Consider the following 144,179-nt stretch of genomic DNA (forward strand, 5'->3'; position numbering starts at 1 on the left):
AAAGTGTGAGCCCCTCCACAACAGGCTTTCAGCGAATTTATGCTTTCCTATAAACCTGGGTGCCTTCTCTGTAAAATAAGCAATTTTTTGTGGCATTTTTAATGGCCCAGTTCCTCTAGTCATTAAGAAACAAATTCTTTATGGATTTTAGTACTTTTCTGTTGAGAATAATTGTGTGTTTTATGGGGAAATATATACACAGTTGCCATATATTTCTCAGGTGTCTAGTTAACAACCTTTCCTTTGCACAGTTGGACTGCTGGTGTCAGTTGGTTGTAAACCCCTTCATTTTCTTATCTTCTATCCCTCTCTCTCCTTCCCCTTTGGGTCCTCCTGACAATTGTCGTGGCTCTCCTGACACGGAAGCACCAAAAACAGATGGTGCCCCATCTTTCCTCTCCGGACTTTGTTGAGTTACATCTGCAGAACTACACGGGGACAGAAATGTAGGTCTCAAACACATTTTGTTCCTCTAAGAAGGGATAACTGCCCCTTTCTGCACTGCGATCAAAGAGAAGCTGCACCCACGGAGGGTCCAGTGAGGCATGCCTCGGGATACTGTGCACGTTCCTTCCTTGGAGCAGTCTGTCTCCATGGAGATAGACACACAACAGAAGAATCAAGCCAGGGCCAGGTGGGGACCAGGAGCAGCAGGGGAGATGCCAAGAGTCAACAGATGGGAAAAAACAAGAAACACTAAATGGGAGACTCAGTTGTTTGGGTGGGTGAATTTAACTTCTAGCTGTTTTTTAAAATATCTCCTCATCTTAAAATGAGAAAACAAACAAGATGGTCCTCAGGTGAGTAAAACTAAAGCTTTAGCTGTTCACTTAATTTCATATAATTTCCTGAGGGTCAAAATATTCTGTAATCATTTCAATGTTTATCGTTGTAGATCTGCTTGATTTTCATTTGGCGGCATTAGTGAGAAAGTAGACGATCATGAAAACTGTTGCATTCACTTGGCACATGATCACATCCCCACTTAAAGCCCTCATCAAGTTGCACACATGATATGATCTATTAAGCTCTTGGCTTTCTGTAGCATGTCATTAATTTCAGAGAGTGATTTCTAACTATCACATTTCAGAAATTGTCAGAAACGTTTTTCTTCTTTTGTTGCTTGTCACCAAGTGAGAACAATCGTGTAATGACACCACACGTTTCAACACGCCTTTTCCTAATGAGTCTTTAGGGGGAAATTCAACTTATGAGAATTAAGAAAACAGTCTGCTACTCCCCATAACACCAAAACCATAGGAATATGGCTTTGCATGCACAATACTGCATGACCATAATGTCTGCAAGGGGGTGGTTATATTCCACATAGAATATGAGCTACCACTGCTAATCAGTACAAGTATAGTGTTGCTTGCACATGCCAATATAAAGTCTCCAATAACATATAATTTGCTACCATTGCTAAGAACTAAGGAATAAAAGGGAACTGTAAAAGATCATAGTACAAGGTTTCAGCTTTGCTTCTGAACGGTTCTGTTACATGCCACATGTCACAAAAAGAGAATGTGCTCAACAGTACAATTTTTAAAAAGCAGGAATATGTTCATTTTGCTCCAGCCCCACTCAGGATTAACCTTAGCCATTAGTCTTCTTTTCAAAGTAAAATTGTGAATAATAATTGATGTAGGAAAAATAAGGTGGTAAATGAGTCCCCTTTATCTAAACCCTCTGTCCTCTGAGACCAAGAGTGACTTACCACTTGGGACTTGAAGAGCCGGTGTGAAAGCCAGTGTCACGGTAGCCAAAAGTGAAATGAGAGTGATAGTGCCAACTACATTCCCAAGGTGATGCTTTTTAAAGAGATGCCCTTGAGTTTATGTCAGTGACACAACACCTTTTTTACGATACTGCAATGCTGTTCCATTACATTGTGAAGACTCTTTGGAAACAGCACAAACCTGTGATATTTCAAAAGGCCGAATAATTCACTTACTTAGGAAGTACTCTAACAACCAAGATGTGAAAATAATCTAATTTTTTGTGCTCAGTGTTAGAGTTTAATTCATGATAATCAAAGTCAGTCCTTCTCTATGATTTGAGTCAAATGGAAAGATCTGCATGCTCCAAATATAACGCTTTTATCCACCTGAAGTCCTATTAGAGTCAATTGTAGATTCTGACATTATTTCCAGAAGAACACTATTAAACTTAAAATTCTAGAGACACCTGGGTGGCTCAGTCAGTTGAGTGCCCAGCTCTTGGTTTCGGCTCAGGTCATGATCTAATGGGTCATGAGATCCAGCTCCATGTCAGGCTCTGCAATCAGCGGGGAGTAGTCTACTTAAAGATTCTCTCCCTCTGCCCTTCTCTCAGCTCATGCTTGTGCTCTCTCCCTCCCTCTCTTTATCTCTCTCTCTCTTTCTTTGTCAAATGAATAAATAAATCTTAAAAAAATTATTAAAATTCTATCATCAAGAATTAAATTATAGTAGTAAAAAACAAAAACAACATGGTTAGCTAAATGAGTATCCTTCAAGAAATATGACCAGAACAAATGATACAGGTAGAGATATTGAGATTGAGATTAAGGGAGAGAGAAAGATTGACATTTACTGAATGCATGCCATGTACACAGAATTAAGCACTTTCCATGCATTATATTTTTTAATCCTCAGAATGAATTATTATTGCTCCCATATTACATAGTAGTTCACACAGCCAATGAGGAGCAGAGCCTGAAATCCAACTATACTGATGAGAGAATAGGGGGTAGTCAGTGGGTGTGGAGAAAAGTGTGGAGAAGGTCCAGTGCATGAAGAGGTTCCAGGACAGCCAGGACAGTAGTAGGATAGGTGTCAGAAGAAAAAGCTCCAAGGCAAATTACACTGAAGGGATGACCTAAATAGAATCCCAACATTGGCTCTACTTTATTTCATGATTATGTTGACAACTTTTGAAAAACAGGGGAGAGTGATTCACATAGTGGAAATTACAAGTGTGCTTCAATCTTCAGATACTTCAAAAACAGTAGTAAAATGCTGTTGGAGGGTTATTGTAAAAATTAAGTGGGGTAGTACTTGTGAGTGTGATGTATGAGTGTGTATGTGCATGCACATGGGAGTGTACGATGCACGTGAAAGAGTGTGGCATGTGTGTGTGTGTGTGTGTGTGTCTGTGTGCACATGCATGCATGCGCAATAAAGCCTATTTAGCATATCATTGCTTTATGATCCTCTATTCACTTACCTGGGAAAACCACCAACTCTACTTAAACTATCTACCTACTTTGAGTCTGCCCTGTAGAAAATAAACACAGCTGTGCCAACTGGGCTCCCTTTAAATTCAAAATGGGTACCAAAAAAAAAAAAATGCCCAGCAAATCTAATGTTTTTTAGAAGCAAATTTTTCCCAAGCAAATTTTCCCCAAGATCCATTTAACACCTTTTCATATGTTTTCTGACCTCCAATATTCCCTCTAACCCACTCTAACTTTTAACTGCTGATCTCAGTTCATATTTCACTGACAAGCTAGCTACAATCATACAGGAATTCTCAATTTTCCCATCATCACCTCTACCTGCATCTACACCCAAATGCTCTGCCTTTCTTCTTGATACAGTCGAAGAAGTTTTATCTTCCCATCAAAGGCTAACACATTTGCGCTCTGGATCCCATCCTCTCTCTCCTTCTCAAGGATCCCTGCAACTCTTTTGAATCATTAGTCTTTCTCACTTCCATCAGCATGCAAGCATGCTCTGATTCCCCATCTTTAACAAGTGTTTCTGTGATCTTGCATCCCTCCCCAAAGACTGCTCATATTTCTCTGCTCCACATTGCAGCAAAACTTATGAAAGTAGTTGTCTGATATTTATTACCTATGTTTTCACTTCTAGTCATCACTTTGACCCTTTCAGTAGGACTTCTGTCTTCCCTTTCAACCCAACAGAACTGTTCATAAACAACTTCCATCCAGCCATCAACAACTTCCATAATACCAAGGAAAATCTTCACTTCTCTGACCTCATTTTACTCTCAACAGCAGTCTATGGAGTTGCACTCTCTTCTTGTTGAAAAATGTTAATCTCTTGGCTTCCATGAAACCAACTCTTCAGGTTTCCTTCTACCTAATCACCCGTTCTTTCTCAGTTCCTTTGCTGGCCCAAACCCAAATATATCAAAACACAAAAACACAATATATCAAGACTTATGGCAGGCTGAGAAAGCAGTGTTCAGAGGGAAATTTAAAGCTTTAAATACCTATATTAAAGAAAAGAAGACCTCAAATTAATAGCCTGACATTACAGAAATAAAAAGACTATAAAAGCATACTATGAAAAATTATTTGTCAACAGTTTGATAACTTAGATAAAATAGGCAAATCTCTAGAAAGACACAAAACTTACTCAAGAAGAAATGAAAACTCTAAGTGGGCTTAACAACAAATAAACAAACAGAAATAATAGTATTAAAACTTACCACAAAGAAATGCCTAGGCTTAGATTGCTTCGCTGATGACTTCTGCCAAACATTTAAAAAAAGAAAACCAATCTTTCACAAACTCACTGAAAAATACAAGAAAACACTTCTCAATTAATTCTGTATGGCCAGTATTTTACTTTTGCCCAAACCAGAAAAAGACAATATAATGAAATTACATCCCAATGTCTTTTATGAATATAGATGCAAAAATCCCCAATAAAATTTTAGCAAACTAAATTCAGCAACATATAAAAGGATCATACACCATAACCAAGTGGGATTTATCCCAGGAATGCAAAGTTGGTTCCAAGATAGGAAAATCAATGTAATAGACCCTTTTAATAAAATAAAGGACAAAAACAACATGATCAACTCAATAGATGTGGAAAAAGCAGTTAACAAAATCTAACACCCTTTTGCAAATGAAACACTCAACAAGCTAGGAATAGAAATTAACCCCCTCAAGCCGATAAAGAATATCAATGAAAAACCCACACCTAAAATCATACTTAATAGTGAAAAACTGAATGGTTTCTCTCTAAAATCAGAATTATAACAGAAATGTTTTTTTTTCTGATTCTGCCCCTTTTATTCCATGTTGTACTGGAGGTTGTATCCAGGGCAATTAGGCAAGAAAAAGAAACGACAGACATCCAAATTAGAAAGGAAGAAATAAAACTATTTGTATATAATGTATAAACGATGACAGCAAAGTTGCAAGATACATGATCAGCATACAAAAAAAATCAATTATTTCTATATATGAACAATGAGCACTTTGAAAATGAAATTAAATAATTCCATGTATAGCACTGTGAAAAAGAATAAAATTCTTAGATATAAATTTAACAAAAGAAATTCAAGACGTCTACATTGAAATCAACAAAATATTACTGAAAGAAATTAGAGATCTAAATAAGTGGAAAGACACCCCATATTCATGGACCATTAGATTTATTGTTAAAATATCAGTAATCCCAAAAATTGATGTTCAGATTCATCGCAGTTCTTAAAATACTGTCCTTTCTGCAGAAATTGTCAAGCTGATCTTAAAATCCATATGGAAATCCAAAGGACCCAGAATAAGCAATCTTGGGAAAGAAGAACAAAGACGGAAGACTCATACTTCCAAATTTCAAACCTTGCCACAAAGCTACAGTAATCAAAACACTGTGGTATGGCATAAGAATAGATATATACATCAATTCAATAGAATTGAGAGTCCAGAAATAAGCTCATGTTTTCGTGGCCAATTGTATTTCAGCAAGCCTGCCAAGATAATTCAAAGGTATTAAGTTCAATGGTACTAAGATATCCATATACAAAGTAATGAAGTTGGACTAACTCACTTATACACAAATGAACTCAAAATGGATCAAAAAATCTAAATGTATGAGCTAAAACTATAAAACTCTTAGAAGAAAACACAGAGAATTAAATCTTCATGTCATTGGATTAGTCGATGGTTTCTTAAATATGACACCAAAACACAAGTGAGAAAAGATGGGAAAAAATGCATATATTGAACTACATAAAGTTAAACCCTTTGTCCTGCAAGTGATACCACAAAGAAAGTAAAAATATAACCCACAGATTGAGAGAAAAGATTTGTAAATCATATATAAGCACCTTTAAAAAGACAGTATCAAATGCTGATCAGAAAACAGAAAAACTGAGATCCTTCTTCTTTGTGGGTAGAAGTGTAAAATAATACAGTCACTTTGGAAAACTGTTTGCATTCCTCAAATTGTTACAAAGGAATATTATTTAACAATTAGAAATTGACTGAAAGCACTGATACACGATATACAGAACAGATGAATCTTGACAACATACTAAGTGAAAGAAGCCAGTCACAAAAGACCACATAAGGTATGGTCCCATTTATATCAAATGTCTAGAATAGGCAAATCTATAGAGACAGAAAACATATTATTGTTTACCAAGGGTTGGGAAAGGCGCAAAGGATAATGACTGCTAATGTGTATGAGATTTTCAGGGGGGTAGTGATAAAATGTTCTAAAATTTTATTTTGGTGATGGTTGCACAACTCTGTGAATACACTAAAAACTGAATTGTATATTTTAAGTGAGCAGATTTTATAGTATGTGAATTATATCTTAATAAAGCTGAGAAAAGTGGAGGCTGGGTGGCTCAGTCAGTTAATCGTCTGCCTTCAGCGCAGGTCATGATCTCAGTGTCCTGGGATCGAGCCCTGCATCAGGCTCCTTGCTTAGAGGGGAGCTTGCTTCTCCCTCTCCTTCTGCTAATCTCCCTGCTTGTGCGCTCTCTCTCTCTCTCCCTCTGTCAAATAAACAAGTAAAATCTTAAAAAAAATAAAAGTGAAAAAAATAATCTGGGAGCCAAATGCCACATATTTAAAGGGGAAGACACAACATTCCTGGATAAGATGCAAAGACAGAAACATATGTCACTTAAAAATATTTCATCTGTTGGCAGCAAGGACTATAAGAGTACATTAATCTTAATTTGAAATATACTGGTAATTCCTACATAGAAAATAACCCGTAAATTATATGAGAGAGCTATGTATTCATGGACCCCCATCTTAAAAGATTTGTAGGTAGAATGAAAATGAATTCAGGTTATAACAACACTCAAACTCTTCCCCTAGGGCTTCACATTGCATCATCAAAAGACATAAAGATTACATCATTATAAAGATGATTATAAAAGTAGAGGGAAGGTCTGGTTGAGGATTACATCTAAGTTTCCTCAAAACAGAAATTCCAGGTTACTGCCAAAATATCTATGAAAATATAATATTTTAGGCAAAATATAGATTTCCTTGTACAGGGAATTTCATTCGTTTGTTTTGGTTTTTTAAAATAGACTTTATTTTTTTAGAGCAATTTTAGGTTCACAGCAAAATTAAGCGGAAGAAGCAGTGTGGAAATGTCCCCACATTTGCATAGCCTCCCCCACTATTAACATCCCGCACCACAGTGGTACGTCTGCTACAGTGGATGAACCTACATTAACACATCATTTCTACCCAAAGTCCATAGTTAAAATTTGGTTCACACTTGGTGTTGTATATTCTGTTTTGTTTTGTTTTGTTTTTTGTTTTATATCTTCTTTTTCTGCTCAAAATTTATTATGGACATTTTTTCATACCCAGGTATGAGTATGAAAAAACAAAATCACTTTTTAAAAAAACAAAATCATAGTATTCCATGCATTGGTGGGTATGGATGTACTTTATGTAACTGTTTCCCTACTGATATTTGAGTCATCTCTAATTTTATGGTATTATTCTAAGAATATTCTGGTAGACAAATTTGGGTTTTTCTTTTTTTTTTTTAATTAACATAGAATGTATTATTTGTTTCAGGGGTACAGGTCTGTGACTCATTAGTCTTACACAACACCCAGCACTCACCACAACACATACCCTCCCCAGTGTTCATCACCCAGCCACCCCATCCCCCACCCACCTCCCCTCCAGCAACCCTCAGTTTGTTTCCTGAGATTAAGAGTCTCTTAATCTTTGTCTCCTTCTCTGGTTTCATCTTGTTTCATTGAGAGATGAAAGGATAAAGAAGATGTGGTATATATATACAATGCAATAATACACAGCCATCAAAAAAAATGAAATCTTGCCATTTGCAATGACGTGGTTGGAACTAGAGGGTATTATGCTAAGCGAAATAAGTCAATTGGTGTTGCGTATTCTATGGGTTTGGAGAAATGTATAATGGCATATATCCACTATTGTCGTATCATACAGGATAGTTTCATTGCCCTAAAATTTCTTTGTGCTCTGCCTATTTCTCCCTCCCTCTCCACAAACCCTAGCAACCACTGATCCTTTTACTATCTTCACAGTTTTGCCCTTCCCAGAATGTCATATAATTGGAATCATATAATGCATAGTCTTTTCAGATTGGCTTCTTTCACTTAGTAATACGCCTTTAAGCTTCCTCCACGTCTTTTCAGGGCTTGATAGCTCACTTCTTTTGAGGACTGAATAATATTCCATGATCTGGATGTACCATAGATTATTTATCCACTGACCTTGCTTCCAAGTTTTGGCAGCCATGAATAAAGTTGCTATAAACATTGTGCAGGTTTTTGTGTAGATGTAAATTTTCTTTTTTTTTTAATTTTATTTATTTATTTCAGAGAGAGAGAGAATGAGAGATAGAAAGCACGAGAGGGAAGAGGGTCAGAGGGAGAAGCAGACTCCCCGCCAAGCAGGGAGCCTGATGCGGGACTCGATCCCGGGATTCCAGGATCATGACCTGAGCCGAAGGCAGTCGCTCAACCAACTGAGCCACCCAGGCACCCTGGATGTAAATTTTCAGTTCATTTGGGGAAATACCAAAGAGAGTGATTGCCACCCAGGGTCTTGGGATCGATTCCCGCATCAGGCTCCCTGCTCAGCGGGGAGCCTGCTTCTCCCTCTCCCTCTGCCCCTCCACCCCGCTGGTGCTCTCTCTCTCACTCTCTCAAATAAATGAATAAAAAAAAACTGTAAAATTCAGACAGAAAAATAAATTTACCTAAAGAGGAAACATCAATTCTAAATCACATTGTCAGATGACAAGGATTCAAATTCTAGAAGAGTTTTAAGAGAGGGAAATTATAACTTTAGCTTTTTCTATACCAGTGCTGTTGGTCATTTATGAAAGTGGAAGACAAATATTCTCAGAGATGCAAGGGCTCTGACAAGCTGTTACCCAGGTAAACTTTCAAAACCTACTTGAAATGAGTTAAGTTAGATAAAGCAAATTAAGAATTCAAGCATGGAGAAATTATTGTGTAAGAAGAGGCATGATAAATACAATTTTCCCTGTCCTCCGTGATTAGAACATAATCCTGCACTATAGGTCTCTAGGACTCTGTACTTTCTGGATGACACTTGTCACCATTGCGGGTGTAGACAAGTTGCTGTAACTGCTTGATCTGTGTCTGTCACCCCCCACTACATTGTGTGGTCCTTGCAAACAGGCGGTGTGTGCTATTGCTCACCTTTGCAGGTATTCCTGCCAACCACATGATGCCTGGCATCGGAGCAGACTCTCACTTCTTTGTGAAGAAAAAGAATCTGGCATTTCTTCTGTTGTTATGTCTTCACTCAAATGTAATTTATTTGTGACCTGTGTCTCAAGTACCAGGACTAAGCTGCATTTTTCCCTTCACCCCAGGAGCTCCTGGACAGTGCCCAGGCTAAAGAGTCGCTTAATTCATATTTGCTAAGTTATTGAACACAATCCCCTGCCACACCCTCTCCCTCACCTTAACACCCCTGCCACACTCTACAACCAAAAGCCATATGCTTTCTCACACTTCCATGCCTTTATTTCTTTTTTTTTAACTTAAGATTTTATTTATTTGACAGAGAGAGACACAGCGAGAGAGGGAACACAAGCAGGGGGAGTGGGAGAGGGAGAAGCAGGCTTCCCGCCGAGCAGGGAGCCCGATGTGAGGCTCGATTCCAGGACCCTGGGATCATGACCTGAGCCGAAGGCAGATACTTAACGACTGAGCCGCCCAGGAGTCCCGCTTCCACGCCTTCATATATGTTGTTTTCGCCTCTGATTCTTTGCCCCACCTTCTCTGCCTCAAGAACTCCCAGAGCCTTCCAGCCAGCTCCAGCCCTGTCTCCTCTGTCAACACTCGGGCAGAAATTGCTGCTTCCACAGCAATTAGACTATGTCGTACTAAAATTATTTGCTCATTTGTTTGTCTAGCATTTGGAATGGTGGGCTTCTGAGGGCTGTGATTTTTACTTTCCCAACTTTAGGTGCCATGTTACCTAACTCATAGTAAATGCTCATTAAATGTTTGTTTTTAAAAAATGAACCTACTGGGGCGCCTGGGTGGCTCAGGCGTTAAGCATCTGCCTTCGGCTCAGGTCATGATCCCGGGGTCCTGGGATCGAGCCCCGCATCCGGCTTCCTGCTCAGCGGGGAGTCTGCTTCTCCCTCTCCCTCTGCCCCTCCCCCCACTCATGTTCTCTCTCCCTCACTCTCTCTCAAATAAATAAATAAAATCTTAAAAAAAAAATGAACCTACTGAAGGAGCCACATGGGCATGTAAATAGTTGCTGATCTATTCAGAAGGGTTTCCTTGGGCCATATTTGAAGTAGCAAAATAAAAATGGATACCGTGCATGGAGGGAGGGTGTGCAAATGATGAGCCGGCATTTCCGAATTTACCTGAGTTTGGTTTCAGTATGGAGGAGGATTTTGTCCTCCATGTGTGTCAGAGGACACAGAATTTTCCAGGTCTGGTAAATGCAGCTAAGCTCAAGGTTTAGGTCCATCACACTGAAATTATTTTCTGTCTTTTGGTTACCGTCATGAAGTTTTACTGCTTTTAGGCTCTTCCCTCAACACCGAAAGATGAAAAGAAGAAAATCTTCAGTGTCTCAAGCTTTTTAATTAATAGTTAAATCAAGAAATTCCCCTTAACAAAATTTCCCTTAGTCTATTGTACTAGATTAATTTTCTCGGTCATGTGAAAGTGCCATAATTTTTGGTACTTAATGGGCTTGAAGTTTTAATGGGAAGATTTACTTAATCTTTTAAAATCTGGTTTTAGTTAATAGATGCTTTCTTAGCTATAGACACTATAGTTAGATTTGTTTGGTCTATAATTGGTCTCTCTTTTTTGAACTTATTTTTGCTGAGGTTTGTTTTTTTTTCTGCTCTTGAAGAATGAGATAATCTAACTCCACCTGCCTATTGATGAGAGTTTTCATGTACAGTCGCCTTTTAAGTAGCACTCCTGCTGAGAAACTGCACATGAGGAGAACTGAAGTACACAGCCTTGCCTGAGAGAGCACAAACGATTTTGGATGGACAAAGGGATCTGAATAAAATGAGAAGCAACATAACCTAATAGACCCATGGGTCAAAATATGCAAAAAAGAATTCAAATTGCTATTATAAATTCATCTGGAAAATATTCTACAAAAGTCAGTACTTTCAATCTCACATAAATGCATCCTATTAAAACAGGAAATGCCAAGGTATTACCAGAACAGCTACACCATTCTTGATAGCATAACTGAAATATCAATGTCCTAGAAAGCAGTCTTTAAATCCTATCTTTCACAATGTCAAATCCATTTTATAAAATTTGCAAAAGACATGTATCATATGATCTCACTGACATGAGGAGTTCTTAATCTCAGGAAACAAACTGAGGGTTGCTGGAGTGGTGGGGGGTGGGAGGGATGGGGTGGCTGGGTGATAGACATTGGGGAGGGCATGTGTTATGGTGAGTGCTGTGAATTGTGTAAGACTGTTGAATCACAGGCCTGTACCTCTGAAACAAATAATACAAAAAAAAAGAGATCCAAAAGCTTAAAAAAAAACTTTTTTTGGAAAGTTCTAGAAGCAGCCAAACATCAGAGCAAGGATTGCTCAAGATACCATTTCTTTCATAGGAAAATGTGAAATAATGTCTGTTCTTGCCTATAAATGCAAGAAAGAGAAGCTTGAGAAATTAATGTTCCACTGTTAGTCAATTGCACCCAATTATCGTCACAATTATTGCTGATGTTTAATTACTCTTGTCACTTCTGATTTGACCTTTGCAAAGTACAGGTACTAGAATAAGACTCAGGGGTTCAGGAGTCTAGTTTCAATGTTGCTATGTGCCCATGGGTAAATCCTTTCATCTTTTTGGGTTTCAGTTTCTCTATTTACAAAATTAAGAGGGTGAATAAAATTATTCCAACTTTGGTTTTGTGACCAAAGTTAGTTATATAAAAATGAGATTTAATCATGATCTGGAAATAACAAGATGAAAATTTGACAAAACTTCAGAGAGGATATTTGGCTTAAAAGACAAAAAAAAGCCAACATTCAACTAATAGTTTGCCATGTCACCATCTATAGATAAGACCGGTGTCAAAGGCCCAAAAAGAAAAATGGTAAAACTTTAAGCCAAGAAACGCAAATAAATTGCTGATGGTATGCCAACACTACCTGATTGGTAGAGGCTGTCTAGAGAAGGATATAGAGGGTTTAAGGCCACATCTGAGTTCAGTGGGAAAGAATGCTGTGATTTATTAGTTCTGTCTACTGCGGGCTCCAAAGAGAAGAGTAGTAGAGTATGCAGGATATTTGTCACATAAAACAATACTCTGCCCATGTATAGTAGATTCTTGTTATTTGTGTCTGAGGACTTAGCACGGCCTCCATTCTCAATATAACAGTCTAATTTGTCACATGAAATACAGCAAAATGGAACTTTAAAATGGAAGTAACTTCTTTCAGGCTCTTAATTATTGTATGAATATAAGATTAAAGCAGAAAAGCTAGTTGCAGCTACATTCATCTTTTGTGTAGCAGTAGTAGAGGCTCTAGAAATTTATGGGGCACGCAGCTGCCCAGAATAAGAACTCCACCTTCAGCCTCTCTTGCAGATAGATGGGGCTATTTGCCTAAGTGCTGACCAATGAGATATCAGAAGCGGTGATGTGAGCAGCTTCCAGGTTGTGCTCTTTCCCCTTCCTGCTGGTTCTAAGGCCGACTGGGTGAAGGGGGAGCCATGAGGGAATGATGGTGGGGTAACACCTGGAGTCACTATATCAGCCATAGTGATATAGTCAGCCGTGGGTCAGCCACTGCTGACCCACGGAAAGTTACTATCATGCTCAAGCCGCTATAATTTCAGGTCTCTGTTAGAGACACATACCTTACCTAATAAAATAGTTACTTTGGGGTATGGAAATGTGCATAAGAAACACATGCCTTCTTATGGAAAATGTAATTTAGGAGAAAGTCATTACATTCAAAAAACAACATTCAATTCACAGTTTGCCATGTCACCATCTATAGATAAGACCGGTGTGGATACCCCCAGGCAGTAACAGGAGGTGAAAGTTGCGGTACAGCGACAGGAGGTAATGGTAGTCATGAAGCTACCAGCAGAACTTTGTAAATGTTTATTTCTTACACTGGGGTTACATGGGTCAAAGCCAGCCAACCATCTGTTTATAAATAAAGTTTTACTGGAACACAACCATGTTTGTTTGTATGTTGTCTGTGGCTGCTTTCTCAGCTACAATAGCAGAATTGAGTAGTTCTGACAAAGACCATATGGTCCCCAAAGCCTAAAATATTTACTATATGGACCTTTACAGAAAAAGCTTATTGGCCCCTGACTTAAAAGATGGAAGCCTTGGGCGCCTAAGTGGTTCAGTCAGATAAGCATCTGCCCTTGGCTCAGGTCATGGTCCCAGGGTCCTGGGATTGAGTCCCGCATCGGGCTCCCTGCTCAGAGGGGAGCCTGCTTCTCCTTCTCCCGTTGCCTGCCGCTCCCCTCCCCCTGCCACTGCTTGTGCTCTCTCTCTCTTTCACTGTCAAATAAATAAATAAAATCTCAAAAAAAAAAAAAAAGGAATCTTCTCACCCACAGGATCTCTAATTGAACTAATTTCAGATATCACTTTTTTAATTTCCACATGGCACTTTGTCACATCTCTGTGTTAATATTCCATACCCCCTTTCAATTTATCCAAATTCTCCATTTTTTATCAAAGAACGATTTAAAACTTTGTAATCTCTCCTCACTTCTCTCCCTAGTAGTAATTGCACTTGAGTGCCACTTAACCCAGTGGCCATTTTCCACAAATGATACTATCTCTTCCCCAAGAATTAGTGCATTACAAAGGCGAGCTGGGAAAACCAGGGCAGTGAGGCACAATCTCCTGTTATTCTGCTTAGTGATTGATTCCCACCCCTGGTCGCACAACCAATGAAGTCCAAGTTCACTCCCTGATTTCAAAGGTCACCTCGAAACAGAGCCTCTCTGGCACTGTGAAAGATCATGTATCCACAACTTGTAAAGAAAACAAGACTTCACGTTAAATCCAGAATGTTATGGGTCTATTCTAGCAGAAGTTTTAGGAGATCAGCCAGTCTGAGTCTTCAAAGGTGAATTTGACTTGAGAGGAATTTTAAATGGAAATAAAAAGTGAGACTAATGAAGAATATCCTGCATTTATCTCAATAGCAGTCAAATAATCAAAGGGAAAAGCAAATGATTGTGTTTCTAAATATAAATTAAAAACCACACATGTGGGGTGCCTGGATGGCTTAGTCGGTTAAGCAGCTGCCTTCGGTTCAGGTCATGATCCCAATGTCCTGGGATTGAGCCCGCATCGGGCTCCCTGCTCAGCAGAAAGCCTGATTCTCCCTCTCCCCCTGCCTGCCGCTCTGCCTATCTGTGCTCTCTCTCTCTCTTTCTGTCAAATAAATAAATAAAATCTTAAAAAAAAAAAACCCACACATGTCAGAAATGGGCATCCAACTAACAGGGAAAAGTTCGTAATGTTGGCTCTTAAATTGCTGGGCTCTTGCATTCATTCTTTCAATATATGTTTAAAAAGAAAAATTAAGAATCCTAAGCTATTAAGAGGTGAAGTCTCTGCAAAAATAGCTATAGATCAAAATTAAGAAAAGACAGAGAAACTCAGTTGATATATGTGAGTAAATCTACACATTAAAAAGTTGTGCCTGTATTTTTAATGCAGTTTTAAATTAAATTTATTTCATATAACCACCATCTAAAACATGTCTTAGTACCTATGAGACTTCAGAATCTAATTAAAAACAAAAGATTCATGTTCAGAAAATCCAACACTATTGGAAGTAGGAAATGTTTTAAAATTATATATAGTTATGTAGATATTTAGAACATGCACTAATTTTATGACATTTATTATCCTTCAGAACTGTGCTATCTAATATGGTAGCTACTAACCACATGTGGTTTTGAAATGTGCCTAGTCCAAATTTAGATAGCAGAAAATACACACTGAATATTGAAAACTTAGTGCAATAAAAAGTATAAAATACCTCCATTTTCTACAGTTTGATTGCATATTGAAATGATAATATTTTAGATACACTGGATAAAATAAATACACAATTAAAATTAATGCATCCTTTTTTAGCCTTTTAAATGTAATTACTAGAAGATTTTAAATTATATGTGAGGTTGGCATTGTATCTCTGTTGGACAGCGCTAGTCTTGAGTATCGCAGAGTACTCTCTTGCTCAGAGAAACCTACCACCACAACACTGGTACTCAATGAAAACCGTGTGCTGGATACCTCAGTGAGATTAAAAAATCATTCTGTCTACCCCCAATGAACCTAGCAAATTCTAAGTCTCTAACAAGAAATTCGGAAGTAAGATGTTCAAATCCCATTGTTCTTGCTTTTTCCACCTGAATTTCATTGATTCCTAAGAGAAGATTTTCTATGTGTGCAGAGCAAGATGCAGTGTTAGTTATAAGTTGGGAGGGAAATAGCTGGCCCCAAATAGCACAATCAACAAGAGAATGGTGCCCATGTGGGATAAAATAACTATACTTGGGATAAAATTTGACCCAAAATAACCCCCTTTAAAGAACAAAAATTTAGTCCCTTAAGTTATTTCTTTAGATGGAAACTTTTTCTAGTGTTTTTACCTTCACAATCAGCCAAGGGTATAGCTTGGTATAGAAGTCGATGAAAAAAAGGCTTCTACAGAAAATCACTCATTGCTTCCTAAGGTTCTTCTCTGATAGGCTCTCCACAAATAAGATAGTATTGCTTAGAATATGAATTCTAAAACATCATATTACAAAGTATTTATTTTACTGTAACAGTTCTGAAATGCTGACTTGATTTCCTGGCCATCTAATTTTACCTTAATGAACTATTTTATTCAATGAATCACTATTCTTGTAAATTCTTCTGCTTAACAGAACAGAAGGTGACAGCTAACAGCATGTGCCACCTGACAACGTCAGCTTGCCTCTAGCCTTGTTGCTTTGAATGATTTACTCAGGATAGAGATATTTGACCCTGCAGAAAGGCAGTCCTTTGGATTTCCTCCTAAGGGCCACTTGAAAGTTATCTCCCACTGCTCTTTCGATGTCAGGCCTTGCCAAGAATAAAAGTGCTGTGTCACTCACTCCATTGGTTCTTTGTCCCTAAACAGATGAGAAGTCCTTGTTTTCACTTCTCAGATGTCAGAGAATGAAAAGAGAGGAAAGTAATTTCAGTGCCCAGAAGTAGAGATGCCTGGGTGATCATTTCCAAACAATACCTCTTGCTACTGAGGTCAACAGGAGAACATGAAGCCTGATTCTTCTGTTTCTAATCCACAGGTAAAGAAACACTTCACTTGTTAAAAAAAAATCCATATTTTATTGTTATTTTTTAATTTAATGAAAGACCAAAGGCAAAAAGAAGCTGTGTTAAGTGTTCAGAACATGGTTTCATTCATTAATAGGGATCATGACCATGGGAATAATAACCCTACCTCCTACCTCCAACTTAACCAACCCCCAGGAGGATCTTTCAGCTATGCCTAACATACAAATGCTTGGCGGCTTTTAATACTTGGAAAGACAGAGGTGAGAAGTGATATGCATGGCAGCTTTCAGTACTTGGGCTGATGATGGTGAGACGAGTTCACACAGGAGCCTTAGGGGAAAACAAAGTTGGAAAAGACAGAGAGAGAGAGAAGATGAAATGGTATCTAATCCCAACCAACCTGTGAGACTAGGTCGAACCTTCCTAAGAAAGGGAAGAGAATGCCATTTGGATGCAGAAACTTATAAGACTCTGGATATAAGCTTGAGAGCGTGAAGGATAGAAAATGGTTCTTCCAGTGTCCAGAGGCGTGAGCAGGCTAAGATGCGGTGTGGGCAGCCAGGGGCAGCCTGGTGCGGTGCTGGTGGGTCCTTCATCAGGGGTGGCTGAAGGAGTGAGCATACATATGGGAAGCACCACATTTACCTATGTCTTCTGTCTGTATCAGTGTCTTGCCATCAATTTCTTCCTTGTTTTCCTGCCATCACAGTCTTAACAACCAAATGTCAACATAATACCTTTTTCTAAAAGCCATTCATCAATCGTTTTGGAGAATGTGATGGATGGGAATCCCTGCTTTTGTCACAACCTCTGTGCAGCAGTGGTGAGCTATAGGATGAGCATGGACACACTAGCGAAGAGTGTTGTGCTCCCACCCCAGCAGAGCAAAGTTCTCACAAGTGCCACCGACAGCCACTGCAGCCAGGTGCCTCCCGGGAACAGTGGTGGGCAGAGAGGCAAAAGATTAGAGGTCTTGATCAAGGGCACAAGTGAGACAAAGTTGAGGAGACTCTGAAGAGAGGCTGAGGTTAGCCAACACGTTCACGTGTCCTCCTCCTTCATACACAAAGCCTGGAGAGGCCGACATGCATTCATATCTCATGCAACTTTTCTACCAGAGAATGAATCAGGAATCAGAGTATGAAGTGAGAATCCCCAATCCAGGAGTGATGTTATTACTACATATTTGGTACAAGGAGAGAGAGAATAAAGCTGGTTCCATATTTTAGATGGGAGTTTTTCGTTGGAATATATATATTTCAAAATAAATCTGATATCACTCAGTAGATGTATTCATGAACATAATATGAAATTTTTTTGAAAATCAAATTGTCTTTTAAATTCTCTAGGAAAGATCATATTAGAAGGAATCTGTAGTAACACCCCTCATTAAAACATCACCCACTAAGTGTATCTATTTTGTATAATTGGATTTTTACATCCCATTTTCTTGAAACGAAATATAATTGATATTATATTCACCATGTTTTATCAGGTACTTAATATGTGCCATGCTTTGAACTAGGCCCTAGGGGTTCAAAGATGAATAAAACTATAGTCTTTATCTTTAAAGAGGTCATGGATTGTCAGAAATGATATTTACCATAACAAGTGGAACAAAGCATTAAAAAAGAAGTGATTAATTCAGCATTAGTGGGAAGAAAGTTGGGAAAGCCTCATGACTTTGAAGCTGGATATTAAAGGATGATGAAGAATATGCCAGGTAGTTATGAAAGAAAGGGATATTCCAAACATAAAAAGAATATGTACTAGGTTGCAGCATTATTTATAATAGCCAAATTATGGAAACAGCCCAAGTGTCCATCGATAGATGAATGGATAAAGAAGAAGTGGCATATACTCTGGAAAACAGTATGGAGTTTCCTCAAAAAGTTGAAAATAGAGCTACCCTATGACCCATCAATTGCACTACTGGGTATTTACCCCAAAGATACAAATGTAGTGGTCCGAAGGGGCACCTGCACCCCAGTGTTTATAGCAGCGAAGTCCACAATAGCCAAATTATGCAAAGAGCCTAGATGTCCATCAACAGATGAATGGATAAAGAAGATGTGGTATATGTATACAGTGGAATATTATGCAGCCATTAAAAAAAAACCTAAATCTTGCCATTTGCAATGATGTGGATGGAACTAGAGGGTATTATGCTAAGTGAAATAAGTCAATCAGAGAAAGACAAGTATCATATGATCTCACTGATATGAGGAATTTTTAATCTCAGGAAACAAACTGAGGGTGGCTGGAGTGGGGGGGGTGGGAGGGATGGGGTGCCTGGGTGATAGACATTGGGGAGGGTACGTGCTATGGTGAGCACTGTGAATTGTGCAAGACTGTTGAATCACAGATCTGTACCTCTGAAACAAATAATACATTATATGTTTTAAAAAAAAGTAGAAGAAGATAGTAGGAAGGGAAAAATGAAGGGAGGGAAATTGGAGGGGGAGACGAACCATGAAAGACTATGGACTCTGAGAAACAAACTGAGGGTTTTAGAGGGGAGGGGGGCGGGGGGATGGGTTAGGCCGGTGATGGGTATTAAAGAGGGCACGTTCTGCGTGGAGCACTGGGTGTTATATGCAAACAATAAATCATGGAATACTACATCAAAAACTAATGATGTAATGTATGGTGACTAACATAACATAATAAAATAAAATTTAAAAAAAAGAACACTGATTACCAAAAAAAAAAAAAGTGGCATATGTATATACAATGGAATATTATTCAGCCATAAAAAGAACGAAATCTTGCCATTAGCAACAATATGGATAGAACTAGGGAGTATTATGCTAAGTGAGATAAGTCAGTCAGAGAGACAAATACCATATGATCTCACTCATATGTGGAATTTAATAAACAAAATAAATGAACAAAGGAAAAAGAGAAACAAACCAAGAAATAGACCCTTAACTATAGATAAAAAAACTGATGGTTGCCAGAGGGGAGGTGGTGGGGTGAATGGGTGAAATAGATGACGGGGATTAAAGAGTGTACTTATCATGATGAGCACTGAACAACATATAGAAGTGTTGAATCAGTATATTGTATAACAAATACAACATTGTATGTTAATTATACTGGAATTAAAATAAAAAACTTAGATTCAAAGAAAAAAAAGTGAAAAGACCAAAAAAAAAAAAGCACCTGGTAGAAACTGGATGAAGGATACACAAGACCTCTCTATGTCATTTAAGCAAATATCTATGAATCTGTATTTCCAAATTAAACATATTTTAATGTGCTAATTCTCATATGTATTAATACACAGGTTATTTAGGAAAAATAGCAAGTTATCCTGAGTGAGGGAGTGGGATGGGAGGATGCTGGGTAGGAAGTCAGGAGTCAGTTTGTACTGCAGAAAAATAAAGCCAGCAACAGTGAAAAAATTCTTGAAACAATGGAAATAGAAGATAAAAAACTTAAAGAGGAATTTTTGAGATAAGACAAGCAAAAATCTTCCATGATTCTGATAAAGAGAGAAAAGAGATAAAGAGCATTTTAAGATTGGGGTAGAAATGCATGCCATTAATCATTACAGAATAATAAAGGAAGTTCTTATAGTGAAAGATGATGAGTTCACCTTGAAACTGTTGAAATCGAGTGTCAATACCAACATGGGACTGGAATTCAAGAACAAGGTCTTAATAATGTGCACTTCCTATGTTTGAGAATATTCAATTCTGCAATAGAAGACAGAAAAACAAACAGGATGGACCGAACTCATAAGAAATGTTAAGCATGGTATAATTTTTAATAGGCAAACTTTTTAGGATATGTTGTTTGTGCGCATAACGAGTAAGCAAGTAATTTGTGAGACATAGGTAGAATTCATATGATATGTTAAATTTAGACAGTAAGTTAGTAACCTATAAGACATGTCAATAATCAATCAGTGGAATAAATAAAAAGCAAAAGTGTTGGGGTGCCTGGGTGGCTCAGTCGTTAAGCATCTGCCTTCGGCTCAGGTCATGGTCCCAGGGTCCTGGGATCGAGCCCCGCATCGGGCTCCCTGCTCGGCGGGAAGCCTGCTTCTCCCTCTCCCACTCCCCCTGCTTGTGTTCCCTCTCTCACTGTGTCTCTCTCTGTCAAATAAATAAATAAAATCTTAAAAAAAAAAAATCAGTCACCCAGTGGTGACAGCCAGGATGGCCTCAGGCTGACCCCATGTGCACTCTTACCAAAAAATGCACTAAGACCTAGGGCTTTTTAGCAGGCTAATTGACAAGCTAAGCTATGTACAGATGTTTTGGGCCCTGAGTGGCTCCTGTGGAGCAAGTATGTATCATTGGCTCAGGACCCCTTCTTTCTGTGAACCCCTACCTCGAACCTCACCTCTAGTCCTCATAAGCACAATTGTAGCAGGGAGGACTGAGATGGCGGAGAGAGACAGCGAGGCTATGTGAGCCTTCTGAACAGGTCTCTGGTTTCATAGTCCCTCCATCTCCTCATACCCTAATCCAGGAATGTTAATATACCCCCTCTCTTTGCCCTTGTTTGTTATTGTATGTTTTAAATTGATTGAATAGACCATGTGATTCAAGCACTGTAATTTGGTCTATGAGTCTTTCTGCCCTGTGCCTTCCAACATAGCATGCCTCATAGCACACTTGGAATACACAAGGTAGTTCCCCATCTGATAGGTCTGAACTAGAGGATTATAATCACTGAGGTAGTTGAAATAACCCAACTAGACCCCAATTACTGTGGTTTAACATGGTTAGTTTTTGGTGTATGCAAGCTTTCAACAAATGTAAAACCCCGTAAGACATAATCAAGCTTCCTCCTTTGGAAAAGTACAAGCTACCTCTTTCAGAGTATCTGTTTCTGAAACCTTAAAGCAAACCTTTCCCAGACAAAAACCATGCCCTGTTTATCTTTGTATCTCCACACCTAGCCTATCACAGCAACAGGGCCGATACTTAATATTTTTTTTTTTTAAAGATTTTATTTATTTATTTGAGAGAGAGAGAATGAGAGATAGAGAGCACGAGAGGGAAGAGGGTCAGAGGGAGAAGCAGACTCCCTGCCGAGCAGGGAGCCCGATGCGGGACTCGATCCCGGGACTCCAGGATCATGACCTGAGCCGAAGGCAGTCGCTTAACCAACTGAGCCACCCAGGCGCCCAACAGGGCCGATACTTAATGGTTTTTGCCAAATTGAAGAGTAAGTTACAGTGCATTTTCCTGAGACATTTACATGCTGATATTTATATGTTGACTCTGACAAAGCTCATCGCTGAAATCAATAAGCAATTTTATTGAAAATTGTGTGGATTAGATCATTTATCCAGACAGAGGCTGTCATGGGAAAACACTGACTCCCTCCTGGGCAGAACTGAGGGAAGGGAAATGACTTCCATAACACAGTGGTTGAAGACTCCTAGACCAGTGAACCTCAAATTAGTTTTCAACGGATTATGACAGAGATCCCAGATCCTCGATTCGTTGTCAAAGGGAGTTAGCAAACAATTTGAGATTGTGGAAATGTGGGAAAGTAACCACATGTCATATAGATTGTTTGCTGAGGCAGAGTGCAGCACATATCGTGACAAGCCAAACCCCAACACATAAAATAAAAGGAAGAGAGAAAAAAAATGAAAGTGTTTTTGTTTATTTATCTGGGATGATTATTAAATTGAAGCCATGTTAGATAAATTAGGGTTTATTCATACAACAGAATATTTCGAAGATTTTTAAAAAGAGATGAAAAACAATTTACAAACTGCTATGGAACAATCTATCAGATATATTGTCAAGCAAAAAAAAAAAATCAATGTGAGGATCAGTTTGTATAGCATGTTTATATTGTGGGTTTACAAAAATGTAGAAAGACACTTGTATACGCATAAAATTTGTGGAAGGTACATTGATTATCGTGGTTGACTCTAGGAAGGGGAACGGGATTGTAACATGCAGCAGAAAGTGGACTTGCTTTTTGTTTTCATGTATTTTAAAATTTGTGGAAGTTTGCATTCATAACATTTTCTGAAAATAAAGATAAAGTAAAATTATTAAACATAAATTTTTTAATGTCAGATTTTTTTCTAAAATACTCTTTCATCAAAAATATGTAAAACTCAATATAGTAAACAAACATATTTCAATTCATATTTATATCTACAGTGTGCTGTCTTCCACTGTGAAGTGGAAGATTTTTCATTGGAGATTTGCTGTAACTTCCTAAACAGGATAAAAGCCTATAGATTCTAACTATGTTGTGTATTTGGTTATATATTTAGAGCACTTTTCTTTCAAGATAATATGTCACAAGAAGTCATTAGCCCGCTGAGCCCTGTTCAATTCTAGAGTTTGTGAAATTCCAGGTTAGTTGATTACACAAATTTCACAAATCAAAAAAAACCTTTCTTCCTTTCTAGGAGGTAGTACTTAGGAGATGGCACCATTAAGTCCCAAATTGTGAATTTTACCCTTCAGAAACAAGACTGAGAAGAAAATGAAAGAAATGCACCTTTGTTTTCTCATCTATAAAATGGGAATAATTAGAGTAATACACAGCTTGATAATACACATAAAACCCACAATAAGTGGTAGTTGTAACTAACACAGCTTAAAGGTCAAATGAAGATATTCTGGTTCTATGTAAATATTTATGTCTGGAAAACATAAGTTTATTGTCTTATTTAAGTAAATCTGTAAATGCCTAATGATGCTTGGTGATGACTATTACCTTCATATCACAGCTTGGCACACATCTCTCCCAAATATCTATGATTACTCATTTGAATTGAAAGTGGCTCATCTCCCAGTGTATTCACAATTAACTGTTTCCATTGGCTTTGGTAAACAAAATAACCAAATTATTGTTCAAATTTCTTACACATTTGTAAAATTCAATTCATCTAAAAGAGCTTTTTAAAGGCTGTTAAAAAAAAAAGAAAGAAAAAGAGGCATGTTATATATTTACCTTTGAGTGATGAAAAACTTGAACTAAGATCATAAAGATAACAGGAATATACATTTGGGAGGAGGAGCATTAAATCCATCTTCCTAAGGACCGATACAAAGACGAATTTTATTTTTTGTATTAACATATAATGTATTATTTGTTTCAGGGGTACAGGTCTGTGATTCATCAGTCTTACAAAATTCACAGTGCTCATCATAGCACATACACTCCCCAGTGTCCATCATCCAGCCACCCTATCCCTTCCACTCCCCTCCACTCCAGCAACCCTCAGTTTGCTTCCTGAGATTAAGAGTTTTATTGTTTGTCTCCCTCTCTGTTTTCATCTTGTTTCATTTTTCCCTCCTCCCCTATGATCCTCTGTCTTCCTTCTCAAATTCCTCATATCAGTGAGATCATATGATAATTGTCTTTCTCTGATTGACTTATTTCGCTTAGCATAATACCCTCTAGTTCCATCCGTATCGTTGCAAATGGCAAGATTTCATTTTTTTGATGGCTGCATAATATTACATTGTATACATACACCACATCTTCTTTATCCATTCATCTGTTGATGGACATCTAGGCTCTTTCCATAGTTCGGCTATTGTGGACTTTGCTGCTATAAACATTGGGGTGCAGGTGCCCCTTCGGATCACTACATTTGTATCTTTGGGGTAAATACCCAGTAGTGTAATTGCTGTGTCATAGGGTAGCTCTATTTTCAACTTTTTGAGGAACCTCCATACTGTTTTCCAGAGTGGCTGCACCAGCTTGCATTCCCACCAACAGTATAGGAAGGTTCCCCTTTCTCTGCATCCTTGCCAACATCTGTCGTTTCCTGACTTGTTAATTTTAGCCATTCTGACTGGTGTGAGGCTTTGATTTGTATTTCCTTGATGTTGAGTGATGTTGAGCACTTTTTCATTTGTCTATTGGCCATTTGGATGTCGTCTTTGCAGAAATGTCTGTTCATGTCTTCTGCCCATTTCTTGATTGGATTATTTGTTCTCTCAGTGTTGAGTTTGATAAGTTCTTTAGAGATTTTGGATACTAGCCCTTTATCTGATATGTCATTTTGCAAATATCTTCTCCCATTCTGTCTGTTGTCTCTTGGTTTTGTTGACTGTTTCCTTTGCTGTGCAAAAGCTTTTTATCTTGATGAGGTCCCAATAGTTCATTTTGGCCCTTGCTTCCCTTGCCTTTGGTGATGTTTCTAGGAAGAAGTTGCTGTGGCTGAGGTCAAAGAGGTTGCTGCCTGTGTTCTCCTCAAGGATTTTGATGGATTCCTGTCTCACATTTAGGTCTTTCATCCATTTTGAGTCTATTTTTGTGTATGGTGTAAGGAAATGGTCCAGTTTCATTCTTCTGCATGTGGCTGTCCAATTTTCCCAACACCACTTATTGAAGAGACTGTCTTTTTTCCATTGGACATTCTTTCCTGCTTTGTCAAAGATTAGTTGACCATAGAGTTGAGGGTCCATTTCTGGGCTCTCTATTCTGTTCCACTGATCTATGTGTCTGTTTTTGTGTCAGTACCATACTGTCTTGATGATGACAGCTTTGTAATAGAGTTTGAAGTCCAAAATTGTGATGGCGCCAGCTTTGCTTTTCTTTTTCAACATTCCTCTGGCTCTCTGGGGTCTTTTCTGGTTCCATACAAATTTTAGGATTATTTGTTCCATTTCTTTGAAAAAAATGGATAGTATTTTGATAGGGATTGCATCAAGTGTGTAGATTGCTCTAGGTAGCATAGACATTTTCACAATATTTGTTCTTCCAATCCATGAGCATAAAACAATTCATCTGGATTTGGTTAAATTGACCAGGTAATCACCTGTAGTCCATTTTTTTACTGCCTTTATAAATACAGGCAGGACAATATTTATTTGGAGCTTTAGCAAAGAATCATGTTGCTGTCTTAAACATTCCAAAGAGGTTTCTATTTCAATGACTAGTCCTTGAGAGTAAAGATAAATCAGACTAAATCACCTTAAGGTTTACATGCTGTCAACCAGCAATTATCTAATCGATTTTTTAGTGATGACTATAACACCAACTACTTACTTTGAAAACAAATAGTCACGGTGGTTTTATGAACATTCAGATCTATGATCCAAACAAGAAGGGAAAAAAATATGGATGTAAGAAAAGATTGAAGATGCACAATTGGACTAGAAGATAGGGTGTAGCATGAAACCCAACAGGGTTAGTCATTGGAGAACAACTACCCTGCAAACCCAGACCTCCTCCAGCCCTCCTCGGTTGCTCATTCTCAAGCCCGCTCACCACCATGAACGGACAGAACTAGCTGCTACTTCAAGAGGCTGCTCCTTACCTATAGGTGACCTGCCTAGAAGCAAAGTGTGGGGGTGTGGGAGGGGGTGGGTGTGGCCAAGCAGAGCAGAAAGCCTATGCAGGTCTCCTGTCTGTTACATAAAAAGGGAGGGGGAAAGAAAGGGAGTGGGGAGGATCAAAGACATACCTGGAGGAGCCCCAGTGAAAGACTGCCTTTGGCAGGAGATCTTTATTCCATGGCTCAGATAGGGAAAGAATCAAGAAGATTTTCAAATTCATTTATTTCTGAGACCTAGCTGATTTTCAGTCCACTGAATTCCACAGCTGGAGCAAACAGGGAAATCTGTTCAGGTTAACAATGAAATAGTATCAAAACGCATGCTTTAAAAAAAAAAAAAAGAAAAGAAAAAAAAGGAAACAAAGAAACAACAACAAAAACCAGAAATCTCATCAAGCCCTCTGGAGTCTGAAAAGGGATAAGAGAACACATGTGTTTGAAATGAGGAAAATTATTCACAACCATCCATATGTCATGTAATGCTCCCTAAAAATGGTTGTTTTATTCTATATATTCACTTAATCACTCATTTAATGTTTTCCATAGAAGGTGTACATTTAATGTGATAAAAGCCTTGTTCTAAGCTGGGATAGAAGAAGAAACATGCCGATAGGGAAGCCCAGGCCTTCCTTTCTGCATAAAGATGCTGTCCAAAGGCTGCAAAAGCAGGTGGAGAACGCACGCCACCATCGTCAGTGAGAGAACAAGATCAAGACACTGGCCCAGGAAAAACAGACAACCTCATGAACCAGGCTAGTCGCTCCTCCTTCCTGTGAGGAGAGAGTGAGAGAGTTCAAGTTTGGAGGCTACTGGCACCTGGTAGGTAGAGGCTACTTCCCCAGTACATTCCTAAGAAGGTAGAAGTGTTGGTAGAGTCCCTATTTTACACAAGGAACATGAAGAGTGGGGGGAAAGTGTTTCCCCTCAGGAGCCCTAATTCTAATTAATACGGATTCCTCACAGCCCACGTGACTCTCCCACAAACCTGTAGCCTGTTCCCTAAAACATTTCAGGCATTTTCACACCTCGGGGTCTTCATTCATGCTGTTCCCTTTCCCTGAGTTCATTCTCCTCATTCCCATCCATCTCGTCTTCCCCAGTTGGTACATTCCTCTTCATCTCTGAGGTGATCCGCAGTATCTTCTCCCTTCAGAATCTTTCCCCAACTCCCTACCCACATGGGGAAACGAATTCCTGAGACTCTCATTTGCTTTACCAACTTGGGCCTCACTTTTTTCATCTCTAAAGCAGGAATGATAGTACTTAACTCCCCAGGGCTAGTGTAAGGATGAAAGCGTGCCTTCAGACCTGGTTGCTAACTGGTGTGTAATAAAAGTCCCTTTCCAACCTGCACTCTGAGACTGGAACTAAATTTCCTGTCTCTTTGTTAAATAAGCCTAGGACCAAGCATATATTCCTGTGAAGATGTTAAAAAATACTGAGACAAGCAAAAATAACTTAGCTATTTGCTCTAGGAAATATTTGTTCCTGGAAGATACGACTGTGAGCCAACTAAAATAGTTTACATATCAAGAGAGAGTTTACTCATCAAGACTCATTTCAATCCCCTTGCCTCACTGTGCTTACCAATCCAAAACTATTATGTCATAAACCCACACACTGCTAGTTTGACTCTGTTTGTAAACCTAACTTCACTTAATCAACACATCGTTTCAGAGATTTGACAGTTGACACCTCTTTGCCTTAATTGAGATTCAATAGCACTTTGCTTAAACTTCTATTACAGCACTCGGCTATAACTTTGTTATTGGTGATGAGCCAGTCATCTTCCTTCTTCTATAACGCGGTCAGCTTCTAGAAAGCAAGATCGTGTCTTTTCGTCTCTGTGATTCCCGTGTTCATCTTCATAGTTTGCCAATAGTTGAGCCAGAAAATAAAACAACACATTTTTCCTTGAGTGAATGAATGAACGGTCATCCCTGAGGTCACAAATCTACTTCTAATCCACCGACCTAGTGGTTTCACGGAGGTTGCTCCCCAAAGAACACTTGACGATGTCTGAAAACATTTTTTATGGTTGTGACAAGGGGAGGGGGGCACTACAGACACCTGGTGGTAGAGGCCAGGGATGCTGCTAGACCTCCTACAGCGCATGGGGCAATCTGCACACAAAGAATCAGCCAGCCAAAATGTCAACATGGCCAAGGTTGAGACATCCTGCCGTAACCTGGCACCTTCTCCATTCTGCTCTGGGTCTCAGGAGGCTTATCTGGAATGCAACGCACCAGCAACCTGCCCTCCATCTCTGGTCGGATTCAACCAGTGGGGAGTACTAGCCAGGGATCAGAACGTAGCAGGAGAACAGGGACCAAGCACTTAGTTCCCCAGCTCCCTGCCTGCCAGACCACAGGTGGTGGAGCCTGCTGTATCTTGGGTTCCTCTAGGAAAGCCACCATCCCTCCCCAGAGGCCTCTCTGACAGCGATAGCTCTCCCCAGGTTCTAATAATTGTCCCCATCCCTTTGCCTCTACAGGCCTCGGCTTAGTAAGTGCTCCTCCTGTTGATGACCTTCACCATCCTTCGTTGCTTTCCCTAATGCTGCTTACACCCGGGTAATTAGCCTCTTTGTTGAATGTTCCTCAATTACTCTATTTGGGTGCACCATCTGTTTCGCAAGGAACCCTGACTGATACACCTACTAGGCGTAGACACCAGGTAAAAAGATGGCTGAACACATCTTCATCGGGCTGGTATGCTGTCATGACACAGGCGTAACGACTCTGATTCGAAATATATTAACAAAGTGTCAGGACTCCTTAGAAAGGACATTCGTGCCTCTGAAAGGGCTGTTTTCACTTATATCTGTTGAGAACTAATGTGGTCCCTAACGGCGGAAACTCAAGGGTACATTTTAAAGTTGTTCCTGAGGGGGGAAAAAAAAGAAATCTTCACTTCTAAGCCTTAGTAAAGTGGTTTTAGGGCAGTAAAAACCATTATACTTTAGCAAAAACAACCACATCAAACTGTAACATTTGTACTGACTGGTGAAAACCATTCCAGTAGCCTCTCTGGCATGTGGGAACTGTGAAGGGAAAAACAGAAATAAAATGTTTGTTTGATCTACTTACCTCAATTCAGAAATTACTGAACTTCAGAAATTTGTAACCGAATTAGGAGAAAACCAACAGAAAAAACAAACTTTTCTCATAGACCAAAAGAACCTATGATTAACTCTGATTTTTAACCAAATTTAATATGTGTTGCAATATTTATTGAGGCCCTTCTGTATAACTAATATTCGGGAAAAGAGACGGTATTTGAAATGGGAAAAAACAGCCTAACATTTTTACTGGTATATGGAACCACAAGCCCAGGTATAAATCTTTTTAGCGCTGTCAAACCCAGAAAGGGAGAATTATATAATGGAATATACAAGAGCCGGGCTGGAGGTCCTTATGCAGATGCAAGCTGATTAAAATTAGCACTTCATGAAATTGCTTTCTTTCTTTTTTTTTTTTTTAGATGAAAAGTGATTCTAAGTGGGACACAGCTATAAAAGTAAAAAGTCCTCATTTTTCAATCTATGCTAAAGGTTCTTTCCATGCGTGACCTTATTTGGGACTTTAACCTAAGATTATAATATGCAAAGGACTTTTAAAATTGTTTTTCCTCTTGCTTGTTTGGCTTTGATGAAGAACTGCCAAGATTATCTGAGGGCAGAGTAACTAGCGTGGTAGAAAGAGAATTCAAACCCTACGCTGAGGACTTTGAAAGTGGCATAGCTTTGGAAAATGACTGAACTTTGGGAGCCATGGGTTTATCTTGAAGTCTGAGTCCTGAAATTGCTGAGAGGATTAGGTGAGAGCATGCACGCATCCAGAGCACCTTTCACAGTGTCTGGCGCTCAGGAGCAGTTACTGGTGATTAGTGTCCGTGAGTCACCCCTCACTTAGCAGCAGTGCTGTCAATCCATTCAGCAAACTCAGGGTGCACACCTGTGATGCACTAAGTACCGCCCAGGTGCCTGCAAGGGGTTTCTAATTGTTCGAGTACAAAAATAGCCTAAGGCAATTGGAGTTGAAAAAGAGACAGGTTAAGATCCAGCAGGAATTTCAATTAAAATTGAAATTCCTCTCGGATTGCTGATTCAGATCCATTACTACCATCACACTGCAGAGGCTGTGACCTGGTGCTCCGGAAAAAGCATACCGAGAGATGTAAAGGGTCTGTCTGAAGACTGCTTTGTTCCATTAGGATTTCTAAGATAATATACTCTTCTGAGATATCTTCTGCACATGATCAAGCTAATTGGTGCACTACCCCACCAACTTTGTCAGTTACTCCTGCCGTATCTTCTCTCACGTCCTTGGGTTGTTTCTGTTTAAGGTTGCTTTGTTCTGCTGACTCACCAGCGTCAGAAGTACATGCTGCCTATCACTGACATTTCTCAGAGACACACAAATTGGACTGAAGCACCGGCAATTAATATTTCCACTTTTCTCTGCGTGACATATACAATATTATAAGTGGTACTTTAAGTGTAGAAGTGAAATAAAAATATGGGAAAAGATAGGGTTTTTGGAGACCAAAATCAATGACAGGTGCACTTTACTTCCAGACAGGCTTAAAAAGGAGAGGAAAAGAGTAAGGCATAATGTAGTATAGGTACATTTTTCTAAAATCACCCCTCTTTTCCTCCCAGAAGAGCTTGAGGCAGGAGGTAGAATAGCATTCATGCCATTAAATCATTTTAAAAATCCCTAAAGGAATATGATGATTATTTTGTCATTTAATTGTTTTTATCATATGCAGTTAACCAAATATAATTTATGATTCAAAAGTCACATTTTTACTTATTTTTTAAATCACATTTTTAATGTGACTCCCCAACCTGCCAGCGACAAGCAAGCCCGAATCTTACAAAACCTCTTTAGAGCCATAGAGTGGATTTTATGTATGGTTATTGCATTGTATGTAGCCACACACCGGTTAGGTTATAATGACGGTAATAAATCCAAAGCTCTTAAATCGCCTGCAGGCCCACCCCTGGCTGTTGGGAGTTTCCCTCTCCACATCCTCCTCTCCCTTGTTTCCAGAACTGAGCAGGGGTTTGGAACACAACAACGACTCCTTCCCCACCTTACCCTCCACCAGGCACCCTCCCTCCTCACCTCCTCCAAGTCTTTACTCAAATGTCACTTACGTGAGTGTTTTCTTGGTTGCCTTTCCTAAAAATCCTAACACTCCCCACTTCCCACCCCCCACTTGATTTTTCCCCTTAGCACTTGTCATTATTTAACACATTATAACATACCATCAACAGCCCTTTTTTCCATTGAATATGTATATATACCTTGCTTATTAATCTACCTCCCTCTACTAGAAGGTCAGAACGACAGGAGAATTTTGTATGCTTTGTTCACTACTATAGCCCCAGGGTCTAGTGCAGTGCCTGGTACCTAATAAATGCCACATATTTTTGTTGACTGAATGAAAGAGACCTTCCCCTTCCTGATTTTGGAAGTCCACATTTCCTTGCAAGTTCCCTGGGGCCAACTACAAAAGCATCTTGAATTAAGAAAATGAACAAAACCTGGAAATAAGGGACGAGGCTGTCTGCTTGTCCTGATTCAATGTCATACTGAATCATTGTCTGATAGATCCATGCAGAGATTGTTTAATTCTCCAGGGGAATGTATCTTTTGTTTTTTTTAATTTTTTATTGTTATGTTAATCACCATACATTCCATCATTAGTTTTTGATGTAGTGTTCCATGATTCATTGGTACTGTGGAAAGAGCCAGGGGAATGTATCTTGATTTGTCATATCATTTACTATTGCTTAGGGTCCGGACTCTATGAAGTTACATAGTAACTATCAGATTTTTGTCTGATAGAGATTAAATAATTTCTGTACAGAAGAAAAAATAACCCCAAATGTTATATTTTTATTGCATCATTGGACCTAAACCAGTTTTGTATCTAACCTAGCAACCTTCTTTTCTTCCTTGCCTTTAAATGTATTTTGAACCAGCTCTACCACTCTGCTGGTTCTCTTGTCAATGAGTTAAATAAATCTTTAACATGTGCTTATTCTATATTTGTAGAATAGTCACGTTTTAACATTTTTTTTTTTTTGAGAGAGAGAGAGCGGGGGACAGGAAGGGGCAGAGGGAGAAGGAGAGAGAGAATCTTAAGCAGGCTCCCTGCCCAGCACAGAGTCCAACGTGGGGCTCGATCTCATGACCCTGAGGTCATGACCTGAGCCAAAATCAAGAGTCAGATGCTTAACCAACTGAGCCTCCCAGGCGCCCCCACATTTTAACATTTTAAAAGTAGTGTTTTAGCAGCTTTGGGGGCCACACCACTGAGATGACCGAATAAATGATGGAGATCAAGTTAAAGAGAAAATCTGGGTGGTTAGTATTTTTGTTTGTTTGTCAGATTAATTGTGAGATCAAATCAATTTTTAAAATGTGCCCATTTAAAATGTGTAATGGGTAGCAACTCTGAGATCTGGGCCACTCACTTTTTGTGATTCTGAGTTTACTTGGCTGATGCTATTCAAGTGTGAAGCTATTTGTCCAGGTGTTTGTAGTTGAGAAAACCCTATCCCTCTTGTGTGAATTTGAAATATTTTACTACACCTGCGTGTATTAATAAAATAAACTATAAAGCTTTATAAAGGAGCTCTGCTCTGATTGTGTTATAGATACTAATAAGCCCTTACATAAATCTAATATGACCAGAATTCCTGGAAAATAAACTAAACTTCCAATACTTCAAATGTACTATCACCCATTCCCCAAATCTATGAACAAACCACTATTGAACTCAGAAACTGCTAGCTCAGAACAATTTTTATATAAAAATCCAAATTCATGTAATCAAAGTGAATCCTGGGACATAGTAGACTTGTTTGATTCCTTTGGTTTAAAAGCAACTATATGGGGCACCTGGGTGGCTCAGTCGTTAAGCGTCTGCCTTCGGCTCAGGTCATGATCCCAGGGTCCTGGGATCGAGCCCCACATCTGGCTCCCTGCTCAGCGGGAAGCCTGCTTCTCCCTCTCCCACTCCCCCTGCTTGTGTTCTGCTCTCGCTGTGTGTCTCTCTGTCAAATAAATAAATAAAATCTTTAAAAAATAAATAAATAAAATAAAAGCAACTATATGTCTGCTCCCTCCTTTTCTCTATGTAGAGTATATTATGAGAAAACATGTCACAATAGATCTCCATTTGTTTTCTCATGAGTAGACTATTTAATCTGAATTCCCCAAAGTCTTATTCTGGTTTACTGATCAGAGAAGCCAACATATTTTCACATAAGATTTTGGATTATGAAAAATATAACATGATGGATTCAATTAAACAGTTATAATTCTGATACATTTTTACATCAACAGTGATTGTGTTTTATAGTGCATCAGCTTATACATAACTTTCAAGACCTTTAGTTAACATTAAGAACTGAAGACATTAGTAAATTGAGTTAATGAACAATCTTTGGATATCTGGATAATTTCTAATAGAACAGAATACTATAAGATTGGCCAACAAACATAGTTATATACACGTGCGTATGTATTTACATATACATATAAATAATAAAAGTATACATACCTACAACTACACACAGCTTTGCTTCTTTTAATATGTTGCAGCATGGCTCTACCTTAAGGTCATTTTAAGCAGGGTTTCTCAACTGAGATACTACTGGCATTTTGGACCCCATAATTCTTTGTTGTAGAGCACTGTCCTATGCATTGGAAAATATCTACATCCCTGCCCTCTACAACATTAGCACTGCCCTCCAAGTCACAATAATAAAAAATGTCCCCAAACATTGACAAATATCCCCTGGAAGAAAAATTGAGAACTACTTCATTAATGGAGGTGTTCATTTTTGCCATTTTAACAATGTGGTAAAATGATCCCTATGACTATTGGGAGTCATGTTAGATTTACTCTGACTTTCTAAAATGCTTAAATGTGACAGATCTACTCCCCATCCTCCCACTTTGTTCTCTCTGTAAAGTAGAAGTTAGTTAAATCAGTTAAGAGTTAAAATTAATACAGGTGATTAAGACTGGTAGGAACAAGAGAGGCAGAGAAATTACACTGTATTTAAAAGGTAATGGAGAGTTTATTAAGGAAAAAGGATTTTGCCCTAAAATTAAGTCTGCTGTTCCAGGATATGAATGACAATGATGAAGGTTCAAACTTGAATGGATAGATAACATGGTAGAAGGAGTGCAGAAAGTGGTTATATTGTCTCGGTTTATAATAAATCCAAGTAATGAGCCTAAATGTAAGCAATGACTTACATTCATAATTTGGCAAAGTTGGCACAGTTTTGATAAAACAGTTCAAGTCTAGAAAGAAGGAAAAAATTCTGTTAATCCTTCATGACCAAATGTTATGTTAACATAAAATTAGAATTTGGTTTTCTTGCCATTAAAATTGATATTTCCATTAAAATTGATCTTTCCATTAAAAAATTCCATTAAAAAGCAGTATTTGATCTGCTCTTAACAAGGAGTAGGAAAGGTTTTTATATATTGTCTATGTACTCTGTTCAGATACCAGAGATTGCATGTCTCACCAGAGTAACATTTTGTGCTTTGGCTGATTGAGTCATGTCCTTGATTGTTTTTTTAAAATCCTCACTGAAGGAGCTAATGTCGTGATAACTTCTTCTGTACTTAAGTTAATATACTCCATTGTCACTTTGATTAATAAGTAGTCTAGCTAAAACTATCCATGTACTCAGGCATCTGATTCTCTTAAGGAATGGTCCGACTTCCTCTCTTTTCATTTTTGTTTTTTCAATACTAGAGTCTAAAACTGAGTAACAAAATGTCAAGTTGTCTTTTTTTTTTTTTTAACTGAGGTGTAATTGACATACAATTCTGTATTGGGTTCAGGTGTACAACCTGATTGTGATTCGATATTTGTGTACATTGCAAAATGATCACCACAATAAGTGGGTTATCATCTGGCACCTTACCAAGTTTATGCAATGTTACTGACTCTATTCTCCATGCTATACATTACATCCCCATGACTTATTTATTTTATAACTGGAAGTCTGTTCTTGTTAATCCCCTTTGCTCCTTCACTCCCCTTAACCACCTTCTGCTCAGGCAACCAGCAATCTGTTCTCTGCATTTATGAGTCTTTGTTTTGCTCTGTTTCGTTTGTTTGTTGTTTTGTTTCTTAGATTTGACATGTAAGTGAAATCATGTAGTAATCATCTTTCTCTGTCTGACTTATTTCACTTAGTGTAATACCTTCAAGGTCCATCCATGTTGTCACAAACGGTAAAATTACATTCTTTTTTTTAATGGCTGAGCAGTATATATACTGGTATACCACATCTCTTTTATCCATTCATCCATCAGTGAACACTTAGGTTTTTCCATATCTTGGCTATTATAAATAATGCTGCAAGTAACATAAGGGTGCATATATCTTTTGAATTAGTGTTTTCATTTTCTTTGAGCAGATACCCAGTAAATGGAATTGCTGGATCATATGGTAGTTCTGTTTTTAGTTTTTTGTAACCTCTATACTGTTTTCTATAGTGGCTACAACAGTTTACATTCCCACCAACAGTGCATGAGGGTTTCTTTTCTCCACATCCTCACTGACATTTGTCATTTCCTTTTTTTAAATTTTATTTTATTATGTTATGTTAGTCACCATACAATACATCATTAGTTTTTGATGTGATGTGGTGATCCATGATTCATTGTTTTTGTATAACCCCAGTGCTCCATGCAGTACGGGCTAACCTATCCCCCCTCCCCCCTCCCCTCTAAAACCCTGAGTTTGTTTCTCGGAGTCCATAGTCTCTCACGGTTCGTCTCCCCCTCCAATTTCCCCCCCTTCATTTTTCCCTTCCTTCTCCTGATGTCCTCCATGCTGTTCCTTATGTTCCACAAATAAGTGAATGTGAGACAGGAATCCATCAAAATCCTAGAGCAGAATATAGGCAATAACCTCTTTGACATCGGCCACAGCAACTTCTTTCAAGACACATCTCCAAAAGCTAGTGAAACAAAAGCAAAAATGAACTTTTGGAACTTCATCAAGATAAAAGCCTTCTGCACGGCAAAGGAAACAGTCAACAAAACAAGGAGGCAACCCACAGAATGGGAGAAGGTATTTGCAAATGACACTACAGACAAAGGGCTGGTATCTAAGATCTATAAAGAACTTCTCAAACTCAACACCCAAAAAACAAATAATCAAGTCAAAAAATGGGCAGAAGACATGAACAGACCCTTCTCTGAAGAAGACATACAAAGGACTAACAGACACATGAAAAAATGTTCATCATCATTAGCCATCAGGGAAATTCAAATCAAAACCACATTGAGATACCACCTTACACCAGTTAGAATGGCAAAAACGGACAAGGCAAGAAACAACAAATGTTGGAGAGGTTGTGGAGAAAGGGGAACCCTCTTACACTGTTGATGGGAATGCATGTTGATACAGCCACTTTGGAAAACAGTGTGGAGGTGCCTCAAAAAATTAAAAATAGAGCTACACTATGACCCAGCAATTGCACTCCTGGGTATTTACCCCAAAGACACAGATGTAGTGAAAAGAAGGCCATACACACCCCAATGTTCATAGCAGCAATGTCCGCAATAGCCAAACTGTGGAAAGAGCCAAGATGCCCTTCAGCAGATGAATGGATCAAGAAGATGTGGTCCATATATACAGTGGAATATCACTCAGCCATCAGAAAGGATGAAGACCCAACTTTTACATCAACATGGATGGGACCGGAGGAAATTATGCTAAGTGAAATAAGACACTTGTTATTTCTTATCTTTATGATATTAGCCATTCTGACAGGTGTGAGGTGATATCTCATTGCAGTTTTGATTTCCATTTCCCTGATGATGAGTGATGTTGAGCAAACTTTCTTGTGTCTGTTGGCCATCTGTTTGTCTTTTTTGGAAAAATGTCTATTCAAATCCTTTGCTCATTTTTTAATCAGATTGTTTGGTTTTTTTTTGTTGTTGTTATTGAGTTGTATGAGTTCTTTATATATTTTGGATATTAACCACTTAAGAAATTCATGATTTGCAAATATCTTCTTTTCAGTAAGTTGCACTTTCTTTTCGTTGAGGGGTTTCCTTCACTCTGTAAAAGCTTTTTAGTTTGATGTAGTTCCATTTGTTTTGCTATGGAATTGGGGAGCATGGCAACCACCTGCACTCTCCAGTCTCGGCAGGTGCTACAGCCCCTGGGCCCTGCCTATCCCAGTAAGGTGGTGGGAAGATGCTGCCTCTGAGCGTACCCGCCTATGCTAGCAGGTTATGTAGAGAGTGCAACAATAGCATCAGCCCGTGCCTCTGTCTCGAGGAGGCATCTCATCTGCCCTCTGCCCCTCCAGACAATGCCACAGCTCAGCAAATGAATCACCTTCACATATGCTTTGGGTGTTTTCAAACTGTTAGGTTTTTTCCTAGGTCTCAGGGTGAGTGACACTGCACATAATCCCTCCAAGAGGGGAATCTCTGTTTCCTATAGCACTTTGGGATTCCTCCCCTGAACATCAACTCCATTGGTTTTCCAAGCCAGACAATCTGGGGGCTCATCTCTCTGGTGCAGATCCTAGGGCCAGGGTGCCTGATGTAGGGCACTGACCCCTTGGTCCTCCTGTCTGATGAGATCCCTTCTGATTGTGTTAGGGGTGGGTTTTTTTGTGAGACCTTGTCTCACCTCTCCAACACACCTCAGTGTGGTCTTTTTATCCTTTGTTGTGGAGAAGAGTTCATCTCGTTTTCCATCTTTTTCAGAGGGAAATGATCTATCTATCTAGCTATAGATTTGGTGTGTACATGGGAGGAGGTGAGTTCAGGATCTTCCTATACCATCATCTTGGACACCCCCTCTCAAGGTGTCTTTTATACCTAAACTACCTTTAGGATCTTCCAAAGGACTCCTGAGAAATCACAGAGATTTGGGGTTTTATTTAACGAATGTATTAATGCCCTGCTGCCACTGTAACAAATCACGGCACACTTAGTGGCTTAAAACAACACAGATATGTTCCCTTGCAGTTCTTGGGATCAGAAGTCCAAAATGAGTTTCAGTAGGCTCAAATCAAGATGTTGGAAGGGATGGTTCCTTCCAGAGACTCTGAGGGGAGAATCCATTTTCTTACCTTTTTCAGCTTCTCGTGGCCACCTGTCTTCCTTGGCATGTGGCTCCTTCTTCCATCTGCAAAGCACATCACCAATTCCATCATCCCATTACATTCTCTTCTCTTATATCTTATAACCATAATGATCATATTGGGCAGACTTGATAATCTCCCATCTCAAGATCCTTAATTTAATGTTTATGAAGTACCTTTTTTCATGTAAGGTAACATATTCAAAGATTCCAGGGATCAGGACATGAAGATCTTTGGTGGACGTGTTAGTCAACCTACCACACCTTATTTAAAACAGAGTACCAGAGGGGAGACTGGCGGGCTCAGTTGGTGAGCGTGTCACTCTTGATCTCGGGATTGTGAGTTTGATCCCCACGGTGGGTTTAGAGATTACTTTAAAAATAAAATCTTAAAAGAAAAAAAAAAGATGGGGCGCCTTGGTGGCACAGGCAGTTAAGCCTCTGACTCTTGGTTTCAGCTCAGGTCGTGATCTCTCTCTCAAATAAATAAATAAATCTTTAAAAAAAGAGTATGAGAAATAATTAGGTTTTATGGTAAACTCCATATTTCTTGAATAGCTCCACACCAATGCAAAAGCTTTAGGAAAAAGTTGTCAAAGAAGAAAGTCGGCCTTCCTTGGGTTAATTTTGTACAAGTAAAACATTATTAATATAAATGAGTTTTATACATGTAACAAATCCATTGGAAGGCATCTAAAACAACCAGGTCAGGTAAGTTTTTTAATGATTCATAGAACCCATGATATAATGTGGCACAAGCATGTGATCATTCAGTCAACTTTCAATCTGATGTTTAAATCATAAAATACAGGTTTGTAAAACAACAATAAACAGTATCTAAGGGTAAATAACATTTCTCCAAAAGAGAGGCATGATGCAAGTGTATGTCAAGATAACTTAGGTAAAATGTATTTATATGCATCTCCTTTTTATATCCCAGTTCACTGTACAAATAATTACTGAAGTTTACTGTTCTATGTGGAGTACATTACTACATAATAGAATATGATATGCTCTTTTTACTTACGAGCATTTATCTCTAAATTTCACATGCTTTTTTCCTTTTAATGTTTCATTTTAAAAATTAGCTTTAACAGTATTTTCCATTTGTCCCGATTTATACTTTTCCAAGGCAGATTGAAAGATTTTGAAGATTTGTCAATGACTTTGCTCTTATCCATATATGCTCTTATACCAGAGGGAACATTGGTCAAATTCTTATGGAAGAATTATGTAGTGTATATACTCCAACAGAGAACTTCACTCTCCTTTATTCTGTATATTGGTTACTGAAATAAATTAGCCACATTCATTCAGCCTTACCATCAACATGTGGTTTCTGCGTTGCCTTATTTGTTTGAATACTTAAGACTCCAGACAGGAATTAAGTCTGAAAAACCCAGTCTTAGAGCCTTGTAGAAAGAACTGAACCAGGTACCATTCACTATTTCACTATTGATATTTCTTTCTTTCTTTCTTTTAACTATTGATATTTCAAGAAATATACTCATGGGAACAGGCTTTGGAGCTTAACTCAACATTACTTAGTCAACCATGAAACTGTCCTGGAGAACTGAATCAGGGTATCTAAGACGCTTTTGAGTTCAGAAGCAGATGACTCCCAGGAAAATCATTCTGCCAAACCAAGATCCAGTAGACCAAGACTTAAGTGAAAGTAGGATGTTCTAGACTAATGAGGGAAATGTCATGTGGCATTTTTGGGGGGAATATTTTTGGAATTAGTCTTCATGTTCTATTTTCTGATACATATATAAGGAAGCCCTTTATCTTTTAAAAATCTGTAATTCTCGGGCACCTGGGTGGCTCAGTCGGTTGAGCGTCTGCCTTCTGTTCAGGTCATGATCCCAGGGTCCTGGGATCGAGTCCCGCATTGGGCTCCCTGCTCAGCAGGAGCCTGCTTCTCTCTCTCCCTCTGCCTGCCGCTCCCTCTGCTTGTGCTTGCTCTCTCTCTGTCAAATAAATAAATAAAATCTTTTTAAAAAAATCTGTAATTCTCAAATTATGCTTTTGTAAACTGAAATTTAATTGAAACTGAAATTTAAGATTCTTTAAGTAGTATCTGGTTCTCACAATTCTAGATTTTATAATTCTGGCCTTCAGAATTCAGGAACAAATACTTTAATTGAGTCTCCTTTTCATAGCAATGTAGTTTTTTTGCATAAAATCAATATAAATTTATCCTTCTTTGCTCAAAAAAATCATTTAACAAATACTTATAATCGGGCAATACCTAGAGTGCCATACTTGAGAATAAAGCACATTTGATGAGCTTTGACAAGCCCACCATTAAGGAACAAGGCTTGTACTTCATGTGTGGAACCAGTGCCCACAGATCTTTCTTAGGAAATGATCTGGTACCTGTCCTATGGCTGGCAGGTTCCTAGACTTAATAGCAATGGAGAAGATCAGGAATCTTAGTAGATTGTCAGGGCTTTAAGGAGACAAGAATTTAGCTTGATTTATAGATACTGCTGGTGAAAACTGGAGATTAATTTCTTAGGTTAGGTTTTCTAGACTCAGAACACAAAAGCCAATAAGACTTTTTGTTGAGTCTTTGGAATAATTGAAGCTATTGAAAATACCACCTGAGACTCCTTATAAAACTTCTACTAGACTGAAGTTAATTCTCTGGTCTTGTCATTGTTCAGCACCTATAAGTCTAGATTCACTAACCACATTAAGACTTCTTACTAAAACTATGTAAATTAATCAGGCCAAAACACAGTGATAGCCTCTTTTGTGTGTGTGTGTGATCAAAAATAATCCTTAGGGGCACCTGGGTGGCTCAGTCGTTAAGTGTCTGCCTTCGGCTCAGGTCATGATTCCAGGTCCTGGGATCGAGCCCCGCATCGGGCTCCCTGCTCGGCGGGAAGCCTGCTTCTCCCTCTCCCACTCCCCCTGCTTGTGTTCCCTCTCTCACTGTGTCTCTCTCTGTCAAATAAATAAATAAAATCTTTAAAAATAATAATAATAATAATACTTAGAGACTATTTATAATAACTCGAAAATTCCCCTGCTCTGTATATAGTTTGTTCTGCTCTTTTTTTTTTTAAGGTAAAATCATAACCCTCATACAAATATGAAATGAACACATATCAAAGATATTATTTAATATATTCATTAATGAGTGAACCAGCAACATATTCCAACAGTGTCAAAGAAAAATTCAAAGACCAACATATATGTAGACAAGAAAGATGCTGAAATAGTTACAAATAAATGCAAATTGGCTTTTTTGGGTGGAGGGGTTGGTGAGGGGAAATCAATTGTCTCTCCACAAAACAGAATTCATTTGCATGTTTATAGATAGAGTCATTTGCATTGCTAGTTATTACAACTAACGGAGTTGTAAATAGCTCAAAGTCAATGAAAGATAGAGATAACCCTGAAGGGTGCACTAGAAAGGATACTTAATCATCACTGATTTATATATTTAGCTCATTTCCAAGTCTTTCAGAATTTTTTACATAGTTTAGTATTAATTTACAGTACAACTTTACATAGTAGATTAATTTACATAGTTCAGTATTTCCCTCTTTTTGTAGAAGGCTTCTAAGCTCACCTATGAAGTGTGGATTTTCCTCCTCCCTTTCCCCTGAAAAGACATTCTTAACCACCTTAGGACTAAGAAATCCCTATAGGAGTACTTCCTTCCCACTAATTTCTTCACAGCTGAGCAAGGTTTCCCCAGGGACTGCATCTACAGTCTCACATACCCTTCCTCTAAGGTTCCAGTTGGCTGGCTCTTGAGCCTCAAAAGAAAATATTGACATGAAGTAATAAACCCCTTAAAGGCAGCTCATGTCTCCATTGGTGAAAAAGAATGAAACTCAGTGTTACTTTAATATTAAGCCCCATCCGAGGGGCTATCCAAATAGACAAGCACCCTAAGGGTTGGGCCACTCAAAAGTGCTTGGTGTGCAGGCTGGGGAGAGAGGAAGACCCTGGTGCTCAGGAGCCTGGCCTTTTCTCCAAGCTCTCCCTATGAGAAGAAACCCTAACCCTCCCCTGCCTCTGCCCTAAGGCACTTCCTTTTGTTCTCTGTAAACTATTTTAAAAGCTACCTTCTATTTCAGTGATGTTAGGCTCTAAAGGCAAAGTTTGAAGACAATTGTAGTCATCTTAGAGTCCTTAAAGGCATCACATAGATATATGCAAATATATGCAAATAGGGTACACAATGGATTAATTAAAATAAAATCTAGTAGCCTTAAATAGACACCAAACGATAGGAGAGGCAATTAAATCTATTGTTTACAACTACTCTCTGTTAGCTGATTTTTTTTTTTCCAAATGAAGAGGCAAATCATTTTCTTTTCTACTCTGATAGAAAAGCAAAAAAACATTGCACTTATTATCTACATCATTGTTGTCTGGAAAAACATAGCCAAACAACCTCCGTTAACAAGAGGAAAAACTAATTCAGAAATGGGGCCACAGCTAAGAAGGCTTTCAGGGTCTGACCACTGCTCACCACTTCAGCCTCATCTCCTCCTTCAACTCCCTGCCCCCCAACTCTCAGCTCCCCTTATACTGAACTTCTGGCAGCCCCACCATCCCATCAGTGCCCAATTCCCCCCAGGACTCACATGCTATCCCCTCTGCCAGGAGAAAGAACACAGAGCCTGCCTTCAGGAGCACTCAGCCCAGTCAGGGAAAGCGACAACTAGCAGGCAATTATATAACCCAGCACGCTGAGTGTAGCAATGGAAATGTGAACAGAGCATACGGGGAGCATGAACAGGAGCACCTACGGGAGGCAGGTGGGGTGGCCAGAGAAGACCCTAAAAGACATTACACTTGAGCTGAGGACTCAAGGAAGTATAGGAAGCAAGTGCTGCTAGGACGACACCTAAAACAGAAGATTTCATAATCTGTATTTAGAAGAGCTACCGGGAGTTATGGGTGTGAATGGTGTGAAATGAAGGCCTGGGTTGGCCATATTATAAGATAAACCGAGGCATGTTAAACTTTTAAGAGTCTATCTGAGCAAAAATCAATTCCCATCAGGCAGCAACAAACCAGAAGCAGTTTGAAGCGCGCTCCACCGACAGGAGCTCAGGCAGAGAATTTTATAGAGAAAAGGCAGAAGCAAAGTAAGGCAATTATTGATTGGTTATTGCATAAAGCTTAGTTGGCGGTTTGTGACTGGTTGTCCTTAGGTTTTGATTACATAACCTTGAGGCATTTATAGGCTTAAATTTTTGTTTGCTTACATAGACCACAACGTCTTTAGTGCCACCTCAGTCTAATGGCCTCTTTGTTTAGTTAACTTAACACCATACTAAGGAGCTTGCACTTACTTCATCCACTGGGGAAAAGGGAGCCATTGAAGAGCTTTCAGTGAGTGATAGGATAAACTTCTCTTCTAGGGTCGAGACCACCTGTCTGCATCTTTACGGAAGGAGAAAGAGCAAAGAGTCAAGGAAGTGATATCAAGTTCAAAGGCTGTTACAGTAATACCTGGGAGCGACTGTGGTGGTTTCATTAAGGCAGTTGCTGTGGTCAAGAAAGGGGGGCACATTTTAAAGATATCAAGGATGGAGAGAATTAACTGGACTGATGATTAATTAGAATATAAATAGTGCTGGGATGAGAAAGAACTAGAAGTTAACTCCTAGTTTTTGTGCTTGGCAACTCTGTAGATACTGGTGTTCTGCACTGAGGTAGAGGTAGAGGAGGGGAAGATATTGAGCAGTATAGTAAATGTATTGAGAAATAAGGACTTGATGTCCAGGAGGCAGATGGAGTGCGAGTTTAATAATAGGGGGAAAATATCCCGTAAGAGATTAGTTGCCAAAACAGGGGGAAAAGAAGATAATGGTGGCCAAAGTAGGGCAGTGACAGCAAAGATTTAGAAGTGACATATTCTAGATGTAGTTAGGAAGCAAACTGTTTCTTCCCCTTCATTCTCTAACCATTTAAACATTAGTCACTAGCCCAAGACTATGTTAATTGTCTTTATGAAATAAGTAATCACAAGCCCCAAAATTTTGGATGGTGAAGACTTTGGCTTGTGTTATTAACATCTTTTTTCCATTCTGATATCTAGAGCCTAAAGTTCTTGCAAGAAATAGACCAAAGTCCTCCCATTTCATGGGCACAATGGGGTGATTTACCAAAATTGTATCGCTAACTGGCAGCAGAGCTAGAGTTAGATGCCCTTCTAATACTGTATCTTTCCACCACACTATGGTACTGCGGATCTCTCAACCTGATGTTTACTTCTAAGTATTTAAAACAGCCTTCTAAAAATCTACAAAACATCAAGAAGCCACATTTGAAGCCATCCATCCTTATCCCCCAAGGTACATTAGAGCTCAAATCATGAAATTAATAGTTACTTGCTTACCCAGAATCAATATATTCCCTGGCTCAGAAGAGTGATTGTCTTTGGAGATAACATAGAAGAGATCTGGAGTGAGTGCTGCTGACAGATGGAAAAGCGAAGCTGGGGAGGGAGGACAGCTGCAGTAGAGTAGAGAGAAGAGGCCAGCTTCAGTCAGGCCAGTCCTTCAAAGTCGCAGCATGGCTCGCCCCAGAAAAGAGTGGAGACATGGAATTAATAACTGAGACCTTGGGATTAAGAACCTGGAGACTGGAAATATTCAGGAAACCCCACTTCCTAATCTGGGTCCCCACATTCTAAGTGTCCTCTGAGTTTGGATCAACATCTCCATCAGTTTTTAATTAATTAACGCTATGTTTATCTCCCAAGTCGGGAGTAGACATCCACGCAAGAACCTGATATTCCAGTGGAAAACCTATAATCGAAAGGGTAATGTGGCCTTAGGTTAGGGTTAAAACCACATAATGTGTATAGGTTATCAAAATCCCTAAAATGGGTCTGGTTTATTCAAATTATTTTATCATGAAGTGAGAAAATGAAACAGCCATATGAATATAATGAGTCTAAATTGAAATGCTCTATTCTTTATGAGCCACTTCTCCTTTCAAACTATGTCAAGAACAAGTGTTCACTAAATGCATTCCTTTTAGAAGCTGTCTTAATGTGGAAGTGAAATACTGTGTATACTCGCTATTTCCATGGTAACTATTTTCTTACTAAATGGAAATAGCATAATCAACATTAAAACCTTTTATTTCCTGAAGCATTCCACTTGTGTGAATGTGTTTTATACATAAGTTACATGCAGTGTCTCCCCCTCTTCTTTTCTTTTCTTTTTTTTTTTTGAGAGAGAGAGAGAGACAGAGAGAGAGGGAGAGTGAACAGGGAAAGGAGCAGAGGGAGGAGGAGGAGAGAGAGAATCTCAAGCAGACTCCACATCCAGCGCAGAGCCCAACGCAGGGCTCGATCTCACAACCCTGAGGTCATGACCTGAGAGGAAATCAAGAGTTGGATGTTTAACCCACTGAGCCACCCAGGCGCCCCTATTTTCTTCTTTTAATTTAAACTGATTTTGTTAAATTCGGTGGCTAATTTGTTGCTCTGTGGTTTATGAGATATATTGCTTTCATATTTGAATATTTTGCTATAAAAACAGACATACTTCTTTTCTCAAAGTGTTAGAATTCAGAGCTTCGAAAAAGATAATCCAGTTAGTATGGGTCTTAGATGCGTTCAGTAAACACTGCAAGAAATGCTTCGTCTGTGCTAAAAAATAACTTTTTAGAAAAAGATGAAATCATATCGCTCATGCAGATATGAAAGTGAATATGTGTTTAAAAATTTTATTTTACTCATTATAAAAGAACTAGGTCATAAAACCTCTCTCTGTGACCAAACTTTGGTCAAGTGCCTCTGAGCCCTGTGCTCAACTAGTCCTCAGCCTCGGTTCCTAGTCCTTCATGCCCCAGTGTCTTCTAGGTCCCAGGGTTGGCAGGGGGGATAATCAAAATTTGATTCATGTCTCCAATCAGCAGTCCTCTTTCCTGTTCTTTTTGTCCTTTTGGTTCATCACTGTACCTTCCTTTATTGTCATTCGAAAGGGCTTCGAGAAGAAACAGAGATAAATGTCTGTATTCAATTCATACGTGTAAATAGCTTCTTGACGATTGGTCGGTACTCTATATTTTTAAGGCCTCAATCTTTGTTCTGTCCCGCATTTTGCAAATTTACCCTCAACTTGATATTTGCTTTCTAGTGTTGAATATAATGTTTTTTGATGGACAGAGGCTTTTTTTTAATGTAGCAAGACCTACCAATCCTCACAGTAACACTTTAAAAAGCCCTCTCCACACCAAAGTCCAACAAACATTTATTTAGAGTGATTTCTAGTTCACCTAAAAGTCGATTGGTTTGTTTTTAACTTAACTAGTGCTAGGTTTTGGGTGAGTTATTTCAGAATGGTTATTTGTGCATTATTTTGTTTTGTTTGAACTTGCAATGAACTACAATGTTAAGTTGCTAGACACTACATTTTTATACTTAAAAATCACTTTCAACACAAATAACACCCCCCCCAAACATGGAACACTTTCCAGAAGGTGTAGCCTGAGGAAATTTTGAGACTCATCCTTGTTCAACCCCCCACTCTCATATTCCAAAGAAAGTGACAAACTATTGCTAAGTGTCTTTACAATAAGCTTCTAGTTTTTCTTACGATGAATGCATTAATATTTTTCTTTAACATTCAAAGTTGCCAACTTAAGATACTTTACGGCCTCAAAGGTCACTTTTAGTTCAAAGAGAGAACTCAATCCCAGCCCTAAAATACTTTCTAGCCGTTATGAGTGGAATGGGCAGCTCACAGTTGCCAGAAACAATTCTGTCACCCAATTTTTTTAGAAAGGAGCACTAAATGAGTCCACAGAGTATATGATTAAATTGTTGTTAGATAATGACATCCCTCCAATAACTGTAGAATGTGAAGGAAAATTTGTTTTCTCTACTCAATACTTCTGACACCAAATGTGTGGGTTTTTCTCTCACATTCAGCAATTTCCCAACTGGACACCCAGCGGGTATCCTACAATCCAATTCTGACATTAACTACCTAGAGGTAAAGCAGACTCCACAAGTTAAGGGTTCAGTCCCAAAAGATGACCCTCTACCTCAGACACCAGTAGTGAGTCCAAATTACCACCTGCACTGCTGACCAATTGGCTATAAATTGAAGATTCCTGGGCACCTGGGTGGCTCAGTTGGTTAAGCAAACTGCCTTCGGCTCGGGTCACGATCCTGGAGTCCCGGGATCGAGTCCTGCATCGGGCTCCCTGCTCAGCGGGGAGTTTGCTTCTCCCTCTGGCCCTCCCCGCTCTCATGTGCTCGCTCTCTCTCTCATTCTCTCTCTCAAATAAATAAATAAAGTCTTTAAAAAAAACAAATTGAAGATTCCTGCAGCCCCCTCCTCAGATTCGATAATATGCTGTAACTGCTCATAGAACTCAGGAAAACATTTCTTTATGTTCCTCTTTATTATAAAATATAGAGATAGAGATAGATAGAGAGAACTAGGGGGAGGACTAGAAAAATTAGGAGTTTGATAGTTTCTGTCCCATGCAATTTTGGTGCCTCACCTGCCTGGCACAGGGATGCTTTCACCATCCCGGAAGCTCTACGACCCTTATTGTTTGGGGTTTTTATGGAGGTTTCATTCCATATGCGTGATTGAGGAAACAACTGGCCATTGGTGATGAGGTCGATCTCCAGCCCCTCTCCAGGTCCTGGAGGCCGGTGGGTGGGGCTGAACAATTCTAATTACTTGGTGGCTTCCTCTGCAACCAGTTCTCATCCTCCAGGAGTCACTTCAATAGCATAAACTCAGGTATAATTGAAAGGCTTTTATTAGGAATAACAAAAGATACTCCTCTTATCCCTCTCTCTCAGAAAATTACAAGGGTTTGGGGAGCTCTATGCCCGGATCCAGGGAGAAGACCAAATATATCTCATTATATCACAATATCATGGATGTGAAACATACATTTAGTTGAAACAATTATAAAAGTACAATGAAAACATGTCAGAGACTACTTCAAATAAGGACAGTTGACATGCTTAATTACTCGTGCATGAATGAGAAAAGCCCTTCAAATCTTTTCTCGAGGAATAATCCCTTCATGATCTGATTGGGGACTATTAAATCACTGGAGATAGGATGACAAGCGTGCTTCACATCCATTTGAAACGTCCCAGAACTATGCATGTACTCTGAAGTGTTGATGGACAGTAAAATAAAGGGAGGGAAGCACTAGAACAGTTTTCCCAAGACAACTGAAAGGTTTGAGCGCTGATCAGGTAGTACACCCACAGGAGAGTCAAAAGGTAACAGGGCAAGAGACAGCAATTTTATGATACTGCTCCCTCAAATCGCCAATTTGCTCCTTGAACTAAAACCTAGCAATGCAGTGAAGTAATACTGAGCAGGGAGACCCTAGGGATTGACATGCAAATAAGCACTCCAGGCAACCCACACTGAATTCTGCACCCTGGAGGAATGTTTGGGGTGCTCGTTTGCATGTCGGTCACCGGAAAAGTATTTTCAGTTCACGGCCATTTTAAAAGCCCTCCTTGTCAGAGCCTGGGAATAAGCCGAAGTGTCTGAACCGAAGCGACCAGGCAATGAGTATCCTTCTGTAACTCATAGGAAGACAATATGTCTTCTATTGGGAACATGAATATTCTCTTTAGATGTTTATCTTGCAAACGGAGCAGAGCCTCCCCACTAGTGTGAATATCGCTTGTTGAGGAAAAGATCTCTGACCACATCGACCTCTTTTCTGCCTTAATCTCTGAATTCTGAGGTCATGGAGCGTCCAACTGAGCTCCTCTTCTCAGAAAGAGTAATATCTCACTCTTCTGTTGCTGCATCTGCTTCCTATTTATAAAGAGTGCACTTTGAGAAAAGAAATGTTTCTTTCTTTAATTCACAGCAGTATTTATTGCTACAGGGGAATTCCAGTCTTATCCTTTGGCAAGCTCACAGCTCTCAATTTAAACAAGCAAAGCAAACGCATTTTCCTCTCCTTCCTATGAAAAGGCTGTTGTTAGCAGGACTTTGTCTCTCAAGGATAGCCATTTCGATTATTTTAAAACAAACAAAAATTAAACAAAAAAAGATCATCTTAAAGGTCCGGAATCCACCCTAGAAATTTCTTTCCCACAGCATCTTTGTAATCAGCACAATTCAATCAACTTCCATTATCATTGTTCTTTAAGTGCCCACTCTGGGTGAGCTGTACTACTTGTGGTTCAGAGTACTCATTTCTAGACTCTAGCCTCCGACGCTTACCAGAAAAAAATGCAAGGTGAGTCCATACAATAATGTACATTAAGCACTTTCTAATAGAATCTCATAAGTTGGATGCGGTTTTCTCCTTAAGGACAGTGCACCAGGAGAACTACAGGTTGTACGATGGTGAATAGAGATGTAATCCAGGATGATGTGCTTATAAATAAAATAAAACAGGGGCAATGATAACATCTCTTTTCTCTGTACTAAGGGAATGCTTTATAATAATGGCCAGATTTGGGCAATGAATACAGATGAACTAGGAGCCTCCAACTGTTTGTGCCTCTTTGGTATACACAGTTAGTTCTTCAGAAATGTGTTCTTAAGAGTGGGATAATTATTTTAGATATGCTGGTGTAATGGACTTCATCAGTCTCATTCACGAAGCTCATTTCAATGTGCATCTATTACCAACTATACTCAGAGGATCCTCTGGAGTTCAATTCCAGCCACTTTTACCAGTGACACTCAAAAAGTTTTCTCAAACTCACAATCAAGGACTATGCAAAGAAAATACATAGATCACACAGTGATTGTTTATGTACAATAAACTGCAAATACCACCTCCTTAAGGAATGGCTAGGTATGTATCTGTTGCTTTTAATCTCAACTAACTCATTTCAGTTTATTAGTTCTGCTCCACACAAGAACAATGCAAACATTTTTTTAAGCATGCAAACAGTAAATCACATCTTCCCCACTCTTACAACCCAAAGCAAATATTTAACATTTATCTTATGTTTCTTATTATCAAAGCACCTTCTGTCATGTGAGAGAAATACATTTTACTTTTACTCACTATATAAATGAAAACACAAGGATACAAAGAGAAAAATAACTTAGATTATACATATGGTCTGTGACATCGCTGATATCTGAATTCAGACTTTCTAAGATACATTCTCATAAATGAAGGTATAGGACATAGAAGTCTAGGTCAGTTAGAGCCATAGAATGGGTGTTACCTGCTCAGTGGAAAGCGTGAACCTTATAAATGTCTTATCAGTATCTTTTCCCACAAGTCATTTGTTTCCATATTCTTCACCGAACAGTCTCAATAAAATAATGATCTAATTACTTAAGATCTTTGAAACAGTTAAAGAGAATATGATGAATGGATTAAAAATTCTGTCCTTTTTATGAGTATCATTACTGTAAATCTGGTTATATATGGAGTTTGAGCATTATTAATCATTCTTAAATACTAAGACAGAAGAATTAGACTTTTTTTTTAAAAAGTTATCTCTTAATGTTTACCAGGCCACCAAAAAACCCTACTAAAATATTCATTATATTTGTAATTATTTAGTAACCATCAACATATTGAGCTATTTGAAATCATATTTCCTGGAGACCAGTTGTTTTCCAAAAGAAAATCTTATTCTGAGATAATGATCATTTAATTTTAGTATGAAATCAACTCCCTTCTTAAGGCAAAATCCTGTCCAAAGCCACTGTGATTTTGAACTCTGGAGAGAAATCAATCCCAATTGAAAACTGCACTCTTCTGCATAATCTTATTTTGTAGGGAATACAGCTTAAGTTTTATAGTCTGATTGCAAAACAAAGTGTTTACCAAAGACTAGGGATAGATACTAGAACCAAAATAAGACAAAAATATGGGGTTTACTATCACATATTAAATAAATGGTGGACTTTGGATGCTCTTTTTCCTAATTCAAAAATTTAAACACATTTTCATTCAACATTGACTGAAATAACATAAACATTTTTCTCTCATTTTATTTTGGCTCCCTATCATTGCCAATATTTCTTGGTCTGCCAAGAAACAGGACTTCAGAGACAAATTACAGATGAAATAGGAAGGTTATGAATCCCAGAGAAAGGAAAAGAGTTGAATGGCATGAGGAGATGGACTTGGGAGAGAAACAAAGTGAAATAAACAAAGGGAAATGTCTTACCCAGAGCACATCTAGAAATGTAAATCTAGTCAAGGCAGCTTAAATAGGGGTGTCACAGGATCTAGGGAACAAAAAGTTCACTGGGAATGGAAGATGGGCACAAAGATGCTCTTCATCTCTCAAAGGTACATGGCTTCCCTGAATTCTACTTCTTTGTTCTGACCTCTAGTTTTCTAACTTTCTCTTCAGAACTGTTGTTTCTTCTTTTCAGAATCATTGACAGGTAGGTGGCTCTGGTTCTGCGTGGTACAGATGCCCACCCTAGCTTTATAAGACTAATTATTTCAATATGAAACATTTCCTCCATTCTGATTGGCCCAATGTGGATTAAGCCTCCATCCCTTTCCAGTCAGCTCTGGTCAAGGGCAGAATCATATGGCAATAAGGTTGCCCCTTCTGGACTATATATGAGGCAAGATGTCTAAAATGGGGGTGTAAGAAGGCGTAAAATGACCAGTGTCTGTATATTATGGAACAGAATAAACCCCTGGGGATTTATATAGAAATAGCTACTTGTTTATCAGGTTTACTTGTTATCTTGCGAGGCTGAATTTGAGACCAGGCAGTGAAGAATGAAAATGAGACGGATGTTATAAAGTAATGAAATAGATTTCTGTAAGAAATCAAACTCTCCTGAACAACAAATACATCAAAGAGCATACTGGAACTTATAGGATGCAGCAAAATCAATTCTGATAGTAAAGTTCATAGCAATAAATGCCTACATTAAGAGCAAGAAAGATTCCAAATAAAAACCTAACTCTATGCCTTAAGGAACTAGAAAAAGAAGAGTAAACCAAGCCCAAAGTTAGCAGAAGGAAGGAAATAATAAACACAATTGACAATCCTTTAGCTAGACTAATCAAGGGGAAAAAAGAAAGGACCCAAGTCAACAAAATTATAAATGAAAAAGGATACATTACAATTGATACCCCAGAAATTCAAAGGATCGTTAGAGGCTACTATGAATAACTGGGTGCCAATAACCTGGACAACCTAGAAGAAATGGGAAAATTCTTAAAAACATACAGTTAACAAGACTGAATCAGGAAGAAGTAGGAAATCTGAATAGACTAATTACTAGTAAGGAGATTGAATCAGTAATCAAAAATCTGCCAATGAAAAAAAGCCCAAGACCAGATGGCTTCACTGGTGACTTTTACCAAACACTTAAAGAATTAACACCAACCTTTCCCAAATTCTTCCAAACAAATTCAAGAGGGAACAATCCCAAACTCATTTTATGAGGCCAGCATTGTCTTGATACCAAAACCGGAAAAGGAAAGTACCAGAAGAAAAGCTACAGGCAGCCAATATACCCAGGCCAAATAGATGCAACAATTCTCTATAAAATACTAACAAACTGAATTCAGCAGCATATTAAAGGATCATTCAACATGATCAAGTGGGATTTATTCCTGAGATTTAAGTATAGTTCAACATATGCAAATCAACCAATATGTTACACCACATTAAAAGAATGAAAGAAAAGAATCATATAATCATCTCATAGACACAGAAAAAGCATTGAACAAAATTCAACATCCATTCATGATAAAAGTGCCTAAAAAATTAGGCATAGAAGGAATGTACCTCAACATAATAAAGGCTATATATGACAAGCCTCGATGGCGAAAGGATGAAAGCTTTTCCTCTAAGATCAGGAACAAGACAAGGGTGCCCACTCTCAGCACTCCTATTCAACATAGTACTGAAAATCCTAGCTAGAGCAATAAGGTAAGAAAAAGAAATAAAACATAACAAAATCAGAAAGGAGGAAGCGAAAATTATCTATTTGTAGATGAATTTTATATATAGAAAAATCCTAAGAACTCAACTAAAAATCTATTAGATCTAATTAATAAATTCAATAAAGTGGCCATACAAAAAATTAACATACAAAAATCAATAGCATTTCTATACACTAACAATGAAATTTCTTAAAAAGAAATAAAGATCCCATTTATAATGGCATCAAAAACAATAAAATACTTATGAATAAATTTAAATGAGGAAGTGAAAAATCTCTATACTGAAAACTACAAAACACTGATGAAAGAAATCGAAGAAGACACAAATAAATGGAAAGGTATCCTGTGTTCATGGATTGGAAGAATTAATATTTTTAAGATGTCAATACTACTGAAAGCAATTTATAGATTAAATGCAATCTCTATCAAGATTCCAAAGACATTTTTACAGAACTAGACAAAATACTCCTAAAATTTATATGGAACTGCAAAACACTTTGAGTAGCCAAAGAAATCCTAATAAAGAAGAACAAACTAGGAGATATTACCATTTCCTGATTTCAAGTTATATTATAAAGCTAGTCATCAAAGCAGTATGATACTAGCATAAAAATAGACAAATAGACCAATAGAACAGAATTGAGAGCCCAGAAATCAACCCAAGCATATATGGTCAACTAATATTTGACAAGGAAGCCAACAATACCCAACGGAGAAAAGACAGTCTCTTTAATAAATGGTGCTAGGACAACTAGATATTCACCTGTGGAAGAATGATACTGGACCCATATTTTACACCACTCACAAAAATTAATTCAAAATGGATTAAAGATTTAAGTGTAAGTCCTGAAATCATGAAAGGACTAGAAGAAAAGAAAGAGCTAGAAGTAAACATAGGAACATAGCTCCTTGACATGGGTCTTGGTAATGATTTTTGGAGATGTTACCTCAAGTATAAGAAACAAAACAAAAAATAAACAAATGGGACTACATCAAACAAAAAAAACTTCTGCACAACAGAAGAAATGACCAACAAAGTAAAAAGACAACCTACAGAATGGGAAAAAATATTTTCAAACCATATATTTGGTAAGGGGTTAATATCCAATGCATATAAAGAACTCATTCAATTCAATAGCAAAAAAATAAATAACCAAATTTAAAAATGGGCAAAAGTCCTCAGTAGACATTTCTCCAATGAAGATACACAAAAGGCCAACAGTTACATGAAAAGAAGCTCAGGGCGCCTGGGTGGCTCAGTTGGTTAAGCGACTGCCTTCGGCTCAGGTCATGATCCTGGAGTCCCGGGATCGAGTCCCGCATCGGGCTCCCTGCTCGTCAGGGAGTCTGTTTCTCCCTCTGACCCTCCCCCCATCTCATGTGCTTTCTCTCTCTTTCATTCTCTCTCTCAAATAAATCAATAAAATCTTTAAAAAAAAAAAAAAGAAAAGAAGCTCAATGTCACCAGTCATTAGGGAAATGCAAATTGAAACCACAGTAATATATCACCTTGTGCCTATCAGTATGGCCAATCATCAAAAAGAAAAGAGATAACAAAGCTGGCATGGATGTGGAGAATGGGAATCCTTGTGCACTGTTAATGGGATTGTTAATTGACACAGCCACAATGGAAAACAGCATAGGGGACCCTCAAAAAGTTAAAAATAAAACTACCATGTGATCTCACAATTCTACTACTGGGAATATATCTAAAGGTAATGAAAACAGTCAAAAGATATCTTCACTCCCATGTTTATAGCAGCATTATGTCCAAGAGCCAAGTGTCCATCAATAAATAAACAGATAAAGAAGCTGTAGTATATATACACAGAATGGAATATTAAACATTAAAAAATGAGGAAATCCTAACATTTGCAACAACGTCGCTGGACCTTGAAGGCATTATGCTAAATGAAAAAGTCTGACAGGGGGCGCCTCGGTTGCTCAGTCGGTTAAGTGTCTGCTAGCGGCTCAGGTCATGATCCCAGGGTCCTGGGATGGAGCCCTTCATCTGGCTCCCTGCTCAGGGGGAAGCCTGTTTCTCCCTCTCCCTCTGCCCCTCTGCCCTGCTTGTGCTCTCTCTTTCACTCTATCTCAAATAAATAAACAAAATCTTAAAAAAAAAAAATCAGACAGAGAAAGACAAATACTGCATGATCTTACTTATATGTGGAATCTACAAACAAACAAACAAACTCATAGAAAAAAAGATCATATTTGTGGTTAGCCGAGGTGGGTGTTGGGGGCCGGCAGTTGGAGGAAGGTGGTCAAAAGTTACAAACTTCTAGTAATAAGATAGATAAGTACTAGGGAATGTACTGTACAACATATATAATATAATATTTATAGCTAACACAGTTGTTAAAAGAGTAAATCCTAAGTGTTCTCATCACAAGGAAAAAAACTTTATTTTTTCTTCTTTCTTTTCTTTTTATTGTGCATATATGAGAAGTTGGATGTTGGTCAAATCTATTGTAATCATTTCACAATATATGTAAATCAAACCATCATGGTTTCTGACTTACACTTATACAGTGATGTATGTCAGTTATTTCTCAATAAAACTGGGAAAAAAGCATACAGTTAATGAAGCTGCACGATAGGGTTAAAAATCAAAAGCTGGATTCTTTGGAGAATGGGCATAGTGATATGGATAGGAAAACATGCATAGTATTTGTGGGGGTTTTTTGATTGTAGAATTTTTATTTTATTTTATTTATTTTATTTTTTATTTTTATCACCCAGTTACCCCAGCTCCCCACCCCCTCCCTTCTGTAACCCTCAGTTTGGTTCCCAGAGTCCAGAGTCTCTCATGGTTTGTCTCCCTCTCTGATTTCTTCCCATTCAGTTTTCCCTTCCTTTTCCCCTATGGTCCTCCACACTATTCCTTATGATCCACAAATAAGTGAAACCATATGATAATTGTCTTTCCCTGCTTTACTCATTTCACTTAGCATAATCTCCTCCAGTTCCATCCATGTCGATGCAAATGGTGGGTATTCATCCTTTCTGATGGCTAAGTAATAATCCATTGTATATATATGAACCACATCTTCTTTATCCATTCATCTGTTGAGGGACATCTTGGCTCCTTCCAGTTTGGCTATTGTGGACATTGTTGCTATGAACATTGGGGTGCATGTGCCCCTTCTTTCCACTACATTTCTAAATTTGGGGTAAATATCCAGTAGCACAATTGCTGGGTCATAGGGTACCTCTATTTTTTAACTTTTTGAAGAAACTGCATACTGTTTTCCAGAGTGGCTGCACCAGCTTGCATTCCCACCAACAGTGTAAGAGGGTTGATGTGCACATTATTTGTTAAGAATAGAACTTAACCATAACTTGCCTTTTATATATGGTACAAATGAAAAAGAATGCCAATAGTTATGCCTTGAAAACTATAATGCCAATATGCTATGCTAAAGAAATAACTCTTTACAAAATACCATAAATAAAATAAATAATCGTATTTCTATTTAAAATGATTAATCATGGGTCAGAATGAAGGCATTCTTTTTTTTAAGTGTATGCTTTTTTTTTTAACTTTATTTTATTATGTTATGTTAGTCACCATACATTACATCATTAGTTTTTGATGTAGTGTTCCATGATTCGAATGAAGGCATTCTTAATGGGTATCTACAGATCACAAACCAAGTTATCCTCAGTTATAGAAACAGAAGTCTGAATCTCTAATCTCTTCCATGTTACGATAGTTAATGTACTTATGAAAATGAGTGAATCCCTCTCATGTGTTTGATACAAAACATTTTAAATGTAAGAAGAAATACAGTAGTCCCCACCTACCCATGGTTTTGTTTTCTAGGGTTTCAGTTACCTGCCATCTAGAAGCAGGTGAACCTCCTGACTGTCCTCAGAAGGTCAATAAGAGCCTCACGCTACGTCATAGCGCCTACATCCTTCCCCTCACGTCATCTCATGGAGTAGACATATTCTCATCTCACATCATCACAGGAAGAGGGCGGGTGAGCATAGGACCATAAAGAGTTTTGAAAGAAAAAGAAAAACCAGGGCGCCTGGGTGCCTCAGTCAGTTAAGTGACTGCCTTCGACTCAGGTCATGATCCCGGGGGCCTGAGATCGAGCCCCGCATCAGGCTCCCCCTGCTCAGCAGGGAGCCTGCTTCTCCTTCTCCCTCTGCCTGCTGCTCCCCATGCTTGTGCTCACTCTGTCAAAAATAAGTAAATGAAATATTTTAAAAAAGACCACATTCACATAGCTTTTATTACAGTATATTGTTATAATTGTTTCATTTTACTATTGTTGTTAATCTCTCACTATGCCTAATTTATAAATTAAACTTTATCATAGGGAAAATACATAGTATATATAGGGTCTGATACTATCTGTGGTTTCAGCCTTTTATTGGGGGTCCCCCACAGATAAGGGGTGACTACTGTAGAACTCTTTGAAAGCAACAAAATTAGTAAACCCCAAGACGTTAAGTCACCTTTATTTAGTATATCAAATATATATTTATCAAACCAGGAGTACTTACTTTTTGTTTTACCCAGCATTCATTCAGAACAAAAACTTGTTAAATAATTCTCCATCCCCACAGTTAAAATAGTTTCCAATGTGCTTTAAGGAATAATAATTAACTTACAATTGGTATACTAATGGAAGACAAGAATGCTTTTTTCCAGATCTATGGTTTTGAAATTTCCTTAACATTTCACATATTGACCTAGGATGTACATAAATAAGTTTACGTATATTTTATACTTATATACACATATATACAATACTACGTATATATTAGGTATGCATATATATATGAAATAAAAGTTTTACAAAACAGTACTTATTCCATCTATACACAATATTCTCTTATTTTTACTACATTTCCTATTCTATTTTCTCTTTAAATTATGTTGATCACAACCCACTAGATTGATTTCACAAGCCATTAATGAGTTGCAATCTATAGTTTGAAAAACACTGCTCTCAGCCAATTAAACATTGTACTTTATTTCAGGTTTCTTCAATTAATTTGATATACCAACAGACAGACTGTTTCATTTACGAAGTGATAGCCAAGACCAATATATGACTTATATTGTTCTACCAACCCATAAATGTTCTTCCTTGTAACCCATGCAGGCTTTCTTTATAAATTAGTGTGGTTGGTGTCATTGTAAATCTTACAGGCATTTCCTTTATCTGCAGAAAGTATTTTCAAATGGAGAAAAGAATCCCCACTGAAAAGCAAACTAAATCACACAGTAAATCTAATAGAAAGTGATTAATGGGATTGGTTGTCAGCATAGTCCAGCTTCCTTCCCTCAAGAAGTGTGAATAGGACCTCAAATCCATCTTCATTAATATGTTACCACTTAGTGTGGTGTTCTAGAGATACATTTGCTAGTTAATAATTAATCAGAAGGGTTTTTACTAATAGTGGCAGAAGGGAGAATGAATGGGTAGATCTGCTCTGCATAGAGAAAGATTTCCAACGATGACACCATAGTATCATGCCTTAAAGATATAAGAACAGTGGCCTTTATGAAATCTGGATAGCATGATAGATTTTTGAAAGTACAACCTTTGGAAAAACAAGTTTTAGTCTTACTACATGAATAATGCCCACAGTACCTCCTCTTCTGTCCCATATAACCCTAAACCTTCCGTGTCATAAAACGCCCTGTGCTTATCCTTCAGAATGCTCATCATGACTGTAATTAGTTACTCGATCATTATTCATTTTTATGTCTGCGATCCCACTTAGCCTGACTAGTTCACTATGGAACCCACAGTGCCTCGTTTGGTGCTACCACATCAACAGTTCTCGATAAATACTTGTTGAGTGAAGGAGTGAGTGGAAGGATAAAAGTGAATAAACATATTAGGTCAATGATCACGTATTTTCTGCTTTCCAATAGAGGTAGATACTAACACCACCACTGGCACACATTCTGTATATTTACTGAAAAGCATGTTCCGTCCCCTCTTATTCACACAAGCCAAGAACTCTTCATCATGCCCCCATTGTATTTCATTCAGTTAGTGTTTATTGAGTTCTGGCTGCAGACCAGCAACTACAGTCTCTCTCTAATCCATCCATTCCACTCAGTTCCTTGTGCCACGGCCTCACCATTTCTCCCTTAGATTATGGCAATAGCCTCTTACATCTTCCCTGCATTCTACCTCCAAAAGTGCCCTCCATCTATTCCATATATGGTTGCCCAAGTAATCTTCCTGAAACATGTGATATTCTCCTGCCCCAAAACCTCAGAGCTCAACTCCTAAATCTGACATATGAGGCTTTTCCTCTTTCTCCTTGGTTCACCTCCCTGACATCAATTCTATGCCCCATATAACTAGCATAACCCTTATACTTGCTGAATGCCCATGCTGTTTCATCACTCTCTAACTTTGAACATTCTCTTCCTTCTTCTAGGAATATCCTCCCCACTTTCTTTACCTGAGATACTTCCATTCATTCTGAAGGATACAGTGCAAATGATACCCTCTGTAAGAAACTTTCCCTGGTCCAATTACTCCTCTAGACCAATTACCCTACTAGGCCATTGTTCATTTTCTGTGCTCCTATTTCACTGTGTATTACACCCATAAGAGTATCTATTGAATTGGACTGTTACTGTTTATTTACATGCCTATTTCTGGCTTCTTCCACAAGACTGCAAAGCCCTTCAGAATGAACATTCGTGAACAAAAAATGAGAAGTTGGGCATAAATTTATTTCCCTATCTATAGTACCTATCACAGATGTTGACCATAATAAATTGTGTCTGTCAAAACCCAGAGTTTCAGGGCACTGGGGTGGTTCAGTTGGTTAAGCGACTGCCTTTGGCTCAGGTCATGATCCTGGAGTCCCAGGATCGAGTCCCACATGCAGGGAGTCTGCTTCTCCCTCTGACCCTCTTCCCTCCCATGCTCTCTATCTCTCATTCTCTCTCTCTCAAATAAATAAATAAAATCTTTAAAAAAAAAGAGTTTCTGGAAATGTAATCTCATTTAGCTAGTCTGTGCCAAAAGGGAATTATTACAAGGTATTAGGCAGCTAACGAAATGTCTAGGAGAGGCAGGTTGTGTAGCTTGGATGCTACCCAACCAACAATACTCAGCTGAACTGAGTAGAACACTCAGTTCCTCTACAATCCCATTCTAGCTGAAATCTCACTGTCCTGGGCCAATGATAGGATCAGTAGTTCCTTTGTCAAAGTTTCACCAGAAGAACCAAACATTTCACTACCAAACTTGCCAGAAGATTCTGTCTCCCTGCATATTTACACCAACCACTCATTACTCACTTCTTCTTTCCAAGTCTCAACAACAAAAAGGAGACCATGCACCACTCCAGAAGGTGCCATCACAGCACGCAAAGCCTGTAAGCCATATACTGAGGCACAGTTCACACAAGTTACATATGGCTGAGGAAATATAGCTCACATGTGAAATCTTAACTGCAGGGGAGTCTAAGAAATGTAGTTTAACCTTCCTGCCTCAGTGGATCAGGAAGCCATACTAAAAGGGGCAGGAGTGGGTGATAAGTGAGCCGTTTTGCAGTTCCTCTCACATACATGCCTGATAAATGGTAGGGAGGGAAGGAACACATAGAAGGTTGATATATGAAGGTCATCTTATCTCCTCCATATTCCGCTATTTAAGTAATTCAAATTTAGCTTTTAATTAACAAAATGTATCATTATTCCTTCAAAAATATTATTTATGTTCTTTTTTTCAGGCAATTATTTCCTTTGCTCTGTCGTTAGTATATCACTTTTTTCTAAATGTTTCTAATGCTCATACTATCTACGTGCTTTTTCCAGTTTAGCTTGTGATTTGGCATATATTGCATTCCTTTTCATTTGTGTAAGAACATGAACCCTCTGATTATAACACATAATGACTCTAACAACAACAAAAGATTCTCTCAAATGTGAAATCATAATTCTAAGTTCTTTCTATGAGAACAGATAAATTGAACATAATTTCGATTTCTTCTTCTGTACTTGATACCTTTATAGCACATTAGAGACAATTAAGTTACCTATTTTTAGTATATTAAGTATGGCACTCTTTTGTTGAAATTCATAAGCCAAAATCAATTCATATTTTACCTGTGTTTTAGTTTTTGTCCCCCAAGGATCAAGCCCCAAATTAGCATTCTTGTAGCAAATTTCCAACTCATAGCTTTTATGTACCCAGACTGAGTTTCTAAGGATAAAATTATGCTTAGTGATAGCTCTTACTCTATTCCTGATTCAGGCACTGACTTCTTGAGTGATACAAGTGAGGTACGTAAGATATAGTACTTTCTCTAAGTATAGTAAATAAACTAGGAATTGTTAGGAAACTCGCCCACAAGACAACCTCCCATAATAAAGAATTATTCAATCCAAAACATCAATAGTGCTGTTGTTGAGAAACCTTGATAAACTGAGAGCGGGTATATGACTAGGAATTGGCTTGGTGGAAGGAAAAGGGGAGGATAGAGCAGGGTTGGAGGAATGGCAGAGGACAGTGTTCTGGGGAGTGAGAACCACTTATATGAAGGACCTCCACACTCACTGATTCACCATTTTCTTTTGTATTGTTGTAAAAGACACGTAACATAAAATTTACAATTTTAACCACTTTTAACTATATAGTTCAGTGGCGTGAAGTACTTTCATATTGTTGTGCAACCCTCATCACCATCCACCTCTGGAACGTTTTCATCTTGCCAAACTACAACTCTATACCCATTAAATAACAGCTCCCCATCCCCCCTCCCTTTTGGCCCTGACAATCACTATTCCGTTTTCTGTCTCTATGAATTTGACTACTCCGGGTACCTCAAATAGAGTATTTGTTCTTTTGCATCTGGCTTATTTCACATAGCGGAGGGCCCCCAAGTTTCATCCATGTTGTAGCGTGTGTCAGAAGGGCTGAATAATATTCCATTTTATGTATATACCATATTTTGTTTATCCACTTATTCATCGATGGACACTTGAGTTGCTTTCACCTTTTGGCTATGGTAAATAAGGTTGCTATGAACATGGGTGTATAAGTATCTGGTCCAGTCCCCACATTCACTTCTTTTGACTCTACGCCTCACATTCACCAATTATTTTTATGTACTGACTAATTTCCTGGCATTGTTACAGTGCTTGGTAAAAAGAACACTATGGTAAAAAGAACACTCAAGATCCCTCCTGTTATGGCACTTTGTTCCTAGTGAAGGAAAACAACACATGAATAAGATCATTTCAAGAGAGTTCTATAAAGAAAATAAAAGGGGAGGTGATGTGGAGTTGAATATGACTGGAACTTAGCATGCTAAGAAGAGAGCCAAAGTAGGAAAGTTAGGAGAAGCCACGTAAGCACCCTACATATTATTTTATGGACAACAAAAAGTTCAGGGGAGCTAAATGAATTGCCCAAGGTCACGCAGCTAATGAATTCTACAGGCCAGGCCAGAACCCATTAGCACTACCTATCCTTACTCTACGAATTTTCTTTAGAACCGCAAAGTTGGATGAGGGCACATGTTTCTCAAACAGAGCAAGCTGCACCCTACCTCTCACACATCCGATCTTTTCCATCTGCTCTCATGGTTCCTCCAGGATCAGCTCTGTGAATGGTAAGAGGACATTTTAATTTTCTACCCGTCCACATTTATTCTATACCCAGCTTTGCTGCTGGTATTCCTCTTTGCTTATTTACAGAAATCTTTTACAAGCACAAGATAAAATAGTATTGATTCTAAAAAGAAATGTCACATTTCTCCACGGCCCAGCTTTAAAATAAACAACTTCTATTCTGTTAAAAAAAAAAATCACATATGACCTGAGTAAGTAATATCTGACAAAATAGAGAAGCAGTCTGTCAAACAATAAGAACACTGTTTCTTCTAACCCTTGCTTTCATTCAAGGTCATGTGCAACTTACATAAATATTACATGAAACCTGTTTTGCAAGAAATCACTGTCTATGACGATTTATAGAGACAGAAGTACATTGGCAGAGTCTACCTTTTCAAATGTTATGGGCTTCTAATTTCTACCAGGAGGAATAAAATGATCCTTTTTCACTAGGTAAACAGAGATATTTTTTTCATGTAGAATTAAGACCTTAACACAGCTAATGTGCACAGTTAAGATTTATCAAAGGTTCTTCATGAAAGAATGTGTCAGGTGACAAGATATGTTGTAATTCATTTCAAAATCCAAACCTCATTGATTAGATAAGCAAGAATAAGTTATAACACAAGTTTATATCAAGAAAAATACGTAAGATATTTTTCTTTTTTATTCTCATTTAATCTTTTGCTGTAATGTGAGCTGTTATAGAATTATATAGTGAGTAGTTATTCTTAACTTTAAAAGTGCTTTATAAAAGGAGGCCAATTTTGCTGAATATATTTGCTCCATCAACAATTAGTTGCTGAACAACTATTATGTGTAAAGCACTTTAATAGGTGCTATTGAAATTGTTATATGTCATTGTGAAGCAAAACATTTTTCTACATATATTAGGTGATTGGTCTAGTATAATAAAGAAAAATACCTTGTGGGGAAAGATGCAACATGCTTTAGAGAAGTTTTACATGATTATCAAAAATCCCATAATTACTGCCAAGGGACCTCTTATTTTTATCATTTAGAATCAATCTCAGATATACCACTTTGCAAATACATTACTTAATATAATACTACAGCATGTAAAAAGGGCTTTCCATTGCCTTGCTTATCATAGACTCTCCTACCTCTCTCAGAGCTCTGCAGCCTCTTTTTTGCTTACTCAATGCTCCACTCATTTTTATGAAGTGTCGGGCACTGTGGATACCTGAGGATACAAAGGTGAGTAAGAAAGACAAGGCTGTTCTTTTGTGAAGCTGACAGTCTGATTGGGGTAACAAAAAAATGACATGGAGTTCACAGACCCCATGATAGGGAACGTAGATGTTACCACTGGGGCACATAGCAGGAGCATTGAAACCAGAAGGGGAAATGACAGGGAAAGCATTCCAGAGGAAGACACATGTGTCTCACTCCCTGCGAGCTTCTCCATAATCTCTCCATTAACACAGGAAGAACCCAGATTTTGAACCGAGGTTTTGAACCCAGTTCTATGTGACTCTTCTATAGCATACTGCTAGCTACCCCCTTATCTCCAGTTGGCTCATTCTTGAGTTGGTCTTGCTTTCTTAAATCCCTTAGTTGATGAGCCTAAGGGGGCTCCAGGGATTGTGCTTCCCAATGTATAATGTTATCTCCATTAGTCTCAATTTTTTGCTGTCTTGGTTTTAGGAGTGAATTTCGATTTCTAGTGAGACTGGAGCACTCTCCTAAATCCTAACTTGTTTGTCCAGGTCCCTGACCTTCTGTCTAGTCCATGCCAAATTCTCCCAATCTCATTCCTACTCTTCCCAGGGATCAAAGTTTCCAGTGCCCCATAACTTCCATTATGGATGGGCCCAGAAAACCCATCCAATTGAGCTTCAAGGAAACAAATACCATTCCATGAGAAAAGTAGCCATATCCCCATGAACATTGTAATATAGCAGATACTGCTAGGTGTCCCTCACTTGGGGTGGGGATGTGTACCAGTAGTGCAAGCAATACAAATCATTTCAAGCTTCTTTAATGGAAGAAAAATAATTGGAAAGAAGTTGTATAGCTCAAAAGCTAAATGAAAGTCTAAAACACTGAAGTTCAGAAAGACCAGAAACCAGAGCTGTTCTGAGTACTGAGGTAGCAGGAATGAAAGGACATAAAAGATCTCTTCAGGAGGCCACTACTGAGACAAATACATTCCCCAATATTTCTACTACTTTGAATACATTGCCCAATACTTCAATTCTAGGGAGAAGGCATCAGGTTGGCTAAGTTTAGGCCATGTGCCCACCCATTGACCAGAGGAAAACAGGTACCACTATTGACTATATCCTATAAGAAAAGACTGTTTCTCCAAACCACATCTGGGATGCTGTTATCACAAAAAAGGAGAATAGATGCTGAGCTGCAAAAATAAAATTGTCCACTATAGGAGTCAGTCTTATTGCTGGGTGAGTTCTCAGAGTCCCAGTCTTGTGGGTTCCTAGTCCATACCCTTCTCTGCACTTAACTGAATAGTTTCAACATGCCTTCTAACTGGTTCCACATGGGTTCCAAAGCTCTCAACAATTGAATACCAATCTTTGAAATATAACTCTCTAATAAGAAGTAAGCATAAATCCTTAAGGAAAAAAGTCATGCCCTGTGCCTTTCCTAGCACTCAATAGTTAACCAAAATATTAACTAATAATCCCTCTGCCTATTGAGCTAAGAATTACTTTTTTATTTTATTATTTTACAATGATAAACTGTGGTTTTATTTAAAATTATAAATACAAGGGTGCCTAGGTGGCTCAATCTGTTAAGCATCTGCCTTCAGCTCAGGTCGTGATCCCAGGGTCCTGGGATCAAACCCCACATCAGGCTCCCTGTTCAGAGGGGAGTCTGCTTCTCCCTCTCCCTCTGCCTTTGTCCCTACTTGTGCTCTCTCACTCTCATTCTTACTTTCTCTCAAATAAATAAATAAAATCTTTAAAAAATAAAATAATATAAAATAAAATCATAAATACAGAACACCAGATAATTTTACAAAGATTAGAACTCTGATATCTAATTTCCATTATTCTGCTTTGTATATTTAAATTTTATAAATATTTATTGGCTTTAGAAGATAATTTTTTTAAAAACTCATATCCTACACACCATCTCTTAATATTTACATTAAATATTGATTTATTTTCCTATTTAACTATTTAAAACTCTTAAATTTGTCCAGAAAATTAACAAAAAATTATCATTAATTGTTCTTGCATTTTACTTTTGCATTGATAAATATAATGTACACTTCAATTGATTGGATTTTTTTGTTAAAATTGCAACTTTTTTAAGTTTTTCATTTTAATTCCAGTATAGTTAACATACAGTGTTATACTAGTTTCAGGTATACAATATAGTGGTTCAACAATTCTGTACATTATTCAGAGCTCATCATGTTACGTGTACTCTTTAATCCCCATCACCTATTTAATCCATCTATTCACCTACCTCCCCTCTGGCAACCATCAGTTTGTTCTCTATAGTTAAGAGCCTGTTGGTACCTGGCTGGCTCAATCGGTAGAGTATGTGACTCTTGATCTCGGGGTTGTGAGTTCAAGCCCCACGATGGGTGTAGAGATTACTTATAATCTTAAAAAAAAAAAAAGTGTTTCTTGGTTTGTCTCTCTCTCTCTTTTTTTCCCTTTTATTCCTTTTATTTTTTTAAATTTTATCCTATATTATCTTTTTATTTCCTTTTTATTTCTTAAATACCACATGAGTGATATCATATGGTATTCGTCTTTCTCTGATTGACTTTTTCACTTAACATTATACTCTCTAGCTTTATCCATGTTGCTGAAAATGGCAAGATTTCATTCTTTTTATGGCTGAATAATATTCCATGTATATACACACCACCTCTTCTTTATCCATTCATCTATCAGTGGACACTTGGGCTGCTTCCATAGCTTGGCTGTTGTAAATAATGCTACAATAAACATAGGGGTGCATGTATCCCTTCGAATTAGTGTTTTTATATTTTGGGGGTAAATACCCATTAGTGCGATTACTGGATGATAATGTAATTCTATTTTTAACTTTTCTGGAAACGGCATACTATTTTCCACATTGCCTGAACCAGTTTGCATTCCAAACCAACAGTGCACGAGGGTTCCTTTTTCTCCACATTTTCAACACTTGTTATTTCTTGCATTTTTTATTTTAGCCATTCTGACAGATGCGAGGTGACTTTGATTTGCATTTCCCTGATGATGAGTGATGTTGAGCATCTTTTCATGTGCCTGTTAGCCATCTTTGGAGAAATGTCTTCTTTGGAGAAATGTCTGTTCATGTCTTCTGCCCATTTTTAATTGGATTATTTGTTTTTTTGTGTGTTGAATTGTATAAGTTCTTTAAATTTTCTATAAAAACCCTTTATCAGATATGTTGTATGCAAGTATCTTTCCTCATTCAGTAGGCTTTTTAGTTTTGTTGACTATTTCCTTTGCCATGCAAAAGATTTTTACTTTGATGTAGTCCCAATAGTTTATATTTGCTTTTGTTTATCTTGCCTCAGGTGTCATATCTAGAAAGAGGTTGCTATGGCCAGGTAAGGATTATCTTTATTGAGGTATAATTGACATACAATATTATATTAGTTTCAGGTGTACAATATAATGATCTGATAGTTGTATATATCTCAAAACAATCACCAAGATAACTCTAGTTAACATTTATCACCATATATAATTACAGAATGCTTTTTTTGTGATGAAACTTTCAAGATCTACTCTCTTAGCAACCCTCAAATATGCAATACAGTATTATTAACTATAGTCGCCATGCTGTATGATACGCTAAAAGTTTTGAGCTATTTTACTATTGCATTTTTAGGATTCCTCCAAATAAATTGTTATGAGGGCAACACTTAAAATTACATGTTTTCTGTTGGGTCCTCCCCATTAACCACAATGCAAGCACAGATATCTTGAGGTGTCAGCTCATTCTGTCTTTCTGTATAATTCTTTAAAGAATATTCACAAAAAGGCAGAAAATATTGACTGTTATTGTTTTTGTTTTATTCCCCTTATCCTTGGGTGCCTAAATGTTGGTCCTGGTGACACTCTCTGGAGTGAATTTTCTAAGACCTGAAATGGGAAGGCCTGAATCACTATAACAAAGCTTAGTATGGATGAGCCTGAAGGAGAGAGTGATAATGATGGCAATAATAATACTAACAACCATATGCATTGAGCCCTTACTGGGCAGAGGCTGTGCTCTATGCACTTTGCATGCTGTAGGGAATGATCTAAGACAGAGGCATAATTTCAGGAGAGAAAAGAAATAATTACTAGAACCAAGCCCTTGAGTAGATAGAAGGGGATGGGAGCATAGGATCCAGAGTTCAAGTGGAGAAGTTGGCTTTAAGTAGGAACAGGGGGGTCCATCCATAATAACATTGCTAAGAGACTGATGGATTTGGTTTTGGAAAGATGAAGGAGTCCTCTGATGATGGCTTCTAGTTACTCAGAGAGATCAGAAGAAAAGAGAGAAGGGTGGGTAGTTGTTGGAGATATGAGGAAAATGATAGGGAACAGAGTTGCCACTATTAACCTTTTGCAGATATGGAAGACCTTGTCACCAGACTCTAGAGAAGAGGGGAAAACTGTAAATTCTATATGGAATTTGGAAGATTTCCAAAGATACCCTTTCCAAGATACCCTTGAGGTTGTGCAGAGCTCTTAGGGGGTGACTGTGAGTTCTCACAAAGCAGACTGTGGCAGGACAAAGAGAAACAGTGTTTTGTGAATATCATGACCCTAAATCTAAACTGTACCCCAGTAGATAGACCTTGAGAGAAAGAAGCTCCATAATATTTTTTTTTCTTCAATCCTGGGCCTACACACTTCTTAAGGTAGGGTGTATCTATGCTATGTCTTCAGTAGTAGGCACACTGTCTGGAATGGAGAAGATGGTTGGTAAATATCCTATGAATGAATGGATAGATAGATGGAACAATGAATAGAAATTTATGAAATTTTTTATATAATGCACTTTTCTGATTTTCCTTATAAAATTCTGTGTCACACATGTGTGATAGTGTCATACTTGGCTTTTGACCAAGCTCCTACTCAAAAACCGAAGGAAATCTCCCAGACTTTTCAGAAGGATATTTTCACTAGAACTAAAAATGAAACAAAGTTTCTGTATTATCTATAGACACTTATAACCATCTAATATATTCCATAGTAAGTATCCTTCTTTATCACTTACTGGCTTGGATATGAGATATATTCTAATACTAAGTTCTTCCATGAGCCCAAAGTCTGCTGGAGTGGTCACTCCAAAATATGTTCTACTCTCTTTGCTCTAAGAAGTTACCTTAGTTGAGATGTAAATTCAAGGCACATGATTAATGTTCTCTGTTTACCTGATTCAGCATCTTCAATCAGGAGGTGTTCTCTTTTGGACCATGAGGGTACCTACTATACCCCTTGGATTGGCCAAAAGGGTCCAGATTTGACTTTTCATTTATCAAAAATCCTATCTATGCAACCAGAGGCCATAACGGTTTCTACTTCAGAAAAGCGATATCTTCTTTTAATACCTTAACCTCTTCTCTTCCAGATAAACTTTGGCACACACAGAAACTCATTCTTAGAGGAAGAGCTTATGTCTCATTTGATATCCTCAGCACTTAGCATGGTACCTGTTGAAGGACTGAACACATGATTGACTAGTGAATAAATACTGAATTACTCTAACGAGTGACCCACTCTAGTCATTGGAATTCAATCTCTACTCCATGCTGTAGGAAAGGCAGCAACACTGAATCTTTATCTCAATATCTGACCTAACTTTTAACCATAGTTTAACAGTCTTTCCTCCAAGAATTAACCACACACCACAATTGTCCTTCCAGCCCAGTTTACTCCCACTCCGCAGGGAAAAAAAAAAAAAAATCAAACCACTTAGGAAATCTCAGTGTCTAGCATTGACTATTCTCAACTAAGAGAGGGCAAAATACATTCACTTCTTCTACAATTTCTAGAAGGCAGGTACTTTCAATTTTCCTGGAGCTGTTCTTTAGTAATAACTTAATGGCATCTCCTGTACATGATTCCTCTTTCTAACACTTTCTTCTGTAGCCTACATTAAGTTTAAAATGCTTTTAATGAAGTGCCTGGGGAAGTGGGTGGGTACAAGTCCTGGAAATTATGTCAAGCACTCCTTCCTTGTGATAGTTACAGATTTTCTTCGCTTTTGTTAAATATCAAAATCAAAATAAGCACCACCCCGCCCCAAATTGCAAAATAATTATAATGATCTGCTTTCCCATTTAGCTCCAACATGGGCCAAATTCAATATTTTTCCTGTAGAGGCAAAGTACAAGAGATTGTAGAAGCAAAGAACACCAGATTATAAATCAACGAGGAGAGATACTGTTCTAATATTCCATTTGCCTTGATTTGGGGAAAAGCATGTAACTTCTTTCACAGTTTTCTCCATATTGAAAATAAGGCATTTACTTTCTAACCGATAAAGAATTGTGGTGATCTGGTGAGATGATGCTCATATACCACGTGGATCTTAATAACATTGAGTATCATTTTACTTAACCAGTAATAGCTTCTTGGCATCTCCTGCACACGATTGCTCTTTCAAACATTTCCTTCTGTAGAGTCTACATTAAGGATGAAAAGCTTTTAACTAAGTGCACAGAGAAAAGAGGCAGCCTTTTTAATCATTTATAGAAAGGAATTAATAACAAACATTTTTAAAACATCTATAATTAAAACAAGTCATGCTTTAGGGGGAAAAGAAAATTCCATTACTCTCCCAGGGAAAGAGAGGCAATGAGCCAGTGCTGAGCCAGTTTCTATTAGCCAGGCCTTTTCCCAGGCTCTGTCCATTGCTCTTCTTATTTGAATCCTCACAACAGCTCTTTGATGCAATTTTATTAGCTCCTCCTTGATATAGAGTAGATGTTAAATCAGCAAGACACCTAGCATGGTATTTTAATAAAATACAATTAAATATTTGTAATACTATTGCTTTCAAATATAAGATAGTAAGACTTTTGGATCTCCTATAATCAGAAGTCTGGCTTCTCTTTTGGCTTTCCATCTAACATTGTGGCGCCAAGGCAGATGGAGGGCAAGCCCACCTCAAGGAAGCAAGGACCTGGAGGGAAACACAAAGACTTAACACACCGAACCACCATAAATACATCCACTCAGAGGGAAGAAATCTGAACATTTATCTACAAGCCACAGCCTTCTCAATCATTTATAAAATGAATTAATAGCAAATGCTTTTTAAAAATCCATAATTAATTCATGCTCCAGACACAGAGCCACCACTCTATACATAATATCCGATGAAACACTGAGAAATCACTCATGGCAAGTTTAAGACTTTCTCTGCAACACTGTAGGGTTCATGACGATGATTAGATCTGTTTTAGGAAGTAGTGTTTAGGAACCAATTACATTTTCTTTGTACATTTCAGTCATAGTGCAAGTAAATATGCAGGCCAACTACAAAATGATTACAAAGACAGCCAATGCTAAGGGCATGAAGTCTATAAATCAAAGAGACCACCTGGAGATTTTCCTTCTATCAACCAAGATCATTGGCCCCAGACAACCAAGTTAAAGCCAAAAATGAAGACACTCGCTGCAGTGTGGTTTTGGGTGATAAAACATTCATATTCAGTTGTATGGTCTTAACACCCTCAGAAATGAGACTTGACCATTGAGATTATTTTCCTTTACATCACATTCTAGATAGCCAACTCTTCTCAGGTGTGCCACTAAATGTGACCATTGAGTGAACTTTTCTTTTTTTCCAGTCAAAGTGCTTTATATAAAATAAAATGTTGGGTTAAAAAGATTGTGAGACAATGCAACAGACTGGACTTCAAAGATAAAACTTGCTGTGAATAAAGAGATAAGAGTTATCATCCAGTCGTGACTAAAGAAAAAGTGTGTGTTTACTAAAACAGGTGGGAATTTTGCTATAAATTTATACAGGATAGGAAATTGCTCTACTCAAATTGTGACACAGACCTGAAAAGCAAACAGGTCCAATGAAATAAATTGTAGATATTTTTGTAAGTCCCACGAGATGTCACTCATTCATTCATTCAGCAAATATTGACTGAGGCCCTACTATGCTCCCGGTACTTCCCTAGGTACTAGCAATGCAGAGGTATAGAAAGCACCTTCCCTCAAGGAACTTATATTTTGTCTGAGAAAACAAACAATAAATAACTAGACAAAATATAGTTCAGAGAGTCAAAATAAAGCAAGGTAAGAGGAAGTAGGGAGGGGACAGGAATTTTATATAGAACTGACAGGGAAGTCCTCTCTGATAAATTAATATTTGAGTAGGGATCTACATTAATGGAGGAAGAGATTCATGAAAATACCCGAGGAAAAAGAACATTTCATGCAGAGGAAATAGTAAAGCTCTGAGGTAGACACGAATTTGGAATGTTTGAAGAATAGTTAATAGGTCAGTATGGCTTGAATAGAATAAATAAAGGGATGACAGAAGATGAGGTTGGAAAGTCACCAAGGGTCAGTCCATGTGAGACCTTATAGGACAAAGTAAGACACTGGGTTGTATTCAAAGTGGGATAAGAAGTCATCAGAAAGTTTTGAGCAAGAGAATCACTAGACTGTATCTCTGTTTAGAAAAAATATGTTGCAATTGTTGTGTGGAAAATAGACTCAATGAACTGGATTATTACCTAACTATATACAAAAATCAATTCCAGATGCACTAAAATCCTAGATGTGATGGACAAATTTTAACTCTTCTAGAATAAATTGTGAGAATATATTTACGATCTTAAGATACAGTAGAATTTCTGAAACTAAGCACATAAAAGGAAAAAAGAGGGAGAGAGGGAAGCAGACACACACACACACACACACACACACAGAGAGAGAGAGAGAGAGAGAGACGTGGGGAGAGAAAGAGACATAAAGGAAAAGATTGAAATGTTTGACTATTTTAAATTTTTAAACTTCTGTAATTCAAAAGATGCCATAAACAAAGTGAAAAGACAGTCACAGCCCAGAATAATGTATTTTCAATCAATAGAACTGATAATATCCTGAATATATTATGAATTCCAATGTCAATAAGAAAAACAATATAGAAGAAAAATGGGCAAAAGCTTTAAATAAATATTTCAGTGAAGAGGACAGCCAGAAGGCCAGTAAACATATAATACGATGCTCTACCTCACTAGTAATCAGGAAAATGTGTATTAGAACCATACTAAGATAACTTCACCCACCATATTAGCAAAAACCAAAAAATCTGACATTTTCAAGAGATGACAAGAACGTAGAGAAGCAAGAACATCTCATTCACTGCTAGTAGGAGAGAAAAATTGGAACGACTTTGGAGAGAATCTGACATTATCTTGTCAAGTCAGAGATGTGCATATACTATGCCTCAGTATTTAACTCCTATATATCCCAAAGAAACTCTTACAGGAGTGTGCAATGGAGACACACAAAATAGTGTTCACTGTAACTTACAATAACAAAACGTCAGAACAATATAGTTGTGCATTAACAGGAGAGTGAATGAATAAATTATAGCATATTTATATAATGTATTAATACAGCAGTAAAAATGAATTGTGAGCTACATATTTCAACAAGATAAATTCTAAACCAATGTCCCTGTGCAGAAAAAGAGCAAGTTACCAAAAAAAAAACTATGCACAAAGTTTAATAACGTAAAAAGTATATGAATATATAAAAGAGAGATGGAGAGGCACGACACTAATGAATACCAAAATCAGGACAGTGTCTGTGTTTGCCTTGGTTCTCACCCGCCCACCATCTCCCCAGCCACCCAAGAAGCAGACACCAAGCTGGGATTAGATGGCAAGAGACTTTTTAGGGAAAATTGCTGTGAAGGGTAAAGGGGAAGGAGCAGAAGTAGGCAGGAAAACTTCACACCACAACCCAGGGTTGACACCTGTGAAAGGAAACAGGGCAAGAAGGATTGGGTGGGAAGAGCTCAGAGAGCAGTAGTATTTAAGAATATTGTGGCCAGGGGAAGGGAGGGAAAAAGAAAACCAGAGAGGGAAACAAACCATAAGAGACTCTTAATCACAGGAAACTAAGTAAGGGTTGCTGGAGGGAAGGGGAGTGAAATGGGGTAACGGTGATGGACATTAGGGAGAGCACTTGATGGAATGAACACTGGGTATTATAAGCATCTGATGAATCACTGACCTCTACCTCTGAAACTAATAATACCGTGTATGTTAATTAATTGAATTTAAAAAAAAAGAAAAACAGAATGTTGTGGCCAGGCCAATGAGGAGTCCTTAAGTCAGAGTCATCTACTAAAGAAGTCCTGCCTCACAAATGAATGGGCCTGAACCTATATCCCACCAAACTCAGTTATTGCTGGGCACAGCCTGGGAGAAGCAAAGACAGTGGTTAACTCAGAGGAGAATCATCTGGGATCATCACCGCTATGCTTTTGAAGCTGGGGATCTGGGTAGTCTAGTTTTCACGGGTGCCACATTGGCTCTCTCTGAGGCCAGGGAGGAGGATGTGATCCAGGAGAGATATAAAAGAGCTCTAAGTGTATTTGGAATATTTTACTTCTGAAGCTGGGGAGTGGGGACGTAAATGTTCACTTTGTTATTCTCTTTATTTCAGGCTGAGGGTGGGAAAAATGGGAGGTTAATAGGTTGATAACACTGAATTTGAACAAGGCTTTCCTGATATTTTGCTGTAATATGGAGCACAGCAACAGGACGGAGGGAGCCTTCTTGGTGCTGATTCAATTTATGGGTAAATCTGATACATGAGAAGGAAGGAAAGATGCAGGAGCAAAGTCCTTAAGCACTGATCGAGGATGGGTCCCATACACAGGAGGAAGGAGTTGGCCCTAGGTAAGAACAGGGTAAGTTTATTCACCCTTGAGGAAAGCAGGCCGAACTTGTGGTAAAGATGCAGGTAGAAGAGTAGATTTTGTGGTGGGGAGATGAGGAAGTTCCCTAATGACTGCTTTTATTTTCTCAGTAAAATAAGAAGCCAGCTGATCAGCTGATAGTAAGGCAGAGGAAAGTGGTTTTGGAGGTTTGAGGAGAGTGCAATTGCCAAGGAGTCCCAAGGGCTCACTTGAGGTTTGTGGTCAGAGATTAAAATGAAACCCGTTGGCATGGTTGTGTGCTTTCTACCAGCCATAAGCAGGTGCTCAGACGTAGGCTCGTAGTTGGCCCAGAGGATGGAGGATTGGATTTCACCAAAGCAGGCTTTTGCCAGGCGAGTACTGAAGAGAAGTAAGGTAGAGGGATTTGGGGGTACAGGGAAAGGCAGTATCGCAATGATGGACTATGGGAAGGGAGGATAACGGCATCTTTTAACTTTTTCCTTTACCTTGTATTTTCTGAAAGACAGAAGTTACAGCTAAGAACTTGATAAATTTCAGTTAAGCATTTTTGGCAAGATTACTTTGTAGGCAATGCTGTGAATTTCATATTGCAGCACATCAGGAGGCACAGAATGTCTGGCCACCCTACTAGTTTTGACGCTAAGATTGATCTCCATGAGAACAATAAATAACCGGGGTAATACCTTGCAAATATCCCATCTCAAATATGTAAATCTCTCAACTGTGTCCCAAAAAAGTCCAATACTCAAAAGTATGATGCAAACACAAAAGCCTGGAGACCTGCTGTTTCAGAAGGCTACAGCATTTTTGACATTGAAGGACTCACAAGCCAGAGTGAGTTTTATAGTCATTGTTACTGGAAGCACGAGATCCCAGGGTCGGGGGGGGAATCATGGAGAATAATAGGAGGAAGCTATACCTCATTTTATCCCCTTCCTCACTCTAAGCCTGAAACTAAATGAATCCACTTTCTAAATCTAAAGATTCTACCTCTTTGTGGTTTTTTTTTCTCTGCATAGTGAGATACTTCTTTCATTTGTATTCCAGAACTCTGGGCAATAGGTGGTCTCTTTTTCAGTTCATCTAGCAAATTTATAATTTTGGAAAATTATGAGGGGGCGGGGTTATACCCTGAAAATCTTCTACTGTGATCTTATTGCATCCGCTTGAGTGTTCGCATTATTATTACCTTTTATTTATTTGTTTGTTTGTTTATTTGTTTAGGTAAAGTTTTTTTTTAGTCTTCTGTTAGCTCCTATCACCTGGTTACTGAACTTGGACTTCCTTCATCAAGCCACTGTAGCCTCTTAAAGAGGGAATAATTTTCCTTTGCCTTTCTACTTCCAAAATATACTCTAAATTACGATCACTTCTCACCCACTACCAACACCCCTGTCCGATTCCTCATCATGTCTTGCCCGGATTTCAGCCACAGCCTCTGAATGGCCTGGTCTCTGGCTTCTACATTTCCCCCGCCCTTGGCCACAGCAGCCTGAAAGATCCTTTTAAATTCCAAGTCAGATCCTGTTACTTCTCTGCTCCCTTTCCTTCAAGGGCTTCCCAGTTCACTCAGCGTAAAAGTCAAAGCTCTTAACAATGGCGGACAAAAGCCTTACAAGATATGGCCTGGGTTACTCCTACTCTGGTCTTTCTCTGCCTCAGCCCTGTGCTGGCAAAGGAAGTGATAGGTCTTTTTTACCTGAACGATACTAGATGTGCTCCTGTGTTGGGGTCTGTGCCCTGGCTGTTTCATCATCCTAGAGGGCTCTTTCAGCATCCTAGAGGGTTCTTTCACTTCGCTTACCTCCCTGACTTCAATTCTTTGCTCAGTTGTCATCATTTCAATAAAGCCTGCCCTAACTACTCTATTTAAAACTGTAACTTCGTCTCAATAAAGCCTGCCTTAACTACTCTATTTAAAACTATAACTTATTCTGCCCACTCAGTTCTATTTTCATCTTTACCATCCTTCCTAAATTCCATATTTATTGTGTTTATTATTTATGTATTGTTTGTCTCTCCTGCTAGACTATAAGATCCATGTGCCAGAGATCTTTGTTTTATTCACTGATGTGTCTCAAGTGCTTACAATAGCATCTAGAAGACATTGGATATTTAACAAACATTTGTTGAATGAAAATGGAATAGATGATTTTTAAAATTACCCTCTATCCACGATTTGTCTGTTTTTCTTTTGACCACTTTGTTTTTACTGTTTCTCCTCTGTGCTATTTCTTCAAATGTCTGGCAATCCTGAGATACCCATTTATATTTATGAATGAAGGCAGCTAGGATACTGTATCTCTGCAATTTATGTATGTATGTATGTATGTATGTATGTATTTATCTTAAAGTCTGTCTCCTTTAATGGAAGGGCTGGTGGCAAGCAAGCTTTCACGCAACCCTACCAACCCACACAGCCCCCCTCATCAGGCTGAACTCATGAGGGCTCTATCCTGTTTGCCTACACCAGTCCCACACCTCAATAGAGCAATTTAGCCTGAGGGTAAACAGATGAGGCCAGGAACTCTGTTTGTATATTGATGATGGTGAGAACAGGAAGGAAAGGTAGTCAAGCAGTCATTTCAGTGGTTCCGTCCTTCACCTTTCTTTCTGGCTATATCATGTCTCCAAGACTGCTCGAGGAACTGTTCTTTCTCTCAAGGGATAATTCTCTACTTCAGACTTCAGCACATATTTGGCATGAAGAGCTCTCCAGTCTAGTTTATTGCTCTACATAACCCCATCTTTTTTCAGTCTTCTAGAAATTCTCTACCAAATTGACTAACCTGTTGACTAACCTGTTGCCCCAAACTACATCACCTTCTTCTCTACTTATGAAGACTCTATACCCTTTTATATGTTTTAACTAGCATCTTCATGGAATTTAGGGAAAAACACATATAAAGAAATGATTAGTCCTCTATCTTGAACCAGAGCCAGAAGAATCTCTGAGGACACGGTAGCACTTGTTAGGAAAAGGAGAAAATCATTTATCTGAAGTAGAGAAAACTCATAAGTTTCACTTCAGTTTCTTTTTCTTCTTTAAATTCAAGTAAAATCACACTTCATATGTTGAATTTTAATGTAATGCTTTTAAACATTGAAGCAGAACACCTCTGTGAACACCAGAGAATGTAGCCATTCTCAACAACAGAACATGGTCATCATCCACACCATCTTCAAAATGATGGATGGAAAGGCATGAGAGGTGATTAAAGACATCAGAATGTTTCTACCATTCATCCACAAAACCTGACAGACAGATATCTGGTGTATATGTCATACAAATTCATGTATCTGCTTTATCCCAGAATTCTTTATAAAGATTATATAAATCCCTTACTTTAATATGGTCTTTGTATTTGCAATACCCAAAAGACAATGGCAAAATTGATTTTATAACACACTCTGCCATTTAAAAATACAATGTATTTTATCCTTGGTAATAACCACAAAATGATAAACTGACAGTTTTTAAATGTATGTCAAATTTCTTTTGTTATCACCAAATTGAAAAATATTTCTAAATGCATTCCCTGGTGATAACTGACAATGACTTTAGTATCCTCAAATCTTTGATTCAACTATGTCAGGAATTTAAAGAATAAATTCTTTTCAGAATAAATTTCCTGAAGATGAAAAATTTCTTATAGATTTAATTCATTCTAGTGGTTAAACTGTTCCTTGTGTCCCCAAGTTAATTGTAAGATAGAATAAACATGAACTGGATTGCATTACAACAAAAGTGATACGGGAGACTATGATGTTATACGTAAATTGTCACTAGAGGCATAGTCTCTATAAAGAGCAAGGGTTGTTACAATGAAGATAGGGGCTGCTCTTTGAAGAGAATGCAAAGCTCTCCAAGTGATAATTTACAATTTCTCTTCAAGGCATTGATCTAAATTATACTTACCTTTAAACTAATGAAACAGCAACATCCATTAACAAAGTAGGTGGCTGCCTACCTGCCTTAATTGGAAGGTTGCCTCCAGCTTTCTCTTTTAATGGAGTGCCATGGTGCTTGAAAGCCACAAAATCTGACCCATTCTTTGAGCCTTTCAGGAGGTTCCTTGTAAATAATGAGAAGGTTCTTGGGCAAAAAGAGGAGCTTATAGCTGGGAGAGAGTCTAACAATCGTGCATACCTGATTTTTACCTCCAGTTATTATCTATACAATCTCCAGCAATAAACTCTTTCATTTAAGGCTCTTATAAATCAAAACTCACTCAAACTCTCTTAAGTAAGAAAGAGAATCTATTTTAGATTAAGTGAGGCTTCAGAGGAAACCAAAAAACCCCAAAAAACAAAAAACCAAAAAACCACAACTACACCCAGGCGAAAGGATGGGTAGAATTCAAGGTAACTTTAGGAGAAACCACTTTCTAACTTCCATTTGTCTCAGCGTATCTGTGCTTCTTGGAATGCATCTGTCATTTTCCTTTCTGTTGTTCAGATTCCTCTGCTTACCCATCTTTTTTTTTTTTTTTTACGATTTTATTTATTTATTTGACAGAGAGAGACACAGCGAGAGAGGGAACACAAGCAGGGGGAGTGGGAGAGGGAGAAGCAGGCTTCCTGCAGAGCAGGGAGCCCGATGCGGGGCTCGATCCCAGGACCCTGGGACCATGACCCAAGCCGAAGGCAGACGCTTAACGACTGAGCCACTCAGGTGCCCCTCTTAAGCATGACCATAAATGACAGCTTCCTCATTAGGCCTATAGATCCTTAAGTCAGTGACTTATTGCTGGATTTTTTTTTTTTTAATTTTTGGCTCCAAGTCCAGAGAGGAAAAATCAGGTAGCTAATCCCTTCCTACCAGACCAATCTACTGGAGTCCTATGTCATGGGCAAGCAGTGAGTAGACCAGTCCTACGCCTGGCATTTACGTTGGCCCAATACCTGTAACTAGGGAGAGCGTGGTTGCATAGGAAGCAGGTCTATCCAGAGGGGCCAGGCAACAGTGAGGCAGCAGGACGTGAAAATCTCTAGTAAACTTTCTTCATCTCATTTCCTAATCTGCAAAAGCTGGACAAGCAATCTCTTCACAGATTTTGCGGGTGACTGATGTATTTTGTTGACTTTTTGCTTAAATAGACTTAAAATGGCATATTGCCCTTCAGTGCTTTTTGGCAAATGCCACCACTTTATTCATCTGATATAGTTGACACCACTGATGGTGGTTGTGTTCATATTTGGTCTTCACTGCAATATTAGCATACATGAGAGTTGGCTCCAGAATACATAAACATTGCCTGGACTTTCAGAACATCTCATTGAGACTAACTTATTTAACAATGCATATTTGTAGAACATTTTATAGTTTACAAAGTGCTCCGCATTGGCACCATCATCTGGCCACGTTTACTGCATAGGCTTCCCTTCTGAGGGCTTATGTTCCTATTTCTGCTGCATCTCTGTTGCTTTGAGGCCAGAGTTCTGCTCAGCCGGGCCTCAGGTATGCTGGTGCTGCTTCTTTAAGACAGAAGACTGCCATACATGTGATTCATGATTCAATTTGGATTTTTTAAATAATAAAAATAAATCCATAAGTGAGCCCAGTGTTCACTGGAAGAAAAACACTCAGGATGGGAATACCCTGGGAAGTCAGGGACCTGGAGAAGACATGGCCTAATTTTAAAGTAAAGCAGAAAACTTAGGAGATTAATATAGTTCAGTTCAGAAACTGTCTTGTAGTTTCCTGATTATCCAAAGATCAAAAAGTTACCTCTTATTCTTCCTTATTTCAAACTTCTTGATATCTTGCACTATGGTTAAACATCTTGGGTAATGGGGCATCTGGGTGGCTCAGTCGGTTGAACATCCGACTCTTGATTTCAGCTCAGGTCATGTCTCAGAAGTCGTGAGATCGAGCCCCACGTCAGGCTCTGCGCTCAGCAGTGAGTCTGCTTGGGGATTCTCTCTCTCCCTCTCCGCTGCCACTGTCCCCATTTGTGCTTGCACATGTGTGCACACTCGCTCTCTCTAAACAAATAAAATCTTTTTAAAAATCTTATAACTACCATATTTGCATGACTTCAGAAGTGAAAAAGTAGCCTGTAGTCTTCTTAGAACTGTCTTAAAGAAGCAGGTGCCCTGCAAAAGGTGACTGTTTTAAAGTCCCATCCACAAATTATTGCTATACTCCTCTGTGGGTTCCTCCTATCTAAAAAAATGGTGCATGTAATTGCACCAGTGAATTGTATCCAGGTTCACCTTTACGTATGATATTTAGGGAGACAGTATAAAAGCAATCTAATAGCAACTTGTGTTAGATGTGTTTCTTATCAGCTTCTCAGTTTCCGAACTCATCAAATATTGAAGTTCTTGGAGCCAAAACCAACCCTCCAGAACCTGAAACATTTATTTGGAACTACACTCAGAATATAAAGAGCTATGACAGGAAAGAAAAATAAGTTCATATAACCACAGTGTTCTGTTTCTCCCAGAATGCGTGTTCTGAGAGAAGTACTGAGATGCAGTCAAAGACTGAGTCAGGTCTGTTGTCCTCTGGTTCCGGCAACCATCCTAGCCCCTGAGCAAGTGATAGCAAAGGGCTCCATGACCACCCACAGTGGGAAGCCCCCCTCTGGAAGCAGGACTAATGGGAGCCAGATGCTAGATCACTGTGTGGCTTTGCTTCTTGATCTGCCTATCTCAAAATGGGATCGTAGAGTAATGCCTGACTCACATACTTCAACTGGTTGTCTAAAGTATAAAATAGGATCATCTATGTGAAACTATTTTGAAGAGCCCAAAATTGCTGTCCAAAATCAGGAATGAAGTGAAGGTAGGCTATTTTTGCTCAGTAACCAAACATTGTTTCTGCTCTTCACCACCGAAGAGAAGCCTCAAACTAATTTTCTTTTCTTGGATATAAACAGTTTGGGAAAGAATGTTCTTACTGTGATGTATTCCCTCACCTCCATCCCACTAGACCTTTCAGAATTCTGCTGACATTTCTCTTGACATATTTGAGGATTTTGCTGACATTTTCCTCAGGGCCCTTTCAGCTTCTGACTACGGCACCGTCCCAGAGCCAGTCCACATGTCTTAGGGTTTTGTTATGGCGGTGCCCACATCTAGGTACAAAAACCCATTCTGATTATCCATTACAGCATTAATAAACCACTTCAAAACTTAGTGGCTTAAAATAATAGCAAACATTAATTTTGCTCACAAATTTTCAGTTGGGGCAGGGCTTAGAAGAGATCGTTCATTTTCACTTCACAGCATCATTCGGGGCTGCTTGACTAGAATCTGGAAGACCCACTTTCAAGATGACAAATTGGTGCTAGCCACCATCTAAGGGCTCATCTGGGCTGTGGGCCTATGTGGGCCTCCTGGATGTGCAGTTGGCTTAGGCTTCCTGATGGCATGGTGGCTGGGTACAAAGAGTGCATATCCAAGAGACAGGAAGAGATAGTTGCTAGTTTCTTAAGACTTGTGCCTGGAAAATATCATAGCACCCTTTCTACTATATTCTAGTTTTCTCTTAGTCTTATTGCATTGGTAGAACCACCCAGAACAATGATATATAATAATGGTCTTTGTGTGACGATTTTTTTGTTTATTCCTGACTTGAATGGGAATGCTTCTAATGCTTTCAATTAAGTGTAACAATGGAGTTAGTGTTGACATATGTAGGTTTTATGATGTTAAAGAAGTATCCCTCTATTTTTATTTTACTAAAACATTTTACCAAAATTAAACGTTGAATTTTTATCAAATGCTTTTTCAACATCAGTGAGGGTGACTTGTTTTTTTTTCTTTTGGTATATTAATCCCGTGAACTAAATTAAGGTATTTTCAACTACTGAATCCTCTTGAATTCCTGGAATAAACTGATTTGGTAATGGTGACTTACTTTTAATACTTTACTGTATTTTTTATTTTATTTTATTTTATTTTATTATTTTATGTGTCTGTCTTTCCCACACCAAACTAAAAGGTCCTTGAAGTTAGAAGACATTTTGTTATTCATTATTGTTTTCCCTAGGTCAAATAAAGTGACTGGTAGCCAATAGTTCCTTAGAAATATTTATTGAATGAATTAAATAAATTGCAGGAGTTCAATAACTATTTATTGACATCTTCTCAATCCCATTTCTAGAAAAACATTGCAACCATGATTAGCATAGTCTTGATCATTTCCTTTTCTCTGTTGTGTGCATTAATTGGTCAAGGTTAATGTATCTGCAACAACAATGCTGCAAAGGGGCAGATAGCTATTTCCTATGAAATCTGTTTATAGGGAGTCAAATCATAGTATATGACCACACACACACACACACACACACACACACACACACACAGACACACACACACCCATGAACTGGCAGATTATAATAACATCCCTTTTGAGGTAGCTAACAGGACCATTTATTGTGATGGTCAGTAGCTCCTAATTATTGCTAAAATAATGTTCTTTAATGTTTTCATTCCTAATGGCTACCTTCATTAGTACTAAAGGTTCTGAATCCCTGACTTTGTTCTTCCTGCCTTAGTAGCCTAACAGCAAGGAACCAAATTCAAATTTTAAATATATTGGCTAAAATGTAGTGTGCTTCTATGGCTGAAGATATGCCGCTGGACCTAAAAAGTGGTATTAATCACACAGTCATCTTAACCATTTGGAAAAGACACGACTATTGTTAATATTTTGAAAATCAGTACATCTTTCAATACAAATGAGGCAAATGAAAGCCAAACAGCCAAATTCAAGCCCTGATTCAATCTTTATTCATGGACTAACATGTAAGTGTTCAATGCCATTGTAACTTCCGTTGCAGATTATTTTTAAACATTTAATAAAACTCCAAACACAGAAACTAAGAATAAGAAATTTAGGGCTTAATAATATAAACTTATAGATAAAAAAAAGTCTATCTATAAATCTTAACAGAATTCTTCAAAGAGGTCATTTAAATTATAAAGTTTAGAGCTGCTGACCTAACTTCTAAGCACAATAAATATTAAAACCTAACTAACTTCATCATCTGGAGAAGTTAGAGCCTCTACAAACATGTGTCTTCCATAGCAGACCCTCAACAATTAAACATTCTTGGGATTGGAAGGGAACTGGAAGATCCCTTAAAAGTACTAAATGGTATAATATAGGTGAAATGCATATACAAGAACCTAATACAGGACCTGGCATTTTGTAAGCACCCAATAAATATTTGAATTAAATCTATTTCTGTTGTCAGTGATTAAAAATAAACATTTCAGATAAAATTTCTACAACAAGAAACATTGTTCACCATAATTCAGAGAACCCAGATAAGCAAGCAGACATTAAACACACAGTAACAGTATTGTGCAAGTAGACAGAAAGCTGCACCGAATTTCAAGTCAGAAAAACTGAATACAAATCCCAGTTTTACCACTTACCAGTTGTCTGAAGTTGGAAAAGTCATTTAACTCATCCATATATCTATTTTCTGACTTGTAAGAATGGGAATAATCATCTCAATCATGTACCATGCTAGTTATTACAAGCATGAAGTCAAGTAAGATAATTCATTGCAGAGAACAATATAAATCTAGGATATTAATGTAATTACTGTGATTATATTAGTACAGTTTCACTCTCTGGACACTGAAGAGTAGGTTTGTAAAATGACATACAAATTCATCTGCAGTATTATAGGAAATTTCAAGAGAAATATGGAAATTAATATGTTTTTGGAAAGTAGTGTTCTGAGGGTATACCACATTGTAAAAATAATAAATCACTACAAATCAGATACAACAGATAAATTTTGCTCTTATCACAGTGAATGCTTCAGGGCCCATGCAGTTTTCCTCAAAGAAGTTTAACTTAGGGTTTATAACCAAACACCTCCACAGTGGCAAGAGAGGACTATATCAAGCACCTTAAAACCATCCAGTGACTCACTAGAGAGGTTCCTCAATTCTGGAACAGTTTTGCAAATATTTTTAAAATACCAGATAAATTGGCTAAGATGTAAAATATAAATCAGCTTTGGGGAGACTGATATAAATAATTTTGAAAAGAAATTAAATATGTGCCCTTAATTCATCATAAAAGAACTTTCAGAAAAACATGAGAGGCTAAATCACACATCAAGATACCTTTGCAATAATTGGACATTTTATTCTTCACAATAAAATACTAAACTATGAAGCATGGTTTCCTAGTAACAGCAGTAATACTAGGTAAATAAAATAGAATTCAGTTTAGAGCAATCAGCAACCATTCAGCTTCCAATGAGAGGTTGAAATCATTTGGATGCTTACTTTTTCATTTCCATTATCATAAAATGAAACAAAAAAGAAATTGACTTTCGAAGTGTAGAATTGTTCTTTCAAAATTTGGAGGAGGCACTGAAGTACCCCAGTTGTTCTCTGGACAATCTGGGCCCTTCTTGGCCAGTGTATAATTATCCCCAACAAGGTTCTCCTTACCCCATGAGTGAAGGAGAAGACTTCCTCCACGAAATAAATTCTGAGGGGCTGAGACCAACCTCATCTCTACTCACTGATTTGTGAAATACCACACTTAAAGTGTTTATTTTTGTTTGCCTGGGGTTCTTTGTTTTGTTTTGTTCTTGCCGTTTATGTAAGGCTTTCTGGTCCCACATTTCAAAAATGCAAATATTCCAATATGCACACTCATGTCTCCAGTATAAACCCTTCAACCAAATTAAATGCTGGACATGTACAAGAATTGTACCAGGAAAAAGAAGCAGAAACTGATACATAAGAGATGGTTTGTGTAAATAACTCATCTTGGTACCTACTACTGAAATGCAATGAACCTGTCTTGCTCCATAATATCAAAGGAATGTAATGCTAAAATCATGAGAAAGTGAAGGATATAGATAGGATTTTTCTATTACACTCTTAAAAAATCTTTGATACCCATAGCCAGTCATTTACAACCCATCACTAGCAGACAACAGAATGGTAAGTAAAAAAATAATAGTGGAAAAATTCAGAAAAATGATCTCCTATAAATTTTATATGTATTGCTTTTGACATGTAGAGATAGGCAGAAATATCATATTTTCTACTAGAAAAATTACTGTTCATGGAAAGTAATGATGTAACGTATGTTGTTTTGTAAAACACATCATGTTATATAGGAGCCACACCATATGTTCATGTTTTGGAACATGGTATGCCATAGGCATAGCAATCTGTCTTGGTTGTCTACCAAAAATCCATTCCCCTAATCTTCCTTCCTGAAAGATCCCTGTTTTTGTTTCGTTTTGTCTCACTGGCCTGCCCTACTTCCTACGGTCAAGTGCTTAGGAAGGATATTCTAATTCCTAGCTGAGAAGTAAAGGCTCATTCGTCCATGCCAATCATGGTAACCCTTTTACCAGTGACTGGCTTAGAAATAGGCATGTGGTGCAATTCTGATCAATGAAACAAACTAGAAGTCCACCATGGAGCCCTCTTTACTGATAAAAAAAAAAAAAAAAAAAGACAGGGGTATCTGGGTGGCTCAGTTGATTAGGCATCTGACTCTTGATCTCAGGGTCATGAGTTCCAGCCCCAAAGGTTGGGCTCCATGCTCAGTGTGGAGCCTACTTAAAACATTTTTTTAAAAAGACACAGAAAAAAATACTCTCTTTTACTCAACAGTGTTTTGTCTAGGTGCAATGCCTGGAACTACTGCAACTATTTTGTGACCACTAATGATGGATGATCCAGTATACTCAGGATGGCAGAGCATAATAATGGAAAAACCCAGATCCTTTACCTCATCGAGCAACTGAATTAACCAATCCTGGAGCTCTTTTGCCTCTGGACTTCTTATCGTGTAAGATAATACATATTACTGGTTAAGACCATTGAGTTGGGCTTTTTTGTAGCCAAAAGTATTCTAACTACTACAGAATATATGTTTATCACAGCAAAGCATTTGAACGGTCTCTTGCAATATCCCTGTATATTCAATGGAGAAATGTGGATTGGAGAATAGTTGAACTGGGCAGGTTAATAGATGGTTACATAACGCAGGGAAGTCTTTGATAGTATGTCTGAATCTTTTTTGCCGTTAGCTTCTTCTGCTGAACTTTTTTGTAATCAACAATGGATAACTACACAGAAGACACAGCACGTGTAGATAATTTAGCAGAAAGCAATGATGTGCTAGATGACAGAATCGGACCTGAAGATGTGTTTTTCCCAAGGAATTATATGAATGCCCGATGTTTCTATCCTACCTCAAGATTCTTGTCAGCTCTTACCCACCTCAGCTTATCTTTTCAGCTTTTCCTTATCCCCCACTCGTAGACACAGTTTCATACACATATCCCATCCCAGTCTGGCCCCTTGTCTCCACCGCTATCACAGCTCTCACTGTACCTTCATATATATTTGTTTACTTATCTATGCATGTGAGCGCCCAGAAAACAGAAACCATGCTTTATTCATCTTTGTACCTCAGCCTCCCATTTGGTGCCGTTGGCGGCATAAAAGCCTGCATGAATAAATAAGTGAATGAATGAACAAATAAATGGGTTGATTGTAAAGAAACGGCTTCCTTTTTGTGAAGCTGAAGGACAAGAACAAAAGAAACAAAATTGAAAAGTTAATGGAAACTACTGGAGAACAGGAACAATCTGAGTTTAGACTCAATACAACACCTTATGTAGAAACATTTCAGGAGGCTCTTCTCTCTCCTGACTGAGACTTCCTTTCTTTCATTTGTGACTTGTCCACACATGTGTGTGCACATGCATGAACACACAACATAACATTTAGGCGGCCACAGTTTTTCACACTCTTTTAAGACTTTCTTTGCAAGTGCACTCAATAGCTTGAATTATGCTTTAAATAGCAATCACTGTGCATTTGCGGTTATTATAGAAATCACTGGTAGCCTAGACAGAGTAAGTTGTGCTTCAGCCTCTGAAAAGTCCTGTGCCTATGTAGAATACTTGGAATTAAAATCTAATCCCCACATAATTTCCTACTCTTTCAACAGGCTGCTGAAAATGTTTTACTTCCCACTGTCTTCTCCAGTGCTGCTCCAAGTTCCCTTCCAAATACATGAAAACATATAAACCTGAGATATAAGATTTATGCTACTTCTTTATGATACACAACTAAATACCTATATGTTTTCTAGAAAACCTAACAATTCAAAATAAAGCATATATATGTCTTAAGAATTACGAAGATATATTCAGTTCACTTGAGGAGGAAATAGAGATGCGTTGTTTTCAGAGTACAGCAAGAAAACCGAAGGGATGATAGACTAATGCTTAGTTGCCACTCAAAGGCACAGCCACTAGAAATCAAAAACAGGCTAATTAAACCACTGACCAAATCATAAAAGAAAATTAATACTAGAGTTTTATTTCATTATCAAAACAAGGTTCCAAGTTAACCCCTGTACGTGGAATGAGCTCTTGCTAAACGTTCTTGAATGTCCTCATTTAGACTGTGTTGTGAAATCAAACCGAGAGTTGGCAGGAAAACTGAACACCTGAAAATTCACGTATGAGCCTTCACGAAAACGAATTTAAATTGTCACTTAAAATTTAGAAAATGTGACTAGAAGACACTTGAGTAGTTATTTTTGCCTAAATTTAAACAATCCAATCAAGAGGTGACCAGCCTCTATTCTCTCAGACTACGGTAACCACCACTTCCTTCAGTTCCAAGTGAAAATTATTTGTAAGAAATACAGTGTCGGGAGATAGCCAGGATAATAGATTCTCTATGTCATGTCTTCTATGATTCTATGATTCTTAGAGGTTTGTGCTTTGTTACAGTGTGTTAAATATAGAAAAGGGAAGAATGAGCATTATACTAACCTACATGTATATAGGTGGTAGAATATAGAAGTTCAAATATTAGGTTTCAAAACTCAATTCAATCATCACTGACTGAGCTCACACTCTATGTACTGTTATATATTTTATGCTTTGCTATGTATTGATTTTTAAAAAGTCACATTTATAAGAGTCCTACACTCAAAAAATCTTATCCTCTTAAGGAAAGTATAACCGAATGATGAAGAGAAGTGTTTTTCAACGTATTTTCAACCACAAAATATTCACCGTGAACTAGTCACATCATGATCCTATGGACCTTGGGTCTGAGACTGATGTCAAATGCAATAAGACATTTGGGGAGCCTGCAAGTGGAAGAGTGTATTTTGCATATGGCAATTAGGCTAGAAGGCGCAGGGCAGCCTCCGGAGGTTTTAAAATACTGACTCCAAATTTTTTGACATGGCTCATGTCAAGAAGTGGGGTCTTTATCCCTACCCCATGATTCTAAGTAAGCTTGTGACTGCTTCAATCAAGATGAATAGAGCTAAAGTGACTCTGACTTCTGAGGCTAGAACAGAAAGGGCCAGTTACTTTCCACCTGGTTCTCTTTTGAATTCTTGCTCTCTAGATGCATCCTTTCAGGAAACTCTAAGACTCCAAGGCCATGTAATGAGAAGCCCAAATCCAGGGAGAGGCAACGCAGAGGTGCTGTTGTTGACAGCCCCCAGCTGACTCCTCCTTTTGAGTCATCCTAGCTGAGAGGCATATATGTGAGATAAGAACCCTCTAGATCAGTGGTTCTCAAATATTAGCATGCATTAGAGTCACCTAAGGGCCTATTAAAAGCATAGATAACTGAGTCCCACTGCTAAAGTTTCTAATTCAGCACATCTGGGATGGGACTAGATAATTTGCATCTAAATTTCCCAGTGATTCAAGAACCACTGCTGTAGATGATTCAGATCACCAATCATTGGTAAAACCCTAACATCATGGAGTAGAAAGAAGCCATCCCTCTTCTGCCTTGTCTGGATTCCTGGCCCACAGAATCTATGAACAGAATTACTCTACCTTTTCCCATTCAAGAAGGTATGTTAGAATGAAAATTAGTAAAATGACATTATAGAATACTTTTAATTCATTCTAATTGATTTCAAAGTATAACATTCACAAACTTCCATGCTTTGATGATTAGCTATAACCATTAATGTGATGCAACACAGTTCACAAGTGATTGCAAAACATCACTGCTTACTCACCACACCTAGGAGACGACCCTGTTTAAGAGCCTGAGCTTTGAAATCAGTAGAGCTGGTTTTGAATCTCACCTCTGCTACTTAAATGCTAGCACAGCAATCGATGGGGAAGGGTAGAAGCCTAAGGGATTTGTGTGCCCGGGTTTAAATCCCAGGTCTAGCACCTTCCAGCTGCGTGTGATCTGAAACAAGATACTTAATCTGAGTAAGTCTCTGTTGCTCCATTCCTAGAATGGCCTGAGAAGATTGTTGTGGTCATTAAATGAGATAATGCTCTTAAAACAGTGCCTGGGACTGAGAAGTCACCCTGTAAATATCTTATGAAATGGTATGTGTCCTTTAAATAGGCTATCTCTCAGAATTAGAACTTCCTCTACAAAACCATGATAACAGTCAATATCAATCTTATAAGGTGATCATTAGGATTAAATAATAAACAACACATGCCCAATAAAAGGCAGATGATGACGATGATTATACTGCTATGAAACAGGATATTACCAGGGACAGAAGGTCTAAATGAGCAAGTTCTATTCCAGTAAAATAGAGCTTGCATGACACAGAGTGTCTTAGCCTGGCACTGATCAAATAGTGAAGGAGTATGTGTTATTAACAGTTCCATGATAGAATCAAAGGGATTCCTGAAAGTCTGTTCATTTACACTCTGAAGCTAAAGTAAGAACTGCACTAAATCATCGTATATTCTGGCCACTGTCCTGTTAGCATCAGATCCCGGGAGTTGTGAACCAAGCACCATCCCAGCAGTTGTGGATTAAGCAATTTCTCAACCTCCAGTATCTACTCCTCTTTCTTCCCTTGGTACCCAAAGTACAGGTTTGAGGTACCATTTTTACTAGACCTTGCACTACTGGATTATTAGGCAGAAAATCTAAAGGAATATGAATCAGTAATGAATATGTGAGCTAATAACTCTGAGACGATGCCTTTCAGGAATGAAGGGGGGCTTTAAAAAACTAAGAACCTTCAGGGCCCCAAAAAATAAATCTATAGTAATGTAATGATGGGTGAGCAGATTACCATTTGGATGCAAGATTTCCCAGTTCAGTTAAACCACAGCTCACAAGAGGCTACCTTTTTCTAAGGTTGGTCTGATGATTACAGATTTTAAAAAACACAGACATAGCTTTCTTTAAAAATTGTTTCTTATTCATGATGTGTTTTATTCTTTGTGTAACTAGAAGATGCTGAAAGAAAAGTTAGGTAAATATTTTCCTTCTCTCTGGATGGGGAGAATTTTCTAAGCATAAAGAAATAAAAGAGGTCACAAAAGAAAAGATAAATAGATTTGACTACACAAGAATTGAGATCTTCCATATGTTAGGAAACACCAAACTAAATGAAAACTGAGAAATAACATCATCCACAAAGCATTTATGTCCATAATATACAAACCAATAATAAAACTCTAGCATCTCAGTAGAAATATGGTCTAGAACCAGACACAGATAACTTGTTATTAGTGGAAAAAGAATTGCAAACTTAAACTATATACATTTTCCCCCTTAACTAATAAATTAGCAAAGATTTTGAAATATGTTAGTATTTTATGTTGGTGAAGAATGTTAAGACCAAGATTCTAATAACCTTCTCATGAAAGTGGTCTAATTTTTCAGGAAAGCAATTTGGCTAAATAAATGAGAAGTAATAAAAAATGTTTTCAATACTTGATCCTGTGAACCCACTTCTAAGTAAACTTGGAAAATTTTCCTGTGAAATAATCAGAGTTTCAGTCAAAATTTGAAGGACAAAGGTATTTACCAAGGCCTTCTTTATAACAACAAAATTTATAGAATAGCATATACTTGACATTATGGATTAAATAGTTTTATATTTCTTATGAATATTATGCAGTCATATAAAAATTTCAAATTTTAGTGATTTGAGAAAATTCATACCAAAAAATAATGGAAAAAATCAAGATACAGAACAGGATTCATCAGAGATAGCTTTTGAAATTTTTTGGTATTGGCTTTCTGGAGTGCTGCATTGAAGCATATTCTGACATAGCATTTGGACTCAGCAGGAAAGAAGGCTGTGATCAGTAATGTCTGCCAGGGGCATAAAAGGTAGGAAGTAGCAGCACACATGCACTGTATCTGCCAGACCTAGTAGTACATGCAACATGTCCCAATCATTTATCAGCATATACGTGTGCCGTGTGTGTATGTGTGCACGTGCTCATGTGTGTATGTGTGTGTGTAAAATCACTCCATTGTAACTGTGATTGTCTTTAGCCTGTGCTACTAGGGTGATTTGATTTTAAAATATTTGGGTATTTTTAAAATTTACTATATTGAGCACATATTGATTTTGTATTATTATTTTTTTAGATCTTCAAATTGTTCAAATGATTTTTTAAAGAGTTTATTTATTTGAGAGAGATTTATTTATTTATTTACTTGAGAAAGAGAGCATGAGCAGGGGGAGAGGGAGAAGCAGGCTCCCCACTGAGCAGGGAGCCCACCTTGGGGCTCAATCTCAGGACCCTGGGATCATGACCTAAGCCGAAGGCAGATACTTAATGAACTGAGCCACCCAGGAACGCCTGTTCAAGTGATTTTTTTTTTTTAACAAGATCTTACATTCACTCTGGGGAAGGTGACAGGAGTAAGGGATAAAAACATAGGCAAATAAATTCTAGAGAGATTTTGTAGGTGCTTTCTTTTTTTTTTCCGGGAGGTAAATGTGTTATTAAATTTAGAAATATCTTTCACAGTACAGGTTCCCTCAAAATCTCTTCAAATTTGGTTATGAATAAGAATGTGACCTTTTGTCTCCTATGGAAATCCAAGCACTTGAAGGAACATTTCTGTGAATGAGCTAAAAAAAGAATCAATTTTTGTCAGTATAAATAGCCAAAGGTCCTGAAACTAATAAGACCACCTTTGAAAAGGCCAGTCTTATGGTGAGCTTTTAAAATTTTTAAACAATTAATGCTACTTTTTTTTCTTTACTAATTTGTGTACTGCTCAGTCATCCCCACTCTCGAAGCTGATTTTGATATTTTCTAAGCTTTGATTTCTTTGAAGAGAGTAATTACCAGGTAAAGAAGGAAGCGGGTATGGTTTCTTGGCTGAATTTCTTCCACCTTATGAGGCTGTCTCAGAATTGGAAGCCATAAGCTTCAGGGAGTCAGAGACAAAGGGCCCAGATGCAGTTCTCCCTCTAATTAGCTTTGTGACATGAGACAAGTCATTTTCTCTGTTCCCTCTCAGAATTTCCACATCGGTAATATGAAAATATAGTGTTATTGTCCTCCAGGGCAGGATATGTGAGGATAAATTGAGTAAAAGATGCAAGATGTATAAGTCGACGGGAGGCCATCCTTCCTACTGGGTCTCTCTTGCCCCATGACAGTGAACAAATCCCTCCTAAGGTGTTAACTGATAAATTAGGATGTTAACTACCAGCCAAGGAGTCAGAGATATTTGAGTTTTTAAAAGTAAATTAAGTGGGATTGTCCCCAATTTCAGAAGTGGACAGTGTTGGCAAGCTATCCAGTGCAGACCCCAGGGAGTTTTGGGGGAGGATGTCTGGCTATAATTTCCCAAATCCTCCCCCAATTCTCTTAAAACAAAATCCATTAAGACAATCATATATTACCTTTTATTAGGTCCTATTCGACTATAGCTGAGTGAATTTATCACCTTGCTCACAGCTGATGTTTGTATTCCTCTGCTCCTCCATTGTATATCTATGTTCCTAGGAACATCCAGATAAGTGTTAACATACTGTTAACCTTACTGAGAGTAGAGACAGACTGTGAGAAGTCATTATTGGATAGGCTCCCAATAACTGGTATCTTCTTGGGGAAAGCCTAAATATGCCAAGGTTACATCCCAAGCAAAGTGAGGACTCTCATTGCTTCAACGCATAAGCCCCTCTATGTTCCCTTCCTTACCATGTCTATATCCATTGCAGGTTGAACAAATGCTTCCTCTGTGGAGGCACTTGCCATACCTCCCTATTCATGGATGGACAAAAGAACAACATGCCAAGAGTTTTCATGGGCTGCATTACACCACTTTTGGAAATATCTTTGTTTCCAAATTGTGGACTTGCAAAAAATTATCTAAGCTCAAATACTGAAACGTGAAGAGTCTTGCTTTGCACTTATTTAAATTTTGATGAAATATATAAGCTAGATCTTTTGCTCTCTATATAAAACATTGTAATTGCATTAAAACTACATTCTATTTTTCCTTATTATGTAGAAAGTTTTTCAGGAGAGCATGGTCCAAGATGGAGGCGTAGAAAGACCCCAAATTCAACCCTCATGGACACACAGAATCAGCAATTACATAGAGAGCAAATCCCCCAGAAGAACTGAGGGCTAATTGAACAGCTTCAGCACAACCAATGATAGCAGGACCATATAGGGAGGGGTAGAAAGATGGAGACAAGGAACCTCACTCACTATGAAACAACCTGAAGTAGAGAGAGAGAGGGACAACTTCACCTGCCCTGGGGCACAGCAAAGAAACAGTAGTTTAGAGAACAACTAGACTTCAGCATCCACCTTTCTGCACTCCCACAGCAGTTCAGTGTGGCAAACTTCACGGTTGTCTTATTTTAAGAAATTGCCCCAGCCCCCCAACCTTTGGCAAATACCACCCTGATCAGTCAGGAGCCATCAACACTGAGGAAAAACCTTCCAGCAGCAAAAAGATCACAACACGCTGAAAGCTCAGATGATGGTTAGCATTTTTTAGCAATATAATATTTTTAATCAAGATATATACATTATTTTTAGACATAATGCTATTGCACACTTACTAGACCACAGTATAATGTAAACATAACTTTTGTGTGCATTTTGGGAAACCAAAAACTTCATTTGACTTGCTTTAGCGCAACATGTGCTTTATGGCAGGGGTCTCTCCAAAGTAAGCTTATATTGACAATAGCCAAGATATGGAAGAAACCCAAACGTCCACCAATAGATGAAAGATAAAGATGTATGTATGTACATGATAGAATACTACTCAGTCATAAAAGAGAATGAAGTCTTTCCGTTTATAGCAACATGGATGAACCTAGGGGACATTATGTTAAGTGAAATAAGTCAGACAGAGAAACACAAAAGCCATATTGTCTCAGGATCACTGAACGCTACAGTCAAGAAAGAATTCTTGAGATGTTTTACTGTGCAATTTAGTAAGTTTATTCAAGTAGCACGGGGACAGGACCCATGGGCAGAAAGAGTTGTACTCTTGCTGTATGAAGCTGGTGGTTACATGCTTAGTGCTCAAGGGCAGGTGGGGGGGTGATATTCAGGGAGTATTAGATCATAAATGTCTTCTTCAAAAATTCTACGTGTAAAACTACTTTTGCAAGATTTCTCTGGTGTTTATTTCAGCTCGATATTAGCTGTCAATGAGATTTACAGGCAGTCATGAGACCCTTTAAGAATATTACAACCAACACTTACTTGATCCATATCAAAACTCCGTGGGCTATAGGTGAGCCTTCTGTGCAAAAGGTGAACATTTTTCTGCTTCTATCCCTCATCAGTATGATTTCACTTGGATGTGGAATCTAAAAAACAAAACAAGCAAACAAAACAAAACAGACTCACAAATACAGGAAACAAACTGTTAGTTTCCAGAGGGCAGAATAGGTGAAGGGGATGAAGGGCTACAAACTTGCCGTTATAAAATAAAATAAGTCATGGGAATGTAATGAACAGCATGGGAACAGCATCAAAAATATTGTAATAATTTTGGATGATGATAGATGCAAACTAGACTCACGGGGATCATGTCATAACGTATAAAAATATCTAATCACTCTGATGCACACCTGAAACTAATAGCATATTGTTTGTCAATTATATTTCACTGAAAAAAAAAAGTTTAGGCCACATAAAAATAATACTTAACCTGGCTGGTGTGGGTATAAATTGTGTCCACCATTCTGGAAAGCAATTCAGCCAAATACATTGGAGCTTTAAGTGTTCTCATGCCATTTGATCCAGTACACTTTCAGGAGTTTTTCCAAATTCAATGATCATGTATATAGACAACTGTTCTTATCTACAAATATATTCATACATATTTGTAATAACAAACGTAATCCATAAAATAGAGGAAACTGTGTAAATGATGGTACATTGTGCATTATTATGCATATTATGCATAACAAAGAAGCCTTTAAAATGATAATTACATAGATTTTAAATAAGTAAACATGCAAACAAAATCATAATAATTGTTATTAGGTTATAGAACTATATACATAGAATAATCCCCAACAGGTTAAAATTCAGTATATGCTTAACATAAGAAAGGACTGGAAGAAAATACACAAAATTGTTAACAAGGTTATTTCTGGGTTTGGGTGAATTTTGTGTTTTTTAAAAAATTTTTTCACATTTTTCTGAAAATTTAAATAATGATCATATAATGTCTTTCAAATAAAAAAAAAAAATCTCTCCACCTCCCCCAAAAAAGAAAGATTTTCTCTGGAAAGATTAACATTTTTTAATATAATATCCACCCAAAATGTATGCATGTAAGAAAGTGTCATATGGCATTTTATGTAGAATTAAAGCTATTGCTTGATTCTCTGTCCCAAGGGTAGCCATTTTTTCGATTAAAGTTAAAAATGTCATTGTGGAGCCTTGAAAAGAAGAGCTTATCTAAAATAATGTTTTAAAAAATGCTTAAATGTTGCTTGTGTATGTCTTTAAGAATAAATACTTATTTCTACTAGAATCAATTTATTAATATTTATATTTTGCTTGACAGAAGTGATGTTTTTCCAGTTACTCAGTCTTCTCACCAGTGAACATCATTCTCCAAAACAGGAATAGTAAATCTAAAATTTCCCCCTTCTTTTATTTTTTGTTTACTTCTAGGCATTACTATGATTTACTAGGGGAAAAAAAAAAATATTAAATCATCTCCTTAAGGTCAAGTCACAACTGATTCAGAAATTGTTTGATTTACATTGGTCCCACCGTATCATCTCTGTGGTACTTGCAGTGAGATAAGTGATCAATCCTGCATATGGCCAGCCAGGCAAAGGGTTAAATACCTCCACCCATGTTGCCCTGAAACCGCTACCAAACAGGCATCAATTAAGCTCAGTGGAACCATACATAGAAAGATGAGCATAACGGCAGCATGCTTCTGAGTCCCCAGAAGGTGCAGGGGTACAAACCAGCATCACAGACATAAATTAAACAAACAGAAGTGGGGCGAGAAGGTACAGACGGGTGAGGCTGGACCTGGGCTTTGGTGCCTGGGTTCTCTATGTCAGTGGCTTTATCTGGTGGAAACTTTTGTCCCACTTTGGACTGGCAGCTTCTCCGTTGAAGTGGGATAGTGTACGACCCTTGGTATGTTGCATAAAGCTATAGAGATAGGCTTTCTTTTCCTTCGTGGCCAAGTGGCCACACTTGATAACAGGCCTCTTTCCGTAGTGGACTTGGGCTCCAAAAAGGCAGATTGAGATAATTCTCCCCCACCCCCCCAACTCTGCCCCAATTTTTACTCTCTTTGACCCATTCCCTACTCTGATCAGACCCAACCCTTTCTAGGTGAATATAAAGGCAAGCTTAAACATCAGTATAAATACCTTGCTAAATTTTAGTTTGACAAATTTAAAGATTTGTCAGTGGTTGAGGAAATAAGCTTAATGTCCATAACGTTTTTTTAATGTCCATAACTTTTAAGACAGTGTGGAGATAACGTCACACATTATTCCTTCATTGATTACAACTATATACTTATGTTTGTATCTGTATCTATCTGTATCTTTCAAAACAGGCATTTATTGAACATCTACTATGTACCAGGCCCTATCTAAGGTTTAAGGACATATGATTTAGTAGAAGACACAAACGTGTTAATAAAAAGGGTATTTCCACAGTGTATGAGGAGTGCAACACTATATCAATACCAAGTTACAAGCAAACACACCAAGACAGGAGTAATTAGATCTAACCAGGACATGTGGGAAGACCCTCAGTGTGATCTTTGAGCTGAGCTCTTTAACTTTGTTTCAGAGTTTGCCCTGAAGGTGAGGGTGGAAGGGAATTCGAGGCAGAGAAAAAGGTATTCCAAGGTGCAGGTGAATGGAGCAACAATGATGTACTCAGGGGCTCCAAGAAGTTCAACATACACAGTGGAGGGCAATGTAGGCAGAAGAGGTGGCGAAGGACTGTGTTTGCCATAAGCCTCTACACTTCTTTCTGTAAACAAAGAATAGCTCTTGAAGTATTAAGCAAGGATCCAATCTGCAGATCAAAACGAGTATTCTGGAGGCAAAGGGGGGGGCAGATTGAATGGGATGTACACTCGGAGGCCAGTGAAGCAGGCAATTGTTAAAGCTCTTATGGGAGATGTTGGAGACCTGACATGACTTTAGACTATAAAAGGACAGTTTCAAAAAGAAAAGAAGAGCATTAGATGTTTAAATTTCAAAATCTGTTGTACTAAAGCTGAGGGCAACATGGGGTTCAGAGAAACAGAGAAATGGACTAGGGAGGCCGGGATGCAGCCTTCATAAGGAGAGAAGAGAGGAGGGGGATGAGGTGGGATCTGTATGCAAAGACATACATTACATTGCATCTAATTGGAAATGATGCCCTTTACCTGGAACTAAAACCTATTACCATGGCTTGACTGGAAATAAATGTAGCAATAAATTCTGATGTTGCAGAAAAAGAAATAGGAAGAAAAGAGAAAAACTCATTTTATATAGGTTAATCTTCTATCACTGGGGCTCGGGGCCTGCTGTTTGGTAGCAGGACTAAATCTCTCTGTTCCCAGATCTCTTTGGCTGCAAAGGTTCACATTTGGCCAGTCTCAGAGGCAAGGAGGATTCAAATCATTTGTTCAGCCTTCCTATAATTCCTCCAGGGACCAGAATGAGCATCAGATCCTTTTAGAAACTCACAGTCTACCCTGCCCTTGACCTCAGGAATTCCAAGTCATTATGTTCTGATCTTCCCCCTCTTGGCTCCAGCCTTATACACCCAGATGGAAAGAACTCCTGTGTTAACTCTCTCTATCTGGACCTGAAAGACCCAGCTAGGCCCCCAGCTATGTGTTGGTCCCCTCAGGATCCATACTTTAGGAAGCTCATTCTGGATACTGAATGACAATGAATTTGAGGGAACCAAGAGCAGCAAGCAAGTAGTGGTTGCCTGGACTAGATGGGTGGCTACAGTGATGAAGAAAAGAATACAGATTTGAGAGCTATTTGCCAGAATTTTAGGGGCCAATTGAAAGTGAGCAATGAGGTGCACCTGGGTGGCTCAGTCATTAAGCATCTGCCTTCAGCTCTGCTCATGATCCCAGGGTCCTGGGATGGAGCCCCGCATCGGGCTCCCTGCTCAGCAGGAAGCCTGCTTCTCCCTCTCCCACTCCCCCTGCTTGTGTTCCCTCTCTCGCTGTGTCGCTCTCTGTCAAATAAATAAATAAAATCTTTAAAAAAAAAAAAAAAGAAAGTGGGCAATGAAAGAGAAGGAAGAGTGAAGGAAAACTTTCAGGCTTTTGATCTAAACCGTTGGGTAGGTTGTGGTTTCATTTCTCAAACTGGAGAACACAGGACATAGGATTTCAACTGGAGACCTTGTGAAGCTGAGGCACCCATGAAGCCTCTAAGTGAAGATGTCTGATGGTATGGACATTCACATTTGGAGGTCGGGAGAAGAATCTGAACAGGATAAATGATTCTGGTATCATCAGCATATAGACTGCAAAGCTGGCATCTCCCTGGTGGAATGACTTGAGCACAAAAACCAGAACCCAGGGGAAGGTCCATATTTTAAAAAAATTAGAGAACAGATGAGACTTTGGAGAAGAAAAAGAAAGTCTACTGGGAGGGACAAGACCAACCGGGAGAGTAAAATGTATAGAAAAGTACAAGGAGCAAGGTGTGGCTAACACTATAAAATACTGCTGAAAAATGAAATAAGGTAATTTCTGAAAAGTGTTCGTTCATTTTCGGGACATGGAGGCTAGTGGTGACCTTGGAGAGAGCAGTTTCACTGAAGCAGTAAGAATACAAATAGAGATACAAACCAGAGAGGAGAGAGTGGGAAGAAAAGGAGAAACCGAGTATAGAAATGCTTTCACTAAGTTTGCCTGTCAAGGGTGGGGGAGAGAGAAAACACAGGTGGTGAGGGACATGTAATGAAGATAGGGTATATAACTGAGAAGATGAAGCATCATCATAATAATTGGAGAGCAATTCTAAAGCAGCCATGCAAAACAAACGTGAACAAATGTGGAACAGACCGTAACAGTGGGGTGTGGAGGAAATCAGAGGAAGGAAGCAAGTGTTGTGAACCTGGGTGACTGCAGAGCAAGTACCAACAAGACAGGGAAATCAAGAAAGTTGGGCTCAAATTCTTGTTCTGGCATTTGCTAATGTTCCCTCATGTGTAAAATGGGGAAAATCTTTACCTTTCTGAGATAACCTGCACAAAAGTGTACTTGCCACTGAGTAAAAACTTAGCACACATTAGTTTCTTTTTTTCTCATTTGCAGCTTAAAACAAAGGAGCAAGAAGACTTTAATATAATATAATATAGACTTTAACTTTAGGATATAAGTAGGTAAATTATAGAAACCTCACATAAAAAAACAATTTTTTATATTTTCATGTTTAAAATACACTAAGGTGAAGTCCTATGATAATGTCAATACCTTATATTTCACACCACTTTAAAATGTATCCTGTCATCTCATTTTAGTCACAAAACAAGTCTATGAGGGAAGTAGGACAAGTATTCTTATCCCTTGTTAAAGATGCAGAAACTGGGGCATGCTGAGGTTAGGGAACAGCCCATCCTCGGGTGTTAGCAGTGGAGGCTGGGCTCGAACTGGTCTCTGGAGTTCAGTGCTTTGTTTAGGAGCCCGTAATATGCAGATAAAAGTTAATTGCAGTCTCAGTAGCACATCTAGAACAATGTTAAGTGGGAAATTATTTGGTACTTTTCAATTTTTACAAATGAATACATTAGTTTAAGTTTCATTCAGCTGCATTTCATATCATCAGTACAACAATTAATTCTCTGGTATTGAATCCTCCTTGCCTCTGAGACTAACCAAGTGTTCTCCTTTAAAGCTAAGGAGACATGGAAGAAGTTTAGTACCCCAGCAGCAGGACCTGAGCCCCAGTGATGGTGTGGAGAAAACAACACACCTATCCAAGGATGACACAGCAACCAGGGAGAGGAAGGTTGGTTAAAATATCCAGGAGAGAGGATTTCTAGCAAAATGGAACTGCAAATGAAGATAGAGATCAACCCAAGTCAAAATATTACTACTATTACTACTGCTGCTATTACTAGGTATGCATCTGCTAGATACATATATATGTGTAGATATGGAGATAGATGGATGGATAGATAGATAGATAGATAGGTAGACAGGCAACAGCGGTAATAGTACTACCAACAACAGTAATAGCAGTACATGGGAGAAGTCAATTTCACCATTTCCCCCACTGCCCAAAAAAGACATAAGGGAACACAAATCTATGATTTTCAAACTTTAAAGAGACCCAAATGAGTAACCTGGAAGCTCAAGTGGAAGCAATTGCTAGAAAATTTCTATTCAAAGAGCTATAAATTATGGGAAGAAAAAATTAGAGTAGGTAGGCAGACTTAGGGTACATAACATGAAAATGATAGGAATTCCAGGGAAAAAGTTGCAGATTGAGGAGAGATTGTAATTATGCTGATAAAAGAAAACTAATGTCCCTGAGTTGAAGGAAGAGAACAGATTTGAAGAGCTTGCTGAGTTCCAAGCAGGACACACATTTAACATAACCACGTAAAATTCCTGAACTTAAGAAAAGAGAAGTTAAAAACAAAATATTAGAAGGACTTGGCTTCTCATCTACACATATCAGAGGAACCCAGAAAATAATAGATTACTATCACCTAATCTAGAGAGAAAAAGTACAGCAACCCAAGAATCCTAAGGTCCTCAAAGATACCACTTACCAGCCAGGTTAAAGGAAAGATATTTGCCAAAAAGCAGGAATTCAGATAACTCCCACTGAAAAGAGTACTGGATGTATACCTACAACCAAACAGCAAATTAATAAGAATAAAGACCTTGAGAAAAGGAAAGATGAAGATAGAAGGGAACAGCAGTGATTTTAACCTTGCAACATGCATACTTAAATTTAAATGGATAATAACTGGGAGTGTATAAAATATATCTGAAATAAGGATTCTTCAAGAAAAAAAAAAGTTATGTTACAAGTAAAAACCTAATAGTTTAAACCTAATAGAAAGTAAAAAATTATCTCAACAAAACCAAGGAAGTTGGGTGGTAATGAAGAAAGGGGTAAGGTAAAGGTTTTCTGGTTGTCCCATTTATATGGGGGAGACTAGCATGAGAAAAGTAAAAACATTCTAAAACTACCTGTTGGATTCGGGCAAAAGTCTTGGAGTAATTGGGGAAATAATTTCTTATTGTCATACAATAATATATAAATAGGCCTTTATGAGTGTTGGGAGAAGGATAACTACTAATTGAATGGAATACTGCAGGAGAACATCTAAATTAATGCAACGGGCAGGGGTGAGAAGGCAATTAATAGTAACATCATCAAGTCACAGAAAAATAAGGAAAAGGAAAAAAGAAATCTTAGAACAAAATTAATAGTTACCACAGTGAAATGAAAGAATAAAATATGATAACGATATGATAAAAAATCTGTAGAAAAATATAAAACATGAAAAGCAAAAATTCTTATTAAAATATTAACAAATAGACTTCAGCATTGTATCAAAAGAAAGTAATTCCCTCTGATCAAGTAGTATTTACTCAGGGATTTCAAGAATTGTTCAAAATCAAAAGGTATTAGTAAAATAGCAACAAAAAGAAACAACTCGAATATGGTAAAAGCTACTTATCAAAGCTAATTGCAAGATATCATTTCAAAATTATGAAATGATAAAGACTTTTTCATTAAATTCAAAAAGGGGTGCTTGATAACACCATTACTATTCAACATTGTTCTAAGATGCTAGAAAATGCAATAAGACAAGAAAATGAAATAATCAGTATAAATTGGAAAGGAAGAGATTAAAATTTTGGTTTATACTTACTGGTGATATTACTGTATATCTAAGGAATCCAAGAGACCCCAGTAAAACATTACTAGAATTTGGTAAGATATATAGTAAGATGGCTGATGCATAATAAATGAAAGAAAGGCTGAATCCATAATAAATGTAATAAATAATAAAAGTAACATATACTATTTTTTCCTCCGTCATCACTAGATACTGGAAATATTCCACTCACAATGCTAATGAAAACTAATAAAACATTTAGAAATAAATTTAACAAGAACATAAGACCTGCATGAAGAAAATTATAAAATCTTATTGAATGATTTATAGCTCTGATTTTATATCCATGGATAGGAACAGAGTATCATTAAAATGTCAAATCTCTTCAAATAAACATATAGGAAACTCTGAAGAGTTTAGATAGTATAATATAATATTAACATCAGCATAGATGAATTAATGTCCAAGAATAATGAGAAAAGTTATTTATAAGGAAAATGAAGAGGAAGGCCTGCCGAACTGGGTATAAAAATATATACTATAGGGGCACCTGGGTGGCTCAGTCATTAAGCGTCTGCCTTCAGCTCAGGTCATAATTCCAGGGTCCTGGGATCAAGCCCCAAGTCAGGCTCTCTGCTCTGGAGGGAGCCTGTTTCTCCCTCGGGCTGCTCCCCCTTCTTGTGTGCACTTGCTCTCTCTCTCTCTCTGTCAAATAAATAAAATCTTAAAAAAAAAACTTTAAAAAAATTAAAAAAAACAATATATACTATAGCCACTATAATTAAACAATATAGATCAGTGGAACAGAAGGAAAAAACCCTTAAATACATACCAATATATAAAAGAATTTAATCTATTATAAAAATAGCATTTCAATTCTGTGAAAAATGTATAGCTTAAACAATTAATAATGTAACACTGATTATCCATCTGAAAAAAATAAACTAAGACCCCCTATCTCATACAATTCTGAAACAGAATCTAAAATGGATAAAGGACTTACATGTAAAAATAATATAATAATTATTTTATGAAAGGAAATTTAAGGGTTGGGAAGATTTTTAAACCAAATAAAAAGTCCAAAGCTCTAAAAGTAAAGACAGATATACCTAACTAAGAGTGATAGTTAATTTTAGTGTCGAATGTACTGAGCCAGGGGATGCCCAGATAGCTGGTAAACCATTACTTCTGGGTGTGTCTGTGAGGCTGTTTCTTGAAGTGATTAGCATTTGAATCCAGTACACGAAAAAAGATCTGCCCTCACCAGTGTGGGTGGACATGATCCAATTCTTGAAGGCCGAAATAAAATAAAAAGTGAGAGGAAGGATTAATTATTTCTGTTCTTGAGTTGGCATGTTCATCTTCTACTACTCTTAGACATTGAACCTCCTAGGCTTTGGGCTCAAACTCAATTATACCACTGGCTTTCCTGCAGACAGCAGATCATAGGACTTCTCAGCCTCTATAACATGTGAGTCAATTCCTATAATAAATCCCATCTTATATCTATCTATCTATCTATCTATCTATCTATCTATCTATCTATCATCTATCTATCCTATTGGTTCTGTGTCTCTGGGGAAACTCACACATTTATAACAGATTAGTATCTTCATTAAACAAAGATCTCATAGAAATTCATGAAAACAGAATGGGGGCTGAAGCAAAGGCAGTCCTAAGAGGAAAGTATATAGCAATACAAGCCTTTCTCAAGAAACAAGAAAGGTCTCAAATACACAACCTAGCCCTACACCTAAAGGAGCTGGAGAGAGAACAGCAAAAAAACCCTAAACCCAGCAGGAGAAGAGAAATAATAAAGATCAGAGCAGAAATCAATGAAATATAGAAACCAAAAGAACAGTAGAACAGATCAACGAAACTAGGAGCTGGTTGTTTGAAAGAATTAATAAGATTGATAAACCCCTGGCCAGATTGATCAAAAAGAAAAGAGAAGTGACCCAAATCAACAAAATCATGAATGAAAGAGGAGAGATCACAACCAACACCAAAGAAATACAAACAATTATAAGAACATATTATGAGCAACTCTGTGCCAGCAAATTAGATAACCTGGAAGAAATGGATGCATTCCTAGAGATGTATCAACTACCAAAACTGAACCAGGAAGAAATAGAAAACCTGAACAGACCTATAACCACTAAGGAAATTGAAGCAGTCATCAAAAATCTCCCAACAAACAAAAGCCCAGGGCCAGATGGCTTCCCAGGGGAATTCTACCAAACATTTCAAGAAGAATTAATACCTATTCTTCTGGAACTGTTCCAAAAACTAGAAACGGAAGGAAAACTTCCAAACTTGTTTTATGAGGCCACCATTACCTTGATCCCAAAACCAGACAAAGACCCCATCAAAAAGGAGAATTACAGACCAATATCCTTGATGAACAGGGATGCAAAAATCTCACCAAAATACTATCCAATAGGATACAACAGTACATTACAAGGATTATTCACCACGACCAAGTGGGATTTATCCCTGGGCTGCAAGGTTGGTTCAACATCCGCAAATCAATCAATGTGATACAATACATTAATCAAAGAAAGAACAAGAGCCATATGATCCTCTCAATAGATGCAGAAAAAGCATTTGACAAAGTACAACATCCTTTCTTGATCAAAATTCTTCAGAGTATAGGGATAGAGGGTACATACCTCAACATCATAAAAGCCATCTATGAAAAACCCACAGCAAATATCATTCTCAATGTGGAAAAACTGAGAGCTTTCCCCCTAAGGTCAGGAACATGACAGGGATGTCCACTATCACCACTGCTATTCAACATAGTATTAGAAGTCCTAGCCACAGCAAGCAGACAACAACAACAAAAAAGAATAAAAGACATCCAAATCAGCAAAGAAGAAGTCAAACTCTCACTGTTTGCAGATGATATGACACTTTATGTGGAAAACCCAAAAGTCTCCACCCCAAAACTGCTAGAACTCATACAGGAATTCAGTAAAGTGGCAGGACATAAAATCAATGCACAGAAATCAGTGGCATTCCTCTACACCAACAACAAGACAGAAGAAAGAGAAATTAAGGAGTCAATCCTGTTTACAATTGCACCCAAAACCATACGATATCTAGGAATAAATCTAACCAAAGAGGCAAAGAATCTGTACTCAGAAAACTATAAAATACTCCTGAAAGAAATTAAGGAAGACACAAAGAAATGGAAAAACATTCCATGCTCATGGATTGGAAGAACAGATATTGTGAAGATGTCAATGCAACCTAGAGCAATCTACACATTTAAAGCAATTCCTATCCAAAATACCAACCACTTTTTTCAAAGAAATGGAACAAATAATCCTAACATTTGTATGGAACCAGAAAAGACCCCAGAGAGCCAGAGGAATGTTGAAAAAGGAAAGCAAAGCTGGTGGCATCACAATTGTGGACTTACAGCTCTATTACAAAGCTATCATCATCAGGACAGTATGGTACTGACACAAAAACAGACACATAGATCAGTGGAACAGAATCGAGAGCCCAGAAATGGACCCTCAACTCTATGGTCAACTAATCTTCGACAAAGCAGGAAAGAATGTCCAATGGAAAAAAGACAGTCTCTTCAATAAATGGTGTTGGGAAAATTGGACTGCCACATGAAGAAGAATGAAACTGGACCATTTCCTTACACCACACACAAAAATAGACTCCAAATGGTTGAAAGACCTAAACTGAGACAGGAGTCCATCAATATCCTAAAGGAGAACACAGGCAACAACCTCTTCGACCTCAGCCGCAGCAACTTCTTCCTAGAAACATCGCCAAAGGCAAGGGAAGCAAGGGCCAAAATGAACTATTGGGACCTCATCAAGATAAAAAGCTTTTGCACAGCAAAAGAAACAGTCAACAAAACCAAAAGGCAACAGACAGAATGGGAGAAGATATTTGCAAATGACATATCAGATAAAGGGCTAGCATCCAAAATCTATAAAGAACTTTTGAAACTCAACACCCAGAGAACAAATGATCCAATCAAGAAATGGGCAGAAGACATGAACAGACATTTTTCCAAAGAAGACATCCAATTGCTGAGCAAAATAAGTCAATCAGAGAAAGACATGTATCATATGATCTCACTGATACGAGGAATTCTTAATCTCAGGAATGAAACTGAGGGTTGCTGGCATGGTGGGGGGTGGGAGGGAGGGGGTGGCTGGGTGATAGACATTGGGGAGGGTATGTGCTATGGTGAGCACTGTGAATTGTGTAAGACTGTTGAATAATAGACCTGTACCTCTGAAACAAATAATACATTATATGTTAAAAAAAAAAAAGAACAAGATAGCAGGAAGGGAAAAATGAAGGGGGCGGATATCGGAGGGGGAGACAAAGCATGAGAGACTATGGATTCTGAGAAACAAACTGAGGGTTCTAGAGGAGAGGGGGGTGGGGGAATGGGTTAGCCTGGTGATGGGTATTCAAGAGGGCACATACTGAATGGAGTACTGGGTATTATATGCATACAATGAATCATGGAACACTACATCAAAAACTAATGATGTATGGTGATTAATATAACATAATAAAATAAAATAAAAATAAATAAAACATAATGGGGAAGGAATATGAATAGACAATTTGCAGAAAGGCAAATAAAAACATTAGGATGCATATGAAGGGTGATTTCACCTCCAAAGAAGTCAGGGAAATATAACTAAAGTTTTAATCACTTAATTAAAAATAATTTAAAATGGTGATGATATGGGCTGCTGTTAGAGATCCCATATAAAGTTACCTTCAAACAAATTGGTAAAAATACAGTCTGTTACAGCATTTTGGAAAAATAATTGGTATGTCTATTAAAATTTAAAATACACATGTCTTAGGCCCAGCAGCAACGATCCTAGAAAACAAACATTTCCAGTATATATAAGAATATGATGTTAATGTAACATTGTTTTAGTGGCAAAGATGGAAACAAAGAAAGACCTATCCATTCAGGAATAGCTGAACAAATTGAAGTGCATTTACAACACGGAACACTGTGCAAAGCATTAAAAGAATGAATTAGATCTTCACTAATTGATTTGGAGGGATTTCCAATATGTATGGTTAAATGAGGAAGGCATGGTCAAACTATGTATGATGGAATATCATTTTCTTAAAATGAAAATTACTCTCCTAAAACCCTGGTTACTACATACTCTGTGTGTGTGTGTGTGTGTGTGTGTGTTTCTTACAGCTCCTCTGCCCTCTGCACATCACATTCCCTGCTTGGAATGCTCTTCCCTCCAATTCTCTCCTTCCTGTGTCCACTATCAGGCCACTTTCTCAGGAAGGTTTTGCTAGTCCCCAAGCTGAGTTTTAGGTCCCCTTCTTATTTGGCTCCTTACATCTTCTCCCTCTATCACGGATCTCCTGACATGTTATAATAATTATTTAATTGTTTATCTTTCCCACTAATGTATGCCTGTATGACCAGGGACCATCCATCTTGTTCACCCCCAGCTTCTGGCATAGCTCCTAACACATACTAGGGGCTCGAAGTTCAATGAATACTGAATGAATGAATGAATGAACAATTCTCTTCTAAGGTTCTCAAGGATACAGTCAACATCATTCACTTCATATGTATCTTCCTCCACTTCTAGAGATTGGAGTTGGGAGTCTACTGTAAGCACTACCTATTGAGGGAGTACATGGATAAATGACAGGAAGTATCATAGTTCTGATATGAGAAAGATCTAGCTACAGTAGGACTTAGATAATATATTCAAGATGATAGGCCACCTATGGTGTTTAAGAGAATAAACCTAGTTTAAGGACTAGGATATGTCATACTTACTTAAGTCTGATTTGAGACAAACTTATTATATCACTTTTCCTCTGTAAATCATTTGAGTGCTGAGGGGTGAATATACTTATAACTAGAGCTACTGATGAAGAGGTGGGTTTCCACAACCTTATATAGCCTGTGGTCTCAACCACCCCCTGGCCCCCGATCTGAAGATAAGGCATGGACACCAGACCCGAATGTGTCTGATTGTATTCTCTTTCTTAAATTTGAAATTGGGAAACTGAGAGACTCTGGGGCCAAAGAACATACATGATCAGGGCCAAATCATTGCTATAGTAGGACAAAGCCAATGATAAGCATAACTTGAGAGAATGGAAAGGCCCATGCATAATACAAAGAAGCAGATAAATGAAGCAAGTATGCAGGGATGACAGATTATCTAGTACCATAAGAAATGAAGAGGGCAGCCTCATTTATCTACATATCCATTCAAATATTTCCTGAGGATTCAACAGCAAATGGGACAATAAAAGTCATTGCTTTCATGGGGCTTGACGTCCTATAAAAAGGACTGATAGAAACTGATTATGATGAAGTGTCACAAATATGATAGGGAAAGTTCAGAATGCTATGGGACCATAAAACTGGGGAACCCAACCTGATCTTCCCTTGGTCAGAATTTCCAGCCCCTTTGTGGCCCAGTTGTATCCTATTTCCTGCCCTTTGATATCTATGAGATTCCTCTTTATCTCCTCAAGAATAAGCTCTATTTTCACCTGAACCAGCATACTAGGTATCTGATACATTTTGTCTGCCCTGTAATCTTTTGAACGCTGTCATTTTAGGAACTGTCCTTTCTTATCTGGGTGACTTCTGGGATCTCAAGTCCAAAAGACCTTATAAGGTTGGAGCTGCTGGGACCATTCTTGCCACACTTGGAGAGGGCTTGCCTGAGCATGAAGACACCACAGAGGATGGCAGAGCCGAGAGATTTGGAAAGAGACAAAGATGCCTGATGACATCTTTTTAAGTATCTCTAAGGCTTTCTAGTTACATGAACCAATAAATTCATTTTGTTTCTAAAGTTAAACGAATTGCTTTCAGTCACAACTAAAAGCATCCTCATTAATACAGCTATTCTGAATAAATTTCTGTTCTGTGCACAAATCATCCCTGACCAAATGGAACTGACTTGTCCTTATACTATCTTCGTCTACTCTTTCCCAGGTGGTAATAACTTATTATTTGCATAATACTTATTGTGACAGTTCCCCACATGGTTTCCTGTGGCCCTCCTGCTATTTCTGTGAAGCAGGTATTACTACCCCCATTTTGTAGTGGTGTTCCAAGGTTGATTAGCTACAAAGTGACTGATTTGGTACCTGGAATGGCATTCTGGTACCACTTCACATCTCTGATTTCTGCTCCCTCTGGGTCCTGCTCCCCACCCTACCCCCCCAGGCCAGTGCCACTATAATCAGCCTCCAGCTCCAGCCCTAGTCTCTTGAGGTACCAACTGGAAAATGCCCACAGGAAAATTATGAATCTATTTAATTATCTTTTTTGAAGAACTAGAATCATAGCATAAATTTTATTATGTAGCTAGAGTTTAATTTTGATATGCAAATTTTTTGATAATACCATAGTCAGATTTTTTAAAAGATTTATTTATTTATTTATTTGAGAGAACGAGAATGAGAGAGAGAGAGAGAGTACATGAGAGGAGGGAGGGTTAGAGGGAGAAGCAGGCTCCTCGCTGAGCAGGGAGCCCGATGCGGGACTTGATCCTGGAACTCCAGGATCATGACCTGAGCTGAAGGCAGTTGCTTAACCAACTGAGCCACCCAGGCACCCACCATAATCAGATTTTTTAAGAACCTTAAATCATGCCAAGTTTTTTTTAATGCAGTGAATAAATGCATATTTTTGAAACTTGGTAAAAATACCTGGAAATAGTTACAAAAATAACACACATAGGTATTCATCAGGTGATAGACAGAAATGTTGTTTTATCCAGATTCCTTCTTCTCTTAAGAATACAGGAGTCCTGAGCAAAAAAATAAAACACAGAAAACTGAAACTATGTATTTTGAAATGAAAAATTTCCTGTTCTACTAAGAGATTGGTCCTTAAAGCTGTAAGATTTAGGGGATGGAAGTAGTTTTTTGCTCCATTACCCTAAAATATGCCAAAGAAAAAATACATTTGGATTGGAACATTTAAAATATAATTTATTTTGAAATTTCACTGATGATAAGTTTATGTTAAAATTCACTGCACTTTATTTTCTTGACAACCTAATAAAAACGAAATTCTCTCTTTCAAATTCCATTGTATTTTAGTACCTTAGAATTCCATTTGGATACTGTCTTGTTTTTTTGTGTCCATCTTTGAAGAATGATACTGACAGTTTTGCAAATGCAAGCCTTCCACTAAGTCACCTGCTAAAATAAGCCAGAGATCATCACCACTTAATACATTTTTACTTTCATGAGCTATTAATTAAGGCTTTATTTTAAAGTATAAATATTGCTCTTTGTTACCCATATCCTGGTATCATTTATTAAATCTTCATATTTCTGTTCATGAGCCATAATTTCTTCATTAAAATATTAGTGTATGAAGCAAAAGAAACAAATCTAGAAATTTTTTCCAAGCCCATTTTCAAACCCTTTTTTGGGGGGGTGGTTATTATGAGCTAAATCTATCTAAGAATTTTTCTGAACTTATTTCCATCTCGCTTACCCAAAGCTTAAGCATGAAATAATATACAGAGACAGTAGACTCGATTCTGGGTGCAAAGTATTGTCAATGCAATAGGATTTTGAAGATTCCCCATCTCTCAAAATTGAAACCACTTAATACTGTCGAGAGCAGGCACTTTTGTACCTCCTTGCATTATCATTGTCAACTGCTAACACTTGGTCATGGATTAACAAATCAGATTTCCTATTAGCATGAAACACTAAAGGAACGGAACAGTGAATCCGTGCATTTTGGTAGGAAAGTGGAGAGGCAGGAAGAAAGTTCAAAATGATCCCGTGGAGCTTTTGAGCCGCGAGGGAGCATCAGGAAAGCTCTGGGCCACTAGACTCTGAGTAGGAAGGGGCTACAAGGAGGGGTGGGGGGGGGGGACGAAGGACCTAAAGAGAAACCCACAAGAAATTTCACCGACCTCACATTTTAGACAGTATTAATTCTATTTAGTGACATTTTCAAAATGTATATGAGGATCAAGAAGACCCTGAAAACAGACCCTGGAACTATGGGAAAGGGGGGATGGATTATTCCCTTAGTTAAGTTCATGGAGATAGTTGGCTGACTTTGGCAATGAAATGTAATTTATTCTTTTCTCCATTCTCTCCTATGCACACTCTGCTACATCTTCCTGAACAAGCTGGAAAGTCAATAAATAAATACATTCATTAATGATTTAGTGTAACCCAAGAGGAGAGAAAAGCTGCTGGAGCCACTCCACAGGTCTCCTGCTTTGCGAGGACCGATTACAGTGGTGCCGGACTGACAGCGCCAACCCGCCGGTGGGGGGCCAGGGCTGCCGAGGCTGCGGATGCTCTTTGCAGTTGCTGTGGTTGGAGCCATCCTCGAGGAGCTGCCTCTTTGGCCTTAAAATTGGCACACCCACGGTGCCTGAGAAAAGAGAAATTTAAATGTATTCACGTTAAGGGCTCTTCCGTCTTCCCCCTTCATTACGCACCAAGAGATGTTCTAGTAAAATTCAAGACATCAGCTTAGAATATGTTAATACTCATAAATTAAATTGCTCACAGAAGGTGATCAATTTTTAATGTTTACACTCAAGATGTTCTTTTTAATTAACACTTAGCTACATTTGTACTCTCTGTTCACCTCAGAAAATGTCTGAACTTGCAGAGAACTGCAATAAGTTGTAAGACATCAAACTGCGGTCGTTTTCAAAGTTGCACCCTTCAACTAAAGAGAAAGGGCTGAGCTTCAGAGGACTGACATCATAAAGAAACCTAACTCACTCTTAGGAAGTAGTGGGAAGCTACTCTGCGTGGGTAGATATTTTTGGAAAGTCACCCATATTCGTCACATGGAGATGGAAATTGCCCATCCATAAAAGCCAAAGATACATTCTGAGACATATAAGTGAAAATTAAAAGTGATTTCCAAATTGAAGGAGCAAAAGCTCATTAATTAAGAATCCACTGATTTATACATAACGTTAATTGATCACTTGTTAGCCATATGACTATAAAAAACATTGTTTACTAGCTGTGTGACCTTTAGAAATTCATCTACTCATCAGTAAAAATGGGAATAATACCTACATGATGGCTTCGCATAATGATTAAATAACATATGTGGAGTGCTTATCAGCGCTTTGTGTATATTAGATACTAAATGAATATTTGTTTCTTTCCTGTGTATATTACCGTACTTATTGGCATTGTGCTTCTTAGTACTTTCTCCCTAACGATGCAAGTAAGTATGTCAGAAAATACATATCTATTTCACTGTGGAGAATATTGCCTCTGGTACAGTCTAGGGTCCTGCTCCAAGGTAGGGACAATTCAGGGAAGCGAACCCAGGACTTTGAAGTATTCTGCAAAGGAAAAGTATTATGTGTCATTTTTAAAGAAAAATGAGTCTCAGTAGAAAACAGAAATTCATGGGCAATGAGGGTCAGGTTGGCTTTCATGGCAGTGCCCCTGCCAATTCAATTCTACAGAAGTAAGAGCAGAAGAGTATAGAGAGGGAATAAAAGAATAATTTTTAAAAATATGATAGAATCTTCTCATCCTGATATCCTCTCTGTCTGAATTGCAAGTTTTTAAGGATCTGTAAGAGTATCTCTCCTGGAGAGATTTCCATGTTTGTCCTAGTTTTCTGGGATTGGAAATTTCAGGCTTCGAGATGATAGTAACAAAGAAGAATTGGCACCCAAAAGGGTGGGTGGGGCCACAATAGATTTTGCAGACTGATGAAAGTGTGATTTGGGCAAAATGGATGGAAATTTTCATCTCTGCATATGCTCGAACTAGCTGTTGGGTTGGTAAAATTTTAAATTATAAACGTATAATTTTTGTATTAGTGCACTAACCTGCCTAGGAATTTCTCATGATGTATATTTGGGATAAGCATCCTGAAGCGTGAGTTTCTCCATCTATAAATAACTTCTGCCTATGTGTAATTCCAATAATTCACCCAAGTCTTACTTTCAGATGCCTATGGAAAATTTTGGCTTGTGACTTACTCAAATTACTATTACTTAAAACCATAAAAAATCAGTGTTCCACTAGAGAGGATGAAGAGATTATACACTCCGGTAAGACTTAAAACCAGAGCTATGAGAGAGCTTCCTGATCCACCGTTTCTGGAATAGCCATTTTAATGTGCCACATGTTGAACTAGAAAACGTCATCTTAGCTAATGAAAATTAATCTTCTTGTATTTTACCCAATTTCCCAAATACTTTCTAAGTATTGCAATGTGAAAAAAAAATTCTGACAGCAGGACAGACTATAGCTACATGAAGTTGTATTTTCTGAAGTAGGTGGTTTGAGAGTGGCAAGAAAATAAGCACTCCCCCAAAAAATAGACTTAAGTGGCTTCTTTGTTAGTCTGACAATGCATTTTAAATCCGGATATTTGTGGAGGAAATTATGATACTTTACAAACCAGGATCTTAGAGCAGCAAGAATTCTTTTGGCCTAGGACTTTCAGAGGTTCACCCAATCAGAATTAACACACAACATTCCTTGAAATTTTTATTTTTCATCGTGATGAGCTATTTCAGATTTACTTTCTATCACACTTGAGTCACTGTAAGTCAAACTGGATAGTTACAGGCCTAACCTCTAGAAAAACAAGAGCTGAAGTGTAAAATGAGAACCCTGATCAATGCTTTGCAACATTGTTGCACAATAGGTTCAGCTAAGTAGCTTTCAAAAACATGCAATACCCATGTCCTGCCAGGTCAGGTCTTAGTATTAGTAATTTTACCAACTCTACCCAGATGATTTTAATGTGCAGACAGAATTAAAAACCACTGCTTCTGCTACTTTTTTTTTTTTTTTTAAGAAAGAAAAGAGCCTGTCAAAGAACTTTGTCCACCACTGTTCCCTGAATAGTTAAGAGTGGTCAGTAACTTAGATTCTCAACTATTTCAACCCATTGGGGGTTGGCAAACTTTTTCCGTAATAGGTCAGATAGTAAATATCTCAGGTTTTGCAGGTCATAAGGTCTCTACCACAATTAATAACTCTGCTGGGCTCCATCACAACTGCTGGATCCTGTCATTGTACTGCATAACCAGCCAGAGACCAGATGAAACCTACAGGCCTGGCTGTGTTCCAATAAAACTTTATTTACAGAAACAGGTGGCAGGATGGATTTGGCTTGCTGGACACTGGCCATAGTTTGCTAAACCCTGCAGTGTATCACCTTGCAATTCAACTCTTGTAGCCTTTTGCAATTTTATTGCTGTAGCTTTATTTTAGTTTTAAAATATTATTTATTGCAAAAATATTGCCATGGACTAAATAACTAAGTAACTATTATACATGATTCTTAAAGAGATTGCATAAATAAGAATGACCAAAATAATAACCTATGCACTTTTGATGAGATTACCAACTGTAATGATGTCAGTTATTAGTGAATTTCATTACATTTTATCTAGGCCAGCTAATATAACTTTATAAAGTACGCCTACTAGGTACAAAGTGATTAAATAGAAATTCCCTAGTGCTACAACTACCAGAGGAAAAGAACTGTTTGTTTTTGTAGAAAGTACCATGGTCCATGGGAGGAAATACTCAGTATACACAGGGCCCTCCTCCTTTCCAGGAAAGACATTGCCAATCAGTTATAGCTAAGCCTAGATGTGGCCTTGCAATATTTCCTGATATTGCTCCAGGCAGTCACCACAAGTCAGAGTTAGCAGACAAGATGAAATCTATGTGACGTTCTTAGCCCACTGGGAGATGTTTTTTCCCGCTCAGACAACAAGCAGGAAATTATTCTTCTCTCCAAGGGTAAAAAGGCCCTTCCCATCACCGCAGTGAAGGGTGTGCTGCTCTCACAGAGGGAACCTAGAGCCACGTGTGCACATTAGAGATGCAGGGAGCCACAACAAGTCACATCCTACCCAGAGCAGGTAGTCGGCATTTCACATAGCATATTGGGAAGAGAGCAAAGATTCCCCTAGAAATCGATTGATAAAAATTCTGTAATTAAAGACTATAATTTGAGCTCATGTCAAAAGAAATAGAAAAAAAAACCTTCCTACCATTTATAGAAAACAAAGCCTGAAGCGGAGAGTTTGGGGCAGCTGGTATGGGACTAGGGAAATGAGGGGCACTCAAAAAGTGATCCAGATTGGATTGCAACTTGTTCCTTAGCCACACTCTCATGACTGGTAGTTGGCATTTTTACCTGGGCCACCTTGGTTCTCCTCCATGTGGCTTCTCATCCTCCAGGATACTAGACCAGTGTCCTTACATGGTGGTCTTTGGAAATCTTTCAAGACTGCAAAACCCAAAGCCGCAAGCCCTTTGAGGCCAAAGATCCAGAACTTTCACACCTCTTTACCCACATTCCACACATCAAAGTAAGATTCAAGGGGTAGGAAAGGAGACTTTACTTCTTGATGGGCAGCTCTACAAGATATTGGGGACATCTTTTCAATTTGCCACTCCTGGTGGAGTTGTAGCTTTATTTAATACGTTCTTCATTCCTTCACAAAATCCTGAGTTAAGCTCTTCAAATGATTATGGATAGCAGGACCAGATGGCCTCTCTGACACCCACAGTAGCCCCACAATGGATAAGTTGGTTTAATAAAATTCTGTCACACTGAAGCTGATTTCTAAGAGTGCATCTCACACATTTACCCTCCTTTCATATTTGATTTTGTACAACCCTAATATTAAAAAGAAGAAAGGACTGAGTCCCGCATTGGGCCCCTAGCTCTGCGGGGAGCCTGCTTCTCCCTCTATAGCTCCCCCTGCTTGTGCTCTCTCTCTCTCTCTGACAAATAAATAAATAAAATGTTTAAAAAATAAAAAAATATAAATAAAAAGAAGAAAGGATTTTAGATCTCATTTAATTCCAGAGTAAGCAGGATTTCAATTCAGGAAAAAAAAAAAAAGGTAACTTTTACTTCATTAAAATAAGAGATTAAGGCCCATGGGGGAAAACTATATTTTTCTACAACTATGCTATGTTTGATTTTTGGGTTTTTTGGGATGACTAAATGTTTACTATCCAGTTATAATTAAGAAGAAGCAAAGCTAGGCAGGCAACATGACTGATTCCCTGGTTTCCTATATGAGAAATAGAAATAGGGACATTAAGGTTCAAGGTCACAGAACCAGCTTATGGCAGAATTGATGCCATAAGACAAAACTTCCCACTTCCAAAACAGTGTTTTTCCCTTTGCTCCATTGTCACAGTTACCTGGATTCAAGAAAAGTATACAAGTTTTTATCTATAGGTCTTGCTGCTCTGGCAAGATCAGGAGTCAGCACATTTTTTTCTATAAAGGCCAGGTAATAATTATTTTCAGCTTTTCAGGCCATACAACCTTTTGTCACAGCTACTTAATTCTCTTGTTATTGCACAAAAGCAGATACCATTAATACATTAAAAAATGAACACGTCTGTGTTCTACTAAAACTTTATTAAAAAAAACTGGCAGTAGGCCAGGTGTGGCCCATGAGTCGTAGTTTGTCAACCCCTATGCTTGATTTCAAGTTTAGACTATTAAGACCCCCATTCTTCACCCCTTCCTGCACTCATACCCTTGCCAGGTCCTCATTGTCGGAGGATGTATAATCCTTTTACTTTGGGCTTGAATATATATTATGGGTTAAACTGTGGCATGTCCCCCCCCCCCAAAAAAATTCTTGTGTTGAAGTCCTAACTCCCAATACCTCAAAATGTGACTTTATTTGTAGATAGGGTTTTTACAGAGGTAATCAGTTTCAAATGACTGGGTGAGCTCTAACCTAATGTGATTGGTATCCTTATAAAAAGGGGAAATTTGAAGACAGACGTGCCTACAGGGAGAGTATGAAGATGGGCATCTACCAGCCAAGGACAGAGGCCTGGAACAAATTTTTCCCTCGCAGTCTTCAGAAGAAATCAACCCAGTAAACACCTTGATTTTAGACTTCTAGCCTCTAGAACTGTGGGACAATACATTTCCATGTACTGCCTAGTCTGTGGTACTTTGTTAGAGCAACCCTAGCAAACTAATACACTGTGTGACTCGTTCTGCCCAGTGATGCATGGCTGGAAGGAGCTGTGTACCAGTCCCCAGCCTAGGCCTGAAAAAAACCTCACACTTTCCCACTTGCCCTCTTATAGCTCTTCCACTGATAGGAGAAAAATATTCTCCAAAGCTATCCTGTTGGTCTAAGGACCATGAAAGACATTTGAAGCAGAGCCGTTCCAGCCAAGCCCAACCTCCAGCTGACCTGCAGATATAAGCAACAATACATTATTTTTGTTAAGCCACTGAGTAATAGTTCATTGATTCAAAGATGAAATTTAACATTAGATCAATTCCCCAAATAGGGCTGTTCATATCCAGTATAGGATTATGACTTTTTTTCCCATATCTGCTTTGCTTATTCCATGGAAAATTTAAGTGAATGACTAAAAACATTGCTCACCGCCTTCACCCCCACCCCCATTCCTTTTTTCCTCCAGTGAAAATAGCAATGAATGAGCATTTGAACAGACTAAGAATGTCCTTGCCTGATTTCCAATGCAGGCGAGCCAAATCCGCCCTGCAATCCCACTCCCTAATCCTAGTTGCGAAATTTGCACTATCAGCGGTCTAACTTCATCAGCCAGGCTGTTCCTTTTTCTTTTTTCCCCCAGTTGCAGTGATGTATAATTGACAAATAAAAATTGTTTCTATTTAAGGTGTATAACATGCTGATTTGATAAAGGCTGTTTCTTTTTTTTAAGATTTTATTTATTAATTTGAGAGACAGAGTGCATGAGCAGGGGGGAGGGGCAGAGGGAGAGGGAGAAGCGGGCTCCCCGCTGAGCAGGGAGCCCAGTGCAGGGCTTGATCCCAGGACCCTGAGATCATGACCTGAACTGAAAGCAGAGGCTTAACGACTGAGCCACCCAGGCGCCCCACTAAATGCTGTTTCTTAAGAGATATATCTCTAAACAGGTATTTTGTTGTTAGTAACTGAATAATGCAATCCATTTAAAACACCTGGAATTATAAAATATTCTTTGAACAGAGATACAGTAGATTCTTAACCTCTTCAGTACTCTCAGTCTTCAGAAAGTTGCCTAATGCGGACCTGGGTGGCTCAGTCAGTAAGCTTCTGCCTTCAACTCAGGTCATGATCCTGGGGTCCTGGGATCAAACCCTGGTAGAATTCCCTGCTCAGCAGGGGAGCCTGCTTGTCCCTCTCCCTCTGACACTCCCCCTGCTTGTGCTCTCTCGCTCTCTCTCTCAAATAAATAAATAATAATAATAAAAAAGAAAGAAAGTTGCCTAAACTTTTTGGTCTTGGTTTTTGCTAAATAGGATTAACTGAGACTGGTATAATTAGTCTTCTAGGGTATAATTAGTTTTCTAGGGTATAATTGATTGGTATAATTAGTTTTCTAGGGTAGCGTGGTACCACAAATTGGGTGGCCTAAGACAACAAGAATGTATTGTCTCACAGTCCAGAAGGTTAGAAGAGCAAAATCAAGGTGTAGGCAGGGCCATGCTCCTTCTGAAACTCATAGACAAGAATCTGTCCTTGCCTCTTCTGGCTTCTGGTATTTGTTGGCTTGCAGCTGCTTCAGTCTCTGCCTTTGTCTTCCTTCACAGAGCTGCCTTCTCCCTGTGGATCTCTCTCCCTTCTTGTGAGGAAAGCAGTCATATTGGATGAAGGGTCCACTACACACTGCCTTCGGCAGTATGACCTCATCTGAACTTTCACCCAGAAGTATCAATCAGAAAATAGTTTAAAACAGAACTGGTCTTCCTGAAGAAACAGTAGGCAGGTTTTGTGAGCCTTTCTACAATCACTGAACATGAGGGTGGTCTTGGGGACCCCTGAAGATATAACTCTCTGGGCAAATATACCTCATCAGAAAATGTAAGACTGTGATGAGTAACTTCTCCACAGAGTACACCTGGGATCAATATACAGTGCTGTGTTCTATATTAAATTTGTCTGTGTGTAATACATATGTGAAAAGTCCTCAAGCCCACATGTATGTGGGCAAGTCATTGAAACTGGTGAGACCTTAAGTCATCTTGACGACAGGATATCAACATTACCACTGGCTTGTCTTTGCAGGGCATGGATCTGTCCTTAGCCAGTCACACAGAAAACTTGTCCTCCAAGCTCTTGCAAAACCAGCGTTCACAATGCCAGCTGAAGCCTTTGTTAGTTATAAGACTCTCACAACCTCTGAAACCTAGTTTCCTTTTTGCAAGCAGAAAAACAATAACTATCACGCTGAATTATTATAAAACTTAACAAAGATAATATACATGTGATTGAGTAAAAATAACAAAGATGGCTCTTTGCTGAAAACTTGCTGAAGAGGATCTTGTCTTTCTATCTCATCTTCTTTCCCTTCCTTGTCTTCCAAGGAGGATTCTGCTTTTGCCTGGTTCATTATTTGAAATTTGATGGTGCAAGAATCAGAAAAGACAGAAAAGGTAGAAAGAAAAGAGGTACATAGTCTAAGGCTGGGGAACAAGTTTTTCAGGAAGACTTTGAAAAAGGTAAGTGTGACAACCCCTGCAGTAGGGGAGAAAGTAGATGGGTGACAGAGGGGGGTATTTTAAGAAGTGTTGAATCCTCTTCATAATATTTGCGGATCACAAGTATAGACCTGAGCAACCTCAAAGAGTTTGCTGCCCGATTTCTATCAAAACCCTACTTGAGAGAAATGATACAGAAGATTGCCTGAAGAATAGATTTCCTATTTTTCTGTAGATTAGACCAAATCAGAACATAGAAAACTTCATAAGTTGGTATTTGTCTTGCTCCCCAGAAATTCTTTCACTGAGTTCCACTTGAGCTGTGTGTCCTTAACTTATATCAAGGGAATAATAGACTAAAAAATGTATTGTACTCAGGGACACTTTTTCAGTGTGAGGTTATACTCCAGAAATTTCCCTCAGGACCTAATACCAGAAAGATTTGTTTCTCTAAAGATCTAATATGTTTCTCCCTTCTGTACACTGATAAGCACATAATTACGGCTATCATTAAGATCAGAGTAAAATTTCTAGTCCAACTTTTGTAATGACCTAATCACTGTTTTATCTATTTGCGTTTGAACTGCCTTCTTCATCCCTGCGTGATGACCAAATCAAGCCATTGGGAGCGGAGGAGGTTAACAGCACCAGATCAGGAACATTTTGCTGAGAAGACAAGGAAGTTAACAGACTTCCTTTGTGCATGTGTGGAAGATGACATCAGTGGGAGTAGCTTTAAGACAGGCAAAAGTAAATCAACATGAATTTAGGAACTCCAGTAAGCCAACAAGAACAGGGGAGTTTGATGGAGCTTTAAGAGTCAAGGCTAAATGAAAGAAGCTTTTTATGAAACTTGACCCAGCTTAAAAGATCTGAGCAATAAAAACAAACATAGTGTTATGGTTTTAGGATCTATGCAAAGAATTCAATTCATAATCAGGTGGCTGCAAAGTGTACAGTTTTGATTTTTAAATACCAGGGGATTGAACCTTGGAGTCCCACCAGAAAAGACTAGGTGTGCTTAAGGATTTAGAGAGGTTTAACCAGCTGGGGGTGAAAATGTTTTCAACTGAACAATCTAGGCAGTTATGTTAAGTACTGTGCCATGCGGAGTACCCATAATTTATCTCTGCGATTATAATATCAACGCTAGACCTTGATTTTTTAAAAAGAATATTCTCGAACCATTATTGACAGGAGGCAATACAATGAGACTTCTTTTTGAGGGTCTTTTTATTGGTTTCATGAACAAAGTCCAGAATATTTGTGTCAGTCCATGTTTGTATATTATTAACCAAATAAACTAAAGACACGTAGAATCACACCCAAGAAGAACCTTAGAAGTTATCTAGTCCTACTCCCTCATTTTATTGGCTTAACTAAAATTCACAGAGGCCAGAATCATGTAGTTCAGCTAATAACAAAGAGCTGAGGCCTTTGGATTCCAGCATAAGCTCCCTGTTCTGTGACAAGAACATCAGTCTGTTCTGTCCAAAACATTACCAATGCAAGCTCTACAAATAAATTTGAAGCTATTTCTGGTGCAAAAACCCAAATTCACAGCTTTACTATTTCTCATATGGAACAACAGTTCACACGTGCCTTTTTTTCAGATAAACTATTCCCATTTTAACTCTTTCAGCTTTCAAATTCCAGTATAATTTGCATATTCCATAAAATTCCCAAAGGACTTTCTTGAGCGTATGTGCTGACAATATAGACAATTTCATCTTATGACTTGTTACTATATGTCTTTATGAATCTCCTCTGTCTTTAATGACTCAAGATTGCCTTTTAAATCTCCTTGGACCAATATTTCTCTATTTTCACTAAGGTTTGGTTAGCTCTTTTAAATTCAAAAATGTAATCTATAACTATAAATATTTTCCTCAGCAGGATAATCATACTTTGTAGCTCCTTGGTAACTTACTTTTTCCTTTCAGCTTCTTCCATCCCCAGATATTTGCAAGAAGTCTTATTTGTCCTCACTTTCATTTCCTAACTATCTCTTCTACCTATGGAGCATCTTCATTTCAAGGAAAGATACAAAACAGAATCAAAGTTGTCTTAAAGTATAGCAGATACATTTTTAGGCTCATTGTGAATCCTTGTTTTGCTTAGAAATTTTGTGCACTATTTCATTTTTTAATAATGAAAAATCATCATTAACATATTTTCTACTTTTCCCATGGTAATGTGGCCTATTGTTTTCCCTTATTTTTCCTTTTTTTAAAGATTTATTTGAGAGACAGAGAGCATAGCTCACATGAGCAAGTAGGGGGCAGGAACAGAGGGAGAGGGAGAGAAAATCCCAAGCAGACTCCATGCTGTGCATGGAGCCTGGCATGGGGCTCCATATCACAACACTAAGATCTTGACCTGAGCTGAAACCAAGAGTTGGCCTCTTAACCAGCTGAGCCACACAGGTGCCCCTTCCCTTATTTTTTAAAAATGGTACTTTTGCTATGTCCTGTATAACTGAAACAGAAATAAATTCACAAAGAATGATTAATATTTTTTTTTGCAATGAAGAGTTAGTCAAAACAAGTAATTGATTTTCTCAGTCAAATTCTGAAACTATGGAAGACCTTTTGTAAGAATTAAATTCACCAAGTCTTAGATGAACTCAAATCTTCAAACTTTGAGCAGATACAATCAGAGTAGTGAGTAGGAATTCCTCAGAATGGCTCTTATCTCTTCCATTCATTAGGTTCTGTTTATGAAATTGACTATAATATATGAAGCTATTAGATTCGATTTTGTTGTTTCAACCCCTGCTCTCCAAATTAGTCACCATTCAGAATTCACTAAAACTAAAAACACCAAAAAGTTTCCACATCTCCTACCACCTATAAAATCCCTTCACAAGCCTTAGAAAAGATCAAATTTATCATTAGGGTAAATTTGAAGGGCATGATTTTAAGCCGTCTTCAGAGTTCTTCCTGGAGCATTTCAGGGACACTTGCCTTAGGGAAACACTTTCTGACGTCCAGCCAGCGTAGCCACAGCCCAAACAGTCCTTGAGTTATTTTAGTGCTCTGTGATATTTGCATTCCCATCCTTTTTTCCTCCTTTCTTGTAGTATCACTTTCACAATTATACCTCACCCATAAAGGAATAGGAAAGTGCCAGGGAAAAATATTACTAGAGTAGAACCAAAAAGGTTGTGAAAACATTGTTGCTTACTTATTTTTCTAATCAGAAAACATCTCTTTCTCTATGTGTATATATATATATATATATATATATATAGTTCATACACACATATGAATATGTATACGCATATATGAATTCATACACACATATGAATATATTCATACACACAAGTGAATATATATACCCATATATGAATTAAAAACCTGTATGTAATTAAATTACATTTTCATGTTGCTGTATTCTTCTGAATATCATTGATACACACATACATAAGCTTTTAAAATAATGAACTTTAACTTGTTTTGCTAATTTCATTATACCTTAAAACCGTTAATGTGCATATGAATAGTTAACAAACTGTTCACTTGGGGGAGCCTGGGTGGCTCAGTTGGTAAAGCGTCTGCCTTCGGCTTGGGTCATGATCCCAGGGACCTGGGACCGAGCCCACAAGAATACAACCAACCCATCCCTCCTGCTTGTATTCTCTGGCTTTCTCTCTCTGTCAGATAAATAAACAAATCTTTAAAGAAAAAAAAAGCTGTTCCTTTTTTTTCCACATGCAGAACACATGCAATTTTACAAATACAGGATCATATCTTACATATGGTCTGGCAGCACTGTTTAGCACTGTGCACTCAAATACCAGTCACTATTATGATTATTTATTCCTACCCAGACTGGGAGAGATGTTGATTAGCATGATAGCATCAGTGGCTTACATTTTTGGAATGTTTGCTATGTGCCAAGATGAATTTTACAGATGAGGAGGTTGAAACTGAGATAAAGTAGATCACCTGTCCAGGGTCACCACAGTAAGAGTAAAAGCGATCTGCCACTGAAACCCTTGAAGGGTGTTCTTTTAATGCTTAGTTGTTCTTGAGTGAAAATCAGATATTCTTTGCCTTTTATTTTTTTCTGGCTCACATCATTCACAAACACAGCCCATTTCCTTTACAATGTCCTCTCACTGCACATCATGAATATTTTGAAAAATCTCCTGCCCTAAACTTTCCCTCTCCTCCCACCTTGGGTTTCTGTGTCTTCCCACATGCAAAAAAAGGAGCATGCCACTACTCTTTAGGAAAATTAAGTTTCTAAAATCTCTTTCTCCTCTTGACAATTTCTCACATGGATTCTGAATATTCATCATCTCACATAAAAATGGCAAAAAAATATTTTTAAGTAAAAGCTCATATCAGTTATATGCAGCACATTTTAAGTTTTTGTTAGTCTTCTTTTAATAATTATTTTACTCTCTTTCAGTAACATCTCCAAAAACATCGTTATTGCCTTTGATGATATTTTCAAGTCATCCAGGTACTCCTTCCAATCCAAGAAAAATTTCAATTTTTCCTCAAATGAGACTTCCTACATTACAGAACTTTTAAACCTCGTCGGCTACCTATAATATTTCTAGACTAAATGTTCTTTAACTATTTTCTAGGCCTGTCATATTCTCCCGTGTCATTGTAATTACGTGTTTTATCCATGGTGGAACACACCGTTCTGGACAGCTTTTCTTAGTTGCTTTATTACTGCTCTTCACAGCCTCCAGAAGTGTTTAGTTTCACTGTAGTATTCACTGGTTTAGAACTTGTCTTTCATTGTCATAGCTAATTGCTCCTCTGTAATCCTTGTTTTCACTTGCATTATTTCTCAAGAATAGTGAGTCAGTGTTCTGGTCAGTGTTCAGTAATTATTTTAGGCATCATAGTTTCATCTCTAGGTTGACTCTTTTTTCCCCTTTGATGTTGCAATACTTACTTGTTCACAGAGAATGGAGTTTTGAACATGCCTCATTGTTTTGGGAACTTAAATTCTTGAATTCTGCTATTTTCTCTTTTTAGCTGACACCTTTTTTTTTTTTTTTTACTGATACTATGATGCTATTTCCTCCACTGTACCATCTTTCTAGAATGTCATGTACCACCAAATACAGTGATTTCTTTTTAGAGTCATGCTTGATTTTTTTCTTTTTAATCTCTTATGATGATCATTGCACAGTGTATTAAAATAGATGAACACATCATTTTAAAAGTATTTTTTTAGTCCTCCAACAGGATTTGCCTAGTGCTTCGGGTTTGAACACTAAATGGTAATGCCTATAATAGAAGATAATTCATGTTCATAGATCTCTACAAGTAGAATTTCCAAGTAAATGAGAGCCAATCTTTTTCAGCCTGGCAACTTTTCTTAGCTAGAGCACAGTACAACTGTCACCCCTTGCCTTGATGCTGGGAGTTGCAGTTACTGAGGTTAAGGGACATTCCTGAACCAAGTAGAGCTTAACCTTGAACCTTACCAATGGTGCAGCTTCAAACCCCAGCTACCTGGCTATGTAAGCAGGAAGGCTGAAATGTTCTTTCTCACCGACTGTCTTTCCTCTTCATTCAAACTATAGAGAACCGGTGGAATAACTATAAAATATAAACCCTGTTCTAGAGGTTAAAATGGGCCACTCCCATGGTTCAATTTGTTTTAAAATGGTTTATCTCTCACAAAGAGACCTCCTGCCTCTCTCTCCTTCAAGCAGAGAAAGTGACAAGTCTGCCCCAGACCACTGTGTCCTTCCACATGATCCTTCCCAAAGCAATGTAACTCCTTTGACACCCATCTCTCTTTCACTAGGTCTTTTCTTTATATTTGCATAACTTATAAGTGTCTATCTCCGTAATAAACAGCTTAGAAGCTGTATTGGAGTTTCCATCTCTCACCCAATAAAATCTTATCGCTTTTAAATAATGAAATTTGAGAGATTAGGGATATTATACTCTGTCATCCTGCCCTTAGCTTTTTTCAAAATTCATGGGGTCTGGGAAACCGGATACAACTTTTCACAGTCCTTGAGACCTGGTGCTCTGCATCACTGTACCCACGTACTTTTCACTCCCACTTCACACATGTTTGTTGAATGATTTCTCTGTACGTGGTTCTATCTGGGATACATCTATGAACAACCAAGACAAACACTTCTCCCCTCATCCAGTGATGGAAGAAATACTTCCCCTAAACAAGATGATTAAGTTAAATATTTATGCTAGATTGTTAAAAGCACTAGGGGAAAAAATTAAGGAAGGAAGGGAGATGGGGAGGTGAGGTGGCAATGGCTCTGAGACATCACTCAAAGACGTAAAGGAGGAAAGAGAGTTGCCAGCAAAGGGAACTCAAGCCCAGGCCTTGAGACAGAGGAAGAGGGCCAGAGATAAGAACCCAGCATCTACAGCACTTAGATCTCCCGTGATTAATATTTTCCTCAAATCAAGAAAAATATGATATAAGATTAAAGTATAAAATTTCACATTTTCTTAAGCTTTCCTGACCCTTATTGTATCTGAGATCACTGAGCTGTCTTAAGAACTCCCGAGCACACAAAGGGCCTTAAAAGCTTTCTTCCACTTTTCCTGCAGCTTAGGCCAGGTATTCTAAAAGCAACCATTTTAGATCTACTTTTTCTAAATGTGTAGACCATCATAAAACACTTTTTGGATCTATTTGGGTTTTCTTAGCCCCCCTCTCTCCACCCCCTGCTGTGATCTTAATTGCTTAGCGGTGACACCTCATTGACAGCTGCAAGGCCACAGACCCCATGCCAATCTCACCAAAATGAAATCACTCAGCACCCTGAGGGGATCTTGGCCTTCTGGACTCTTCAGTTTTGGCTGAGAAACGCGTGCCCTACTTTGACGGCCTGAGCCACAGGGGAAGAAGCTAACCTAGAGGAGTTTCTATTGCTCTCCTTCCTCACCTCTGAAGTTGCCTTAGCACCACAAAGGGGCCTACAGATCCTGCCCCTAACTTCTGAGCCTGGAAATTCTGTGAGATGAAACAGCATGAAGGGCCAGGGGACGTAGAGTCACAGTAGAACAAGGTGGAGGTGTACGTGCAAAGCCCAGCATGTAAATGAGCCCAATTGGATGAGTGGGACCCACAACAAATTTGTGAACTTACATACTTTAGGAAAAAGCCAATTCTCAGATCCAGCCAGTTGTTGCCATGTGGCAATAACCTCCAGTGGTGCCAAATTGGATTTTGAAAGAAAAGACAGAAATCCAAGTATTTGTATGAATTTTCCTGATGCTTGAATGCTGGCAACTAGTAATTCAAAAAAACAAACAAAATGCAGGAGAATAATCTTTGATCCCATCGGTCATTGCCTATTTCATGGTGTTCATGGTAGACTGAAATTCAAAAACAAGAGGTGGAGTGAGGATAGCAAATAATTAAAAAAAAAGAAAGACAGCAAATAATTTCTAAATTGCATGCCAACTCTGATTTATTAGTTATGGTTACACTGAGCATTGTGTTCAGGGTTCCAAGGCTAGTTCTGGGTCAGCAGAAAAAGTACTGTGTTGCATTATCAGTGTTGAACAATAACACATGAATTTGCCATTCTTCAGGCAGACTCTCCTCATGATGGATAAGGTGGTGGTAGAATAAATGTTTTCAGCTGCCCTTACTTCTTTAACTCTTCAATTTAGGTGTGTTTCTCTCAAGTTCTCCAGAATCTGGGCAAATGGAGAGCCGACTTTCAATAAACACGAGAGCCCTGCCAACAATCAGGTGTCTTTTCTTGTAATCATGATGCACAAATCAAGCTAACACATTCAGCACTAAGCTGAAGGGGGGGTAATCAATTTGATCTATCAGTCAAACACTAAGATATAATTTATTAGAAATATAGTTTATTCAGAGTTCTTGGGATGTAAAAGTATCAGAGCAGAATTTCACTACTCTAGACCAATCAGGTGTCAGATCATTAAATATTTGAATCTGTGTTGATATTCAGCTGATTTTAATTTACCAAAATGAGTTGTTCTTTAGAATTGGAATGCACTTTAATACAAAGTCCAGATATTTTTATTTTAAAGTAAAACAAAATCCAACACTGGAAAGCAACCTAAAGACAATTACTTTTTGGTGTTTTAATTCTTGACTGGGAGAAAACCAATAAAGTAATTGAAAAATGTTATCCTCCACAAGGTAAGGGCATTTGAGTGTTTAGAAATATATTTTAAAACATACATCCATTTATTTTGAACTCCAGAAGGAATTTCTTTATTAAAAAAAACAGTAGCAAACCTAGCAAATTGGCTCTTATCTGTTAACTCACTCGGTTTTCTTTCTAATAAATCTTCTACCAAAATTCTATTCAAAATAAAGGAAGGTCCACAAATTCCATTTCCAATAATTGCTAATTCAGTACCAACATAAACTCCTTGAGAAAACTGAGTAGGTGCCAATGGCCTATATGATGAAGGAGTTTGATATGACAAATCCTCTCTCCAACCCCCAAATTTCTTTCCCATCAACATGCTGTCAAGGACTGAAATTCATTGATCAGAATCTTTCTGAATATATTTTAACAATTTCTTATTACGATATCATTTCATGTGGAGTATCAAAATTTCAGTGTTTTTGAGACTGTAAGGAAACATTTGCATTTCCATAGAAAACTATGCATTGTCTACAGCCTGCTCTTGCATTTACTTGATTCTGAGTCTTTTTTTTAAATTTTTTATTGTAATGTTAATCAACATACATTACATCATTAGTTTTTGATGTACTGTTCCATGATTCATTGTTTGTGTATAACCCCCAGTTCTCCATGCAGAATGTGCCCTCTTTAATATCCATCACCAGGTTAACCCATCGTCCCACACCCCTCCCCTTTAGAACCCTCAGTTTGTTTTTCAGAGTCCGTCATCTCTCATGGTTCATCTCCCTCTCTGATTTCCCCCCTTCATTCTTCCCCTCCTGCTATCTTCTTCTCCATTTTTTTAACAAATTTTATTTGTTTCAGAGGTACAGATCTGTGATTCAACAGTCTTGCACAATTCACAGCGCTCACCATACCACATACCCTTCCCAGTGTCTAGCACCCAGCCACCCCGTCCCTCCAACCCCCCACCACTCCAGCAACCCTCAGTTTGTTTCCTGAGATTAAGAATTCCTCATATCAGTGAGATCATATGATACATGTCTTTCTCTGATTGACTTATTTCACTCAGCATAACAACCTCCAGTTCTATCCACGTCCTTGCCAATGGCAAGATTTCATTTCTTTTGATGGCTGCATAATATTCCATTGTATAAATATATACCACATCTTCTTTATCTATTCATCTGTCAAAGGACATCTTGGCTCTTTCCACTGTTCGGCTATTGTGGACATTGCTGCTATAAACATTGGGGTGCACATGCCCCTTCAGATCCCTACAGTTGTATCTTTGGAGTAAATACCCAGTAGTGCAATTGCTGGGTCATATGACACCTCTATTTTCAACTTTTTGAGGAACCTCCATACTGTTTTCCAGAGTGGCTACACCAGCTTGCATTCCCACCAACAGTGAAGGAGGGTTCCCCTTTCTCCGCATCCCCACCAACATCTGTCATTTCCTGACTTGTTCATTTTAGCCATTCTGACTGGTGGGAGGTGGTATCTCATTGAGGTTTTGATTTAGATTTCCCTGATGCTGAGCGATGTTGAGCACTTTTCATGTGTCTGTTGGCCATTTGGATGTCTTCTTTGGAAAAATGTCTGTTCATGTCTTCTGCCCATTTCTTGATTAGATCATTTGTTCTTTGGGCATAGAGTTTCATCAGGTCTTTCTAGATTTTGGATACTAGCCCTTTATCTGATATGTCATTTGCAAATATCTTCTCCCATTCTTTTGGTTGCCTTTTGTTTTTGTGGACTGTTTCTTTTGCTGTACAAAAGCTTTTTATCTTGATGAAGACCCAATGGTTCATTTTCGCCCTTGCTTCCCTTGCCTTTGGTGATGTTTCTAGGAAGAATTTGCTGCGGCTGAGGTCGAAGAGGTTGTTGCCTGTGTTCTCCTTTAGGATTTTGATGGACTCCTGTCTCACATTTAGGTCTCTCAACCATTTGGGGTCTATTTTTGTGTGTGGTGTAAGGAAATGGTCCCGTTTCATTCTTCTGCATGTGGCTGTCTAATTTTCCCAGCACCATTTGTTGAAGAGACTGTCTTTTATCCATTGGACATTCTTTCCTGCTTTGTCAAAGATTAGTTCACCATAGAGTTGAGGGTCCATTTCTGGGCTCTCTATTCTGTTCCATCGATCTATGTGTTGTTTTTGTGTCAGTACCATGCTGTCTTGATGATGACAGCTTTGTAATAGAGCTGGAAGTCCGGAATTGCAATGCCGCCAGGTTTGCTTTTCTTTTTCAGTATTCCTCTGGCTATTCGGGGTCTTTTCTGATTCCATACAAATTTTAGGATTATTTGTTCCATTTCTTTGAAAAAAGTGGATGGTATTTTGATGGGGTTGCATTGAATGGGTAGATTGCTCTAGGGAGCATTGACATCTTCACAGTATCTATTCTTCCAATCCATGAGCATGGAACGTTTTTCCATTTCTTTGTGTCTTCCTCAATTTCTTTCATGAGTATTTTATGGTTTTTTGAGTACAGATTCTTTGCCTCTTTGGTTAGATTTATTCCTAGGTATCATTGTTTTGGGTGCAACTGTGAATGGGATCAACTCCTTAATTTCTCTTTCTTCTGTCTTGTTGTTTGTGTATAGGAATGCCACTGATTTCTGTGCATTGATTTTATATCCTGTCACTTTACTGAATTCCTATATGAGTTCTAGCAGTTTTGGGGTGGAGACTTTTGGGTTTTCCACATAAAGTATCATATCAACTGCAAACAGTGAGAGTTTGACTTCTTCTTTGCTGATTTGGATGCCTTTTATTTCTTTTTGTTGTCTGCTTGCTGTGGCTAGGACTTCTAATACTATGTTGAATAGCAGTGGTGACAGTGGACATCCCTGCCATGTTCCTGACCTTAGGGGGAAAGCTCAGTTTTTCCCCATTGAAAATGATATTCGCTATGGGTTTTTCATAGATGGCTTTTATGATGTTGAGGTATGTACCCTCTATCCCTGTACTCTGAAGAGTTTTGATCAAGAAAGGATGCTGTGCTTTGTCAAAGGCTTTTTCTGCATCTACTGAGAGGATCATATGATTCTTGTTCTTTCTTTTGTTAATGTATTGTATCACGCTGATTGATTTGCGGATGGTGAACCAGCCTTGCAGCCCAGGGATAAATCCCACTTGGTCGTAGTGAATAATCCTTGTAATGTACCGTTGGATCCTATTGGCTAGTATTTTGGTGAGAATTTTTGCATCCCTGTTCATCAAGGATATTGGTCTGTAATTCTCCTTTTTGATGGGGTCTTTGTCTGGTTTTGGGATCAAGGTAATGGTGGCCTCATAAAACAAGTTTGGAAGTTTTCCTTCCATTTCTAGTTTTTGGAACAGTTTCAGAAGAATAGGTATTAATTCTTCTTGAAATGTTTGGTAGAATTCCCCTGGGAAGCCATCTGGCCCTGGGCTTTTGTTTGTTGGGAGATTTTTGATGACTGCTTCAATTTCCTTAGTGGTTATAGGTCTGTTCAGGTTTTCTATTTCTTCCTGGTTCAGTTTTGGTAGTTGATACATCTCTAGGAATGCATCCATTTCTTCCAGGTTATCTAATTTGCTGGCATAGAGTTGCTCATAATATGTTCTTATAATTGTATTTCTTTGGTGTTGGTTGTGATCTCTCCTGTTTCATTCATGATTTTGTTAATTTGGGTCATTTCTCTTTTCTTTTTGATAAGTCTGGCCAGGGGTTTATCAATCTTGTTAATTCTTTCAAAGAACCAGCTCCCAGTTTCGTTGATCTGTTCTACTGTTCTTTTGGTTTCTATATTTCATTGATTTCTGCTCTGATCTTTATTATTTCTCTTCTCCTGCTGGGTTTAGGGTTTTTTTGCTGTTCTCTCTCAAGCTCCTTTAGGTGTAGGGTTAGGTTGTGTATTTGAGACCTTTCTTGTTTCTTGAGAAAGGCTTGTATTGCTATATACTTTCCTCTTACGACTGCCTTTGCTGCATCCCATTGATTTTGAACAGTTGTGTTTTCATTTTCATTAGTTTCCATGAATTTTTCTAATTCTTCTTTAATTTCCTGGTTGACCCATTCATTCTTTAGTAGGATGCTCTTTAGCCTCCATGTATTTGAGTTCTTTCCGACTTTCCTCTTGTGACTGAGTTCTAGTTTCATAACGTACGGTCTGAAAATATGCAGGGAATGATCCCAATCTTTTGGTAACGGTTGAGACCTGATTTGTGACCTAGGATGTGATCTATGCTGGGGAATGTTCCACGGGCACTAGAGAAGAATGTGTATTCTGTTGCTTTGGGATGGAATGTTCTGAATATATCTGTGAAGTCCATTTGGTCCCGTGTGTCATTTAAAGTCTTTTTTTCCTTGTTGATCTTTTGCTTAGATGATCTGTCCATTTCAGCAAGGGGGGTGTTAAAGTCCCCCACTATTACTGTATTATTGTCAATGTGTTTCTTTGCTTTTGTTATCAATTGGCTTATATAATTGGCTGCTCCCATGTTAGGGGCATAGATATTTACTTGTTAGATCTTGTTGGATAGACCCTTTAGGTAGGATATAGTGTCCTTCCTCATCTCTTATTACAGTCTTTGGTTTAAAACCTAATTTGTCTGATATAAGGATTGCCACCCCAGCTTTCTTTTGGTGTCCATTAGCATGGTAAATGGTTTTCCACCCCCTCACTTTCAATGTGGGGGTGTCTTTGGGTCTAAAATGAGTCTCTTGCAGACAGTGTATCAATGGGTCTTGTTTTTTTATCCAATCTGATAGCCTGTTTCTTTTGATTGGGGCATTTAGCCCATTTACATTCAGGGTAACTATTGAAAGATACGAATTTAGTGCCATTGTATTGCCTGTAAGGTGCCTGTTACTGTATATTGTCTGTGTTCCTTTCTGGTCTAGGTTGTTTTTAGGCTCTCTCTTTGCTTAGAGGACCCCTTTCAATATTTCTTGCAGGGCTGCTTTTGTGTTTGCAAATGCCTTTAGTTTTTATTTGTCCTTGAAACTTTTTATCTCTTCTATTTTCAATGAGAGCCTAGCTGGATATAGTATTCTTGGCTGCATATTTTTCTCATTTAGTGCTCTGAATATATCATGCCAGTCCTTTCTGGCCTGCCAGGTCTCTGTGGATAGGTCTGTTGCCAGTCTAATATTTCTATCATTTTAGGTTACAGATCTCTTCTCCCGAGCTGCTTTCAGGATTTTCTATTTGTCTCTGAGACTCGTAAGTTTTACTATTAGATATTGGGTTGTTGACCTATTTTTATTGATTTTGAGAGGGGTTTTCTGTTCCCCCTGGATTTTGATGGCTGTTTCCTTCCCCACATTAGGGAAGTTCTCTGGTATAATTTGCTCCAATATACCTCTGCCCCTCTCTCTCTCTTTCTTCTTCTTCTGGGATCCCAATTTTTCTAATGTTGTTTTGTCTTATGGTATTGCTTATCTCTCGAATTCTGCTCTCATGATCCAGTAGTTGTTAATCTCTCTTTTTCTCAGCTTCTTTATTTTCCGTCATTTGGTTTTCTATATCACTAATTCTCTCTTCTGCCTCATTTATCCTATAAGTTAGTGCCCCCATTTTTGATTGCAGCTCATTAATAGCCTTTTTGATTTTGACTTGGTTAGATTTTAGTTCTTTTATTTCTCCAGAAAGCATTTCTCTAATAACTTCCATGCTTTTTTCAAGCCCAGCTAGAATCTTTAAAATCATCATTCTGAACTCCAGTTCTGACATCGTACTAATGTCCGTATTGAGTAGGTCCCTGGCAGTCAGTACTGCCTCTTGTTCTTTTTGTTGAGGTGATTTTTTCCGTCTTGTCATTTTGTCCAGAGGAGAATAGATGAATGAGAGAACAAAATGCTAACAGGGTAACAACCTCCCTAGAAAATATACTCTAAACAAATCAGAGAAGACCTTCCATAAAGCGGTCGCTTTTCTCTTCAGAGAGTTGTTGCTATTCTTTTCATCAGTCTCCTGTTGAGCTCGTAAGTGTTCAGAATGGTTTGATCCCTATCCAGTTGAATCCCTGGGACCAGACGAAATCCACGTCTCCTACTCCTCTGCCATCTTGCTCCACCCCTTACTTGATTCTGATTCTATGGGAGATTTATTTCCAATTCTGTGAGCTGTAGGCAGCTGAGAGCACTGCAAAATAATTCTTGTCTGTAGACATGCAAGTAAACTCTGACTGATGGAGGGGCCCAGCCTCCCAATATGGAAAAAGACAGTCTGTTTCCATTGGTATATTCATTTCAATAGTCCTCATCTAGAAATGTATCTGTTCTTTTAGATTCTTCTTTGAATTGCTTGTAACACCAGTTTTTTCATTGATCAATGAGTTAATTCAGATATTAAACGCATGTTTCTTTTACATTTGTATAAGTCATGATTTTCCCTCTTTTTGAAAATTATCTTTTAGTAATACTTACCTATTAGATCACTGTAAATACAATTCTTAATAAGTAATACCAATATCTACCCACATTTATAAAAAAATTAAGCTTTCAATTCTGATTAATGTGAGTTTTTTTGTGATTTTATTTATCCTATCAGAACTTCCACTGAAAAATTTGCTTCCAAAGAGTTTATTTTGCAGCTGAGCAGATTTCTACTCTTTCTTATACTTAAAATCTTATTTCACTTCATGGTTTAGACAAAGTAACAAAGAATATAAACAATTTGTGGGGGGAAAAGTCATTCAACAAATAATTATTGAGAGTTGGCTCTGTTGCGGTCTTATTCACTGTTATAGGCTAGTTGTGGACCCTCCCCCCCCACCCCAATTAATATGTTGAATTTCCAATCCCTGATACTGCAGAATGTAACCATATTTGGAGTTGAGGTCTTTAAAGAAGTGATTCAGTTAAATGAATCATTAAGGTGGGGCCTGGGGCCCTAATCCAATATGACTGATATCATCATCAGAAGAAGAAACATCGGGGGTACAATGCATGCACAGAGACAATCATATGAAGAGGCAGAAAATACAGTGCTCATCTGAAGCCAAGGAGAGAGGCCTGGAACAGATCCTTTACTTATGGCCCTTAGCGGAAATCAACCCTGACAGCACCTTGATATGGATCTCCAGCCAGGACTGTGAAAAATACATTCCTATTGTTTAAGCCATTCAGTGTGTGGTATTTCATTATGGAAGGCCCTAGTACACTAACAGATTCATATATCGGACCAAGGGGTCCGGTGTGTGTCTCACTATTGAAGATCTCTTTTAAAGGCCATCCGAGAACAAATTCACCTCTACGACATCCCCCCTGCCCATGCAAAGTTAGTTAGTCAAAACTCATACTCTAAGAACTCAAAGAGTTTCTCCCATGTAACATCAGTGTTAACAGGGTCAGTGGACCAGTGTCCCAAGTTGTCATGCCTAATGCCTCCTTTGGTAATCCTGCCTTCCATTTCAGCTTAACCTTTAGTCCCTTCAACATCAGCCCTGCTACTTTCACTCGGTTCAATCCTGGGAAGAGCAATTCCAGATGACGGAGAAATCCATGGTGTGATGAAGCAAGTGGGTTGAAATGATGTGGGAGTGAAATTAGAGGTGAAGACCGTCCATTGACTAGCCACAGAGCAATCGAAATTCCCCAGAATAAAGCAGGGTTAGAGGTGGAGAGGAAGACCTAGAGCCAGAGGCCAGAATACTTTCATGAATGTGGGAGAATAACTTGAAGGTTGAGATTGGCAAGATGACAGCACTCCTGCCCTAAAGGTATTATAGTCATGAAGGAAACATACCAGTAAACAGATAACTATAATATATTTCTGCTCTGTACATGATCAGAGCATTCTAAGGGAGCCCATAAAAGACATAGATCCCGGTCTGGGTCAGTGTGGAGCATGAAGAAAGGTAGCATTAAGGAAGACCTGAGCAGTGTTTATTCATCACGATCCAGGGAGAGGCACCAAGTGTGTCCAAGATGAACTTTCCAGTCACTGGATAAGTATCTCTGTAAGTGGAGTAGAGATGATTGATCAGGCCTTGTCACAGACTGATGAAATCTTTCCTGGTGCTCACTAATCAATACTCTTGATTATCAGTTTATCTCTCTGAGTACCCTAATTCCAGCCCAGGAACACCCCAGATGGAGAATTCATGCATTCCGGCAACTAGAATTGACTATCTCACACTAAATTGCTTAGGTATCTTGTGAGTAGATCGCCATGAATCATCTTTCCTAGGCTTTTCAGCTCAGAGAAACTGACAGGGCTGAGGGCCAGACTGGGGGCCTTGCTAAAGTCACCAAAGGTAATATCTCCCACGAGGTTTCTTGACAGACTTTTAACATTCTCCTTCCAGGAAGGACCTGGAAGGACCCTAACCTTCTCTATAGCCCCTTTGCAGCTTTTAACAGTGAACATGGCAAGTATGAATTGGATGTCACCAATCAGCCCTGTGGAAACATAAAACCCATTTTATTTTTATGACTACACATACTTTTCTTTGACAAGCTCTGTTACTGCTCAGTACCAGAGAAACTAAATTTGGTCCAATCAGAAAATTAAAACCAAACCTTAAATTTTCTAGTTGCTTCCGATTTAAAATTGATATCTCTCAGGTAAATATTCAATCAGATGCAACAATTATTATCAGTGATCACTGTCCAGTTCAGTGTTCTCTCTCTGCCTATAATCCTCCTCCTCCACTATGGATTGCATGTCTGTGTCCCCCCAAAATCCATATGTTAAAATTCTCACCCCCAGTGTGATGGTATTAGAAGGTGGGTCTTTGGGAGGCGATTAGGTCATGAGGATAGAGCCCTTATGAATGGGATTAATGCTGTTATAAAAGAGACCCTCCCCACCAGAGCTCCCTAGAACCTTCCACCTTATGAGAATACAGTGAAAAGTCGGCCATTTATGACCCAAGAAGCAGGCCCTCACCAGACACAGACTTGACCCTGACCATGTAGTCACCTTGACTTCAGGTTTCCAGGTTGCATACCGTCAAAAATAAATGTCTGTTGTTTGTAAGCCACCCAGTCTGTGGCATGTTGTTATAATAGCCAAATGGACTGAGGCAGTGTTTATTCATCTAGCTCTCAGGACACCTGTAAGGGGCTCCTGGCCCATCACCCCTGTGGTGTAAGACCTAAGATTAAGACCCAATATTACGTGCTCCTTTAACGTGTGATAAAATTGGGAGGACCTCAAATAACCTAATCCCCAAATTCTCCTCCTTACTCTGCTCCATGTATAAGGTCCCCTAGCCAAAAACCCTCCTTATCAAGGGGACCAGGCAAAGCCACTGTTGATCCTGAGCAGCGGATTTCTGTTCCCTGCCCACCCCCAGAAGTATTCAAAACCGATCACATCCTCCCACAGGACCCAGGGCCACCTCCTCCTCTTGGCACTATAAGGGGTGCTTCCCACCACCCCTGTTTCCTCTAGTCCCAGTGCAACCCGTGCAGCTTTGCGTGACAGGCTGTATCTTCCTCCCCTGGGCTGTGAGTACGTGCGACTAAGGAACTCCTGGCATTCAGCTGTCCAGTGCCGGGTGTCCTGTGTTTGACCATCCCTATAACTCTAAAGCAGGAATCCTCTCACTAACAGGATCAATAAGAGGGAATTAAAATACCCGGCTGCCGCAGCAGCAAACAAAGAGGAAAGGAGATTCGGTTACATGACTGACTGCCCTTAGTACTGGGACCTTTCTTTAGCTAGATATGGCTGCTAAGTCCTTATGTCGTCTGCTCACTGGCACCAGTGTTTTAACACTCTTGCTTCTTTGGAGTGGTCCTTTAAATGGTCTACAGCAGCTTAGAAAGAAAGGCCTTGGGGTAGCTTCCTGGTTGGGCAATACCCAGTGAGTGGTCTACACCACAGGCTTAGTGTATGAGGCCTTGTCACCTGTGGGAAGCCTCTTGCTGCAGCGTAACCGGGTTGCCAGGCAAGACCTCAGCTACCTTCCCTGGTTGACTCCAAGCTGAGAGGAAACCTCCAAATTTCCCCAAGCTGGACTTGGCTCCAGAGGAAGCTGAAGGTGATCTCTGATTTCTCTTGATTCACATTGCCGTCTTATCAGGACCCTTCTTGCTCCAAAGACAACAGAGGGCCCTGCAGACTCTGTTGCTCAGAAAATTCTAGAAATGGTATGCCAGTTCCTTACTTGTTTGCCTTTAGCGGCAAACTTAAAATTGGCGATTTAGAATATGTTCCCCATGTATAGTTGTGTAGTCGGAATGAATGTGCACTCAAATGCCCTCCTTTTCTCCTTTGCATTCCTTCTTGCAGCTTTCCTTCCCTACAAAGCTTCCCAGTGGTTCTGTGCTTACTTTCTTTACTTCCCAGTGGTTCTGTGCTTACTTTCTTTACTTCCCCTCCTCACATTTGCCCTCTGTTGCAGTCTGATTCCAGTCCCTGAAACTCCTCTCTATAAAGTCACATTCATCTTCAAATTGTCAAATTCAATGACAGTTTATATCCTGGTCTTATTTGACTGGTGGCATTTGACACTGTTGCCCACTCCCTCCTTAAAACTCACCTTAGGATGAGGTGGTGGTGACACCACCCTTGCCTGGTTGTCCACCTACTTCTCTGACCATTTTTCAGTCTCTTGCATGCAGGATCTTCCAATGATGCCTCAGTGGTGCTGCCATCACTGTTCAGATCCTGATTCTTTGTTCTGTGCTCTTCCAGCCACATATGTCCTCACTAGTTGGCCATGTTTAAGTCTCTGCTTTCCTTCAATGACCATTTATGACCCAGTGCCTCTGACTCCTTGTTTTGAGCTCAGACATCACTGCTGGGCTCCAGAACCACAAAGTCTGCTCTGTATTTGACATTTCTACCTGAACGTTGCTTACTCACTTCAACCTGAATTGAGATCCCTTATTCCCTCTGTATTCTCCTAGTTGAAGGCACAGTCATTCACCCAATGACTTAGCGTTTCAGTCATTCTAGACCCTGTCCCTTCTGTCGCCATCTCCTGAGAGTCTGATTTTCCTTCCTATGTATATGTTGGGCCCTCTTCTTCTCCTCCATTGCATTGCTGATTTCAGGCCCTCATCATTTCTTTGCCTGATTATTGCTCTCTCAGCCGCTAGATTACACAAACCATTTCTCCTTCCCAAGCGCCAGAGTGATTTTCTGAAACTGTTCATCTGTTCATGGCAGGTCACTTTCCTGCTTAAAACCTTTCAGGCTCCCATGACTTTCAGGATGAAGGTCAAATCCCTCAGCCTAGCACACAAGGCCCATCATGACCCAATGGAGAGAGGTTAATACTCTGGCATCATACTTCACTCGCTAGAGGTGAGAATGTAGACAAGTTACTTAACCTTCCTATGCCCCAGTTTCCTTCCTCCATGAACACAGAGGTAGAAGATTGTTGGGAGGATTGAGGGAGATGAGGCATATGAAGTACTTATGCACCTAATAGGCAACTCAGTTTTTTGTAGGTATTATTACTACCATCTTTCTAATCTTTTTCTTCCCTTCTTTTTGACCATACTGGTCTACTTGACATTTGTGAAAATGGCTTGTGATTTTTTTACCATGTTGCTTCCTTTGCTCGTAATGCCTTTCCCCCATTCTTTATCTAGCTAACAAGCACTTGGTTTAAAAACACTTCTCATGTCACTTCCTCCAGGAAGCCTTCCTTAATGTTTCCACTTCAATTTCATTTAGCTTTCCCTGTGCTTTCATAGACCTTTCTAGATACGTTTATCCCAGCACTCAATACCCTGCATTAGACTTGATTATATGTCTGTCTCCTGTGCAAGACTGTGATTCTTAATGATAGGATACAACTTTCTGTCTGTGGTTCCAAGAATAACATCTGACACTGTTGAACTAGGGGTTCAATAAATGATTGTTGGGTGAATTAAAAAACAAATCATTTCTTTTCATCCGGTGCTCAGAGACACCAGGCCAACTTTGCTTCCAAAAAGCACCTTCACAATTATTCTTATCTCATTCCTTCCGCTATTAAAAATCTTAATTTCTAAGCAGTGCTATTAGCTCACTATCAGTGATGGAACTGAGCAAGTCAATGGATAATTACAGTTCAGTATATACCTATAGTATATTTGTATTTTCAAATACAGCACTTGTTAAGACAATGAAATGAATTTTTACTGAAGAGACTTAAAAAAAGTATAGCAGTAGGAGGGGGCGTAACATGACAAGGTGGGGAAGACAAATTGCTAAGATTTCTTAGCAATCTTCAAGTAACATTAAGTGGGTGTCCAGCATCTATAAGTAAGGAAAACTGAGGGCTACGCTAAGAAGGATTAAACTAGGAAAACATCAATAACTTTATACTTAATCTAGTTGCTGATATACTTGAGCAATATCAGTAATAAAAAAGCAACATGAACATATAAAGAAATAAAATCTTGATATATGTTATAACATGCTAAGTGAAAGAAGCCAGATACAAAAGGTCATATATAATTCCATTTATATGAAATGTCCAGAATAGGCAAATCCACAATTACAGAAAGTAGATAAATGGTTGCCAAGAGCCAGAAGACTAGGAAGTGACTTTAAATGAGTACAAGTTTCTTTTTGGGCTGATAAAAATGTGGTGGTGATGGGGGCACAACCTTGTGAATACACTAAAAGCCACTGAATTGTACCACTTTGGATGGGTCAACTTTATGGCATGTGAATTATATTGCAATAAAAATGAAAAAAAAAAAAAAAAGAAAAAAAGTGATACACAAAAATTAGCAACAGAAAAAAAAGTGCAAGTTATTTATCGTTGCTATTAGAGGGTCCACAAATAAAATCACATTTTCTAAATATGAAGGATTATGTAACCAGCCATTTTAATGGCTTATATAAAGCATTTTTACATTTCTTTTCCTCCAGTTTCCCAGAAGCCTTTTGCTGTATTGTAACCATTCATTCACAGACTCTAAAAACTATAATTGTCAGTTAGTTGGGTTTTTATTTCTGCTTTAAACTTCAATTTTCTTTAAATAATTTCTATTAGTTTATAATGCTCAATTTAGCTCTTTCAATAAAAATAAAAACCTGCACTATTTTAAGTTAAATTCAAATGTTCCTTTTGACCATTAGTTCCACTTTTAAGGTAGACATTTTAACTACTCACTCTGATGCCATGACATGCTGCAATTAATAACATTTTAAATTTTTTTTATTTTCACAGTGACATAACAGATTATTATTGTTCACTCTAAATGTCAGTTGTACCAAGGCATCAGTTGAAACATTCTTTACGTAACAGAAAAGACATACTGATGCTTTGCTGGTAATCACCAACCACTTAGATAACGCAAAGTTGAGAGATCACTGAATAAATATTTATTAAATGTCCACTGTGTAAAGCTATGGCTCTCAACCTTTTTACGCTGGAGGGGATACTTTGAAAATCAGCTATTTTAAGAAACACATTTGAAGAGATTAAACATACCACACAAGTTAGCAGTAATTACACTGTAATCCCAGAATATAATGTCCCATAGTCTCTATGAAAGTATACAGTCATTATCACCTCATACTGATAGGATGGTAGTCATCAAAAGAAAAAAAGAATGAGTGTTGGCGAGGATGGAGAAAAGGGAACCCTTGTGCCCTCTTGGCGGGAATGTAAATTGGGGCAGGTGCTATAGAAAAAAGTATAGCGCTTCCTCAAAAGAAAACAAACAAACAAACAAAACAAAACAGAATTACAATGTAATCCAGCAATACCACTTCTGGGTATATATCTGAAGGAAATGAAATCACTATCTCAAAAAGATATTTGCACTCCCATGTTCATTACAGCATTACTTACAATAGCTAAGACAATGGAAACAGCTATATGTCCATCAATGGGCAAATGGATAAAGAAAATGTGGTGTATGTATACAATGGAATATTACTCCACCGTAAATTAGAAGGAAATCTTGCCATTTGTGACAACATGGATGGAACTTAAGGGCACTATGCTAAATGAAATAAGTCAGAGAAAGACAAATATTGTATGACCTCACTTATATGTGGAATCTAAAAAAACTGAACTCATAGATATAGAGAAGAGATTGGTGCCAGAGTTGGGGCTTGTGGGGGGGGAGGGCGCATAAAATGTGTGAAGAAGATCAAAAGGTACAAACTTCCAATTTTAAGATAAAATAGTCCTAGGGATGTCATGGACAGCATGGTGACTATAGTTAACAATACTGTATTGTATCTTTGAAAGGTATTAAGAGAGTAGGTCTTAAAATTACTTATCACAAGAAAAAAATTGTAACTATGTGACATGAGTGTTGACTAAACTTATTGTGGCAACCATTTTACAATATGTACATTATCAAATCCTTATCTGTACACTTAAAACTAATACTAAACTAATAGGTGTACAAACAATAACTTTAGTGCACCTAAAACTATTGAGATAATTATATCTCAATAAAACTGGAATAAAGTATATAGTCATCACAGCGTTCAGAATGACAATGTTCATATTTCTACCAACTGTTCATGGCAATGTCAGCTTTTTATTAGCATGCACTTCAAAACTCTTCCAGCCTCTCTACCCACTCCCCATGTCCAAGGCCTCTTGTACATGTTTAGCTATTTGTTTACAGCAGCACTACATCCCCCAGTACCAAAATTATATTATAATTTTATAATTATACAAAAATATCATATATTTATTATTTATTATAAATTAGCACTCATGATTTTGGAAGCCAAGAAGTCCCAAGATCTGTAGTCAGCAAGTTGGGGAAACCAGGAGAGCTGATGGTAAGTTCCAATCTGAAAGTCAGCAGACTCAAGACCCAAGAAGAGCCAACATTTCAGCTGGAGTCCCAAAGCGGGAAAAGCCCAATGTCCCATCTCAAGACAGTCAAGCAGGAAGAGTCCCACCCACTCTCAGGGGCGTTAGCAGTTTTGTTCCATTCATGCCTTCAACTGATTGGATAAGGCCCATCCACAAGGGAGAGCAATCTGCTTTACTCAGTCTACCCATCCAATGTCAATCTCATCCAAAAACACCCTCAAAGACACACCCAGAATAACGTTTGACCAAATATTGGGGTGACTGGAACTCAGTTAAGTTGACACGTAAAATTAACCACCACAGTTTCTCAGATGGAGGGAATTTCATACAAGGAATTAGTCACAAAACTGTTAGCAGAGCTGACAGAACAAAAATGGCAAGAGGTGTTTATCCATGGGGGAAGAACAAAAGGGGAACTAGTGTTAGGTAGGTGCCATGCCCCTGTGGCGCTGAGACTTCTGGGAGCTGCTGTGGCCACCGCTGCTGTTAACATTGTGCAGGAAGCCCAGAGCCTCCATTCCCACTGACACTGCGGGAGCACAGACCCCGGGAGATGCCCATCACTGCTCCGCTGCTGAAGCCAGAGCCCACACACCCTATGTTGCTGAAAGCACTGCCTGGGCAGGAACCCAGGAGCCTAAATTTGCCTGCTTCCTGCTGCTTCTGTCCAGACGGGCTGCCACAAGCAGGAAAAAATGGCTTCTCCCCGCTTCCATCCTTCATCTAATCTCCCACCCAATGCCTCCCGTGGGCCACGGGCAGCACTTTTGTATAAGCTCTCAGGCAAGAGAATCTGGGAAATATCGTTTGCTGCCTTTTAATCCCCTGCGATTCAAAGGAGATAGGAACGGGGCAGAGAGCCAACAGCCACATAACCAGAACAGCCCCTATGATTACCGTCTTTTTTTCTTATAATTTGTCCCACGTGGGGAATCAGCTCTGCTCTTTTATTCCCCAAACCCTGCTAAAAGCAAGCTGTTGTGTGCAGCACACTTTTTGGAAGGTTTTATATAATTTGTATAATAACATAGGGGACAAAATCTCAAAATTAGGTACTAATTGTGATTGTTCCCACAAACCAGGGGGAAAAACAAATGTAAACACTTTCATAAGGGTTCTCTCCTGGTCACACTCCAGGTTCCAGCCTTGCTTGTTTCCCCATGCTCAAGATCGATCCAGCTCTCTCTGTTTCCTGCAGCCCCACGTCTCCTCTTCTCCAGGTTATTACATCCCATACTCCCTACCCCTGCCTCACAATTCACTTCTGCCTCCTGGAAGATTGCAGATCAGGCTTCACTTGACAGAGCCGTCCAGCTTCCTTTGTTTTCTCACTCTTACCCATCAAAGTACTTTCAAAAATAAAATATCCATCTACCCCA

This window comes from Eumetopias jubatus, unplaced genomic scaffold (genome assembly GCF_037043125.1).
Source record: "Eumetopias jubatus isolate StellerSeaLion01/CBP00866 unplaced genomic scaffold, mEumJub1_p1.0 scaffold_3, whole genome shotgun sequence".
Lineage (NCBI taxonomy): Eukaryota > Metazoa > Chordata > Mammalia > Carnivora > Otariidae > Eumetopias > Eumetopias jubatus.